Raw genomic sequence first — 119810 nt, 5'->3', positions numbered from 1 at the left:
TAATTCTACGTCAAAACATCCCTGTAAAAATATCTCACCCGTAATATCCTCGGTAGAATATCTCAAAATCAAATATTATCCCGGGAAAAATATTCCGTAACAGATTATAATCTGAGTAAGAATGCAAAACATATAATTTAACATATTTTTAAACTGAATAATATTTTTAATTATTTAAATAAGTTGCTGATAAACAACATTTTATATGAAGAATTACTATTTATATAATATTATATCATAATTATGATTAACTATTTTAAAAAATTCATAAAAAACTGTGGAAGAAAAAAATGTGAAAGAAAAAAATTGCAAGAAAATGGTAGCTGCAATACACGATGCTATTTTTAAAATAATGATTTTCACACATCACTTTGAATAAAATGGCGAACATTTTAATTATAACCACAGCTTTTATATTAGACTTAGAGGTTAAAGTTTTTAATTAATATTCATGCAGAATATTTTGTCATAGAATATTTTTTCGGGGATATTTTATCAGAGATATAATGACTGGGATATTTTTACCGTGATATTTTGACGTGTAACCCAACGTTTTATACTTTTATCGTCTAGAGTGAAAATAGGGTGTGGTCAAAGGATGCTAGAGCTCTTTAACGTAGATTTAGGTCAGAAGGATATATTTATAATTTAATTTTCATTGCATATTTTAACACTCTAAAAATGATTAATCATTTCTTATATATGTTAAGAACTAGTGATTCTGAATAGCATAACGATTCTAAATTCATATATAAATTATTTTTTTAATCATTCAATGTGCCTTTATAGAGTTCTTATTTTCACGCGAGTATCTAAAAATATATTTTAATTAAACTATATTTTTTCGAAATAACCTTTCTTTTGTAATTTATTATAGGGTGCCTTGAATAAATGTACGTAGATTTGGTTAATTTTAATTTTATATTTATTTAATATTTATATTGTAAAAGTATAAATTATCATTACATAATATAAACATAATATATATGTATGAACTAAATTACCACAAAGATAAATAAAAAATAGGTAAATGGGTACCAAACTGCTGTACATAATATGTCTATTATAGATATGTTAAATTTGAATTCAATTATGTATTTTTGCATAGGAAAAACGATTTTGGTCGAAATCAGCCTCTATCACCAAGTGATATGGTTTTTTTTTACTTAAAATAGTTCTATTAAATAGTATTTAACCTTATTAAAATAAAAATTATTTATTTTACTTTTGGTATAATAGTAGGTTGGTATATACTCGTAATTTTTCCGAAAATATTGCATTTATTATTATATTATTAGTATTAAATTATTAAATGAATATATATTTATACCTTGTTATATCAACTTATATAATTCAGTATCTTCTTCTTGTTAATACCGTACAAGGTACAACAGTAAAATAGATTCGTATAGTACCTATAAATAAATAATATTTTAAAATAAATCAAAAATGTAATTGTGTATAGTAAAATGTATAATATAAAATACATAACAGTTTAAATTCTCGAGAAAAATGTTAATAAATCATAACAAAATAATTAACATATCGTTATTTATCATTCAAATAAGTAATTTCGTCCAAATTTGAACTTAAAATGTATATAAAAAATATTTACCTTTATAAATTTTTGAGATTATAATATGTTTCAGTGTAAACTTTGTATTTTCAAAACTAAGATACAAAAATAAAGTTTTTATACATTTGTAACTACAAAATAGTTTGCAATTTTTTGCGATTTTGATGAATTTCGTAAACATTTTTACTTCAAATGCACATAAAAAAAATAATAATAATATAAATAATATTTTTATATAGATGTATATAAAAATAACTTTTGTAGGCTCTTGTATTAAATTTTAAAGAAAAAAAAATTAAAGCAAATAAGTCTACATCGATATTTAAAAAAAAAAATCTAAAATATATTAAAAAATTCCATGCCTATAAATAACACCAAGAGTTAAAAAAATTTGATCATATAATGATAATAATAATAAGCATTTTGTATAATTTCAAATATCTGATTGTTTTTTTTTTTAATACCTACAATATCAAAAACTGTTTACATATAAATTAAACAACAAAGAAACGTGTATTCAATGTTTAAATATTAGGTGCAAAATCCAAAATTTTTATGAATTTCTAACAACATAATAATTTACTAATTTTCGCAATTTTTATGAATTTTGTCAAAAGTTTAACTTTAAATGCTTAAAAAAAATATCATAGTTATAGATTTTCGACTAACTAAGAAATTAACAGCTTATCTCCATAAGTTTTCTCTCATTAAGCTTTGTATTCAATTTTCAAATATTTCTACCCTAAATAACTTAAAAAGAGTTTAAAAAACATTGAAAAATGTATCATAAATAAAAACAATAATTTAAATATTTAGTGAAAATTTCAAGTATCTACGGTTATTTTTTTCGAGTTACGAATACATAAAAAAAAAAAAAATCAATTTTGCTGAAAATTGGATTTGCCTAAAAATTCCCGTTTTTCCTTACTTTTTTGTTTGTTTTAACTTTTCCTAATTATAAAAATAAAAATAATGAGAATTTTAATATTTTGACCTCTTTAAAGTACAAACTAAATCCAATTTTATATCCAAAACCACCCCTATTTTTGAAAATTAATGCATTTTATTTACAACTTATCATGTATACATTCTCAGAAAAAACCACATCGTTGTAAGAATAATAAATTTAACACTTCGCTCAGAATTTAAAATAAAAATATTAAATATCACCGTTATTTTATATGTTAAATTTTGTATAAGATTACGAACAAAGCGATTATTGTATTGGTTTTATAAAATCATTATGTGTGTTTTTTTGTATCTGCATTAACGTTTTGACATAAAGTGACTTTTGATAACAAAACAGATCTAGTATTTACTTCAAAAATTAATCGAAAATAAATTCTTATTTCCTCACTGCTAGAAATATATTTATAGTTTTCGCTACCACCAGTACTTAAACTTCGTTTAAAAATATTTTAAATGTTTTACCTATTTGTTTTGAACATAATATAAATTATAATTACAGTAAAATTCCGTTACAACGAACTCCAGGGGACCACATTTTTTTTTTCGTTATAACGGAAATTTCGTTGTAACGAAAATTCGAATAAGTACTTTATAAGCCCAGCTTTTCGGCAAGGGACTTACGTTATAACGGGATTTTTCGTTGCCTTGATATTCGTTATAACGAGAATTTATTGTATTAGATCTTGGATGTCTATTACTGCATATTTTTTTTTTTTTTATGATGAATTGAATTTTTTCAAAGTATTTCATAAAATACATCTTTTTCAACCTAGAGAATTACTTTAGAAACCTCATAATATTAAAAAAAAGTTATTGCTGAGAGGTAATCAAAAAAATCAATCTTTTAAACCAATTTTTTTACCCAAAATTTAAATTTATTTAATTTTTTTTTTTTGCTTTTTACAGCATTTAGCTATAATACACGAAATATCTTAAATGCAGGGCCGACATGTGCCGATGGTGCGTAACTTTCAGACTGAAGTAATCCAGTCCCTTGGAGAAATTTCAAGCAATATAGTGTACATGCTATCAGGTCAAATCTACAGGATAAACAATTTCAAAGGTGGAAAGTCATGTCCTAGAGAGGGGTGTTATGGTAGAATAAGTGTACGTTAACCAATTCATATGGATCTCAAACAAAGGGTTCTTCTCGAGTAATGAATAGTCCGATGTCCTAAAAGCATCGATGAATTAAATGATTAATCGTGTAACGGATGGGCGCAGCGTGGGTGCATATTTAAAACTTGTATAGTAAGAATAAAATTATAAAAACTACCAGATATGCCAAGACACTTGTCCACAAACAGAGCTATTGCGCAATTTGTTTAATTCGTCTTATCGCCAGATCCGTACGATGATAACTAATCTTTTTCTCCAAAATAAATTATTTGAAGTATTTAAGGAAGTTATTGCCTAACGGTTGAAGACAATAATTATAATACACAAAATTGCTGTGTGGACATTGACATTGTCGTAATAGAAAAGAATAAAGACTGTGGTCTCATTCTAGACACAACAATTTGTTGGAAAACAAATGACCCAAAATAACGCACGGAAAGATAGTGCAGTGAATGAATAAAAGAAAAGTATCTATGAACCGTGCATTTCATGGCTTCAGCAGTAATACCGTATCACAAGTTGGGAAGTATTTGGACTTTAATTTGGAGCTCAGGATTCTTAAAATCATTCTTCCGATCATATAACCTCGCTACTGATGACCTTGTCAAAATATGCCTATCTATTATAAAGGACTCAATATACAAGATAAATTAACATTTATGTTCATAATACTAAGTTTGTTTTTCTGTTGTTTTCTTTTCCGCTTTGCTATGTCCAAGTTTTATTTAAATATTTTATTATTTGTTGAATTTTAAGATCATCATAATGTGATTTAATAAATTATTGAATTTTAAGCCACATATTTTAGGAATAAATTACTAACGCTTGTTCACTCATATTGTAAATTAAGAAATATTTATTTTTGTTGTAAATTTAAAACTATTTTATGTATTTGAATATTGATTAGTAATAAATGACTAATAATTAGTATGCTGTGTCTTTTGGAAAACCCACTTTAAATAAAAGTAGTTTCTCTCTCTCTCTCTCTCTCTATGAAGTCTAGATTTCAAATCTGTAAACTTATTTCGCATATATTTGCAAATAATAATTATTTTTAGATTTTGCAGCGAATTTAAAGATATTTATAAGATTAGTATTATATTATTAATTTTAAATACCTACGTACTTTATTAACTCAATTTCCGTGGAACGGCGCTTTTCGATTAATTCAACTTTTTAATTAATTTAGATCGTCAAAGGAAATATAAATCTATAAATATCAACAAAATCATAATAATTTAATAAAATCCTTATATTTAATATACTTATTTATTTTAATAAATAAAAAAAATTAATTTTTAAACTTTTGTATTTTTATAGTGAAAGAATTTTAAATACATAAAATATAGATATTTTATTAACTATTATCATTTATATTTTTTTTTTTTTTACATATAATTATTGAATAATCTATAATACATTTTAACTTTTAAAAAACATAACAACTTACAAAATTACCTACTCATATTATAAACATAATACCTAACACGCCAATATAATATGATCTATTTAATTGAATTTTGCTGATATTTTTTGTTAGCTATTGATATAAAAATATATGGAATGAACTGAAAAAATATTTAAATTAAGCTACTTTTTTAATACTTAAGTAACTTTATAAAAAAAAAAAAATTATTATTTTATTTTACGATTCCAAAAATTGAAAAATTAGTAATGCTAATACAATAAAATAAATAATAACGTACACTATTTCTGTGAATTGAATATTTAACAGCTAATTTAGTTTCAAATAAATAAATTACATTTTGTAAGCTTACAATATTATACCAAACTTATGATGTAATTCATTCACTGCGTCTTTGGTTTAATAAACACTGAATTATTATGACGTCTTATATATGCAAAACACTTTTATTCGAAACTGTGCTGCATATACACATGAAAACATGTAAATGTGAGATTCCGTTACATTAATGCCAACGCATTTTGTACACTATTTGGGCGGCAGATGAAGCATCGACTAATCGGTAAACACATTTAAAAACACATTTCCTTTTATCCGAACATTTGCTTTCATTATAAATAAACAACTACAAATATTATTATTTCCATACGATGGTTTTGTTTTTTTCTTATATCAGACAAGTCGCATTTGTTCTAAACGTGTGTCAAACGGGTGTCAGTAGCCGTCAATCAGACCCGCGGCGCAACGGTGGCCCGGCAACAGCTAATGGACCACCCGGTCTGTGTGATTTTTCGGCGATTCCTCCGGGGGGATGAAATAATAAGTGCGGTTTTCTCTCGACGTCGCCTCCGCAGTTTTGACAAGGATAGAGCGATAAAAAAAAAAAATAATAATAATAATAGTAAAAGAAAAAGGAAAAAAGTAAACGTAGAAGAATCGCGATCCCCATAGGTATATCAATTACACGCGCGGTGTCGCTGAATTAAAAATCATTTGTCCCTGGCCGGACGAGGAAATCCGTTTTTGTCTGAGAGTCGGCGAGGAGATGGTGGAATAGGAGGCCGGTTATTCGATCAAACGTCCCGTGAAATTGAATGTAAACACACGCGACTATTAAGTTACCCGCGACGTTAACGCGATATCCAAACACACACACATATATTATATTATATTTTATTAAATACACACATGAAATCTTATACGTTCGTACAAACACACGAGTGAATGTATATAATATATATATAAATTCAACGTCGCCGCCGGTGGATCTGATTGATAGTACTACCACGGCGGCGGTGTTTGTTTTTGAATTTGCAGTCGACCCCCGAGGGTCCGCCGAAGACTATACTACTAATATATAATATATATTTACTTACACGGTGGCGGTGGCAATAATATATAGACGTGATAGTACTTGTTGAGATTTTTGTGCTCGACGTCTTAGTTTTTGTTAGGTCTGCTCCCCCCTTCCTGTCCTGCCTGCCTGCCCCCCCCTCAAATCCAATCGCCTCTCTCGCGCCCACCACGGTGTACGCGATGACGACTGTGCCAGATGGTTTATACATCGACACCGGGCAATTATATATGTTACTCTGACGAGTGTCATATTATTATTATACATATTTTGACAGTCCCTGCGCATGTACCAAGCCGACATAAATTGTCTAATACGATAGCAATAAGACGTCGTTGTCGTGCAGAAAACTATTATGCGGGACGCCATCACACCAAAATACGCGTTCTAGAACGTCACCACACGCGTCTTTTACCCGATTTAAGACATTTTTTTGGTCTAAGTTCTCGTGTAATATCACGATATCATAATGATGTGCGACGCAACAGTGTGATAGATAGGCATTAGTATATGACGGTTATTTTTATGTATTTTCATTATCGTACGCGTTTAAAATTTTCATTGCGCCGTACCGCGTAGTTGTGTACACAAACCACAGATGTTAAATGTTAACCATTTTGATTGATATTTGGTAATGGTACCCGTGATTTGTATACAATAATTTACTGATATATTCATAATCCAAGTTTTTTTTATGTTAAATAATAAACAGAGAACAATTATTGCCAAAGCGTTAGTATCGTTCGTTTTATTCAGCTGATGTCATTATAATATCATAATTATAAGAAATAATATGATCCCGGTAAAATTATCTATTGCATGAAGCATAAATAATATATTTGGATACCAATTCGCGAACTATTCGGGTTACGGTACATGTTTTACTGACATGATCTGACCTACAATAATGATTTCGATTTGGTAGTAATTTAGGACACGAATAGAACTGTTGATTTTATGTCTAAAATATCTTATTCCGTTTCAAAAAAACTACGATCGATGCGTGTTTACGAAATCTTTTTGTTGTCGCATAAATAAATTACGTATTCAAATCATTCACAATAATGTTCGAAAACTCGTCAAAGTGGACAGGCGTGAACACACAAACACAAATATAACTTCTCGAAAAACGTTTCAAACCATTTTGAAGATAGTCCAACAATTCTTTTGTTTCCTGCCAAAAGCACTATTGTTAGCTAACCCATACTTTTATCGAGGTGTCACCATTTATCTGTGTTTTATTAATTTGACTGCCATTACACAGTGCAGGAAGGAACATTATAATCTGTGTTCAAAGTTCAATGCACTTAAATAATAATATTAATTTAATTATCAGCCAATCATAAATATATTATAATGTATTAATATACAAGTATTGCAAGTATATATTGTATAATATACTGTGTTTATTTATTATATTAATATTTAATACAACTTAAAATTAATATACAAGTTTCGAACTTATACAAATATCTATATATTTATACATTTGAATTGAATATGTTAACGGTAATGACGATTCCAAATATTTCATATCTGTTGAGCTGCAGCTGATGCACATTCGGCGCAATTGGCTACATGACATGACTCAGCTGATTCTAGCAAAAACGGCGGCAAATAAAAAGGCGGCCCACACGAAACTCCAGTAGATTGTGTCCTAAAAATAAAAAAATCTTTATGTAAAATCTTTTATTAAATATATCTATTTAATATATATATTATATAGTTAAAAATATCTCTCCATATTAAAAAAAAATGTAATAAATGATACAGTTAGACTTTATAACGATATTGAAGTATAAAAACATTTTGAATTGTTCTCTAGGGAGTTTGGTAAAATCTAGAAGATAAGTGAGTGAAATGAGCAAGAGAAATGAAAATCCAATACAAAATAAAATAAAAACAATATCATTGATCTATAATTATACTTGAACTCATTATATCATCTATGTAATCATGTATAATAATATTTAGTATATTCTTATTTTTTGTAATGTATTTGTTAAAAACATATTTTATTAATTCCAAATAAATTATAATGTTTAATTAATTAGATAGGTATATAATATTAATAATTCCTTAAACTATATAATGAATTTCTTTATTTACAATATTGTATACTATATCTATAATTTCTATATGTATCTAAAGGATAAAATCAGGAAATATTGGTTTAATTTTATAGATATTATATAAAAATTTCAAAATATTCAATAATTGAAATATTGTTTTAGAAATAAATCGACTGACTGACTAAAACAAATTTTAATATTATAAGAAACAATTTTAAAAACTAAATATAATTTATTAAATTACCTCTGTTATATTTTGTTTATGTACAGCTTATACTACCCGCAACTAAAGAGTGAAATGTACACTCCCAATATTAGATACATACAGTTTTTTTTTATTATTTTACCAGTAATTTTACATAATAGAAATAAATTACAGAAAGTATTTGAATAATTAAGAAATCAATAGTTAAAAAATTACACAAAATAGTAAAATTAAATTTAAAAAAATTATATGATGTGAATATTTACCGAAAGTGATGAAATAACGTAGTTGTCGGTTCTGGTACATGATAAGTCAATCTAGTAGCCAGCTGCCTCCGAGCATTTTGATGGGCCACTGGTGGTTCACGATGTAAACCCCAAGGCATAAATGCAGAACCAATTGTAGTAGTCTGAGGTGTATCAATCTTGTCTAGAAAAAAAGTGTTCATAAAAGAAAATCTGAGTAATACGCTCTGCTGTATAGTAGGTACTGATTACTGAATGCATCTTGTTATTGAGTGCCTATGTCACTACAATGAATATGCAAATTTGCATTCAATGATAAATCATTGTACAGTATACACGTATACAAAAAAGATTCAAAGAGGTCAAGAAACAGTTGTAACTGCTATTTATAAAAACAATGTATCTTATATTATACTTATATATTATTATAATTTATTATTATTTTCATAATTTAGTAAATTGTTCACATTTTTATCAAAAATATTGTATACCTATTTTAATTTATTAGTCAAGACGAACCGTTGAATGATGGAAATAGGTTCACGGTATAAATAGTTTAATGTTAGTTAAATTATTTTGAAGATTGAACTATGTAATAAAATAATATTACCTATATGTAATTGAAAAACTTTTCGAGTCTCTACAATTAGTATTTTTTTTTTTAATTACAACAAGTCAACAATACATCTATATTTGTTGTTGTTTGTCTACATATCAAATTTAGTTTCAAACGCTGCTATGAAAAAAATAAAGCATACCTATATGTATTTTATATATTTTTAAATTACTGTAACTTTTTATTTGAAGCCTTTAGAAGTTATGAGAAAAACTTATACTATTGCTTATATGAAATCTTATAGAATCATGAATTTTAAATATTTACATTTTCAAAACTTAGGTATTAAAATTAAATATTTTATCAATTTTTAATAACAAAATAATTTGCAAATGTTCGTGATTTTAATCTTGTAGGTATTACATTTCCAAGCTGTCAGTTGTTTAGCCGGAACAAAAGTCAATTGAAAAAAAAACAAAAATAACCCAACGTTTAAAATATGTATAAAAAGATCCAAAATACTTCAAAAATGACATCATGTCTAGAAACTACATTTATAAATATTTGGTGGAAATTTTAAGTTTCTATACAATTATTCATTTTGAATTCCACTAAAAAAAAAAATTCTAAAACTAGCATAACGACTGTTACGTGGTTTTTTGTTAATTTTTAGTAAGTAATTCTCGAAAAAAATATTTAAATGTTCTTACTTTCGACTAACTAAAATAATAACTACATAAAATTTAACTTCAGTAAAGTATAGTTTCGACGTCATAGATTGAAGTAAATGTTTTACTAATTTCTATTTTTTTACCAAACGTGATGTAAGAAAAAAAATAAAAACCACACACCATTTTAATATCAAAATATTACTCATCACTAAAGCCAGATAAAATTAAATACCCTTATCATAATTTTAAAAATATCTGAAGTATTTACCTGTACTAGTTTTCCGAGATTTTGAAGTGGCTGCCAAAGACTTGCATAAAGGTACACAATGCTCTATAGCTTTCAATAAATCATGTTCACACCGACGAAGTACCAGCTCTAAGACCGATCGTTTTTTCTCTGGAAATAATCGACAAAGCAAATCGAGAGATCCCGGTGGTACAACTCCCTTGTTTCCATCTGATACCTGTATAGTCGCTGTAGAGTTTTCTTCAGGTCGAGCAGTTTCTTCTTTTGCTAAAATATACTTGACAATTATATATATATCGTCCTAACTATTGAAAATATCAATTTACGTACCAACAGGAGACTTGGATGTGGGAACAGTCATACCAAATATAGGACCTTGTGGTAGACATCCGTATTTAGTTCCAGAAGTAACCGAAGCCAATCCCAATGCTATAGCATCCTCTGCCGCTTGTTGCCTTTTTAATGCCACCTTTAAATTATTAATTTACATTCAATTTATTTTAATAACAAATTTACTGCTATCATAAAATAAAATAAATCAATAAAATAATTTACAAAATCGAAATAATTATACGTCATATTATTAAAAATTATTAAATTTAATACATCATTCATAATCCATTAAATTAATATTTTCTGACTAATTTTACAATTGATAAAATTCAAAAACAGAAATTGGAATTAAATTGATTTTCTAAACATACTTTAGTTTTTTAAACTTGCTAATATGCTATTGTATGAAAATTTGTCTGTGATATTATTTTATTTTATTGAAAACTATATTTACGTTAATTTTAAATTTAATAGTCAATGGTATTTAAGATAAATAAACATCACCTATATCCTTTAAAAAATAATAGGATACAAAAATATTTTTTTTTCAATTATTAATAATTCAAAAAGTTATTTTAAAAAATATGATTTAAAAAATTAAAAATAGAAAAAACAATTGTTTATATTACAAAAAATATACTATGTAGATTAATAACTTTAGTATAATAAGGAATTTTTTAGTTAAATCTATGCAAATATATAATCATTTTATTGAATAAAAAATATATTTTTTTTAATAAAAATTATATTGGTAATAAGTATTTGCTATACTGGACAGACTCGACAATGTTCAAAATACTTTTCTAAAATTAAATTCATACTCGAAGACTGAACATAAAAAATTAATTTTGAAATAACACATTAAGTATACAAATATAAATCTTACAGAAACCAATAATGATTGAAAAAAGTAATAAGAAGATATTTTGGTGACTTACTTGAGCAGCCATGACCCGTTGTCTTTCAGCTATAAGATTGCACTTCGGGCACACACACTCTTTGTATGAGCACCGTTTTTTGTGACCCTTCAACCATGATATAACGCCGTGGTTCCTACATCGCGCGCACTTTGGTCGTCTTCCTTCGGAGCTGTCCATATTGCTGTCAGCAGAATGATGATCGTCGATGACCTCGGTACGGTAGCAAAGTGATGCGAGATTTTACGGGGCGGAGCAAGTTTGTCATTGGTCAGTCTCAAGCCTAAGATCGTCAATGTCATTGCACAGCCTCGCCTATATATGTATAATGTATATACATATGTATCTGTGTACTATGTGCAGTGAGCATACGCTATATATTACCTATATACAATATATACAGCTAATACTTTAATAGTAAAAATAAGCAAAGCCATTTTAATAAAACACAACGTACACGCCTTCGTGTACAAATTAACTCGTATCATTAGAAACATAACAACATACAAATTATAGAGTCAATCATATTTTGTGACATAAGTAATTTTTTTAAACACAAATATAAATAATTTATTATCATAAAAGATAAATAAAATTCAACGGAAAAGTAAACATATACATAGTTTTGTAACACAATATAATATTAAGATTATAACTTCAAATCGTTCAAATTAATTCATATGTTGCAATCACATGAATCAAAAATCGAATCCATACATGCATAGTGAAGAGATAAAAATTTTCGATTTTATCTGCATCTATCTATACCTTAATTTTCCTATCTTCTGAAGAATAAAAAAAACTAATAACAAGCGTAAAAATATGTTGATTTATTCTTTCTGTAGAAATAAGTATACTCAAAAATCGTTAATTTACAGTCATGGTTCAACGTTTTTATACTTGAATATGTATTTGTTTTAAACAATAACAAATCTTTATATATACATATATAATTAGACAGATAACATATTTTTATTAAAACAAGTACGTTTACAGTATACATAGTACATAGACTACCTCCTATTATTTCTTCAACTTTACCTGTAATTATATACTTATATATCTATTAAGATTTAAGTATTCTAATTACTCCTTTTCTTAAAAAGTATTTAGAGAAAAAAATAATATAAACAAATCTTCATTGTATATAACATTAGGTATATCGAACAGAGTAAGGCATTATTTAAATAAGATTTTATTCGTATAAATTATTATTGGGATGAGTTTTTTTAAATTTATTCGAATAATTTTCGTCAATTTTATTTGATTAAACATTGGTTGGTAATTTACTAATTTGAAACACGAATTTTATTTTAAGTCTCGCGATTGGACATTTTATTTTATTACATATAAATTCAAAATAATATTAATTAATATTAAGTACATTTAATATAAGTACAATTATACTTTATAGCGATGTACGGCAATAAATTATACACCTCTACTCTATAGTATATAATTATACATAAAATAAAGATAATAGAACTAATCGCCTATTTTAATATTACAAATTCACAACTATTGGATTTACAATGATAAACTTGAATAATGATATACAAGTAGTAAAACGCGATTGTTGCAATTGTTTACACCTAACTACAGCATCGTCGTAATCATGAGTTTAAAGAAACTTACTATGAGGACAATAATATAATATGATGATTGCTGTCATAATGATTTATGATAAAGCTTTCACACTGTCAAATATGCATGGTAGTTAATGTGGATTTGGGGAGGACTAAAATTATTTTTTCATTCGCCCGTTTCTTAAGCAAATATAAATACCTTACAACACAGGTTTGTTTCTACTGATTCCCTCCCATAAAAAACATAAGTATATGCTACTATTCCCAAATAATAGTAATATTCATTAAATAGAATATAAAAACACTTTGTATATTACCAATACTTTATAACCGTTAATTTTTTTTTTTTTTTTGAAAACCAGAAATATTGCTTTGCTGTATATAAGATTTATTGTGTACCTCGTCATTGAGTATACCATAGTTGGATGGACATATTAAATTTAAATTTAATATGATAGTTGATAAATCGTTACATACTTTTATATAGACGACCATTAATATTATATATTATATAAATATAGTACACGAGCTGTATACCGCGACTTCAACGAGAAAAAACTTAACAAATTCGACCAAAATGGGAAATGATTGTATGTATTGTCATACACTTGATTATAGATTTTCAAACATAATTCAAACTACTCTAAACTTTTCTGATATCTATAAGAACAATCTCTGAAAATTTTGTTAAAATTTGTTGAGTATAGTTCAATAGGTACATTGACTTCTGTTATGAATTTGAATAACAAAAAATAAACTAAATATCTATTATTTCATTTTATTTTTTTAAAAAATCCCATATCAATACGCATCGCGATTTGGCTAATCTAATCCATCTTTTTATTATTACTGTAACTAGAACCGTGCCGTGGGTGGGAGCCTAGGGGGCATGCACCCCGGGCGCATGGTTTAAAGGGGCGCCAAAAAAATTGAAATGCATAATGATAAATAAAATAGGGGGCGAATATTTTTAATTTTGCCCTGGGCGCCAAATCTTAACGGCACGGCTCTGACTGTAACTAATAGAAACCTCATATATAAACAAACAATTATTCGATTTTCGTGAGTCAAAACAAAATCCATGTGTAACCCACTAACCCATCCTATAACAACCTATAGGGATTGAAAAAAAGAAACTAGAAACACCCTCATAGTCTCAATGAATCATTAATATAATAATTTTATTTAAATCGGTCGAGTAGTTTCTGAGATTATCTTGTTCAAATATACACTTTTCAGATTTATAGTATTATAGCATAGAAGTATAAGTAGATAAGTAGCACAGTCCACAGGGACGCAATATTATGATGATATAATCACATCCTAGGTGTAATATATTATGTTGTACCCAAGCGTGCTACGAATTTATTATAGCAGTAATGATCCACTTCACTGTTTAATGCGCCTAGCCACAATGAATCTACAAACCAGCTCCATGCTTAATTCACAATCACTGTTACTTAATAAGTCTTATTGCGTATCTGCTTGTCTTCAATCTGTAAACATTATGTACTATTAGCCTGCATTGGACTCTGCTGTTATTGATAAATAAATAATAATAATATGTAGTAAGATCATTGGCATAACTAGGAATTAAAAAATGAATTTAAAATACCACCTAAAACGGATACCTACAATATGAATTGAAATATTCAAAACCCTCGTTAAATTGTTATAATACTAATAGGTAATATTTATCAATAAATAATACGAATAATAAGTGTTTGGAAAATTAAACGGACTCACGAAATCCTAATGTCGGTCGATTAGATGCAATCGTCGTCGAAAGATTTTTGAATTTTCGGCCACGGTGTCCGACGATATTTTAAATAAGTTAATTTGCAATTACAGAGTTCAAAACGTGTGCCTTGTACACACATTTTCAAACAATAAGATGATCTCCACAATCGAAGAAAATTATACGACTAGAACATTTTTAGAGTCTTGGACAATGCCTTCCGTTAACTAAAAACAATCGTAAATCAGATTATAGCCATTGAAAACGGCATGGACGAAGGAGGTGTGACTGTTGAATACGTGGCCCATGATGTCGTGGAAGATCCGTTGTCTTCGGTATGCGAATCGTCGTCTAGCGGAAACGTACCGTACGAATCGCTGCAGAACGTCGTTATGTTCCATACAGGAACGCCGTGAGTCGACGACGAACTTACGGTGGACAGCGTCTTGCCGGCTAAGGGTGTACAATATCGCGGTGCACTAGCTCCGTCCCCGTAAACCGTTGCTCCTGCGGCTGAGGCAGTCGAGCCTCGCCTCGCGTAATGGGGTCGACACATCAAGTACCCGAGCAAACGCGCCCGCGACACTCATTTGCCCGCAAGACTGATGGCGAGAATATTACAAAGGTAGTGGTCTTGCAACTCGCGAAATCTTACACCAACTACATCATTTCGTATCCCTTCCTCCTCGTTTTTGGGTCGTCCTATCCAATGTTTTTTTATTTATCTTGCTATCACACGGACCTCAATGAGATATTATATTGTGTATAGGTACTGTGTGTCTATGTGTCTATGTTTAATATGTTTAAATGTAACAGTAATATTTTTGACTATCAATATATATAGGTACTATATATAATTCTAACTCTATAGGACTATAGTACTATACTAACTATTTTAGTAATTTTTTTTTTTATATTATTAATGCATTAATGCTTTTTAACTTTACAATTAATAGTAAAAACAGTACCATAACATGATGTGAATATTGTGAATAGCACAATGGTATAAATTGACTTATAATTTGTTTAAATATTTTAAAAATTTAACTGTTAAAAAAATAATAACAATAATATACAACATAATATTAAAATGGTTAAACAATAAACCTTATAAGTTTAAAGTGTAGGTAAAAACTATTTTTTAATTAGTTATTACTCTAATTAGGTACATATTTTTTTAATTACAACATGCTCCTATTAACTAAAATAAATAATATACCAACAATTATTCCTGATTTCAACTAAATTAAAACTCTAATAAAAAAAAAAATGAAACTACTTATATTTCTGATATTTTTAATTGTTATTTAAAAATCTTAATTTGAGGTATATTTAATAAAGAAAAAAGTGTTGTTATTATTACTATAATAACGATCCTAAAATTACAAATAACCATAAATATCTATAGCACAATGCACAAAAAGAATCAGAATTGTCTCATGTTTAGAATTTTCATATTTGGTTAATCATGTTTGAATAAGAACAAAATAACAAATTCGATTTTGTCAAAAACTGGTATTGTGTAATATTCCCGTTTTTTCATAGTTATTTTTGTTTTTCCTATTATTTTGATAAGTAGGTACACTAAGTCCCCAACATACTAACTAAATCCAATTTACTTCCAGAACTCCCATCAAAATAATTGAAGTATACTTTTACTGAATTAAAACCGGATAATAAACATTACACAAACAAAATCACATTACTGCGATAATAAATAGCATTTATAACACATCGATATATTACTATACCTAATACCTGCTATTACGGTTATTTACTCAGCCTTATACATTATTATAAAGTATGAGTTATAATCCCAGTTTGTACTTAAATAAATCTTAGGCAGTGCTTATAATAAGTACTACTGCTACTACTTATCTACTATTTACAATAAATGGTAATGTCGACATGTGAAATGGGTGGAAGTTCTCTTCGGTTTAAATTATATTCAGTTGACGCGTTTATACGATAATGATGACAGCGGTATCTACGTCCTACTTCACAAACTTTGATCGTAGTACGAAGAACCGCATCAGCGGCACGTTTGCTAGATGGTAGCACCGCATGCCATATAAGAATTATGTGTTATACCAATAGGCGGAACTAGACATTTTCATTAGACCGGGAGTCATTTTGCACCTATCATATCCAAAGGAAAGGGAGAAGGGCGATAGGGAACACCAATGTTTTTATTACAATACAAATGTATTGTAAGTAATTGATTTTATTACATTTAAAATAATATGTACTTACCAAATGTATACATAAATACGGACCCAATTAGCCTGGGCCATGGCCCAGTTAGCCCAGGCCGTAGTTTCGCCCATGGTTATACCTGTAATTGATTATTAGATTTCTTATAATTTACTATTTAGTCTTCTTGATCAACTGCCAAGTTTTACTCTTTGCGATTATGCAGATATATCAAGCAATATTACTGAAACTGATGTAGTAACAATCATAAAATTTCGAACCGTTTTAAAAACTAAAAATACTATACTATAGATAATACTATAAATACTATAAATTTAAAACTATTTAAAGAATATATTTTAAAAATGGTACAATTGTTTGTAGAAAAATATCCCTGGTATAATATGTCACACCACTTTGTAACAAAGTTACAACAGTTACACCTATAGGTACTAACGGTACTAATAACTATACACAAGGTATTAATTTATAGACCCACTATTATATAGAAAGCAATACTACCTTTATTGGAGAGTTAATAGTGAGAAAGCACAGGAGGCAAGCCTGGCAAACTACAAAATGTTTAAAAGATACAAAGAATGATTCGCGCGTTAATTTTTCTCGTCAACAAACAAATGAAGATATATTATAGTCAACAAATTTCTAATTTCATCTGATCCGTTCAGTACTAGCAGTGGCGTATATAGGAGGAGGGAGTTAGGGGTTCAAAAATTTATGATTGATACGGGAATTTATTTTGATTGTATAATTAATTGGAATTTAAAAATGGACATTTTTTTTAACCCCCCCTGAAATTAATTTCTATATACGCCACTGATTATCATAGTATGCACCAACCAATGAAACAGAAATCCACCTTAGATACAAATATTATCCAGTTGTTAGAAACACCAGGTTTCAATGATTTAGATGTACCGTCTTCATCAAGCATTGAAAACTTATTTTAATTTTTGGTAATTAATTACTATGGTAAATATGTACGAACACAATTTTGAACTATATTTATGGTGTCATGTAAATGCAGTATAAACTCAAAAATAATTTTTCTCAGCTATCGATATAATTGGCCACTCTGTGCAGGCGTTACTTTTTTCATATTATGTGACCCCGATGACCATCAACTATTCAGAAAAAGATTAAGCTAATTGACAAATTTATTTTACTTTCAAATACCATTTTAATACCTCGTATCTTTGTTATTGAGTAGATCACGACGTAATGTCACTGTAATTTACGTGTTAAATACAGAGACTGATGGACCTTATAGTTGATACCTATACTAAATTAATAATCTAGAATATTTTAATTCAGCAAATGCGAATCGTTGTATAATAAAATACGATTCTTAGCTTGAGGCGGGTGGTTCAATATTTATTGCTAAATTTATCATTTCAGTGATGAGTGATTAATATGAATTTTGACTTCCATCAAACTATTTCAGTATAAGACATCAGTTAACGATAAATATTTTTAAGATGCATTGTAACTTGTAATAGTCGTGATTTTAGCTTAGTTTTAAATATTTTTTTGCCGTTTTCGTGATGGAGAGCCATTTCAGTTTCATTTCGGTTATTTTTGTAGTTCATTGGTTAATTATCCACGTTGACGAATGATGGGTGGGTAAAGTATATTAAACAAAATGTGTGTACGATTGTTATATTTAAACGATGGCGCGAATTACTATCTATTTTCAAGGAGTTAAACATAGGCAACTTAATAACGATCTTTGGGGGAATTGATAAGACCGCTCACCAATCGGCAATCACTAATGATTGTTATATTCTGTGCTCGTCGTCAGATTTCTGCGATTTCATACTTTTATAGTATTGAAGTATTCCACTGTATAGTTGATAGTTGGTGCTTTGAACGTTAGTATTGTACTTCTGAGTTGTTACTATCTTGTTTTGATATATTATTATTCTGTAATTCAGTAGAATAATATTATAACACCAATAATACCACATTACCATGTACCTAATATGTTAATAATTAATTTATAATATCGTTTCGTCTCAACAGTCCACCTCCTCATCATCCTCCTCCGACTACAACTCTTGACCACGGCGTCTCTACTCAGCTACTCCGTTAAAAATCGTTAATACTACACAACACACCCGTCTGTCGTGTGACAACACTGACAACAAATTGTATTAAATTATTTATTATTATTATTATTACAGCCGTGACACTATCATGGAATACTGTTCGGCGATACCGCGGATTTGGCATTCGGATCGCGACTATGACTCATGATTACAACAGCGGTCGGCGATTACCGTGCGCGATTCAGATCGGATTAGTTGGCAAAAATGGATTACGGACGGAAAACACGTCAACGAAAATCTGTCGTATGACGTCGTACGTGCGAGCCGCGGCCACAGCGTGCGATTAACCGGCGCCCGCGACATCACCGGTAGTATAGTATGGCCCGTGTCGCTGATCGCCCAGCATCCGCCTGACCAACCGACACCGCCGTGAGCTGCGTATCGTTGCATCGTATGTTGGCCGGCGGCTACGACATGGCTTGGCCGCTGCTCGTCCTGCTCCTGTGCGCCAACGCGCTGCTGTGCCGGTGCCTGGACAAGGAGGACGTGATTTTCGCCGTCAACGCCGGTGGGGACGCACACGTCGACAGCTACGGCATTCTATACCAAAGGGACTTCAACCGGGTAGGCACGGAATCGGACTATGGCAAGAAGCTGTCCATACAGCGGGTCAAACCGCACGATCAGATCTTGTACCAGACCGAGAGGTATTCACAAACCACATTCGGTTATGACATACCCGTCATGCAAGACGGCGACTATGTGATGGTGCTCAAGTTCAGCGAGGTGTACTTCACCAACAGTGGCTTAAAGGTATCACCGTGAATGCCCCACTAAAAATACAATATGTGTTATCGACGGCATTTTTCTTTTCAGGTGTTTGATGTCGTGTTGAACGGACAACACGTAGTTGTACCGCTGTTGGATATCTACGACAAAGTCGGATTTGGTTCTGCTCACGACGAGTATATTGAATTCACGGTTGATGGCACAACATTATATTGGAGAGGAGAGATATCTGAAATCAAAGGAAATCTCGTTCGAGTGGATTTTATAAAAGTATGATTTATTTTTAATTTAATTTAACTTTTGTCTACAGTACCCCACATCTGACCAATTGAGTTGCCCACCTATTTCAATTTTTTAATTTGGATTAGGTGACTTCATGATAAACTAAGTAGGTATAATGACAATCTACATGATATGCAATTGTTACATAGACACTGTTCAATAACCATATCCAATCCAATACATGTTCTATGGAGTATCGATGCTATACTTTGTATTTTTTGACCATCTTGTATGGAGTTTTATCCATAAAAAATATACCATGTTACTTTATTTAAGATAACTTGATAGTTAATGGATTACACCAAATTCTAAAAAGTGTACAGATTAATTGTATGCTGCTACGTTGTAAAATAGGTTAAAGTAATAAGTAAATAGTATATACTCTATTATATCAGAATATTCAGTAAATATGTTATAAAAGTATGTATGTTATATTGTATAAGTTTATCTGTCTAAATAACGTATCATACATTTTAATTGATGTTTAAATTGTTTGATTTTGCCACCATTAAAAACAAAATTTATGACAATTTCAACTTTTATAATATTTTGGTAATTTATCATCAGGAAATAAATGTTTTAAATATGCAGATAAAATATTAAATACAAAAAATAAAATCCCACCCTTCCCTCATTACATAATGATCATCTATTAAATATTAAGTAAATAATTATAAAAAATAACTGATGGTGTAAACATCGTAAATAACTATATATTTGTACAACTTGTGCATAGGCATACACGATCAATAAAACTGTATTATATTTGAAATATGTGAATATTGTAGTATTAAGTAATGATATAATTTTTTTATATTATTATATTTCATTATTATTAATTGCTATGTTTTAATTTGTGTATTAGGGTGAAAGAGATAACCCTAAAGTAAATGCAGTTCTTGTAGCCAAAGGCAGGATTTCAGGTTGGTATTTATAAATTAATTTTCAATAAAAGGTTTACTATTAGCATAATATATACATTTTAAGATGTTCGTTATTTAATATAATATATAATATATTATTTTTTAGATATACCTAGACTACCAGATTTATACTCTGATATTGAACCACAACCACAAGATGAGATAGATGTGGAAGAAGATCCATCTGTTACTGACAAAGATCCTGTAAAAATGGTACAACACACTAGAAATCCAAGTGGACCTAGAGCACCTGATCCGCAAGATGTAAATTCCATGAAGTTAATGCCAATATTTGGAGCTCTGATTGCTTTTTTTGGAGCACTTCTTCTACTTTGCAGACTATGAAGAGATAATAAATATATATTTTTACTATTCTCTTTTTTTCTTTTTTTTACATTACAAGACTACATTTTGTTCAGTATTTTTTTTTATAAATATATATTTTAATATTATTAAGGAAAAACAAATATAAATTGCACACATCAAAAAAATTGTTATGGTTATGTATAATACTGTTACCAATTTTTATTACAGTTGTACATAAACATTTTTCATAGATCTGCTTATTAGGTATTTATGTTAATTGAATAAAAATTTTTGAAAGCATTTTTATATTTCAAAGGACTGAGCAATTAGATTCATTATTATTATGCTTAAATTGTAAATTGGGGAGGGATTTATTGTAGTTTTAAAAGACTGTTTTTATTGTACACATATTCAAATGAATGACAACAATAAAACCAATAAGATATTTTACAAATATTGAGAAAATGAATTGTATAACTGTCTAAAATTGAATTTGTTAAATGGTAACTTGTAATAAAGCAATAGTTAGGTGGTTGTTATTAATTTGCTTTTTTGTTATTGCACACGTTATAAATACAAACAGATATTTTATTTCTATCAAATTCATTAAATAATATAATAATATTATAACATATTATGTTAAAACTTAAAAATGATAAGACATAGAACACTATGTAATTGCATGTTGATATTTTGCATTAAATTTAAAAAATTAAATGCTGTCGGTACTTTTGGTCCATCTTTGAAAATTACCAGAACAATATTATTTTAAACATACAAATGTTGTGTATATATATAAATGAAAAAAAAATATATATAGTAAATTAATAAATAATAACATAGAATAACATATTATTGGTAACATGAAAAATATTGTATTATTCCCGTCAAAAATAATATATCACAAAGATTTTAAAACATTTACAAGGCGTAAAGGAATGACTTAGACTTTTGACTAGATTTCGTAAGTTTTAATCTCTACGTGGAATGTTAGTAATAAAATCACATGTTTACTAGGAAGGTTGAAATAATAAAATTATGAAATGTGATTATTTCACACTCCACAAATATTTGACTAGAGTTAGATAGCTTAACCATTTAACGTTGGCCTAATAGTTATTGCACTATAACAAATTGTGTTAGTTTACAAAGAAAAAATTCCGAGTTAGTGGCTCTCAGCAATTGGTGAGTCGTGCACGCTGATGACACTATCCGTATCAGAATTGGTGGAAAACGGCGTTAGTCTTGTGTATGGGATGGGTCTTTTTCTCGCACTACAAAATAATTTTTAACTGTTATTGAAGATTTTATCGCAGAATTCAAAATATTTGGTGAAAATGGAATTTCAATATTTACCAGCTTGTAAACAAAAAAAACTGCCAAAAATCAAAACTTAACAAATCTAAATAAAAAAAAAAAAATAATAATAAAAATAAAATCACACAAATTATAATATAGCCATGATGCATATAACTTATCTGAAAGCAAAAACATAAGTATGATGTCTCTTGGTATTACAATTGAAAGTGCACAAATGATTTTCACATGTTCGCTTTTCTTACAAGCGATATTTTAAATAAAGTGTCCGTGACGATCTACTACACTGTTCCAAGTGATACGTGAGGATGTACAATAAAATGTGTTGAATAACAAAAACGTACAGGAGATAGTTTATTTGTTTGTTTTGTACGATTTTGCATTCAAGTGATTGTTTTATTTTAAACATTCAATCAAAAAAAAAAAAAAAAAAAATGGTTGAAAAGAAATAAAAACACAGTAAAAATTGTTTGGAGAAATTCAAATCGCACAATTTTTTTTTTTTATTGCATAGATAATAGTAATTTATATCTACATGAACATGCATAAACATAATCTACTAGGAAAAAATAATGATTATTGTTATAATTAAAAGACAATTAAAGCACATAAGGGTGGCAAAATAAAAATAATCAATAGTCAAAATAAAATTTGTTTTGCTAATATAATATTGAATTAGCAAAAATAACTTTTTCATAAATTAACGGCTCATCATTTATTATAGGATCATATGTAATTTATATATACACACAAAATTAAGTTTATTATGGATATATTCAACTGTAATAATTAAATTGGAATAATTTTTGATTTGATTTTTTTATAAAATAATAATTAAGACTTGCCATAAATTTACAAAAAGGTTGTATTTTACACACACTGGACAATATTTATACAAAATACATAAACTGATAGCCTGATACCTGTGTTCCAGTCTCATCATCCAAATCGTGATTCGAGCATAATTTAAAATGAGATAGGAACATAATTTTACTATTTTGTTTGAGAATTTGAGTAAATAAAAAATTTAAACATATTATGTTTTATATAGTTAAAACAAACATTTTATGGAATTGTTTAACTCAAGATATATTTAATTTAAAAATGAAATAGGAGGTATAGAACACACACAACATTAAAATTTACCTTGTAATTCGTCTTCGATCCAAAAAACTAGGCGACCCCCGTCGCCTAGGTATAGATGCAGATCGAGACTTTGAACTACGACTAGACCCAGAACTGCTTGAGTCCTGGCTTGAACTAGAACTGCGAGAGTAATGACTGCTTGATGAAATACTAGTCGAACGTGAACGGCTTGTACTATAACGTCTTTTATTTTTGTAACATGGTGATGATCTACTGCTGCAACTACTATCACTGCTTCTTTGTCTCCGAGATGAACGTTTGCGTTTGGATGATTTGTGCTTACGCCTAGGACTTGATTCTTCACTTGAAGAAACTCGTTTCTTACGTAACCGTTCATTTGAGCTAATTGAAACCGATCGAGATCGAGATCGAGATGTACTATCTTCTTTAGCACGACGGCGTGATGACTTTTTCTTTGAATATTTATCTTTAGATCGTTTTAATGATTTATGATGATCAGCACTTGTATCACTTGCACTGCTACTGCTGCTACTAGAGCGTGAACGCTTGGACTTTTTTCTAGTATTAACTTCACTATAAACAAATAAATTTACTAAAATTAGTCATTTTGAAGAAGAAAATACATTTTATAAAATTGTTTACTTCTTAGTTAAATATTTAAATAAATTTATAATAGATATTTATGACAAAGAAATTTTTTACAAACCTGTTACTAGATGACGATCGTTTAACACGTTTCCGTTTAACACTTTTCTTTTTGACAGGTTCTTCATCTGAGCTCTCACTTGAACTAGAAGAAGTCCTAACTTTACGTTTTTTCTCCATTAGTTTTTTTTTTAGAAGAAGAAGTGCTTGCTCTTGTTTTTCGTGTAACTCAAATACTTTTTTTATTTTCTCAGTAGTTATTTCTTTAATAATATTTAAATCAATATCTTCTTCTAACCCACCATCTTCGCTTGAACTAGAATCTAAAAATACTTGATCTGTGCGATCATTTGTTTTTCGAGTTTCAAGTTTCTTATGTTGATTTTCACTATTTGGTAATCCAGATTTTAAGTCATTATTACTTCCATTCGGCTTGGTTACAACTAAACGATCTTCACTATCCTCACGCAATGAAAATGTATATTTAGTACTCTTTAAATTTTTTTCTTCGTTATTTTTAGATTGACTCAATTTAGCATTCAAACCTTTGGGAGGAGGTGTATAACACGACTTGTCACTATCACTATCAGCTGAAATGCAAGTTAATTTCTCAGGTTGAATTGATTTTTTCTTCAATTCTTTAATAGGAGTTCTTGAATTCCTTTTCTTAGAACTGTATTTTGAGTCTGCTCTATCAGATTTTTTATCAGATTTTTCTTTATTTGATTTAATGTCATCACGATTTCGCTGTTGCCTATATGAATATCTATCATAATCTCTCTCTCTATCCCGATCACGTTCTTTTATTGGTGTTTTATGTCTAGGAGAATTTTCTTGTTTTTTAGAATCATTAATAGTGTCTTTAGACTTTGGTTTGCTGAGTTCTTCAGTAATTTTATCTTTTTTCAAGTTTTTAGTATCTTCTAGTTTAGAATCTTTTTTACGGAAATCCTCCCAATCACTTTTATACTTGAATTCTATTACCTTATCATTGTCTCTTGTATATTTTTTATGGCTATTTTCAAACTCAAATTTTTTTTTAGTTTCGGTTATCTTATTAGATTTATCATCATCATCATACTTAGATTTAACTTGAGACAAATTCTTGTTACCTTTTACTTCATCGATTCTAAAAAAGAAAAAAGAATATAATATAATCATTAAATATAACTGATCAATCATAAGATTCAGATAAAAAAAATAATCTTATATTATAAAGTAATTGTTAAATCTTACTTTACATTTTTTAAATTGGTACTTAAAAGATTTCTATGATGCCAAAGGCTATAATTATAATTTATAGTGCTATACTAGTATTGACTAACTCTATATTCATAATAATCTAAAAAAACTTTTGTAATAAAACATTTTCAGTACTTTTTAATTTTTAAGAAAAATAAAAACAAATAACATTTTTGATGCTTGGATTTCAGGATATTTTTAACTGAAAATGTAATCTTAAAAAATATTACCTTTAAGAATTTAAATTCCTTAACAATTAATATAACAATCGATTATCAAGAATATCATTTTAATTATGTTTAAAACGGGTATAATGTCATTAGCTATACTTTGATAATAAATACTAATTTAGCGTCATATCAAATAATTGCATGCAAAATTACAACTTTAACTATTTATAAATTATTAATTTGTATTACTTATGAAAAAAGTACTACCTTGGACTATCTTCGGATGAAGAGTTATGTTTCTTTTTATGTTTTTTTGATTTTTTCTTTTCACTTCCCTTTTCTCTGTAACAACAATGCATATATAAATTATATAATATTGACAAATGAATTAAATGTGTGAATTTATTCAATTACAAAAAAAAAAAAGTAAAATATTCATAAAAAATATTATCCTGCCATTTTTCTGAAAGATTAAGATAGTTAAGAATGTTAATATTATTTATTTAATTTAATTCATTCAGTGTACTGAAAATTAATTAAAATATTTTAAAATTTGCCTATGACCAGAAAATTATTAATTAAATCTCAATTATGTTATAAAAGTATTACTAATGAATATTTAATATCTAAAATTAATATGTGAAATAAAATGTGTAAAAAATATAATAGTTTTCTACATTTGTCTCAATAGTTTAAAATTAATTGAGGGATAAAAAATACGATTGTAAAATATTGATTATTTCAAAATGATAAATAAAACTCTTGAAATTTATTCATATTTTAACTACATATTAATAAAATATAGTGAATATAACAAAATAAAAAAATAATAATTAGTTAGAAAATATTTTTAAAAATATAATAATAAATTGTCAAATAACCTAAGTACGTGTTGTGTAGATTTTGAGCAGAACAAAAAAACTATTCATCTCATTTTTTTTTTTTTATTACTTATTAAAAAATGAATAATTTTGTTAAAATAATAATTATTTTAGTATTTATGTGAGTATAGCAGAATACAATACTGTATGGAAAATCACACCAAAACAAAAATTATTGTATGGAAAACATAGTAACTTACCACTATTTAGTTTAATATCCTTTAATCAGTTTAACTAAACAGTAATCAACAAATTGCCTAATTAAACAAATAGTTTTCACTTCATACATCTAAGTGTATCATAAAATGCATAAAGCTACTTTCTATAAAATGATGATCAAAGGTATACTTAGACAATTGTAGTTCTTCTAAACTAAAATTAGATAAAAATACTATTACATAAACATGATCAAATTTAATCTTTGATCATCAGCTTAGTGGCAAATATATTTTATACTTTTCCATAAATCTAACAAAATGTTCTGATTAATAATTAAAAAATTAAAGTCTTAAACATACTTTTCACTTTTATGAGATTTTGACTTCTTCTTCTTTCGTTTTTTATGCTTAGGACTTTTAAACCTTAAATGAAAAATATGAATAAATTATTGCACACTTCTATTATAAACTTATAAATGTTCTAAATTTTATAAAATATTAGTTTAGGTAAGAAAAGTATAACTCTTACTGTAGTTCGTTTGCAATACTGCTGTCTTTATTTGTTGAGGTGTCTTCATTCATTTGTGTTTGTTCAAGTGCTTGATCCACCTGCAACGCCTTTAACTGGGCCAGAGCCGCTTCTTTTATTTTTCGTTCTGGATCTAAGCTAGAGCCTTCAATAAAAAATTCTGATATACCAAAAGCATCTCTTAGTCTTGCGTTCTTTTTTAACTGTTCATCAGCAAATTGATGAGAATCCCTAACACTAAAAAAATAAAAATAACAATAAATTATTTTATAATATAAGACTATATAAACCTAACAGAAAAGATTATGATATACCTTTATTCAAATAGACACCCATTATATAAAATATGTTACCTACATAATTACTTGTATTTAGCAATCAAAAGTATCTACTATAGCCCATATATAATTTAAAATGCTGGGAAAGTACAAGTCTCGATAAGCAATAAAAAACATTTTATATTTATCAACTTAATAATACCTTAAAAACGATTTTAAGCTATTAATATTAGCAAATTGCATTCCATTAATGCAAACCGTGTTCAGACAGCCCCAAGGCACATGATGAAGATACAATAAATCATTTGCATTCAAAGTTGATACTGGGCCATTTATATTATGTGTTCTATCCATACAACAATCACAAATTTTCTGTTTATTTTTTTTTTTCCTCCGTCGTCTAGACTTTTTTTTCTTGAGATTAACATTTACTTGTTGAATAGATTTTGTTTCAGCCATTATCATAGCATTTGTAGGATTTTTAAATACGGATCTAAGAGTTTTTTTCCATACTCGTTTAAAACATTGTTGTTCAACATTATTTGGGTTGGACATTTTATTGTTATTAATTTAGTATAAATAAATGTAATTAAAATATATTAAATCTTAAGTTAAATCTTATCATAATTTTAATATTTGGAAGACTTGATTAATATTAATTAAATTAATAAATGGAAGACAAACGTATTAAAATAATTACTAATATCACATGTAAATTTTGGAAGACATAGTTATGTATTTAATTTTGATCAGATCATGGTGGCTTATAATGTGGCTCCTTCATTATTTACATAGTTACTTTATAAAATGTTTTATTATTTAATGCTATTTTCACTCATTATAAAATTCAAAGCAAAATAAACACATACAACTTATGAAAAAAAAAACACTTATGCATGTATAAATATATATAGTGACTCATACACTGTTTACCAATGGGTGGTGCCTTTGATGATGAAGAGGGGTGGGATTGTAGTATTGATCCAAACAGGGATGCAATGTTAGTGAAATAACTTCCCTTTATATACAGTGATTACATAATACATTATTTATTTACAAATAAATTTCATTTGTTTAACAATAATTTAACCACTAGACACAAATTTTAAATTTAAAAAATCATATTAAGCAAATAAGTAAAAAGAAAAGAAAAATAGTACCTGTACTTGTAGTTATTTCTTTCGTAGAATAATCTAGATAAAATGTATCAAATTTATAAAACACAAATTTTAATTCAAAGAAACACTTATAAAAATAGAAATTTACCAATGATCAATAAATTAATTTTTTTTTTATAAAATTGCATCCATACAAAATAAAATAAAATTTGTACGATTAATACTAACTACTAACACTTTTTATCATGTAATTAGTAGTGTTTAATCAGTATAACCAGTGACGGATTTACACAATTTCCGCCCCTAGGCAAATTTTATTTTGCCAACCCATTAAACTTATCAACGAGAAAACATATATTTTAAAGTACTTATTTAACATAACTACTAAAAAATAAATCATAAAGACTGATACTAGGCAATAAGTATTGGTTATGTTCATACACTGTTCTAATCAAGAAAATATTAAACCAATACAATATTTATTAAAATATAATCTATCACCATTTTTTTAAATAAATTTGCCTACTTTGCCTGACGCTATATCCATTACTGAGTATAACATAAAAGCTCTAATATTAAAAAGTAATATATATTTAAGTCATTAATATAAACAAATTAAGTTTTAAATATAGGTATCATATCCAATTTAAAAAACAGGTATACATGATTGACTGTAATATACATTTGGAATATTTTATAATTTATACTTACATAGGTCTACCACATTCATCATATTCAGTCGTATTCTTTTGTTTGCCCAATAATGTAACTCTAAAAGTATTAATTTTTTTGATAATTTCATCTTGGGAAAAACTGTAAAAAAAACACATTCAAAAATAACAAATAATACTTAGAATTTAGATGTTAGATTAATATCAACACAATATTTGTCGAATAATATTTACCCTTGGTCTTCCAAAGACTGTTCGAGTTCAATGCATTTTAGCTCGACCTTTCGCTTACGGTCGTGATCCAACAGCTCCTGGTTGGGTTGGCGGTTGGCGGCAGAATCTATTTTGGCTAACTCCTCTTCGGTCTTGAATGACGTCTGATCTTTGACTTTCTTAATGGCCGCCCAATTCCGCTGTACATAACCATTGGTTCCCGATCCGCGGGCTGTTGCCAAACCGATTCCGTTGTACATCGTCTGCGAAAAACCAACAGATCGCTAATGATTTAGGAAATTAAGTTGAAGAAACGTACGTATCGGCGCGTACTGGCGCGACACAACATGTACACAACAGTACTTAACAGTACTCACTATCACAGACGCTTAATGGGTAATAACACTTTTATCGAGCAATAATAATAATAACGAGAGTAAACACAATTGACAATAATAGTAGTGCCGTACAGCACGCGCATCGTCATACGATCACAATACCGTACAAGCTTCACTAGCGCTGATGTTTAAAAGTTTTCCAAGACGGTGTCGTAAAACATATTAATAATAATATTGCCGACTGATTTTTGATAACAGAGTACCGACTAACGAATTACCGAGTAATTACGTTGGTAAGGGTGCTTACCGCTGCCGAAGTGCCGATTGAACCAGCTGCAACAAACAAACTTACCGCTGTCCTACTACCACGGATGTAGATACTATGGTATACTCGTATCAGAATTCTTCTAGGACCATTGTACAATGAACGCGGTAGACAATGTAGTAGGTTTAGACATTTTTGGGTTAGGCTCCCATGGTCTTGCGTCTTATCACAATACTATCACAGGAACTGATAATGTGCTGAATATTTGATAGTGGTTATTTTTCAGAACGGTCAAGTTCCCGATACCGGATAAAACTTTTATATTATTCTTACACTGCGTGATTGTTGAAAAATATTTTGAAACTTTTTTATTTTATATCGATTGGCCTACAAATCACTGTAAAATGAGCACATGAATTGTTTTGAAAAATATTTGGTTCAATATGTTGCTAAGAAATTTAAACTTTCACAGATTTCAGTGTGGTTTCACACAAGGTAATATTCATAACATTCGTAGTTTTTAAACACTCGGTCAAGATTAATAAATATTTTTTCAGCAGTGTTTCAGGTATCCAGATCATCCAGCCATGTCCCACTGCCTGACGTCCAACAATCCTCTGATGAATCTGTATCTGAAAAACAAGTTAAACCTGAAAGGAAATCAGTTGTCCCATCCAACTCTAGATTTATATATCCAGAGTTTTTACCTGATCCTAAAATTGAATGGAGAAACTCTTTACGAGAAAAACTAGAACGTATGGACATGATACAGAGAAGGAAACATATAGATATACCTGAATTTTATGTTGGTTGGTATAAGATGATTATTTGATCGGGAGAATGTTGTTTATTTTTGTCTTAAAATAATCATATAAGTTTACTTATTATTACATAGGCATGCGTATAGGGAGTCTGGATGTGCCTAGGCAACCCCTGATCTATTATAATTAGGGTCCTTAAATGTCCCACAAGATAGAGAACTGGTATAAAATGTAAAATATTTTAAATTTACAAGGAATAACTTATTATGATTATAACAGTTTTAGACGATATTGACTACTAAGTACAAATATAAAATAAATTATCTTAGAAATAGACATAAAATCTAAGGGAATATAATATAACTTGTAAGCATGATTGCACGAATAAAGAATAACTTGAACATCTTCATTAAAAGACTAATAATTTGTTTTCACTTCAAATCATATTTGATGTATTATATTATGTTTTATATTTATATCAATGATTAGATTATGGTTTGAAAAATTTTCTTCTACCTTATTATTAATATGTCCCATCTATGGGTATGTTGTATACATTAATATTTATAATATTTGAATTATTTTTATGTTATATCATTGTTATAGGGTCTATCATGGCTGTTTCATCATCTAATCCACATGCTCCTAATAAAGCTACTCGTTTTGTTGGTATATGTATACAACGTTTAGGATGTGGCCTTAGAGCTAATTTTACCCTTAGGAATGTTATAAAGCATATTGGTAAGTGAATACAACAAACATAATTTTCGGATTATACTAAGGTCAGTTTAAATTATCCAAAATATAGGTACAGAAATGAAATATCAACTGTACGATCCAACAATACAAAAGATTGAAGTTTTACGTTTAGAGAAACGTCTTGATGACGAGTTATTATACTTGAGAGATGCACCTAATGAATACAGTACATTTGATGAAAATATGGAAGTTGAATATTTACCCGAAGGAGCACCTGTACCTGTGAACCCTCTAATGGTAAAATTAATTATTATTTATTAACACAACTAACTTTAGAAATTAAATATTAAATTTTTTTAGGTTAAGTTAAAACCCAGACCTTGGCGTGCTAGGTGGGAAAGAAAAGATATGAAAGGATTAGCTGATTTAGGGCTAGAAGAGAGGTTTTATGAAAGAGCTAAAGAATTAGCAACACCTTGGGAGAAATATGACTTAATGAAACAATACAGGTAAATACTAAATTTAATTTTCTGCTTGTATTATTGTCTATATATTTTCAATATAACCTTGTGTTAAAGGAAAACAATACCAGAGGAAGAGCAAAAAGAAATATTTGCTGAAGTATATTCAGAATTACATGAAGTTGAAGTAATGCGCAAGAAACTGAAACGTAAAAAAGTTTTTATCAAGCCCACCAAAAATGTATAGAATAATAATTTTAATAATGTATAATACAATAATATCTAAATAAAGGATTTTTGCTAAGTACATATACATACATTTATACATGGTCTAGTAATCATGTAATAAAATATAATTTCACTTGATAATTGAACCTCTACTATGCTTTTAGTGTTTGTATTTAAATTAATAAAATGTTAGTGATTTAGATGACTTAACTTAAGATCGGTACACTCATTATAAGTCTATAGTAGGGGTGACCAGATGTCCCGTTGTCCGACAAACTTTGAACGGTACACTTTTTATCCCGTTATTACATTATATTTTTAAAATAAATTGATCTATGAAACAAATCTAAAAGTTGTATAACCAAATTTGTTTTTAGATAACAGTTTTTGTAATACAAAAATTAAGGACCGATGCTAATGAAGTAATGAACAATTAAATAAGTGATAGTGTTTAATAATAAAAAGAAAATTTTCTTAATTGTTTAAAAAAATTGTATTAGTTTTGAAATGCAACATTGTGTTTACTAAAAAAATTAATATTTCTAAACATTTGAACACTTATTATTTAGGTTAGGTTAATTAACTCAAAAGAGTAAAATAACAATAATAATTTTAGAGGTGTAACGACTGTCCAGTTTTTTTACTTTTTAAAAATGGTCACCCTAGTCTATAGTCACATAATATTGACAATTAACAAGCAGAATATATTATTCATAAAGAAAATAAATTCCTCGCAATCTTGTCAAATTTCAGAAATTAATAGTTTTTACTAAGTTATACATTTGTATAAATTATAAAAACAATTTCTAAGCATTTATTACACGTGTATTACCAAATCTTAAATTAGATATTACTAATTTAATTGTTTTAACCTTATATATTTACAAAATTAAAATTACATAGTACCAAAAATACTATATTTTTGCATGATTCACTTACACAAATAATAAAATAATGATATCAATTATAAGTTTTTTTATAGAAGTAAATGTATTTGTTCATTTGATTAAATACGCATTATTTGTTCAAATGTGATATAAATGACAAGTTCCTTCATTTACGAAAATAATATTTTATTAAGTAAGCATTTTAATCAGTAAATATTCATTATAAAAATTTTAACTTTCTTAGGTAGTCATTTAATTCTTTATAACCAGAAAATTAAAATTTTTCAATATATCTTGAGCTTTTAAAATCTTATTCTAAATAACATTATCACCATATTAGTCTATTAGTCATAACTTATTATACACTAATAAAAAATATGAACAATATTTGATAAGACAAAAACAAAATGTTGTATTATGCTATTTAATTACAGAAGATGAAATCCATGAATAAATTTCTTAAATATTTTTCAAATTAATTATAAATAACATACAATAATATGCAATATATATTCATAAATCTCGATTAAATTTGACAATTGTGTATAAATGATTATACCAAATTCAATTATAAATTTCAAGTTAAACAATTATAGCTTTCTCGTGTATATAAACATTTTAGAATAATCTTAATTCAGTAAATTTATTATTGAAGAATTATAAGTACAACAATATTAGTAATTGAAAATATTTAGTATATATTCTTTACAAAATATACTTGTTAAGACACTACAATATTTTGTCTGTAAAAATATATGTTTAAATTTTACTTTATTTTAGATCAATGACTAATATTTTTTTTAATTTAAATTGTATCTGTAAAGTATTTATTGTTTTTAATAAGGCAAAATTAAAAAACAAAAACAAAAAATCACATTTCTTCTATTTTTAATAATATAAATATTTATTTCTATAGTTAGACAGAACACCCGAGTTAGAAAAAAGTATATATATATTTTGTTTTAATTATTGAAGATAAATATATAAACTTATCTTATATTTTTAATATAATAATTAATATAAAAAACACACATTGAATTTTAAATTATAAAAAGTAATATGAATTATTAGGTACCAAAAATGTACTGGGGATTGGCTGGTGATTACCAATTTTTTCTTCAAAATATTTTTTTTTCATTGACACATAATCTGAAATAAAAATATAAATAATATAAAACTAGACTAACAAATTTACAATTCTTCAAAATGACATTATTAATTAAAAATGGAATTAGAGTTGCTTTTTTTAAATATTAAACATACCTTTTAATATTGGAAGTCTGATGGCAAATTGTACTTAACATAAGGTACTTCCACATCATCACCATCAGTGTTGTTGCAACATATTTCGAAAACTAATGATTTTACATGTGGTTCAATCCTTTTCTTTGATACATTGCGTACAATTTCAGACATTTTAGTATTGATACGCTCTTCCCTTTTTGCTTTAGGCATAAAAAATGAATATAGCATACAAACTCCTTGAGAAAGCATAGTGATTTCTAGAGCATGTTTATCTTTGAAATAATTTAAAAATTCATTTAACGTAAGTTCACCTTCCACTTCAAAACGATCCCACAAAGTCCATTCAACGTCATAATATTTGGATTTTGGTGCTAATAAAGGTTCTGAAAAACCAAAGAATGGTAAGGCTAAGTTTACAAAACCATTTTTGTACTTTTCCAAATCTTTTAATCCCCGAGCTAATTTAATGAATTCCTGACAAACAAGACCAGCAACAACAGATGTTGTTGTAGCGATTGCTGGAATAATTTTACCAGCGATGAGTTTACTTCGATGTCTATCAGCAGGTTGAATATCATAATTTGTAGCTCTTAAATTCGATGCTGCTACAATAAAATCAATATGTAAGTTATTGTCATCATCTTTTTCAAATTCTAAAGGAACAATTTTTATGTTTTTTAGAGAGTCTGTTGGTGGTAAATCTTTTTGAATTTTATTCAGTTTACTTTGGTCATAATTTGATGACCCATTAGTTATCTGTGAATCATTTTCAGCAATCCTTACACCAGACTTAGGGACAAACTCAGGAACTTTAACCGAAGATACAACATTGGCAACATAAACACGATCCCTTATCTGATTAATATTATATGTTTCTGCTCTTAAATTGGCTGCTGTCAAAATGTAATCCAAATGTAATGTATTATTTACATCAAATATTATTGGTTTTGGACAACGTTTGGGTCCTGACCAAAACGGTTGACCACTAGAAGTTGTTTGATCTGGTGGAAAATTGAATAACAATTGTTTGATTTGATTTGTAAATTGATCTTCAAAATGCTTTCTAGCCCATTCAATACAATCATCAACATTTTTAGGGCGTTCTGCAACTGATGATCTTACAGAATCCATAATTTCAACTGGTTGAAGTCCAGGTAAACGATTTGTACGCTCAATGAAAGTAGGGTCTTCTAAAAATTGTTTTACATTTTCAGGAGTTTGTTTGAAAAGTCCTTCAAATAGATCTCTAGCCCACTGTAATGTATGTTCAATAGCATTGGGAAAATTTTTAAGGGTACAAATCGGTATGCTTTTTTCTGGAGGATCTTGAGATGTGCTATAAGATTCCGTCAAGTTTGGTATTACAACTTGAGTATTACCCTTTGTACCTAAAGTACCAGACTCTAAAAGTGGTTTTTTATAGAAAACACAACGTCTGTCCATATATATACGAGCATCAACATTATCCAAAGCATTAGCAACACCATCCAAATTTTCAAAAAAGGTATCATTATAAGTCTGCTCTGTTTCTGGACAGACCCTATTTGTCTGTGGTTCAACATTCACATATGGATTCATACGTTTAATTGCTTTAGCAGCCGTTTCAGATTTCGATGTTTGTACATCTTGAGCTCTAAACAAAAACTGTCTGTTCAAATTAGATTTTTCAATTAAATCCATATCAGTGACATAGATTTTACCATTACCACATCCAACACCCATAATTGCAAAGTTTTTTAACAATTCACATCCAATAGCACCAGCTCCTACAACGAAATATTTCAAATTTCCCAAAATCGACTGGAACTTTCGCCCATAAATGGAGACTTGGCCATCATAACGATTACCAATAGGCTTGGCATCTTCTTCAGTAACTTCTTCTGGTAAAGATTCAGTAGCATCAAAGTAAAGCCATTGAAATATTGGATTGAATTTACCAGAACACGATTTCATGACTTCTTGAGCAACAATACCACCAATAAAAGATGTCATTGGATTAATATTACCAGCACAGACTTTTGAAAATACTTTTATTAGATCAACATCAAGTTCGATGGAATCAGAATTTACATTTTTAGTTAATTTTAAAAATTCATCTGCGTCATCAGAACTCCAAGGAATAGGTAAACGACCATTGACTGAGACAAACTTGTGAAAAGTTATAAATGCTATATGTAATTGAGAAGGCTTATCAAATTTACTAAAATCAGAAATGAGATATTCTGGTTCAGCTAAGGAATCTTTCAATGATTTGAAATTTAATTTTTTTGGCATTTTCACTTGAGTGGCAATACCACCTTTAATATAGTCTGAGTAAGATGTAGTATCACCAATACTAAATGTATAAGGACCTAAAACAGTAATTTTTTTTGGTTTACAGCCATTTATTTCAGTCATACCTTGTACTTCCTGAAAAGTTACATAATCTCCATCTTCAAAACCATGTCGAGACTCATCCATACAAGTAACTACTCCTTGTTCTTCTTTGGTGATACCAGCAACCATAACTGAAATTGGATTTTCACCCGTTGTGTCGATTACAGTGAAATCTTCACCAAAGTCACAGAACACTTGAGCAAATACACCCCTCGTATCACCAACTATTAAGGCAATATTGTTCTGATGCGTAATTTCTGAAATGCGCAACTGTTCATCTAATGTTGTCTCAGTCAAAACGACAACTTTAAACTGTTTGAGATACGATTCGGACAAAATTCCAGTGTACGCCTTGACGGGCACATAAGAATTTAGTTCACCCAACTTGGGGCAACTGATCTCTGCCCTATTCTTGCCGATATCGCTTTCGGACAGATAGAACTGCGATGATAGGTCACTGTAAGTGCATACAACGGAATCATGCAACGTAACCGATTTAACTCCACCGAGTATGACATTCTTGGCGACTTCCACGCCTAAACCACCGAGCCCACTAATCAGCACATCAGAAGTGGCCATCTTGCGCATAGCTTCGTGGCCCAATACGTAGAGCTGCCGCGAGTATAGGCCCTCATCGATCTCCTCTACGCCGTTATTCGACATTGTTACCTGATTTCTCGGTGCTGAGTCGATGGTCACTGTAGACGATTCACCGGAAGCCAGTTTACGCTTCTTGGCCGGCAATTCACAGGTGGTGTCTAGTACTTCAGCACCAGACATCGGACAATACAGAAACTAATCGTGGAGTGCACGGCCTTTGATGTTGTTATTAATACGGTCACGACGATAACGGTATACGCGCACTGTTGTCGCAATGTGTTACGGGAAAGCGGAAATCCAATGAAGTTTTCACTAGCAACGATTGTGTGCAATGTCGGGGGGAAAAAACAAAAAAATATTCGACGCGATGATAACGACGATTGTGCGGTGGCGGCGATTGGCAATAGATATTACGTTATAATATTATTTAATTATTATTTAACTGTAATGCCGCGGAATTTCCGACGACAAATAACAATAATAAGTTAATTAATATTAAAATATATAATAATATATGTTAAATTACTGTTATAAATATATAATCACTGTAATGTCGTAACCGGCGATAGCGAATTATGTGGCTGTGATGGTTGCGGCGGTGGTGGTGCTGCTGCTACATCAATGATGGAATGGATAGACGATCGGAAAGAACGGGACAGATAGCACTGTAAGAGTTATTGGTGAGCGACGAGTAGTTGAGTGGAGTGAAAAGTATGCAGTATGAAGTGACGGAATCATTGAGTGATGGGTGCGGAGGGGTCGGAGAAAATATTTGACCAATGGCAGGCGTCCACTGTCGAAGCGCTCAGGTTATCGGTCGACACCGGCGTCTGTAGTTGTTTACCTACCAGCACAAAGGAAAGGAGTTGAGCTAGTTTCCGTCGTCTATTCCACGTCTCACGACCAATCGCACGACCTGTTACAGCCGTAGAATATAGTTTACACTCCTACCGACAGTCGACAGTGGCCCTCAACGATGCGACCTTAAAGCAGGAAGCACGGACCGCAGTTGTTACCGGATCAGCTGTAATTGATGACCGCGATTGTGGTTACTTAGTACCGATGTGTGGCGACACTGTGACGACGCGTGCGCTTTTCGAATATCAATTCAAAACTATTTTTGCACTGATATTATATTTATTTAATAAATTAATTATATTAATATATTATTACTTTATTAAAAGTTAAAAAAAAATGTATGATATAAACATAAAGTACAGTGTTACTGCAGTGATGTAAATTCTAAATATGGGAGGGGACTTAAGAAGAAGGCATAGCTTTTTTTGAAATAGACCAATCTTAGTTCTTGAAACTTTTTGGGCTTTTTGTTACATTGTATTAAATAGATTATTTATACGTAAAATCAATGAATCAATGGTAAAATGTATAATATAAGGAGTGTAGAAAAAATGTCTAGTATAATATTTTAGACACCATACAGATTTAGATTTTGAGTGATCATGAATGTATATTGATTTTACTATGTTTTTTTGTACTAAGTATTTATATAGTATAGAAAAACATCTTTAATTTTTAAATCTGTATGAGTTGGTATGTGGTAGACAATCGGATTTAATTAGTATTTTTAAGAGATCATAGTTAAAAAATTTTAAAATAGTTATAAATAATCGAAAAAAAGAAATTAGAGAAACTTCTATACTTGACAGTTGAAAATACGAAAAAAATAACAATCTCTAGTGTACACCAACAGTAATTGTATTGACAGCAGTAACAAAAGGTGGCTCAGCCAGTCAGCCAGAACATTTAAAAAAACTATAAACATGTTTCAAAAGTTAAAGTCACTCTAACAGAAAATGTTAGTTTCCGAATTTAAGTAGAAAAAAATAAATTACTATTTATTAGTATTTAAAGTGACTAAGTAGTAAGTGTCAATTAAAAAATTCAGCGTTCAGACTAAAGGTCAGTAAGTCCGAAGTTAGAACCTCTTACGGGGATCAACTCGTTGGTTGACTTGATCTGGGAGTAACACGCCAAATTCAGAACAACTTCGCGTTTGACGCCGCGGAAAGTCAAACGATCGTCTGCGTGAAGCGCATTTTCGAATGTTGCTCTATACTTCTATAGTCTATAATATTTCCATATCAAGCCTGCCCCAATGAACTCCCCGAATACTATAGTTTTATATTTTATAGTCAATATTCAATGCTATTACTAACTTGGTAACTTACTAAATTACGATAAGGTACACTCGACACTCGATCTAATCTGCATATTGATACACGGCAGACGGCAGTTGCTTTCCTATTTATTGATTAATCGATACATTAAAAAAAAAAAATTATTTGAAATTATTTTACCTTAAGGCTATAATGATTTTTAAAACTCAACTGTATATTTCTATTAGATATTAGTAATTTATTTTTTCATTAGTTTTACGGTTACTGGTTAGCTTAAATACATTTTTCTATACACAAATCGCATATTAAAACATAAAAAATATATACAATAATATTATCACTAGCTGCAATTACAAAGTCATATAAGTATAATAAAGTAATTAATATCGTCGTACAGTAGCCAGTAGGTAGATTGGTGTGAATAGATTTGTGGTAGTTTAAAAGTAATCTATATATATTTCGGAAATTAGTATAGTAAATAATAATAAAAGAAATAATGTCTTCGAATGTGTCTTGTGCCTATATTTGATTTACCTACAATAAAATGTATTTACCATGGTAACTCTAATCGTCAATTTTGTGAAAATTTGAATTTGATGTGACATGCAGATATAAATAAGTTATGTAAATGCCAAATTTATTTAGATAGTTGTAAGAACAGCTTATGAGAAACCTTGTATACAATTGTTTAAATTGTTCTTAGAAATAAATATTTAATCAGACACTCACACTAATGGTTAATCCATTTCTAAGTCAAGTACTTACTACTTAGACCACTATATGTCTATATTATACACATAACACATATCACGAATCACGATATCGGGTAGATACAATATTTATCTATATGGTCATGAATCATGATATAATCAATATTATATCATGTATATGGTCTTATTTATTATTATATCTACAATATTTATGATTAATGCTATTAAAATATCCAATGTTTAAATTAGTTTGTTAATATTTTAATAATAACCTTTATTCATATACATGATTAAAGATAATTTTATCTTTAATCGTGATCATATACAAGTAGAGTATTTATAATATATTTATGATTATGAAATATTGTTTTTATTGAAATATATTAAACATTTGTAATGAAAACAGTAAAATAAATATTTTTTTATTCTGTCGTGTAAAGACCCAGCTGGTTCTACAATTAATCTCCAATATTCAATAGACAATAATAGTTGAATTTTCAATCACAGAATTGTTGTGTTTTGTGGTTCAGTGCTCATATTAGTCATATTATAATATTATATTATTACAGTATTATACATGACAAAATACAATGTAAGTTATTATATATGATTTAAAGTTCAGTGTTACCCGGTCAAATTTTCAGAAGTTTCGATTCATTTAACTTTACTGATAAATAAAATGAAGCTATACCATAAACCTTATACCTTAGTATGAGGTCTATGAGCTATACAATTAATGATAATTCAGTGATAACATTTTAACCAAAAGACAAAATGCATACAGTATTTTGGCGGTTTTCTTCAACGTTATTAAATAACCTGTATTGTCATCACAGTCTGTTATTAAAAAACAGAAAAATGACTCAAAGGACATTAATGTAAGTGTTTTTTTATGTTAGTCCTTTTTTCGTTGCTATTTTAAAATTGTAAGTTTTTTATTTATGTTTTATATAGGTCGTATTTTGGCCCTAAAAATGGAGCTAAAAAGGAAAAAGATCCGCCTGTTTTATCATTTAATACGACGTTGACATCTCCAGAGTAAGTTGATACGTATATATTCAACAACATAATTATACCTACTTATATATTTATTTCAGTTTTTTACATCATCAAGTTAATTTTATAGCACTTTATTACTCTAAAAATGTATCTGCTGCTAGGTAGCTAGGTAAGAGTTAGTGCAATGGTTTCCCACTTCTAAACTTAGGAATGGCTGGTAGAGAATTTGAACTGGGAATGATGATTGAAAAATGCTACTTTATCCTTCTTGGTCATAACATTTCCTGATGATAGTTATGAAATAGATATTTCATAAATAATTTATATGACTTAATCTAAAGTTGTAATTTAAATATTTCCTATAATATGTTGTGGCAATTATAATATTATAAATTATTTTTCTAAAATAAGAGTCATAATACTTCTTAAATTACAATTGTAATTGTAATCATAAAATGTTCTTAATTATTAATGTATAATTAATTTTTATAGAGATCTAGAAGTTGTGCACACCAGTCCAATAAAGACTTACGGAAAAAGAAAAAAACATACTGTATTATTTAGTGATAGCGATGAAGAAACATCTGATAGGTAAATTATATCTTTTCTAATAAATTTGTTTATTATTAATGTCTTCTAAACATTTTGTTTAGTAAAAAAAAATGTGTACAAGATACTCTTTCAAATAAACCAAATGCTGAAAAATTAGAAGAATCTATTGAAGAACAGTCTCCTTTAAAAGATACCAATAAATCACTAATACATAATAATAAAATATCTGAAAGTGAACCAACAAAAACAAATGACCATTCTATAAAAGATACTGTACAAGATGAAACCCAAATGTAAATATTAATTAATATCTTGAGTTAAATTATTTTAAATATTATTCATCTCTTCAACATTTAAATTTAGTAAAACAAAATGTGAAGAAGATTTGTTGCCAAGTACTCAATTTGATCTAACCAATACTGAGACTGATAATTCTCATACTGAAAAGAACATCACTAATAAATCAAGTACTGACAAGAAAACTAAAAATCATAAAAAGTCAAGTAAAAAAGTATCTCCTGAAAAATCAAATGAAGAACAATCTCCTACAAAAGATGATGATGAATCTTCAAAACCTAAAATTACTGAAAGTGAATATGATCCAACAAAAAAAAATTACCATCCTGTAAGAGATGCCTTTTGGGATCATAACCAACCGTAAGTAAAAAAATAATATTTGAAGTTAAAATTATTGTTATCTTTTTAGTAGAAGAATATAATATTTAATTTTAGATCTAACCTTGATTATAATATTGTTTTTAGGTATTTTTAGAATTTTATAATTTATTTTATTATATCTAATTATTAAACTCTGAAATAAAATAATTATACTCTATCCAGCGAGAGAATGCATCACAGACCAACCAAAATGAGTTTTTCTGCGCATTCCCCAATGATACCCAGCAATAAGAGAACCAGTTCTAATAACATGGTAACGCGGGGTGTTGCGCAGAACCGGCGCGTTCTCTTGCTGGACAGACTATAGTTGTATATTTACTAAAATTAAAAATTGAATTTTAATAGGACTCCATATAGTGCACTAACAAAAACTTTATTGTGCATTGAAGAGGTTAGTGCTAGATTAAAAATTATTGAAATACTTTCAAATTATTTCCGTTCAGTAATAGTGGTTAGTCCAAAAGATTTATTACCAAGTGTGTATTTGTGTTTAAATAAAGTTTGTCCTGATTATATTGGTTTGGAATTGGGTATTGCTGAGACTACACTTTTAAAGGTAATATACTATTTGTATAGCGTACAATTAATACTTAATACTACATGAAATATTTTTTGTGTTACTTTTTAGGCTATAGTTCAAACGACAGGAAGGAGCATGGCACAGGTAAAATCTGATGTTAAAAAAACTGGTGACTTAGGAATTGTTGCAGAAAAAAGTAAAAGTAATCAAAAAACAATGTTTAAACCTGCTCGACTAACTGTGAAAAGTGTATTTGATAAATTAAAGGATATCTCAGAAATGACTGGTCAAGCGGTATGTATATTAAATTATCAATAATATGTTCTCTTATTAATTATTAATTAACATTAAGAGGCCATTCTAGTAAAAGTGAAACGTATACAACGCTCAAGAGATTTGTATTTATATCACTTGCGTAATTTGAAATTTGAATATGATTAGTGTGCACTCGCTTGTGCGTTCACAAACTAATTATTAATTGAAGCTTCTGTTCCCTAAATATGTATGGAAATACTTGAACTATTAAAGCTCTTTTACAACATAGTTCTTATTTAAAAAAACCATCATTAACAGTTTAATAATAATAATGGTTTATACTTTATTGCCGTTGATTAATACAGGGTGATTCTTTTATCATAAAACACTCCTTATTTCAAAAAGTATTCATGTTTTTGAAAACATTTTTTTACATAGTTTCAAGTTATTAAAAAAACTACGTTTTTATTAAAAAATTACATTTTTAAATATATTTTATCCTTATATTTTTTTAAGTTTTTTACTTTTTTGAATGACTACATTCTTAAAATAAATAATTTATACATAACATAATTATCAAGATATATGAAATCTATTTAGTTTATTATAAATATATTTATGATATAGCCATATATCTAACCATATTAGGTGATTCTTTTATCATAAAACATTCATTATTTCAAAAAGTATTTAAGTTTTTTGAAAATATTTTTTTACATAGTTTCAAGTTGTTAAAAAAATTATATTTTTAAATATTTTTTATCCTTACCCTATTTTTTTTAAGTTTTTTACTTTTTTGAATGACAAAATAGTTTTAATTTCATATCCCTAAGCAGAATAATTATCTGAGTATTTTGATACATAAAAGTCGAATTTAGGGCTAGTAGTTTATGAGTTAAACGTATTTAAAGTTTATACAAGTGGTGTGGAGTGGTAAGGGGTTACCCGCAAAATGTTTGTCCACTACTCCGCTTGTCTAAACTTTAAATACGTATAACTCATAAACTACTCACCCTAAATTCGATTTTTATGTATCAAAATACTCAGACAATTATTCTGCTTTGGAATATGAAATTAAAACTCTATGTTGTCATTCAAAAAAGTAAAAAACTTAAAAAAAATATTTAAAAATATAATTGTTAAATAATAACGTTAATTTTTTAACAACTTGAAACTATGTAAAAAAATATTTTCAAAAACATGAATACTTTTTGAAATAATGAGTGGTTCATGATAAAAAAAATCACCCCATATAACATTATAAATATAATATAATTACAATATAATTTATAGTCATAAATATAATAAATTAAACAAATTAATATATTAATCAATACATTTGATATAAATATATATATATTTTGATGACTTTAAACTATTTCATGCTACAAATTTGTATAAATATTGTGTTTTTACTTTTATACTGGAAAAAAATCTAAGTAATTAATGTCTAATATTTTCTAAACATTATTGTTTTTATAATACATTTTAAATATTATAGGTCACTGTTAAAAAACTTGATAAAATTCAATCAATGTTTATTGCATGCCAAGATTCTGAAGCTAGATTCTTAATGCGATCATTAGCTGGTAAATTAAGAATAGGACTTGCTGAACAATCAGTTCTACAGGTAAATATAATTATATTATTTTAAAATATTGATGAGAAATTTTTTCAACATGAACCAAACGCCATTATGGTAATTTGATATACTAAAGGGTGTTTTAGAAATTGGTACGGATTTAAAAATGTCATAAAAGTTACAAATTTTATTTAAAATAAAAATTTTTTTCACAAACAGCTCAGAAGACATTTATGTGTGAAAAATAACCCCTGATACATGTCCACCTATAGAGTCATGGCATAGATTTTTGTGATCATTACAATTTTAAATTTATACCGATTTCTGAAACACTATATATATATACAGTCTTGGCAGCTGATTTGTAATTATTTATGATATTTTTATAGAAATTAAAAGGTACTTATTAAATATATTTTTAAGTTAATAATGTATCATACAATTTTTCTAGGCTCTTGGTTTAGCTTGCACAATGACACCACCGCCTCAAGAATTTCCACCTGAAACACTTAATACTGCCAAAAATATGTCTGAAGAAAAATTTAAGAAAATGTACGACGCAAATACTTTAATCATAAAAACAACTTATTGGTAATAAAACAAATAATAACTTTGTAGATATTTATTTTCAATTTAAAAATGTTTAACATGTATTTGCAGTGAAAGTCCAAATCTAGATTTAATAATACCTATTATCTTAAAAGTGGGTGTTAGTGCTTTGCCTGAAAATTGTAAGTTAACTCCTGGTATACCTTTAAAACCAATGTTAGCACATCCAACTAAAGGTGTACATGAAGTGCTTAGTAGATTTGATGGATTGAAGTTCACATGCGAATGGAAATATGACGGAGAAAGAGCTCAGGTATAATATTTTACTTTTTTTTTATCTTTTCAAAATCAAATGATTTTTTTTATTATTTATAGATCCATTTGACTGAAGATGGAAATATTTGTATTTACAGTCGTAATCAAGAAAATAATACTAGTAAATATCCAGATATTATTAATCGTTTAGATTCCGTTAAAGGTCCTAATGTTAAGTCTTTTGTGATGGATTCTGAAGCTGTTGCATGGGATAGAGAAAATAAAAAAATTATGCCATTCCAAATATTAAGTACTCGTAAACGAAAGGTAAACTATTTTTAAATAGTTTTATTATAAATTTATTAAAATATTTGGTATTGTGAATAATTTAGAATGCCAATGAAGCAGATATTAAAGTACAAGTATGCGTCTATATGTTTGATTTACTCTACCTTAATGGAGAATCTTTAGTTAAAAGACCTTTCTGCGAACGTCGTCAATTATTGAGAGAAAACTTTATTGAAGTTGAAGAACAATTTTTGTTAGCTACATCTTTAGATACAACCAAAATGGAGGAAGTTCAAGATTTTCTTGAAGAATCTATAAAAGGTACAAATTTAATAATTTGTATAAAATATAATTATTAAAAAGCTAAAATTATTTATTAAATAAATGTGCAATTAATTATTTAAAATGCAATTCTATTACAAGTTTATAATAAAAATAATAATATTAACTTAGGTTAAATATATACACAAGGTGGTTCATTTACTCATTATTTCATGGTGTTGACTTTTTTCCAATTTTTTTTTTTAAAAAAATTTTTAGTTTCAAGCTTTTTCTAAAACTGTATAACATTTTTATTTTTTTCACCATTATTTAAAATGTCATAAAATAATAGGGCTATTTCTTCATAAATTTTAACGTTGAAATTATTATTTTTCATTTAACCGTTAGTGAATTATAGCTGTTCAAAGTTGGGTGGTTTGTGATTTTTAGGTGTTTGTTCTACAACATATTATTGCTGTGAGGTGTTGGTAACTACAGTTACAAAGTTCATCACTGCGTCGATAATCGATGACGAGTTTATTGCATATGAAAATATGTACCTCTTATTATTATCTATTACCCATGTGACTAGTCTTCAGAAACAGGATGTATTTTAATAACCGCCAAACTTTGAAAAACTATGTTTTGCTGAAAAAATAAATGAATAATAATAATTTGAACGTTAAAATTCATAAAAAAAAAATACTTGTCTTTGTCCTTAAAATAAAAATAATAATAAAAAATTTCTGCTTTTATATAAACATATTTAATTCAAACAAAATGTATTTATTTTTTGTAAATTTGTAGGAAATTGTGAAGGCTTAATGGTTAAAACATTGGAAGAAGAAGCTACTTATGAAATAGCCAAACGCTCACGCAATTGGTTAAAATTAAAAAAAGATTATTTAGATGGTGTTGGTGATACAATAGATGTAGTAGTTTTAGGAGGCTATTTAGGTCGTGGAAAACGTACAGGTACATATGGTGGTTTCCTATTAGCTTGTTATGATCCAGATAGTGAAGAGTATCAGAGTATATGTAAAGTAATTAAATGTTTACATATATAATATATTTTTAAACCATAAAGATTCTTATTTAAATGATACATTTGTTTTTCTAGATTGGAACAGGATTTAGTGATGAGGATTTACAAACACATACAGAATTTTTTCAACAACATATTATTGAGGGACCTAAAAGTTATTACCGCTTTGATCAAAGCCATGAGCCAGATCATTGGTTTGAGACAGTCCAGGTATGGGAAATAAAATGTGCAGATTTGTCATTATCTCCAGTACACAGAGCAGCATTAGGTATTGTGGATCCTGAAAAAGGAATTTCGTTACGATTTCCAAGGTTTCTACGAATACGAGAAGATAAGTCAATTGAACAATCTACTTCCGCTCAACAGGTAACTAAAACTTAAATATTTTATTAAACCTTAGGGCTTAGATCATATACATAGGAAAGAGTTGATTTATTTTGTTGAAACATGACAACTGAGCTCCAATGTCACTACTGCCTTGTCTAAAAACTGATTTATGATTAGTATAATGTAAACGCCATAAACTCATTACAGTATTGACTGTTGTTAATATTTTTCAATTATATTTTTGTAAAATAATAATACAAATTGGAACATATAACGTGGATGATCTAGTAGTCCCATAAATACTTAAATTAACCTTTAAATGACTTCCAAGACTGTGGTATATAGTACAAATGTTTGTTTAATTGATTAATTCAGACCATATTGCTTAAATTAATAAATGGGCAACTGTATGAATTGTGAGTTGGTGATGCAATGTTATTTAGTGTGTAAGCTATTTATATAGACCAGTGGTTTTCAACCGGTGTGCCATGAGCACTCTTGATGTGTGTCCCAAAAAATTTATTAATAGTTTAATTAATATGTATTTATATGTAAATATTGGTATATATGTAAAAATATATGCTTCACATATAATATGGATTGGTGTGTCGCAAAAATTTTGTAGAAGATGAAGTGTGCCACATGGTTAAATGATTGAAAACTACTGATATAGATTATAATAAAATCACAACTTGATTTGTTCTTTGAATGCTCTCAAGAATATTCAGCACAACCACCAACCACAGTTAACTACAGGAACTTATACTTAACTTGATTTATTAGTAAAATGTCTATGATATAATTAATTAAGTAATCATATATCAAATTAACTATTTCAATTAATAATAAACTAAGCACATATATAATAACCTATGTTTTTAGAATATTAGATTATGTAATTTTGTTGAAAAAAATTGAAAAATCTGGTTTTGATTATTTTTTTCTTAAAAAGTATGAAACATTAAAAAAAATTATAACTAAATTCTCACAACAAATTGAATTAAATTATTAAAATATAACAGCAATACATAATTGTAAGTTACATCTTTCATCATGTTTATATAGTTTGACCTACTTCACCCTAGTATTTAAAATATAAATTAGCTTACTAACTCAGATAAATGTTTTGAAATATAAAACAATAACATTTTATGTAACTAGTTTCTCATTAGACATAACTTTTTTCATAGATAATAATTTGCATTATAATATACTCGTGAGAACTTTATTACATTAATTTTAATATTATTACATAATTAATTTTCAGATTGCTGAATTGTATTTTAGTCAGGTGCAAATTATAAATCAAGGAAGTACAAATACAAATAGAGAAGACTTTTATTAGTTTAGATACTACTTCATGTATGTTTATTTTACATCCAGTTTTTATTAATATGTATATATATTTTTTTTAACAGGTTTATATGACTTCTAAATATGTATAATAAAAATAATAAATATGCATTATTTTTTTAAATGAATAAGTTTTTATTGTATTTTATTGTAACTACCAATCCATATACTGACATGCAATATACATCTTTCAATAATCTCAATTCTCTTTTAAATTAACAAATCACAATAATAAATAATATTATCTGGCTTTTATGTTATAATAAGTCTAAATTATATTCTATAATAAATACTATAATGTATACTCAAAATAAATTGTTCTTAAACGTTATTTCATAACACTAATAAGATTTAAACCACGAAATTGACCCATATATTTTAATATAGAGAAGAAACCTAATTATTTTTTCATATAATTATAACAATATCTTTTAAAGTGAACAGTATGTATAAGAAATTATAATAAATTATTTTATTTTATTTTGTATTTCCCAAATATGAAATTAAATTATTAAATTATAGATAATAAAAAACTTGTTATCTAATTATAATAATTTACATACTTGATTTAGTAACATGTAAGAATATAATATATGTGGTCAAATGTTATATGAAAAAGAAAAAATTCTTGAACACACTTTGAGTCAGATTAAGGTCCAGGCTTTCAAGATAATTTACATAAGTAAAACAATTGAGTGATTTTTTTATTTTTAGTAATTATATTTTTATAGTTTTTACCATAGTTACAAACGTTTTATGGTTTTAACTACTAAAAGTCATCCTATTCTGATAAATATTTAATAGCTATGTGTTTAATCAATCAAATTTCCTCATGACTTAATCTACATCATATACCAATATAAAACTTACTAAAACATAAAACTACATTTTATTTAAATGTTTGTAGATTCAATTGTTTTGTTTAACAAAAATGTTTGTATTTGTTCTTATTATTGGATAATATTAAAAATAAAATATACTGAAAGTATGAATGCAGAGTATCATACTTGAAAAACTAAAGAAATTAATATTATAATTATAAATATACAATTTACTAATAAATATATGGGAATAAATAATAATTAGCATCAACTTTAAAAAAATAAAAATTTTTTTTCATGTAGAACTAGTATCTATTATAATTATATGAATTTTTTTACTTGTTATGCATGCTAATTTATGATCTTAATTTTACTCGAACACAATATAACAAATTATAAAACAGGTACATGTTTTTTTCAACAACCAACCTAAGTCTTAATGCAATAGCTGCTAATACATAATATTATATTAGTCAATTAGTGGCCATTTGCGAATAAACATATAATACTACATTGTATTATGTACCTATACCTAATCTAGCATAGGTACAAATTATTCAAGTTTAGCTTACTGTATTGACTAGTACTTTTATTTAAATTTAAAATGTCTGTTTCATTTTAAATTTAAATTAGAAAAATTCTTCACATTTCTCGTGTTTAGATAATATTAGTCGATCGGGATTAATGTTCAGTTCATACAATAAGTTGTAAAGTTCAGCCCGGGATGTCGCTGTGAGATCTCGTTCTCTTCCCAAAACCCAAATAATATCTGCAAACAATTATATTTTAACATTGGTTTTTAGTTTTTTCAAATATCTCGAGCGTTTATGTACAGGGTCAGTGTGTGTTCTTACGTTCAACTAAGCACTATTATTAAAATATACGTATATATAGGTAGGTAGGCAATATACGGTTTAGAATTTTAGAGAATATGGCCGATACCACAAGTATTGTCGTATCGCTATTCGCTACTCTTTATGTTTGATGTAAAAGAGTAATATGTAGGTACATTAAATTTACTTTACCTGTGTGGAAAAGACCAAAACTCGTACACGACCACAGGACAGTATAGTTGCGGTAATCCGAGTACATGATGTGATACAGACCGGTGGTGGGTATCATACGCGAAAACAACCCAGGAAGTCGACTATCGGCTTGGTAGTTGAGTACGGATTTGCTTTTCGATACAAGTGTCGCCATTCCGGAAAATATATTCGGGTTGCCCGTTCTGAAAATAAAATAATTATTATTTTGGTGTATGGTGTATCGAGATTAATTTCGAAAATTAATTAAATCGTGGCACTCGGTAACCGTCACATTTTTAATGGAACGGTGGTCCGAATTCGAAAACTATATTGTTTTCAATATTTATAATATACCTACCATAGTTTTAGGACCACTGTTTTTTTTCAAATCGTAACGTTTGCTTAGTTTAAAGATTAATTAGACGGGTTATACCTATCAAAGTGTATATTATTTCCGGATGTTTTCCCGTTTTACACGCTATACAGGTAAACTAAGGTAGTATTGGGTAAGTATTACTATTTTAAAAAGCAACCTAGTTAAATATTATAAATATATAACTGCTCATCGTTAGAAAATAAAAAAAAGGGGAAAAGTAGGTTATCGCTCTGCTATATATATTAAGTATCTAGTGTACCTCATCATTGAGTAAGTCACTCAAATAATGTATGTGTTTTTATTTAAACAGAGTATATTTACATTTTACAACCTGTAATATTATATAGGTATACAATAAGTAAATTTGGTAGTTTCACTGGATAAAAAAACATGAAATAACTTGGGGAAGAAGGCCTACCGGTGTGGAAACCCTCAGACTTGAAGGGGAGACGTTTTTTTAAAATTAAAATAGGTCAGGATTCAAGAGATCCTGACAACAGTGCCTTTTTAATCGACGTGGATAGTTATCTGAGATGAATTTTATTTATTGGCTAAAGATAGATTGTTAGATACTAATAATGATACTATAGTGGATTTGTGTCGTTGATTGATTTTGTGTAGAATTGTTTGTAATAGTTTTTAGTTGTGATAAAAACTGCTTCGATTTTTATTAAGTCTTTATACAATAATATGTTTGAGACGTACCATGGCGCAGATGTTATTTTATAAAGAGAGATTGACTGGAAGACCTGGATGGTACGTATTTGGGAAGGCTTGGCACATCCCCATATTTGGATGCCAATGCCTAGAATCTAGATAGGTTTTATATATAGGATATATAGGATTTGCATATTAATAGTTTGTTGTTGATTGAAAGTTTGGACTTGAGAATAAGGCGTATAAATGGAGTCTATTGTTAAGAACCTTTCTTTTATTTTTTAGGCGTGGACCCCAAGTTAAACACTTGTTTAAGATTAAACCATTTAAACCTAAATATTTTGTTTAAGTTATAGTTGGGATTTTGTTGTTTTGATAATGAATTACATGTAAACACCTTTTCTTAGAGTGAAAGGACTTGACAACATTTATTTTAATTCTCCACTTGGAAGACCGTTTTGAAATATTATCAAGAATAATTTGGAGGTTTTGGTATGCTATCGTGGAATCAGAATGTGATGAGAGAATTGTCATGTCATCATTCTTCCTAATGGGTGTGTTAAACATAAAATCAATGATAAATCATTTTATACGAAAAACAATTCTGAGCGAAGACGAGCTGTTGGCAGTTAAGAGTCAACCTATAATATACGAAATATATTTCATAATAATATGCTTTTTAAAATTGCTATTAAAATAATTGATTTTATAATATTGGTGTTACGGTAAGTTATGGCTTAATTTTTGCGAAACTGAATTTATTATATTACCTATATAAATATTTAATTTTTTTTATTCATAATAGTATAATTTTATGTACCTACTATAGGTAAATTATTATTGTTATTCAATTTTGAGTCAAAACCGCCTTACCGTAAAAGAATGGTTTGAATAGCTTCATGGTATAAATAGACAATATCTAAAAAATAATCTAAAATTTTTTTAAATATCATCGTGTTTATAATAAAATGTAATAACATACGTACAAGTCCCCGATGATCCAATTAACTCATGAAACTCGTCTCAGAAAGTCAGAATACATTAAAGTTTTTGAAAATATTTCTTTTACATAAAATTAAGTCGTAGGAAAATAAAATTTTTAGAAAAAAATTTAAGAGTATTTTAGCCAAGTAGATTCCAAGTTATAAGTATTTAAAGTTTTTATGAACGGAGTATATAAATAGTATAATATACTAAAGAACGTAGTTTCCCAATATTTTACGGAGTACACCCTTATTTAACTATTCCGTTTCGCTAATTTAAACTTTGAATACTTATTTCATAATATAATTTAAACTCATCCAAAGTCAATTTATTTACATCGAAATAGTTCAAAAAATATTTTGCTTTAGAATAAAAATCATTTATGCATGTCACAATCAAAAAGGTTTAAACAAATAAAATAGCAATTAAAAAATACGGTATGTTTTTTAGAAAAAACTGTTTTTTAACGACCTAAAAGTTAACTACAATATTATGTAAAAAACGATAATAGTTTTTGTAATAATAAATGTTAAGTTAAATGTATCACCAATATGTCAGTATAAATAGCTCAAAAATATTTTAAATATTTTAAAAATTATACTATACCTACATAGAAAATGTTAATATAAAAATTTGGTAAAAATGTCAAGCATAATATATACAGTTTTCATTTTTAAATTACAACAAAATCGCGATTTTGTGGAAAATCGATTTAATGTGAAATTCAGTTTTTCTCAATATATTTTAATAATTTTAACTTAAATTTCATCTAGAATTTGAATATCAGAAATTATATTGAAGTAAAATATTAAAAGCATTTTTACTGCTTCAAAAGGCAATGAAATCGTTCTGCTCAGAATTTAAAATTTAAATGTATTACATTTTTAACATACCTACAGTTATTATAAGTTGTTACCTATACATAAAATTAATAATTCTTTAAAAAAGAATTAACTTTTTATGGAGATTTTATTTTTTACACGTTATTATTTAATTATTTATTTTTTAAATTTTTACTGAATTTTTATCTCTTTAGTATTTAAAATCTGAAATTATATATATATCATGTATTTGTTATTTTAAAACAGTGGTCAAGTCTTATAAATTCTTAAGACGCGGCTATCGGACCATATAGTCAAGACAGCCGTCAGCCTGGCGTCTCATTTTAGTAGTTGTATCCCGGCCCTAGTACCTACATACTATACTATTATAATCGCATACTGGTTTGATAATCTAAATATACAATACGGCTTTTTGGTTTCGAAAAACAGAATACATAAATTATTTTATTCGAAATGTTATATATCATAAAAATATAACTATACATTTTTTTTCAAGGACAAAAGAATGTATAGTAATTTTAATTTTAAACCATTTTTATGATACATCATATAATATAATATACCTATACATAGATATTAGATACCTATAGGCTATAGGTATGTATTATAACCAGCTACTTTCTGATTTTTATTATAAATAATATTTTATTTATTATGTGAATAGATAGTTTTTAATATAATAGTATAGCCATTATAGCTGTGTCTTTATAATATTTAGATAAAATATATAATTAATTAATAACTATTTGTTATAGTATAATACTATTATGTGTTACCTACTTAAAAGGTTAGAGTAAATTTGGAAATTTGGTAGGTATAAACTGTCGATGTTTGAATTTGCAAGCAAAGGTAAAATTATGGTTTGTCTAATGGTATTAGTATATTAGGACTAGTAGGTACCTATATTGTATTATTTTACTTATTCACTCACATTCTATTTTTTGTTCCAATATGTACTTTGTACGATGTTCCATCAGGGTTTAAAGTAAAATTGAAAGACGTGCAACTAGCAGTCATCTCCATCATATAGAACGTTTTCTCCACTTCGTACCATTGTCCTTCAAACTGTAAAACAATTCCAACAAAATTATTATTTCTCCGCGGAATTTTAAAAAATTGAGGTACAACTATCCCTCACTACTCACTAGTCACCAACCACTGGAAATCACATTATAAGGTAAACCTACGTCACGATTACTATTTATAGATAAATAGGTACTAAGTATTTAATTAAGGTATATGTTTATATATATAATATTACTATTTGTTATAATGGTGAGCAGTTTTAAGTGGTTACTTATATATTGCACCACCTACCTCTTTAGGGTCGAATGTCTTCATAGTCTCCTTTTTCGGACATTTTCCCAGACTTTGACCGCCGACGAAGACACCAAACGACAATAATAATATACAGATAACTGACATTTTATTTCGACACGTTCCGAACACCGTTACGCCGAGCATCGCGTTAGACCTACTATAAAACTCGATAAAACAGTAATACTTTTATATCGGTATAAATATTAGTAATACGCGTCTTGCGGGACACGAGTCGCAACAGCACAGTCTATGTAGCTGGTATAATAGTATTAATGTATTATAAACGGTCGGATGCCTACTCAATACAAAATGTATAAGGTCATCGGTCCATGAGTCCGCTGTCGATAGACAGTGGACCTACATTAGTCACGGCGTTTTCTCGTACGGGCTCGTAAAAAAATATATATAAATTTAGATAGGTATGTATAATAAGTGGTACCACGGTGGGCTCCCTCTCGTTTGAGAAATACCCAATCACTGAATGACTAACTATGACTGTATAGTGTATACTATATGGTAGTTCTTTCCGACGGCGCACACGCGGGTCGAGTGATGGTATATATAATATAGAGGTGGGTATTTGCTGGACAACCGGCCAGATATATTATAATATTACGTACATATAGGTAGGTTAGGTGGGTAATAAACTGTAATTTGTAATAATATTATATCTATATATACTAGGTGAACGGGTTCTGGCGGCAGACGTGTAGTACCTACGCCACGCAGGGAACCTACTATACACGCGTGTCACTTATGAACGATAATAATCGTAAGTACAGAATACGATATGATCTCTCCGACGCTAGCTGGCACACATAATATTGTGACGTGAACACGCACACATATATATATTTTACTCCTACCGTCCAACCGAAAACAATGGTATCTTTATTATATATATAATATGTATATATGAATCACTTTCGCCAGATCACCTGTACCTACTTATAGAGCCGTTTCCATCTTGTAGTCTTGTACCCGTGTGGTCCGTCGACAGTTTTTCGTGACGGCGCATATTATCTCAGATATTGTTGTTATACATAGACTTAGTTGAATTTTAGAAAGAGACTTACATATTTAAAAATCTAAAAAGCTAACATTTAAGTAGGTAGACATTTGCATAATGATTATCACACTTGCCTATTGATGTTCGGGATGTTCCATTCATCACATATTATATATTATTTACTGCAATAGTCTGCGATACAATAAAAAGTACCTAATAACAATAATGATTAATACATTAAACAAACAAAAAAAAAAAATATTTTTCTATAGGTACTTATACATATTAATGGAAGAATATAAACAATGTGTTTTCAGCTTTTCGCTGAATATATTCTATATTATAGTATAATATATACTTTTAAATAAAAATTAAAAATTAGTCTTTATTCTTGGGATAAAGCTTCAGATCAGATTGCTAAAGTCTCTAAAGATAAGACTAGATTCCAAACCTAGACCTAGTAATATTAAATTTAATAAATTTATAAATAACTACAAATTAACATAAAGCTAAAATCTACAAATTAATGATAAAATTCGTCAAACTAATTTTCGTTTTTAGAAATAAATATGAATAGGAATCTCATTATGGAATAATGTCTATATAATTAGTATCATTGATTATAAATCCTTAGTATTAATAATCAATGTTGGTTGTACATATGACACACAGTATGTATATACCTTTTATACCTCACTATATTATGTATTATTATGGCATTTTTAATTCCAAGTACCTACATTGCACAGGGCATAGCCGCATAGGTGATGCAATGCAATTTTGTATTTTAGTTTATTTTATTTAGTAACTTTTTTCCTTAGCTTTAGACAGTGTATAAACGTATAGATGTATATGGGTGAACCCTTAACACCTCCCTCCCAACAATGTATACGAGCTTGTAGTATACGGCAGTATACCATAGCTTTAATTATCGTAGAATCGATTTTATCTGCAGCATAATTTATCCGAGTTTTAAGGGAACTGAAAACTGCTGAATTTTACCTATTCAATAATTCTCTCTAATTCTAAGAACTAAAAAAATAAAATAACTGGAAATATTTCATTCAGATATAATTTTAAGACTTCTTGTTGGTACCTACTTCACAAATAATAATCTTCATAGACTTAAAAATTCTTACAGTCAATCAATTAGTATAATTATATCACTTTAAATTTCACACCAACAACTTGAATTCTCACAGTAAACCATTAATAAAACAACTATCCTCCACCTCACTTCCTGGTAATGTACGCAAAAGACTCAAAAGATAGTGGCCTACTAAAATAAAAATGATTATAATACTTAAAAAGTACCCGGCCAGGTGGTACTGCTAAGACTGCTAAGAATCTACCCATAAATGTTAATTTCTTGTCACTAACTATTATATTAACTATCAAATTTGCTTATTATACTAATTATTGTATAGATTGTAAATTATTTTAAATAAATAAATAAAAAAAAAAAATCTTAAAATATAGGTATTATATAATCACATAATACAGTAGGTAGGTACTAGGTATAATATAAATTATAATATAAAACCAATATGTGTGGAAACAAATTTATTCAATTTAGTTTTTCAATAAATATGCAAATGCATTTTATCCTGAGTCCTATTCATCATCAATATTCTGTTCTAATTTTAGAGATGTGCTGCAGTATCTTTGTAACATAAGATATTTTAAGGTATTCCTATATTCTGATAAAGTTTAAAAATGTAATCAGCAGCAACTAGTTTTTGTCAAGCGGTGGTCAGACAATACTCATTTGACTATCTCTACCTAGTCAACCATCTCAAAGCCTACTGTGTATTGTGTATAGCAGTCATGTCCCTGTACAATAGTCAGTCGCAGGCAACGTTTCTATTAACTTGAACAGAGTAATGTCTTTTTATTGAAATATTTGTCATTTGTGGTCATAAAGTTTCGAGTAAACACAGGTGGCCTGACAGCACAATACTATAAACCAATTCTAAGAATTCTATAGTTTGCTATTAACTGTTCAAATAATATTTTTATATCAATTTGCTTGTGCCTATTACATATTTATTATTTGTTATGGGATGAAAATATTATATACTTTATTCAATTTTCAAAGCAATTGTAAAAAATTGGACACTTCATAAATATAATTTTATATAGTTAAATAATTTTATTGTTGGTAGTAGCCTGTCATGGCTCCTCTCTTATGGAAGCCTCGGAGCTATGCCCCAGTTTCCTTCCCCTAAATCCACTCCTATGAAGTATACAATTTTGTTAAAAATACTAGTGAGACAATTGATGCAAATACTATCCAATAAATTATATAGCTACAACATTTATTTAATATTAAAATAACCGCAAACAAAAAATATATTGGCTTACAAAAAAAAATGTGGAGAAACATTCAAAATAATTATAAAAATACTTAAAAATTACTTTATAACTATTTTATAATTTATCTACCATTTAATATTTAAAGGCTGATCATTCTTTTTAATTTCTCGATATGTTGTAAATAAATAATCATTTTTGTTGTTTTCATTTAACCAATTTGAATATAAATATTTCACATCGTTATTTTCCATAGGATTGCTTTTAGGTAACCCATTATAAGTATTCTCTAAAGCATTTATAAATTCTCTATTTGGCTTGAATTCTACTTGTTTCACTTGAGCTCCTCCATTTAAACAACCTATTCAAATCAATCAAATAGTTAAATATTATAAAAATTAAAATAAAATATAAAATGTTTATTTTATGGTTTTAAATTCTAAAAACATCTTTATGTATAAATTTATATATTTCAATAAATAAATGATAAAAAAAATGAATTTAACCTGAAGGACAAGCCATCACTTCAACATAATCGTATGGACATCTTTTACTTTTTAATTTTTGTACAAGATTTTGTATGTTTCTAAAACCATTGGCTATAGCAAAACGTAGAACAACTACTCCATCAATTTCTAATGTAGCTTCTTTCATATCAATATTCCTGTAACAGTTTTATGCATTACTTAAATTCATTAATATCACTAATGTTTAGTACAAACCGTAGAGGTTTAAATTCTACTTTGTCAATGTTAATATTAAATAATTCCTTTGCTGCATTACAAAATATATGATGGGCATATCCTCCAGATCCAGAACCACTATTTGTAAACAAATTATAATTATCTTCTGTTAGGTTATTTATCACCGTATCAAAATTTACAGGAACTATGTCATCAAAAATAATGTCTTGTTTGACCAATAATGCATCCACTTCAACTAAAATTTACACAACAATTTATTCTATAATGTTCTATAATTATCTTTAAGATTCATACATACTAGAAGTAATCACACAATCAACATCTTTAGTTTGAGTGTCTACATCAAAAAATTGATCCCTTGAAGCTTCTAATTTTTTGTCAAAACAAGGCATAACTGTTAAATGATATATATCAGTTCTAGGTATATTTCTCAAACTTGAAATAAAATCTTTTATAAATGAACCCATTATTTGTTGTGGAGATTTCACACGACTAATGTATGGTAGTATAAAATTCCCATGAGTTTTTTCTGCATAACATACCCAACCTAAACACAAAATAATTAATATTGGAATATCAGATGCTATACTCTATCCAACAAGAGAATATGCCAGGTCTTTCCATATAAATCTCTATTAAATTTCTATAGTGATTGAAAGCTGCGATCTGGGATTTAATGGGAGCACAATACATGATGTTACAATGAATTGCACTTAGTTTTCGGTATCATCCAGTATTTTCTCTAGTGGGAGAGAGTATAACTATGGACTTATGGTATAAACTATAAGATTTAATTACTGTACCTGGACATGAGGATGCCAACATTGGTAATATTTTCTGAACTTTTGATGTTTTAGCTGATTTATATCTTTCTATAAATTCGTTCTGAGATTCTAATAATGCTAAATCTTCAGCAAGTTTTATATCCAATACCAAGTCAGCACCCAATTTCTTGAAATACCCTATTAAGTTTAAATATCATAAATAGAACAAATTAAAATAATACTAATACTATTCTATAAAGTATATCACAAAGATTTGATAACTTTTATCCTACATAAATTAGGCAAGAAATAACAATATATTTAATTAGAATTTCAAGTATTTCACATTTATAGTACAAAAAAATAATACTATATTTTTAAAACCTTATAAAATAAACATATTAATTGATTTATATATATCACATATATATTAAAATAATTTACATTATAATAAGATCACTAAAAAACAACTAAAACTTACCACACAATTTTGATGTAGCACATTCGACTGTAATATTTTTACTTGTTGCAATTGATATACATGATTGTATAGAAATAGAAACAACTATAAATTTTTTATTATCAAGAACCTATAATATGATGAAAATTATGAATTACATATTATAAAAATAATAATGAATATTATTATTAATGAGTATAACAAAGCATACATTTTGTGCATCAAAAACACGCATCATTTCATCAGTACTTTGTTGTTGAACGAGAACAGTTTCCGCTGAAGTTATACAACCGCTGCATGCAAGACAATCAGTCAATGAAATTTCAACCTGTTTTAATTTTTCGCTTTTGCCATTCTGTGAAAATAAAATCATTTTAGTGTTAAAATTTTAAGAAATCATGTAGTAAATTAATTCAAAATCAGTAGTTTTATTAAGATACTTTTTTATTAATTGTTATCAAAAGATAATGCAATAAATTTATAAAACATTTGACCATGGATAGTTTTCTTAAAATTGAGTTTAATAGGAAGTGCTAAGATTTAAGATGAGACTCTGATAGATGATAGAACACATTTTCCCTATTCTACGTAGGTCAACTACTGGTACTGAGCGTGGAGTCACTGAATGGTGCTGCATGTCACAATGCTGTTTCAATATTTATATGCAACAGAGAAAACATACTTTTACCATTTTCTAATTTTGATAATATTTAAAATCACAATAGAGATAATTTGGACTACAGCTAAGACTTAGAACTAACTAGATTACATAATATATCTAGTAAGAGAAAACACTGGTTCAGAACATGATGGCAAAGCAATTACCGAGGTCTAATTTTTGCTCCGAATAACCTAATCTCTGTGAGCCTTTGTCGACAAGATGATTTTTATATAAACACTATTGCAAGGTGATGTGTGGGAATACACAAAATGAACCAATTCTTATTAGCAGAATGTCCTTTCGCTGGACAGACTATAGGAATATCCAGATTTTTCTATGGAATTTAAATTAGTCATACTTATATTGCTGATCAATATTCAATAAAATGGTATTAATTTATAATAAAATATTATGAGATAATTTTAATTCCAAGGTGCTTTTACTAAAAGTAAGTTACATGCCATATGCAAATTATGAAATAGTTTCATCAGGACTATTAGTTGTATGCTTTCCGCTATTTGATAGTAAATTAAATATATATGGGTATTATTAAAACAGTTACTTTGGATTCTTGAACATAAGAACCATCATCTCCAATTTTGATTTTTGCTCCTGTTCCGAGTGATGATTTTTCAAATTTTACAGGTTTTATACATTCCTACAAAACATTAGTAATTAGTATAAAATATGCTATAACAATAATTCAAAATAAAGTCACCTGTGATGGTGTGATAAAGTCATCTAAATCGGTTAATTTTAAAGCGCCACTAAACCCTGAAGAAATCATTGTGAAATGTGAATTTTTAAAATCCTGATCTGAATTTCAGAATCAGAATAATAAATATTGCAGTAATAAGAAATACAAACTTCACTGATAATATCAGAATATGTGATAACAATTTGATTTTGGCTATCGGCGGAAAATAATAATTGATAACATATATTTATGTACTAAATCTAATATATATATCATACTTATGTTGTTATGGCTCTATGCCTAAAAAATAAAAATCATATTTAAAAATTTAGATAAATCTTTTTTTAAATTTTAAATGTAATTACTACTAATTAGTATAATAATCAAAATAAACAATAATTAAAACAAGGAACAGACAATGTCATGCTCAATGTTCATTAAATTACATTTTACTTATATAAAACAGTAATACGATCTAAACATACACATATTTGTATATTTTCATAATTTGCGCCCACATAGTCTGCAATTCGACGCAGTAAATAGGACGTAGATAGGACGTTATAACACTTCGTTTGACTTAAACTTTTTCCTCTACTATACCACATCAGACTTTCGACGTCAGGAGGTATAACAATCCGCCGTAGGCGGTAGGCGGATTGCCCAGCACAGGTATCGATTTGCATCGAATGAGGACTGATAGCTAGACGCTTCATTACCATTTTCGTACTTATTTATTTTTTATACATTCAAAAAAGAACCGGCAAGCCTCGAGACAAACTATATATGTGACCGATTTTTAGACACCCGACTACCATTTCCAACCGAATTTCCCTTGAAACGATTTTCACTCGACCCCCTCGAAGGCGGCTTCCACAAGCCGAGAATCGAGGCATTATAATAATAATTTAAAAATAATATTATTATCGACGCCACGAACATCTTATCAATATCCGACAACAACCGCCTTATTCATCATTCATCCCGATAAAAGACTCGCAATACTACCAATCAGTGGTAGGTATTCCTTTTTTGAAAACTTTCCACTTTCAAGCTCTTTCATCCGTCCTAGGGTATTCACTTACAGCGAGTTTCGCTCAAAGCGAGTTTCACTCAGAGCGAGGCACACCCGAAGCTAGTAAAAATATAAATAAATATAATAACATTATCATTATGATATTGTAAAAACAACCAAAACACAATAAATTTTCTGTAGTCGAATCATTTTCTATTATTAGTATTATTATACTATTTTAATATGAAATAGTTATTTCATAATAACTAATGGTAAATTGGTGCTCAAAAACACTGAAAAAATAATAAAACATAGTACATGAGGTTGATACGCTACAAATAAAAAATTTCCGCGGCAAATAATTTCGAATCAGTGGTGGATAAATAGTTATTTAGGTAAACACTAAATGCGTATAGGCAGAAATCTATTAAAATTTCAATGGAGGGGAGCTAATAATTTTTTGTATTTATATGAACCAATAAACCATTAACTAAGCTTGAAGGTAATAATATAACTAGGGTTCGGATTTATAAGTAAATACATATTTTTACTGTGATTTGATAAATTAATTTAGGTGAGTGATAAGTTCGTTTCGAGGGATTTTCAATGAAATTAACTATATTTTATTTTACATGTTTTTACATATCTTGCCATAAGTACATGTTTGTACATATTATGTATTTCTCAAAATAATAATTTATATAAGTTTTCCTACATATTTCGACAATTTGTTCATTAAATGATCTATTTAACGTATTTAGCACGCGTATTTCACCGAATAGCAGAAACCACTCGATCAAAATTTACAAAAATAGACGAATTAATATCAACAGTTAAAAAGCTATTTTTAAAAGCTACTAGCCATATCGAAATATTTAAAATTATGTACCCAGATTTACGCCTCCTCCACAACCAATTGTAAACTTGATTAAATGTCGTTAGTTATTATGTTCTTTTGAATTTGAAAATTTAAAAATGCATGTTATCATAATTTGTAATCGAGATAATTAATATTTTTAATACGTTTTTTTAAATAATTTTACTAATCATATTAGTAAAATACATATTTTGGTTTCATAAATACATATAAATCCGAGCCCTAAATATAACGTCAATTTTAATTTAACTCAAATTTTAATAATTTTGTTTGTGGAGGGGAGAAGGCTAATGATAATTTAATAACATTTATTATTTATAGGTATAATAAATATTTATAAAATTATTAGAGATCTGTTTTTTTTTAAATTAAAAAGTTATATTATATTATAAAATAATTAACATTAATATTCCATATACTATTCATAATTCAGACTCTCCAGTCTTCATAGTCCATAGGACACCATAACGAGAGGGCAATTTAAATTATCTTCTAAAAAATATAGTTAAAAGTTGTAAATATGTAATGATAGGTTAACAAATTCTCCCTAGTGGTGTCCATAGGCAATATCCCCTATACCATCTTGAATTACCTACAGTATATCCCATTTACTTATTGAATTACTTATGTATTTATAATTTTATGTAAAGATGGTAAGTTTCTTATGTAAAAATTAAAAAAAAAACTTCCTATGTTCATGATACTTATTATGTATGTATTGTATGAACAGAAATCCAAAGATACATATAACATATTTAATAAAATTATCTGTTTGTATGATGCAGTAGGTATATATTAAGATAAATAATATTATGTTATAAATAAGGTATTTATTTTTAAATCATCATTTCGCGAATTTAATTTTAACTAATAGTTTATTAATCATAATAATTATAGATAGAATGTGCTTGCTTGGTTACTATAGCTTCAAATGTGATTATAATAACAGTTGGTACTATTTAACAACACTTTTTTTTTCTAGTCTCAACCCTAAATTAAAATTAAATTTGTAATTTACACTACTTTGCATACTTTTTATCGCCTTGTAAATTTAAGATAAATATAACTAAATAAATACAATGGACTATGATGTAAACAAATTTACAAAATTAGTTATTTACCAAATAATTAATGTTGATTTATATAATAGCTAGATGACATGGAATTGGCTAAGTATAATCTTAAACAAAAACGAATTAAAAACTGGATAAATATCAGAAATCAGTCAAAAGACCCCAATACCAACTCCGAATCCAACTCGTCTGAACTATATGAAAAAGAAAAGAAATTAATGTTTATAGGTATCAATAATCTTATGACTCAGCTCATAATCGATAGAGATCGTTTGATTAATTCCAGTGAGTACCTATAGTAACAAGCATTTTTATTTAATTATTATTAAATTGTGTCATTACTATTAATAAACTAATATTTACTATGATATGATTATATTAAGGAATTTACAGAACCAATTCTGAGAACAAAAAAATCTTCGATGATTTTAATAACCGCATGCAATCAGCTCATAACATTATTAATCAGCTAAAAAGTTTGATACGATTAGAAAAATATTTTTGGATTGGAATAAAATATAATAAGAATACAACAAAAACCAGACAAAGTAATTATTTTGGTATCTAATTTCCAATGGTATTAGCATCTCAAATTACTATAATATGAATAATGGAAAATATTTTCAACATATTTATACGAATCAATTTTTTACATATTATATGCCAGTCTATATAGAAAAACATCAAAAGAAAATAGTGGCATTAATAACAGGGGAGTAAAGTTTTCATAGTTGTAATTTTAGGGGCAAATATGAAATCAAAAAATTTGCTTGCTGCTTTAAATCAAATCTAAAATGTAATAGGCGTTGCCATAATATTACCTAGCAACAAAATAATAAATTGTATATTTTGTGTTATTTATTTATTTAATTTTATTATTAATAATTCACAATACAAATTTATCTAGTTTTCTAGAATGCATTATTATTACAATTGATTACAAGTGTCACAAGTTATTACCATTAATAATTATACACGTATTATTTGTTACGTCGCGTGTAAGTACAGATTACATAATAAGCTATGTGCTACCTACTAAATATCCGTTTCGTGAAAAGTTATCCACATTGTGTAATTACTTAAATTAAATTCCGTTTCGTGAACTGGATAAAAGTTTTATCCATTTCATAAAACGGGACAGAACGCGAAATGGATGCCATGTTACCAATTTAACAGAAACTAAAAAACAAATAAATTAAATAAATTCATATTATATTACCTATATTGTTTTTAATTTGTTAACCCATTAGGTACCTATTAATAACAAACAATTTTGAAATCCACGATATGAATACATAATATTATTATTAACGTCATTAGCATTAATACGATAACTTTATTATAGAATTAAGGGAATTTAGAAAGAAAATAAATTGGATGCAGAATTCAATATCTTCAGTTGTTAATAGATATAACGAAATAAGAATGTTTTTAAATCTTCCAAAGGACAATTTGTATACAGAAATAAAAAATCAAATGAAACCGTTTGAAATAAATTATGTGTCTAAAAAAAGAAGAGAAGAAATAGTATGAATCAAATACGCCATACGGTGTTACATACCCACTTTAAATATAATTATTATTTTTATTGTTAAGGAACGTCGAGCTAAATTTAAAGAAACAGAACTAATTTTATATGATTTGAGATCACCAACGGAATTGTTAAACAATAGAATTGTAGATCATGGAATAACTCCAACTTATCGGTTCCTTACAAGAAACACATCGGGTCAACAATTTATTTACAACTACTCGTGTTCATTGTTTGGGATGTATGGTGAGTGAATAATGTAATTAATTGTATTTTTATGAAGAGTATCTAAAATGTTGTTTAGTTGAAGGAAGTGGTACTAGCAAGAATGAAGCAAAGCTAAATACAGCTTCTGAAATGATACGTTCAATCATAAAAAAACAACTAAATCGAACTCTTTCACCGCATATAAGAGCTTTTAACGATTATGAGTAAAAAAATTATATTAAATATATTTTTTGTGCCCCTGTAAGTACATATTAATTGCATTTCTGTATAGATTAAAAACCCTCAGTCCGTTAATTAAGTTTAAAGCAAATTATGTGGATGAATTGAATGATGAATGCGTTAAAAATATGCACCAACCACCAATATATACACTTTTATCAGAGCCCAAAAAAGATTACAAACTGTCAAACCATTATTCAATTCAATGTAATGCGATGGACTTAGTTGCAATAGGTATTTAGTTAAAAATAATTTCCTAAATGATTATTATTTGATAAATTTATTAAAAGTAATACACATTCCATAGGACACAGTAACAAACGATCAGCGGCCAAGCAAATGGCAGCACAAAATATTATCAACTTATGGAAAAAATTGTATCCAAAAATGCATATGACATAGATATGCTATCTATGTAGAACAAATATGATTAACTTTAAAAAATACGAGATTATACAATTGCATCTACAAGGTGTCCCGTGAGGATTTACCCATTGCGATATCTCCTAAAATAATGGAGGTATCATAATTATGATTTTTTAATAAAATTCACAGGGACAAGAACTACAAATATTTCATGTTTTAAGTTATTTTAATGTTTTGGTAAAAAAGTTAAAAAATATATATTTTTATTTAATTATTTAAAAAAAAATTGAAGATAGCCATTTTGCAGAGTTTATTTTTATGAAAATATTGACGTTTTAACGTTTTAATTTCATTTATCTCCTGATTTTGAATATTTTTTTTAGTTTCGAGAAAAACTGTGAATTACACTGAAAGCGTTCGCCGGCCGTAGAGTACTATTCGCAGTTTTTTTCAAAATTAGAAAAAATATTAAAAATCAGGAAATTAAAGAAATTAAAATGTTGAAACATCAGTATTTTTAAAAATTGAACTCTACAAAATGGCTATCTTCAATTTTTTAAAAATAATTAAATAAAAAAATATATTTTTTAACTTTTTTACCAAAACATTAAAATAAATTAAAATATGAAATATTTGTAGTTCTTGTCCCTGTGAATTTTATTAAAAAATCATTATTATGATACCTCCATTATTTTAGGAGATATCGCAATGGGTAAATCCTCACGGGACACCCGGTATAGGCAATTATAAATCTATTTTCATGAGATTTTCATATTAACTTTACAAGAATTAATGTTTCTTTTATCTATATGTTGATCAAATACAAAATTATAATTTTAAAATACAATTAATATGTTGTTAGTTAATTTTCTAATTAATTCATAATAACTTATTATCAAATTATTGAATAAAAGCAAAGCATAGTTAGACGACTTAGACGTCTTATAATAGACTGTACACATAAATTGGGTGTTAAAAATAAGAATTCGGGTCCGTTCAAGAGGTCGTATTTGTGAACTATATATTTAATGTACCTGCCTTATTCACGAAATAACCTACATTAATAAAGTGATTTATCGTCACGGTTTTAAATAATATTACACTACAGGCAACAATAATTAAGCTGCAGGGATATATATATTATATTATATATTTGGTAAGTATAGATAGGTACCAATATATTTAATAAAACAGTCTTTATACTGATATGTACATAAATACATGGTATGATACTATGAAATCACATTTTATATATGTCAGCTACAGTTACTAAACAGTCGAAAACAATCATCTCCCGCTCTGTTGATGTATTCCACCGGGATCCATAAATCATTAAGTTTGGCTTTGGTAAATGGGTCGTTCGTCTGGACGTTTATGCCGTCGACACCCAGTTCCAGTCTGAAACAAATAACCACGCACTATATCATATTACAAATCTACAAATATTATTATAATTTCTCATTATAGCCCATAGGCAAAACTCTATAGCTAGAATAAAAATTGCCTAGAATATACCTACCATTATTTACTAATTGACTGACCCCCTCATGGGCCATATTTTCGGTGTATGTCTTAGTAGTTTATATATTATATATTGTTATAATATTATTATTGTGATAATAATATATTGTAAGGGAAAAAATACTAAGTGACAAGTGTAATACCTTTATAGTATATATTAACTAATCGTTTATAAACGATACACAAGTATAAACTACTAAGTGGATGTGTTTGAGATAGTATCATTAGTATCTAGAGGATAACCCCTTTAGGTTCAACCCCCATAATCATAAGACCACGGACATGGATCCAAAAATATTTTAATTTGGGTGTATTCAAAAACCAATAATATATTAATGTAGAGTCGTAGATTATGATACAAAAATTCTCGATCATTGTTGAACATTTTAATTAGTCCCAGGCCCATGCTAGTTGTATTTTGACAACACGTCATCCGACGGTCTTCGGAGCTTCCGATCTGGTTGGTGTTCACTGTACACCCACGAGGCCACGACCAACTCACCTGTAGGAGTGAAGAAACGTCCGGCACGGACTCGTGTCTTTGCGATCGCTGTACGTGTAATCACCGATGATCGTGTGGCCAATCGTTGAACAGTGCACCCGAATCTGATGACGTCTACCAGTGACGAGCTGTAACAGAACTTTAGTCGCGGGATACGACATATACACGCCACGCTCCAACACTATTAGCCGAGTGTGTGCGTCTCGAGGTTCGGTGCAACACTCTTCGTCAATAGTGCACATTTTTCGATTTCCGTCCACTTCTCTCGCACAGTATCCTGTAAAACAAATTATTGGATATGTATTAATATTATTATTATGATATGCTATAGGTATTACACGATACAGAGATTTAAATTGAATCTTGTTGCCGCGTCTTAATTTGCGTCATCCCTTTATAGACCGTGAATAGTGATGTACTGATGTGCCTTTATTTTGGCCAAATACTTATCTACTTATTTACTTATTGAATGACAGCAAAGAGTTTTAATGTCATATTCCAAAGCAAAATCAAACTTAGGACGAGTAGTTTATGAGTTAATAGTTATATGTATTTAAAGTTTAGACGAGCGGAGTAGTGGACAAACATTTTGCGGGGCAACCCCATACCACTCCATTCCGAGCATCAAAACTTTCATACTTATAACACATAAACTACTAGCACTAAATTTGACTTTTATGTATCAAAATACTCAGAAAATTATTCTGCTTTGGAATATGAAATTAAAACTATTTTGTCATTCAAAAAAGTAAAAAACTTAAAAAAAATAGGATAAGGATAAAAAATATAACTTTTTTAACAACTTGAAACTATGTAAAAAAATATTTTCAAAAACATAAATACTTTTTGAAATAATAAGTGTTGTGTGATAAAAGAATCACCTCGTATGGTTAGATATATGGCTATATCATAAATATATTTATAATAAACTAAATACATTTCATATATCTTAATAGTTATGTTATATATAAAAAATTTATTTTACTTTTAGTACTGCGATAGGTTTATTTAGTTATTTATAAAAATATTGCATTTATTGGTGTTTAATTATTATAATATATATCATATATATCATATTATGTTATTATTATTAATTTATATGTTAAAAATACTTTACTGTAAATAGCGCAAAACAGAGTAAATATGTTTATAATATAAATAAATAATATTTTAAATATATTCTTTATAAATTATAATATCTAGAAATTGCTTTACGTTTAAAATAGTTCATAAATTAAAAAAAAAATTGAACCTATGTATTTGTATAATTTTTATAAATATAAATATTTAATATTTTAAAAATTATAATTTAAGCAACTGGTAAAAATAATTTGTAATTTTTCGAATTTGAAGAATTTTGTTAAAACTGTAATTTTAAATGCTTAAAAAAAATCATGAATATAAATTTTTGAATGTGTGAGGAAAATTATTGTCAGATTTGTCTCTTCTTACAGATTAATATTTCTAATTAACTGCCCAACCCATAGTAATAAAACAATTTGTTTGTCCTTAAATATCTACTTTATAGTCTGCATAACCTTTTTGATATGTTCAATCAATCTTCAAATTATTATCCTTAGTAACTAGTAAGTAGGTATAATAGTATTATCATCTAACATTCTAACTGAACTGATTTGTATTCATAAAGATTTACCATGAATTCATTTACTAGTTACCAATTTATTTTTAAGCTTTAAAATGTTTATAATATTAATTTTAAATTAATCATTTATTAAAATCACTTAAATGATAATTATTTTTAATAAATGTATTAATTTATTTTATCTCATACACTTTTTTTTGTACTGTTAGTTAAATAGTTTCAAATAGTAGGTAAAAAAATTTGAGATTTATTAGTCATTAAAAATTATCAAGTCTATTACCAATAGAGTTGGTCAATTCCAAATGGTCTTTAGACACGTGTCCTCTGACCAATGCTATGTAATATTTTCGGGATATTCTTTTTTGCATTGCACCCGAAGCTTTGGCGCACGCTTGTTTGTTTAGAGCAATACATAATATACCACTGGTCACAAAGTCTAACCTGTGGACAAAATAGAAACTGTGTTCTAATTTGCTGTTCACCAAATGTGGATATTTCTTTCCAAGTAATACATCCAAGGACGGCCTCTGTAGAAATATAATAGTATATATAATTATAGTGGCTTACACTTAAAAATAACTACTCAATAAATCGATTTAGTGGCACAGCTAAACATTTTTAGGTATAAGAGATTAAAACAGTGATTTAATTTTATTTTTGATTTATCATTTATTGTCTTAAAATAGTATGTATTCTGTATACAGCAAAAGGTACCAAGGTAAAATCTATTCTTTGGGATTATGGTAAACAAAATACCACAAAATTAATTGTTTAAACAAATTTCTAAATATTTTATAAGAATTAAAAATAATAGTAGTAATCAATAATATTGAAAATAAGTCTCAATTATGGGGTTTAACGTATTTAAAAAATGGATAGGCTTAGTGGAAAATTTAACCCTTCTATATTATTTAATAATAATATATTTCCTAGGTATTAGTCAATAATGTTCTTCTAAATTATAAAAATAACAATCAAAAACATGCTATATCACTGTTATATATTTTTCCAACACACTACAAACACTAACAAATTTTATTACAAAAAGCCTATATTTTTTTAAGGCACTTACCACTGTATCGATTACGTGTTTTTTTTTTTTTATATAATTACAATATACTGGAGGTAATATTATACTAACTGCTTTGTTATGATTATTTGTAAATATGTCTTCAGGTTTGTTGACAATAATAAAATCTTTTGACTTGTACACGATTTCTACGTCGATGTTGTCGGAATCACGTAAACCAAGCTTGGTGACGACTAAGTTAATTAATGTCATGAAATAATTAATTAAAATTTCGAATATCATTTTAACATAGGAGTAAAATTTAAAACTTTTACGTTATAAATCAAAATTACAATACCCATCATTATCAAACGATAGACTATTAAGTACAAACTTTGTTATCACGTCAATATTTACCTCCATAGAACAGATTAAATAATAATTATAATTATTTTTAATCCTGCTTCATAGATCCTGTTTCAAAATTTCAATTAAACATTACACAAACGAGTACTGTACTTAATACTTTTATGTTATATATTATAGAAAACATCATGACAAAATGGAATCATGGAAAACATATAATAGTATAATATATTAATATAATTACAAAATCAATCAATTTTTTTTTTTAAATAACGAACTTGGGTACATACTCATCACAGGGTTTTATCTTAACATCTCTATTTGTAACATAACAAATTAAATTTTATATAAAATTCTTATAGTGTATGACTGTTGTTCTTTCTTTTAGCCGTCCTCGCGGACCACAATTAACTCGTCATGTAAATTGCCGAAGTAATAATAAATTGATTATTAAACATTCATTTCGTTACTATACTTCTTTATTATTGATTTAACGATATTTTTATACAAAGTTTTTTTTTTCACATGTAATTCAACAATATTCATAAATAACCACTATGAGTATACCGTATACATTAATAGTGATCTTCTACAAATTTGAAAAAGTCACGTAAAAATTAAAATCAGCTTATCGACTATCGTATTGATAAATAAAGTGGAATTAATATTTCAATCATTATTATTATACTTACATAATATTTTGTATTTTTACTCTCGGACATGATATTCATAGGTATAAACTATAAAGTAAATAGCGATTGCAAACGTCAAAAATACCCTCTTGTTCATGTTTTATTATATTAGATAAGCGTAAATATACCTATATAGTATTTTTCCTTATTATACTTTTGATTCTCTTTGGTGTAGAATTGTATGTTTTTTATTAGTTCTTCTACAACTATATTATGTATACAATTAATAAAACAATAATATGTATAATATATAAATCCTTCTCAAAATTATTTAAATATCCCAGGTAAATTTATTAATTAAATATAAATTAAGAGCAATAATTAATAAATTATTAATAATACCCAAGTTATAAATTTTTTTTTAAATACTTATCTCTTATAGTTACCTATATTAAATGTTGGTATTAAAGTATTATATAAATATTAAATAAGGTAAATCGCGAAACCTTCTATACAGTGGCCTCTTGTAAGTGACGCTGAGCTACAGTATAAAATCCTGGGTTCGCCATTGCCCATTGCATGTAGTATTTAGAAACAATTTACAATGGTTTAAACAAAGGTTTTATCTATGAACTATGTATGTATTATGTATATGCCACATATTATACAGGTACAGGAGCCCCATAACATTTTTTGCACCAGGGCTCTACAAAACCTAGTTGCGGCATTGCTTACACCATTTATTTAAAATATTTTCTCCCAACTTCCTGGGTCACACTACTTACATCCCAAACGAAATACGCCCAATGCCACCATACATAATCAACGGATTATTTGTAATTTATTGTGGACAATTTTAAATCAAGCACTCTAGTCTTTTGTCTTCACAGATCGACGGTCACACAATCAAATCAAGTGCGGATTACGCTTATATTTTCACCAAATTTCATATTATATAGTCTGCCGCAGACTATATAAGTCTGCCTCCAATTTATCTTCATTCGTCTCTACTTACACGGCCGAATGCTGAGTTATTTTAGAAGCTTTCATCTGCATTAGTTCTCTTCTCGCCGGCAATTTTCTGATTGTCACTGATTCTCAAGCCAGTCCCTAAGCAATTTCCAGTAACCCCTTCTTTGTTATATTATAAGTCCAGTAAGTTCACGCTTTTTTGTTGTTCCTCTAAATCAAGTCTTTCGCAGCAGTCTTTTAGAAGCAACTATTAAATATGTTGTAGCTGTATAATGATTTATTACAATTTATATCATATACAAGAATAAATTGCTAATAATATAATTGGTTCTGATTTAAAATAATTCATAATAATTATTCATGAGAAAACTGAAGAACTTTAAAAATAAGTTTATAATAATATGAGAATAAATATAAAGTGAATTTCAAGTAATAAATAATAATATCAATTGTTTATAACAAGTCAACACTTTTTTGTTGATTGTATTGAGTATATGTATTTTGAAAAACATACATAATACTATAATAGATTTCTACTTTTTTAAATAGAAAATATTATGATATACGAGTATAATATTATAGGTTGATACACAAATAAGAATAAAATATATATGTAAAACACAAATTCACATTAATTAACTCACAAGTATAGCAGTAAGTACGAATATTAAGGATTGTATTTAGATACGACACTACACGTAGCTACGGCCGCCTGCGAGTCTCCTACGGATGACGTCATGGTCAATAAGACGCTGCAGCGGGATTGCTTTGTTTACATGGTTTTGAGGCAACCTGTATAATCTATAGCCGTGGTAGTGATAACACACCGAATCACACTCGGCTTTATACTCTTATCTACATTCTATGAGTTGATATAGGATAGCGCACGTCGTACAATACGTCTAAATACTATATGCTTATCTATGAATACGTCTTTAAATTAAAATTTAGTATTGCTCGATAAACACTCATTTATCTAAGGCTTGTCTTAGGATAGTGGACACTGATTGAGAACCTAGTTGTAATTTTTTGCTTTTATCGTGATATCTCCATTACTGTAGAGGACTTAGGACTGATCGCGGTAGCTATAAAATGAAAAAATTAACTCAGTGGGTTGTTGGTGTTAATATACTATCTATATTGTGGTTAAGTCTACTTTTTAACCAGTATGATAGTAAAATTTCTAAGGAATACTTCCTTGTTATACAATTTCTTCCAATTATTTTACTGATTTGTTTTGGCGTAAGTACTCACTACTCGTGATAATTTGAAAAATACCTATAATTCTCATTGTAACATATAAACGTGCTTAGGTGTTCTCGTTGGCAGTTATATTGTATCGAGTGGCTACTTTCAATGATTGTAAATTGGCTGCAGAGGATTTACAAGCGGTAACTTACAACATTCAATAATTGTATTATAAAAGTTCAATTCTATGTTTTGATTCCACAGGAAATAAAAGAAGCAAGAATAGCCCTTCGACAAAAAGGATTCAAATTTGATTGATATTTTTATACATATATATTTACTTGCAACAACGGAGATAACATTCCACATACACAATGTTTATAGCTAAATGTAATTTTACATACATTATTTTAGTCTCTGAAATAAAAATTTATATTTTGTAAATACATGAAAATACATTAAATATTAAATAATAATAAAAAATATAAATATTTTATATAAACTATTAATACATATTAAATTAGTTATGCTAATTTATTTAGGTAAGATGCACAATAAACTACCTACATACAAAAAAATATAAATTAACAAAATTATTTAAAAACTCCTTCGATAAATTATTATTGGGTATCACTTATCACAAATATAATAATACCATCTTATTAATCACCTATTAGTAATTTAATATTTTGTAACATCAGTTGTCTCATAGGGTATAATTGTACCTTAATACTATTTAATGTTCTAAATCATTCAAGTAATTTATAATTAGTTTTTTAGTTTTATTAATGTATATTTTGAAACATTATATAGTTAATTTAAATTAACTGTTAAAAAATTATTCTATAATGAGTATAATGTATATAAATTAAACCCAAAAATCATAAATCTTAGAAAACTGTATAGCTGTTATTCAACAAAGTAAAATGTTTAAAAAATATAATAATATAACTTAAGATATAATTATTTAAGATAAAAAAGATAAAAATTTTTTTTTATAATTTTTCTATAAGTTACAAATATACGTAGGTAACTTTGACACAACTACACAAGTGTATAAGAGTAAAAAACTAATCCAAAAATGATAGTGAATAATCTTGAGCATACTTGTCCATGGTAGGTACATAAAAGTTGGTCTACCAATCTACCATTAGTGAATATTTGTACTCAAATCATAGGGATTATAATATGTACCCTGTGTGACTAAACAAGAATTACATAGTATATTCAAGTTAAAATAAAAATGTAAAAAAATGGTTTCAACAACATAATGGCCAATGCTAATAAAATCTTTTTACTTACAAGAAATATAAAGAATTAAAAATTATTTAAAATTTACCATAAATAGGTATTCAATGTTGTTGTAAACAATTCCTATTGTATATTATATATATATTATAATATTGTCAATTTTAGTACTGCATTATTTTCTAAGTGATTTTAAGTATTTAAATTATAAAATAAAATAAATCTAAACCATAAATACATTAATTTTTTCTCGGAAAAAATTCTAAACATTCTTTCTCTCTTAATATACCTATAGAAACTTAGTTAATAAAAAAAGGTTTTTTTCTAAAATAATATTTTTTTAAATGCATGTTTTAATTATACCTAGCATCATTAACTGTAGCTGGAACATTGACTTTTAAGCCATCTAATTTTTCTTCTAAAATTATTTGACATCCTAATCGAGATCTGAAACAAAATTATTATTTACAAGTTATGATTAATATAATTATACATTTAGGTTTGGTTAGGAATTAGTATACTAATTTGATAAGTTACTGTAATACTGAAAATAAAGATTGACCTAAAAACTTAATAAGTGGCATTTTAAATAAAAATTAGATAATATAATTTCATTAATAATAATGATTTAGTTAATTTTATGTTTTAGAGCAAAATTATACAAATTAAACAAGAAAAGTAACAAATTAGGTTTTATTTAGGTCAGTACTCAAATAGTAAATTATAATAAATTAAATTAATTTAGCACTTACAGAAATGGTTTTGTATATTTTACTACAGAAAATTAATTTTATATATATAATCCGTATATAGTTTTATCTTAATTTAAAATTTAAAAAATATAGTGTTTCATTTATATACTCTAAGATTGTAATCAACCAATGAAACATAGAATCTTACATTTATTATTTAAAAATATGTTTTTGAACCAGAATTAAATTGTAAATTAAACTCTAAAATAGTAAAATCCGTTAAACTATTTGAGGGACTGGTTAAAAAAATAAACATAGCAAGCACTAAATATTAATTAATTAAACACAATTCTTAATAAAAAAAATAATAATTATTATTAAATTTGTTTGGTAAATTTAAGTAATTTAAAATGACTTGAAAAATTACAAATATAAGATAGAAATAGTTAAATAATAATTATTAAAAGTCAAAATCATTACTATTATGAAAATTCAATAAACATTTTCTTACGTATCAGTTAAGTTATATGCTAAATCTAACATATCTAATTCTTCATCTGATGGTTTATCAGGTAATGCATCATAATCCTTTGAATCTAAAATCACATGGCATGTTGAACATGTTAGTGTACCTTCACATGCTCCTGAAAAATAAAGTATAATAGAACGTATAAAAAGCATAAAATAATGAATACTAATTTTAATAATTTAAAAACATACCATATCCGTCGAAATCTAAGTTGTTATTGATAATGACATCCAACAAAGAATCTCCTTTTTTGCCTTCAGCAGTAATTTTATCGCCATTAGCTTTGTTAAAAGTTACTTTAATGCTAAAAAAAAAAAATACACTTATAATAAGTTATATTATTAATATACTTTATTTCATATTTTGGTACATAAGTATATGACTGATACAGTTGCATTATATTATAGTATGTTATCAACAATGAAGAAAAAAGTGAACCTTCCATAAAAATCTTAATTTAGTATATATGAAAATATATTACAAATAACTATTTGATAAAAAAATTCTATTAAGTATAAATTAAAAACTAAGTATCAGATTGTTATAAATATGACGTAAATTGAAGAACAAAATTACAAAATGTACTAAACTAAAGGTACCTTAGACAAAAAATTGTCTTAGTTATGAACATTTTTTTAAAAATTAATATTGATAAATAAAATTTCAATAATTTTGAATTTTTATACATGTCCTATCTAAATAAGTAAAACAAGTATTACTTGTTTAAAATTCATAAAAATAATGGATTAGAACATTTTTTAATTAAATTAACATAAAAAGTTCATTAAGGCCAGTACTTACAGCTTTTCATTATTTACTGTACTCATATATTTCATATTATATACTCTGCTGCTAATACAACTTTTTGTAATAATATATTTTAATAGGTTTATCGACATGCTTGACGGTTATTTATATGTTTAAAAAAAATGTATTATAAATTATAATTTATCATTTAGTTTAAAGAAATTGGTTCCTCTTAAAAATATACAAAATGATAAATATAAGTGTAAAATATACAACTAAACTATGCAAGTTTACAACTTAGCCATAGACAAATTATGTCCATAAATTTAGCTTACCGACTTACAGTATATCTACATTCTAAATTTCTACTATCTAGCTCATGAGATATATTATTATTATCAAATGTAAAGATAAACACGCACCTATCAGCGGATTTTTTAACTTTCACCAGGTGAACGGTCACATAGATCCCTCGACAGCTAGATCCCAGTGACTAACTGACGCAAGAGGATCTAATTGACGGGGGATTAAAATAATCATAAGGATTTTACAAATTAATTAATTTTGTAATTAGTATTATTAATTTTTAATTATCAATGTATTTAAATGCTTTTACGTTATTATATCGTAGTAACACTCAGGGCCTGATTTAATAAAATTATGGCCAAGTGCACAATTTTTTTTGGAGCCCTCAAGTCAAAAAAATGTTCTAGAAAAGTTCTACATAGAGAGGGGGGGAATTGGAATTGTTAATAAAAAAAAATATATATATTTATGTGTTAAAAGTGTTAAATACCAAAATACCTATCTCAAAATTCATAAAATATTTGTACATTATTTCATGTACTATAAATACATTTTAGTTACTTGGTCTAGTAAATTAAAGACAATAAAAAGACAATACTAATTAAATAACATACAAAAATTATTACTATATTAAAATATTAAAAATACTTAAGGATTTTATTACATAAATTTAAATTAAAATAAATTAATTTTTGTCTTCCATAAAATTATAAAAATGGAAAATAACTTATTAATTTAACAATTTATTCTATATAATTAAAATTAAATAAAAAAAAGACCAATTTCTATTTACATTTTATCATAAAAGAGTTTAAATTAGTTATAGGTATCAAATATTTCTGATGTTCAAACAATTTTCTATTATTATTATTTTAATATTTTGTGATGGTAACTTATTAGCACTGTGGTATGGAATGACAAAAACTTAGATCATATACTATAAATACTATATACTGTATATGATCTAAGGACAAAAATAACCAAAATTAAACTGACAAATGATAATTTAATGATAAGAATATACTAAAATTTGAACATTGACAGTTGGTATTACATTTTAGAAAATACATTTTTGTGGAATTAATTTAAAAAAAATAATTTTCTACAACTTACAGAACCCGGGGGCCCCCAAAAATTGGGGGCCAAGTGCAAGTGCTCTATCTGCACTTGCATAAATCAGAACCAGGTAACACTAGTATAACAGTTGTTATCTAACATAATCCATATAATTTTTGTTTAATAGATAATTAAAAAATATTTTCTATTGTAATCTAATGTTTTAATAATATACGCATAAATTATTTCATAAATAAAGCTTTCATAATGTTAGGTTTTGTTTATACATCTAATAAAAAATTTAAATGTAGTAACTGAAGTTACTAAACATTTTACTTCTCAGTTAAAATAGCCATAACTCATGTCTGGTCACCGTCTTATGTTTTTTTATATTAATCAGAATAGTATATAACAGGGGTCGGCAAGTAATTTCTATTGGAGTTCTAAAAATTAAAATAATAAATCAATGAGGTCCAGTGAAAAAATATTTTTCAAATCTTTATACATAATGAAATAAGTACAATCATTGATTATAATCAATGGTACAATGTGTTGACAGGGTCCAGAGTTTTGCCTTCCGCCAGATGCCGACCCCGGGCATATAACTTAGTATAACTATATATAGTATATATCTATAGCTACTATTAAATTATTATTATTGCTTAAAAGTTTAAGTTTTAACTTTATTCATATTCTCGCTATTTATTTCTAACTATATACATACAAGATACTGCATAACAAACTATTTTTGATTATCGCCCAGTCACACCCACCCATAAATATTTCTGGGGAATTGTCCCCAGTTCATACCCGTGTTCGGCGCTACTGTTAGTACATACCAAATTTGAATATTGACAAAACTGGATATTTTAACGAAAAATAATGATTATAGCCTATAGGTATAGTTATCTATTTTGTTCTAAATTATTACAAAAATATTATTTAAAGACACCAATTTGTGTACCTATTATTATTTAACACTAACAGAGAAGTATTCAAAATATTATGTAGATTAGTTTTAAGCTGTTTGTGTCATAAACTTATTAACATCTGCAATGGCGACTCGTCAGGGGTCTTTGAGACGGCGACTCACCATAAAAAAAGTAGTGAAGCAAATTGTAGTATAATTTAATATCTTTATCTATTTTGAAATTAATTATGATGGTTTTCGATATTAATATTGATGGTTGATAATATTATAACATTTTGTATTTTTACATTAATAATGAGAAGACGGGTGTCATTCAATAACAATACAGGCGAAAAATATCGATAACAACAACTAATTACTAATTTATGCGATGCCAATGTCAGAAACTTTGAATACCTATAAGTCTAGTCTCAATGTACTGAACAACATCTATACAATCTACCCCGCCCTCCACCTTGTCATGCATAGAAAATTTGTATAAGTACACAATTGAGTCTCTCGAACCTCCCGAATAAATTTAAAGCCTGTCTAATAATAATATTACAATATAATAATACAGTATATAATCTATGGATATGGATCTATCATATTAATCTATCATCTATGGCAATCATCAATCTTTGCTATTCGTCGGAGACGATTGACGGTTGTATAATAATTTTAACGGAGAAAAAATATAGACAGTACTTTAATATATATAATATTTTACACGCATATGCCGTTCTGTTCAGCTTATTTTTATGAAATATCTCAATATCTTCAATTCGAAACGCGGTAAAGACGGACGAGGAAAGGTGTTCCTGGGTCGGCGATGTGGTTACTGAACGTGTGGACATTAAATATGACACAACTAAGTTTCACAAAAAAAAAACCGATGTTTACGTGAGTTTGATTTTCTATATACTTTTGGAGCTTTAATTTACATTTTTAGACATAAAATAAATACATACTTATTGCACCGGACAATCTTCTACCCGCCGGGGACGTATGCATATTTTATTCCCGAACGCGTGATGCATAAAATACATGAGACCGAAAATACATAATCGTCATATTAGTATATTACTAGACCCATTTTATATAATAATTTATATTTATATTAATTTTATAAATAGCATTTTTAATTTTTAACTGGCCGAATACCTGACTAATATAAGTTTTATCCCTAACAAAAATAAAAAGTTTTCCGAAAAGACGCATTAATATTTTTTTATAATTGTCTGAATTTTGAATTTTTAAGATATTGGATATTCATTTCATATTTCTGTGATAACTATTTCTGCTCAACTAATTTTTATTTTTTGTAGTAATTTAAAAACGAATAACTGTAGTTATTTGAAAATTTTACCAAATGTTAATGATTGCATTTCTTGTACATATTATAATTTTTTTAAATATTTTGATTATATACTTATAGGATAAAATATCAATAGCATAATACCATTAATAGATGCATTTATTATATATATTAATATCGCAAATTATCTGAGCATATTAACATTAGAACCTATTGATTATTTTAAAATCAGTAATATAGAGTATGTATGTATTATTCATAAACAGGACGGTACCGAAACGGGAATGATATAGTCACATGTGTAAATAAGGAGTCGAATATGAATAACTGCTTGTATTTAGAAATTAATTTTATTGATTTTGTAAGTCCTTCATTATTATACGTAGATCATAATCTATTAACTATTTAGTATGTAATATCAGTTTAATGATTAAACTTTTAAATATTTTTAAAATTATTAATCATTTAGTTCAGCCAAACCGTATAAAACCGTTAATAACCGTTATAAAATTATAATTTAAAAAAAAATTCAGGATACAATTGTTATGATTTTACTTATGAAATTAATTAAATACCAAAAGTTTCGTATGCAAGATATCTGAAATATAATAATAAATCCTATAAAATCACAAAGAGTTCTATAAAAAAAACATTATTATAATATTTATTATCCATGGCAAACGACAATCGTCGTCATTTGTAGGAGACGATTAACCATTCTAATAATTTTATTGAACAGTCGTCAAACAACAACCTTCAGTACATGACAAGTACTCTCATTTTCATAAAATATTTCAATAATTCCATTCCGAAGCGTAAAGAAGACAAATGAAGAAATAAACTAGCTGTTTCTTCGGTGGCTGTGCACATTTGAACTTTAATATGGCAGTTTGATTTCGCCGAAAAGCGTCGAAGGATTTTTGCGTAGGTTATAATTTTCCTATAATTTTAGGGTAGTAATAAATTTCATTTTTATACTTTAAATAAATTTTATTGACTTGTACAAGCTGCCACCCCGATTACTTAGACCTATATTTTATTTCCGATCGTTCAATGCAGTTGGTCGGTAACCGGCGGGTTATTGTATACGACCCGTTTTAAATTCTTAAAAGATGAAATCTCTTTTTTAATATTTTATTATTTTAAAGTTCTAGATAATATTTTTTTCCATAGTAAATAATTTAAGAATATAAAATTTTTATTTTTATCTGGTCCGCAAACTGTTTTTAATTTGTGAATGTGGCCTGAGAGTTTAAAAAGGTTACCGATCATGCATTAATGATGAAATTGCCAAGAATAAAATAAAGTCGTTATAAATACACCTTAGAATTTAGATCCTGATTCCTAGATATGTAGCGAAAAATGTATAATGATAATGATTTACAATTATGTAGTTTATTTTCTGTCTGCTATGAATTCTTGTAGCAAATATGGTACTTTGGTTGGTAAATAGTAAAATAACATTAAAAAAATTCAGATCTCGTCATAATATCGGAAAAACAAAAAAGCTGGAAATATTACCATATTTATATGGTTTTATTTTTTGGTGAAAAATTTTACCAAAAAACTATTGAAATAATAAAATTATAATTAAAAAAAAAATTCAGGATATACAATTTTTATGGTTTTACGTATGAAATTAATTAAATACCAAAAGTTTCGTATGCAAGACAGCTGAGATATAAAAATAAATCCTATAATATCACAAAGAGTTCTATAAAAAAAAAACATATAATCTATCACATTATTACAATATTTATCATCCGTGGCAATCGGCAATCGTTGTCATTCGTTGAAGACTGTTAATAATTCTAATAGTTTTATTGAACAGTCTTTAAACAACAGCCTTTAGTGTATGACAAGTGCTATAATTTTTATAAAATATTTTAATAATTTCATTCTGAAGCGCTAAGAAGACGAATGAAGAAATAAGAGCTAGCTGTTTCTTCGGCGGTGATGGTGCACGTTTGAACTGTAAATGTGGTGCATCTCGATTTCGCCGAACAGCGTCGAAGAATACTTACGTAAGTTAATTTTCCCATAATTATGGAATATTAAATTTATCTTTTATACTTAAAATAAATATTCATTGACGTGTACAAGCTGCTATACTTGGATGACAGACTTATATTTTATTTCCAATCGTCCAATGCAATGGCCGGCAACCAGTGAGCTATTTTCTACGGCCCGCTTTAAATTCTAAAACGTCGAATTTTTTTTTTAATTTTAAACAATATTTTTTTGCATAGTAAATAATTTAAGTATATTAAATTTTTATTATTTTTTTGCCCGCAAACAGTTTTTAGTTTGTGAATGTGGCCCGAGAGTCCAAAAAGGTTGACCACTGGTCCAATGTATAAAATAGCCAAGAATAAAATTAAGTCGTCAAGTATACCTTGGATCCTGGACATAGCATTGAATGTATATTTATTTTACAATTGTGTAGTTTATTTTCTGTCATAAATTATTGTAGCAAATATGATCTATTTAGTACTTTGGGTGGTTAATAGTAAAATAAAATAAAAAATTTCGAATCCTGTCATAATATCGAAAACACAAAAAAATAAATGTATCATTACGCTATATACTTGTATAATATCGACAAAATTAATTTTAATTAAAAAATGCTAATTATAGAATTTTGAAAAATTTACCAATTATCTACATTACGATTTCTCTAAAGGTAAATTGTATAATTTTAAAAGCATTTTCATTATTTAAAACAATTCAATTTTTTTTTTTTTTTTATTAAGCCGAAAAAAATTATATGATTTAAAATTTAATACAGGCTTCTTCATCAATCGTTCACTAATTTACTGTAATAAAAAATGTATAGTTACGGTATATTTTATAAACATTTAAAATTAAAATTTTGATTGTATTCGGCTAAATCTATAAAATGTTCAAATTAATTTTTTCGTTAGATATTCATATAAATATTTTCTTTTTATATCTACAATTTAAAAATATTCTATTGGAATTCTCATTAGTTTTTTTTTAACCTAAAAAAAAAATAATATGTTTACTGAAAAGTCACATTATTTTTTATGACTATTTGAAATTCAATATTATACTTATAACTTATGAATTATACTTATAAATGTTTATTATACACCCACTCTAAAAATAAATATTTTTTCTCAAATAATTTTTATATTTTGTTATAGTTCAAAAACGAATAATCTTAGATACTTAAAACTTTAATTAAATTCTTATGAGAGTATTTCTTACAAATAGTATTTTTTCAAAATATTTTGAAATTATGTATATTTACGATATTATATATTTTGTTATTATTTAAAACATTATTTGTAGGGGCATACAAGTTTTTTGTACATGTTATACTATGCGTACACAATAACATTTTTGACATACGTAGATTAATCTTAATATATTATTTATTAAAATTATTTTACGAAAGGGTTGTACCTATTGACTCAAAACTATATAACAAGAATATAATACGGTGTAAATTATATTTATTATTTATACAATATTATAATAATAATTATGTTAAATGCAATGTTTTCGGAAAAAATGTAGCTTGTCAAACTTTACACAAAAAAATAAAATAAAATACTTAGCAATATCAATCAACATATAATATTATAAGTCATAATACATCAAAATTATACTTATTAATGAAGGTTGACTGACTGTCTCTTTCAAATTTAAATTTCACACACTAATTACAGTAATAAACTTAATCACTAATGTATAAAGCAACACTGTAATAATTACTTCTTTATCTTTAATTTAATTTAATTTTTAATTATTTTGTAAAATGGTACTGAAAATTGAATTCCTCAAAGCATTGACTAGGTACTATTTGTTACATGAAACCATAATAAAGAAAATGTATGAATTTGTTTCTATTATGATAGGTGTCTTCAGATATATATATGTAAGTTTACATGTAAAAATATGTAAGATTAAGTTAAAACACTGCGCGTGGTTAGAATCAAAATAATGCAGAAATAATAACTTAGAAACATAACGATATTAATCATAATTCTTTTTTTTTTTAATGTATATAATAATATAATTATTTTTGTTTAGTTCACTATGTTTATAGATTAAATAAAATAATTTGTAATCATCTTCATTAGAATAAAATATTAATACTTTGCAATATCTATAAAGATTTGGTCTATAGTTTATATGTTTCAATTTTACGTTAATATGTCAAACAGCTAAAATAGAAAAATAGATCGTATAATATCACAAAGAGTTCTATAAAAAAAACCCATAGATTTATCATATTATAATATTCGTCATCTGTGGCATACGACAATCGACGACATTCGTCGAAGACGATTAACAATTTTATAATACTCTTAATGAACAGTCGTTAAACAACAGTCTTCAGTACATGACAAGTACTCTTCTTTTCATTTCGTGTTGTTTATTTTCATTAAATATCTTTATACTCCCATTTAGAATCATGATGAAGAGCGTATGAAAAAAATTTGGAGTTTCTTCGGCGGCAGTGCATCACTCCATATACACTGTAGATTGGTACAACTCAGTTTCCCGGGAAGAATCGACGCTTAAGTAAGTTTTTTTTTATTATTATTTTTTGGGATTAAAATTATTTTTTAAACTTAAAATAAATTATATTAATTTATATGAACAATCCGCGCTAGTCGGACGATGTAGTTGATGTAGACGCATATTTTATTCTCCAGGGTCCGATGAAAAAATAATACACAATGCCTACTTATTTTACTCATTAGTTATAGTAGACAAAAATTGTGAGAAATAACAACCATATATTATTCGTATTATTCGCGATTATATTATATTAGAATAGTGGTAGAATAGTACACCTTAGATCCTGGATGTGGACGTAGCGAAAAATGTATAATGATTTTACAATTATGTAGTTTATTTTTTGTTTGTCATGAATTCATGTAGCAAAAATGGATCAATTTGGTACTTTGGGTGGTAAATATTAAAATAAAACACAAAATTTCAGATCTTGCCATAATATCGGAAAAACAAAAAAACTGAAATAATTACGCTATATCCTTCTATAATGTCAACCCGCGGAGGACGATTGGCAGTATCATTAAGAAGCTCATCTGAATAACAAAAATAATAGTGTCGCAAGGCTGTGTTTGTTTATTAATATAATTTTTTGAACAGTAGTACAGTATATTATGAATATTTACTTAAATTATATTTAATTTTTATGGTTTTTTTTTCAGATAATATACTGTACTACGGTTGTAGGTGTTCTTTATATTTTAATAATACGTTGATAAATTACCAATTTTTTCAATTTTTTTTTCTTATCACAAAGCTAGTTTGTCTTTGTGTATGTTTAAATTTATATTTTTATAGTTATTGTGCTGTTTAACTTTCTTATAAAAGAGAGTGAGGAATTAAAAAGGTGGCCACCGAACAGAAAGTTAAACTGCAATATACTATAATCTTTTTAGTTCTTGTTTACATTTTTAACTAATAAATAATGAATATAAAATTTCAAATTAATTTAAATTCAAAAATAAAAGAACACCAACATAGATTTTTTAAACATTAAAATTTTACTATAAATTTAAATTACATTTAATTAGCACATTATTTGAAGTTTTATAGGAACCGAACATTTGGCTGGATCATGGACTACCCACCGACGGAGAATTTGTCATTGAGCTGATGGGAAATGTGTCGGCACTCGGCTTCGTTTCAACCCGGAGGAAGATTGGCAGCAGCATAAAGAAATTCAACTGATAATCAACTGTCCAAAGTATTTGTTTGTATTATATTATAACTTTTAGAATCGTAGTAGGTACAGACGGTACAGTATACTATATATAATTATTTAATATTTATTAGTGAAGAAGAATTTGTCACAAAGCTGATGGGAAATGTGTCGGCACTCGGCTTCGTTTCAACCCGGAGGAAGATTGGCAGCAGCAAAAAGAAATTCAACTGATAATCAACTGTCCAAAGTATTTGTTTGTATTATATTATAACTTTTAGAATCGTAGTAGGTACAGACGGTACAGTATACTATATATAATTATTTAATATTTATTAGTGAAGAAGAATTTGTCACAAAGCTGATGGGAAATGTGTCGGCACTCGGCTTCGTTTCAACCCGGAGGAAGATTGGCAGCAGCAAAAAGAAGCTCATCTTAATTTAGTTGTCCCCCCTTTACGCATTAGCGCTCATCTCTCATCCACTCATCCAACACATTCACTATCGCCGGCCGGCAACACACATATATTATACACATTACCCGTTTTATATTATATAATATTATTAACACCTACATAGTTTAAGTTATTGTATATTTTTTTTTTATTATTTGAATGCATTCATATGATCAGTTGTGTATTTAGGAATTTTAGGATAAGAGCAACACATATTTTGCCGCCTCCCCCCATTAAAAAAAAAATTAAAAAACTTCTACGCCGCGCAATAGTGGTCAAACTGTTAATACCATAGAATACCATGTTATATAAATACTATAGTATTTTATATCTCTATGGCACACATATGTTGTGAAAAATATTAATGATTGACGTCACTGCGCCAGTACTCATAAAGTACGAAATAAAAATTTGCCATTCTGGACAACTGAACCCAAAGCCCCTACCTAAATACGCCCCTGCATATGATGCGTTCTCGCTTACGATGTGGATTAGGCCTACTGGGGACACCACAATAAAAAAAACGCGCCTCGTGTAATACCTCATAAAGTTATTAAACAATACGGACAATGTTATTGTACGACGTTTAATAATAAAGGTGGTGTGGAAAATTACCTAACACTGTTATTCTTATCTTATATTTTTTTTTTATTAAATAATTATTTATTATAAGTATTTCAATAAAATAATATTTAATATTTAAAAAATATTCTTTGACTTGTTATAAAAAGACTCCAAGTATAGTTATTATATTAGTTCTTATTTTACAAATACACTAACAAAAGCGGGTCAAGTTTAATATTGCCAGAAATATTGTGTGTATCTATTACTTTACTTAAAACATTGAATTTACACATATTTTTATTTATTAATTATTGTGTATTTTACTAGGTAGCTGAATTACCCGGCGTTGCCCGGAAAAACTCCTTTTAAGTGTAAAACGCTGTGGAAGCGTTGTCGAATGAAGAATGTTTTTTTAAGTGTAAATTATATAATATTTAAATTTGTAGTCACATGTGTAAAAAAAAAGCTTAAATATTTTAGATGTTACGCGTGTCCGAACTGCTGGTAGTACGGAGTGCAAATGAATTGAACGTGTTTAGTGTATAGGCACCGTGGCAAGGCAATGGGGAGATAACTAATAATTAGAATTTGTATGTGTACTGATTTATGTTATCGATTGCTATTGTTATTATTATATGAATATAGATATACAATTTACACGTAAAAATGTATTTTCACCGATTTCAACCCTTTAAAATCAAAATTGTTAAATAGTCAAATAGATGATTTTTTTGAAAATTCAAAGTTGTATCCAAACTAACATTTGAACGAATAGTTTTTAAGTTATTTAACATTATGTAGTATTGTAGTGTATTAAAAATAAGACCACCGTCCATCCATGATAATACAGTAGAACGTCGGTTATCCGCACCACAAAATTGTTGTACAAATTTATTTTTAGTTTAATTTAATTTAGTTCTATCGATAGCTATGTTCGTTTTGTCGTGTTTATATTATATGAAATGCGAGATTATATTATTATCTACTATGGGCCTATGGTTCACTCTAATGTATCATATTGTAGGTACGTTTTACACAAAGTAAATTAGTTTTTAACTTTATTTTTAATGCTTATTTGATTATCCGCACCCACTCGATCCCAATTAATGCGAATACGGAATAATCGATGTTCTACTGTATATAGTTTTGGAAAATATGGGGGCTATGCTAATTTAAAAAGTATGTTGATTAGGTAGTCTAAATTCATCAATATTTTATATTTTGCAAAAACTGTTTTATTGTAATTACTAGATTAAATATTACTTACATAGTTACCTCTATTTTTAAGTTTTTTAAAAACTTTTTTTAGGATTATTATGTGGATGTAGTTTGATAAATATTTTCAAAAAAATTATTTGCTTAATTATTCTCAATAAAAGGTTATTTCTCACTTGAAAAATTAAGTCTATACCGTTACATGACATAGCTTAAACAATGTACAACTTCTGTGTATTTGAATTTAAAAATATGGCCTTTAGGCAAAGTTAACTCTAAAATTTGAAAGTCCAACATAAATTTAACATTATAAAGGAATAGGTGGCCATACAATGCTTGTAAATAAGTATAGGTCACAATAAGTATAGTAAAGGTCACCCTATATAATATAGGTTTTAATTTACTTACACTGAAAAAAAAACCCCTGGTAACATTGACAATATCGTCTTATTAAACTTGAACAATGCTTACATTTGTCATATAGACAATAATTTGTTATAATGACAATAAGTTTGGTGAATTTATAATTATTTAATCAATTTGAATATGCATATTGTCAATAATATGAACAATAAAATAATAAAATAAATAATATATTATCAAAACAATAATATGTCTATTATGGATATTATCATGTACGTTGTGTTCTTCGAACATTTAATATTTATATTTATAAGTCGGGATTCCCCAGAATTGACGATACATTGTCTTCGTAACAACACTATTATCATATTTTTATTATAATATTATCAAAAATTAAACTTAATCCGTCATTCGTACATTCGATATTGACAATTAACATTTCACGCCAAATATCCGTTGAGAGAACTCAGTGCATACTGAATAGGTATTTATTTAACAGTTATCTAGTTGTTACCAGTGTCTTAAAAAGGTTATTGATTTAAATACATCAGTACATCACTTACCTGATGGTGTATTGTAGCTATACCTTTTACCAGTTGTACCTATATTGGTCGTTTTGTGTTTTTAAATTTTTTTAAATGAGCCATGCTTTTCGTTTAAAAAGCTTGAATATTTTGATGATCACAGTACGTTTCAAGTAAGTCACATAATTTATTTATTTCTAATTTTTATCAATACCTACCTATACATATTTTTATTTTTATTTAGGCAGTGTTATTCATTTAACAATTAATATTTAGTGGGTAGAAGTGTTTTCAAAAGGTTTATGATTGAACAATATCACTTTGCTGTATCTACCTGATGGTGTATTGTAGCTATACTCTATACTTATATTGGTTGTTTTGTGTTTTCAAATCGTTTTAAATGAGCCATGCTTTTTGTTTAAAAAGCTTGAATATTTTGATGATCACAGTATGTTTCAAGTAAGTCACATATATAGTTAATTTATTTCTAATTTTTATCAATACCTACCTATACATATTTTTATTTTTATTTAGGCAGTGTTATTCATTTAACAATTAATATTTAGTGGGTAGAAGTGTTTTCAAAAGGTTTATGATTGAACAATATCACTTTGCTGTATCTACCTGATGGTGTATTGTAGCTATACTCTATACTTATATTGGTTGTTTTGTGTTTTCAAATCGTTTTAAATGAGCCATGCTTTTTGTTTAAAAAGCTTGAATATTTTGATGATCACAGTATGTTTCAAGTAAGTCACATATATAGTTAATTTATTTCTAATTTTTATCAATACCTACTTAATAGTACCTATATATATTTTTATTTTTATTTAGGCAGTGTTATTCATTTAACAAATATTTAGTGGGTAGAAGTGTTTTCAAAAGGTTTATGATTAAACTACACCACTTTGCTGTATCTACCTGATGGTGTATTGTAACTAGATATTTTTGTAAGTTAATTTTTAAAAATGCTTTGTTGTTTATGTAAATTTAATGCTGATAATTGGAAATCTTTAGTTTATCATTTTAAAATTTTTCATTTACTTAAAACTGATAGTAATTATACATGTTGTGAAGGGACTTGTACACAATCTTTTCTATGCTTAGCTTCATTTAAACGACATATTCAACATAAACATTTCCCTGAAAACATCCCATCAAATAATCAACCACAAGACCAATCATATGTCAATTCTTCATTACTACCACACAATATTGAAAACTTAATTGATGATAATGTTTTAACTGATAATTTAACTAATAATTAGTGTTGGCCAACGATATAATTTTCAATATCGATATCGTATTTTTTCCCCCGATATCGTATTGCGATATCAGAAAAATACCGATATCGATATTGAAGCATATTAAAAATTTAAAACATTAAAAGTGTAGAATGCATATTATATTACGAGTGTATTGAAAGTATATTAAAAGTATAGAATACATATTGTTTTAATATTATATTATGAGTGTAAATTAATTATTAATTAACAATTATATATTATTTTTTAAATTTCTTCTTCGAGCAGTTTTTCCATCAATGTTTCAGAACTTGGGTTCGATTTGAAATATGAATTCAAAAATAACAGTTGATTGAGTCGTTCAGGAGATAATCTATTTCTTTTCTTGGAAATGATTGTTCCAGCTTCGCTAAATAACCGTTCACAGGGAACACTAGTGGCCACTATACTTAAGTACTTTTTGGCTAGTAATGATACAGCTGAGTATTTAGATTCGTTTTCTTTCCATCAATTTAAAGGATCTTGATCGTAGGGAACTTTGATTTTCAAATTTTTATACTCTTCAAGTTGTTTCATCTTAGGACTTTGAGTTACCGAATAGTCGTCTTCGTCATCATCATCGCTATCTATCATTAATAGTGTTGGCCAACGATATAATTTTCAATATCGATTGATTAATATCGCCTCGTATCATAATCTACGTTTTTATCTTTATTATATCTGTCAGATCTGTCCATTCATTAATCAAAATTATTGAAAAAATACCCACGATATCGTTATCGTATCGAATTATCGATATCGTTGGCCAACACTACTAATAATACATTTGATTTTGATCTAGTTAGTAAATCTCTATATAAATCTGCAATAGAATTTGTTGTAAACTTGCATAATAATAATAATTTTACTAGAGCAGACATTACCAATATTCAAACTGGTATATTAAATAAAATAATTAAACCAATTGTATCCATGCTGAAGAATGTAGTAGATGATGAAATTAAAGAACCAATTAAGGTTGCTAAATTTCATAGACTTGCTTCTGTTATAGAAAATCCTTTTTTATATTGTAACACTGAGTATCGCTTAGTAAATTGGCTTATAAAGAATGAACTGTTATTTAAAATAAATTAATTTACCATTAATAATGAAATTTTCCCTGTACACTACAATGGTGAATCTGTCTATAATGAAAAAATCACTAAAGGTGTTCTCTTACCTTTACAATTTCAGTTTAAAAAATTCTTTGAAAATGGAGATAATTTTAAAGAACAGTATACTCGGTTAAATTACTATAAAAACAATCAAAGTACTTCTATTGAACATTTTGTTCAAGGAAGTCTTTGGCAACAAAAAGTTTCTCTATTTTCTAATGAAAAGATAATATTTCCATTTTTTTTATACATGGATGAATTTGAAATAAATAATCCCTTAGGCTCACATGCTACATTTCAGTCAATTTCAGCTCTATATTATAGTTTTCCATTATCAGAAAACAATTCAAAATTATCAACTATATTTTTAGCTGCACTAGTAAAACACATTGATATTAAATCATTTGGTAATGATAAATGTTTACAAAGTCTAGTAAACGAAATAAATATACTTGAAAATGAAGGGATAGATATTAAAACTCAAGATGGTGATTTTCATGTTAATTTTGTCCTAGGCATAGTTCTTGGAGATAATTTGGGTCTAAATAGCTTATTAGAATTTAGTAAATCTTTCTCTGCAAACTTTTTTGTCGTTTTTGTAAAGCTTCTAAAGCTTCAACTATAACAATGCTTGAAGAAGATTTGAGTTTTTTGCGCAATGCACACAATTATTCTGATGATGTTACTAGTATGAATTTTGCAGAGACAGGGGTTTATCAAGAATCATTATTAAATCAAGTAACTGGGTTCCACGTCACACAAAATTTTTCTATAGATATAATGCATGATTTGTTTGAGGGTGTTTGTCACTATGATTTGTGTAACATAATCAAGTATTATATTACTGCTAAATTGTTTTCACTTGAAACTTTAAACAATCGTAAAATGAATTTTAATTATGGACCCATTGAAATAGGTAACATTTCACCTCCCATAAAAATGATTCATTTAGAAAAAAAAACATTTAAAAATGTCAGCTAGGGAAGTTATGACCTTTGTTCATTTTTTTCCCCTTATGGTAGGAGATCTTATCCCTGAAAATGATGAAGTTTGGAACCTTTTTCTTTTATTAATTCAAATTATAGACATTCTTCTATCATATACCTTTACTGATAGTGCGATTTCCCATCTTAAAAAATTAATTTCTTATCATAATTCTATGTATATAACACTTTTCAATGACACCTTAAAACCGAAACATCACTTTTTGATCCACTATCCAACAATAATAACGAATTCAGGCCCGGCCCTCCTAGACATTATTGGTGTTTTCGTTACGAAGGTAAACATAAAGAATTAAAGATGTATGCTAGGTCAACAACTTCCAGGAAAAATATTACGCTAACTTTAGCAAAAAAAATGCAATTAAAATTTGCCCATAGTCTTATGATATTATCTGATAAAAAAATTATTGTGAATGATAAACACAAAATTCAAAGTAATTATACAGAAAATATAAATAATGAACTCAATGTAATTGCGTTAGACTATGTCTGTTATACTGAGCTAAAATTAAACGGAATTGTGTACAAAGCCGGTTATTTTTTAACAAAAAATTGTAATAAAATATGTTTATTTAAAATATGTGAAATGTTGTTAGTTAATAGACAAGATGGTAAAGTTTATGTTTTGGCTAATGAAATAAAGTTAAACGATTTTAACTCTCATTATGAATCTTTTAGTGTAGATTATAGCGAAGAAGTGGTTAATCATGGTTTTATTTGTAATGTAGATGAATTTAGTGGACCTCCAATAAATATTACTAAAATATCATCAGGTCAAAAAATGATCCGTCTAAAAGAGTTTTATTAATTAATTACATTTATTGAATATAATTATTTGGGTATATTATTTATTTTTATTAAATAACTATGCTTTAAACAAATTATAAATGTATTATATTTAAAATTGAAATGTTGTATTTAGAGCTGTACATTATTTTTATTTTTTTTAAATTATAGATTCTGTGTTTTTAAAATTTGGCAATATAATTATTAGTGTGTATTTTAACCATTAACCGAGATGGAAAATATTAATAATTCTATCACAGGTTATGGAAATTTGTATGACAATTCTTCTTGTAATGTATGTGCTATTTAATTTTTGTAATAAAAAATATAGTTGGTATATAGAATATAAAATTATTATTTCATTTCTTGTTTAGTTAACCGAAATTAGTCAGATATCTGATTTCCCAAATAATGTTCATGTTGAGAGTGATATTATGATGGATTATAATTATCCATATGAAGATTTACCAAAACTTAAAGAATTACTTGAAAAATAGGGTTTACAATGTGTATATCAAACTTGTGTTGGTAAGAAATTCAGATGTAGCTAATAACTTTTATGATCATTTTTAACTTTTTAAGTTGTTATTTTTGTTAAATTGAAAGTTAAAATTTAAAATATTCAATGAATTAAGATAACACTTTACTTTAAGTTAGTTGATTTACTTTTAAATTTAGTATACTTCTTACAATAAAACATTCTTAATATAAATAAACACAAGCACACCTGCAGGATAAAATTTCACCCTGGGCAAGATAAAAATTTCTTAAAATCAATTATTAGTTATAGCGATATTATTATTAAACTATAATAGTACATGCAGTTACCAATTTCCTGGGGGGATGCCCCCCTGAGCTAGTGCCTTTGAATAAACATTATGACCATTAGTTAATATATTGTCAATGAATTTATTTCAATAAATAGGTATTTGAGCAAGTTCTTTTAAAAATGATGTATAAGTTCTACATTAACATAATCGATATTTCATATATCGTATTATCGTGTATATTAGAATATAATGAAACGTTACTACTTATTTAAAACATCGAATCTAATATCATAATTAATGGAATTAGAGATTTTACTAACGCCATGTAACTTACTTATACTTCATAATATTTTTAAAATTTAAATTGTTATTTAGGTATTTTTTTAGACAAGTTTTAAATTACTGCTGATATCTGGGTATCTAAATGACGTGGGAGATTATAGTTAATATGGAATCTAAAACATTTTTTGGCACCACGGATTACTGTTTAAACAAAAAAAAAATATTTTCAACTCCTTACTATCTACTCTTAAAGTCATACCAAGGTGGATATATCCACCTTGAGTCATACCTTGAAAACAGAATGCTCTGAGTCAGAATCAACACCAAACTATCAACCCACCGACCACCACGAAGTTCTAGCTGGCGTTCCGTAAGGTAGCGACATTGCCCTATTTACGAATGTAGCCTATTAGCGTAAAATATAACCTAAACACAATCAAAAAGCGTAAAAACAATACCTTTTAAATATTATACAATTTAAAGGTAAGATTATTATCCAGGGCCCTACGTAGCCTTTTATTGATATTATTATTAAAGAATATCAAAACTAACAGCACAATATTGAAAATGGTGAACAAAAATTTGTTGTCACATGTGTGTAAAACGGAGACAACACATGCAGGTTCTACGTCCTCTTAAATAAAAGATAATAAATGTTTGTATTTTTTTTTTTGTGTGAATAATTTTAAAGAAAAACGAGTTATTATATTTTAATTTTATATTATTGAAATACATAAAATACATGCATATAAACAAAAAATGTAATTTTTTTATTCTAAAATACTTAGTTTCCAACTTTTGTCAGGTTTTATTTTTAAAGGGCTCAAAAGAATTGCATCTGAAAACAAATTTTAAGCACATCATATTTATTAATTTATTATTCATTATTTTTGTATTTATGATATTATTATTAGTTACCTTCTATAATTTGTTCAGTTTCATTCTAAAAATAAAACAATAATACACATTTTTAACTGATCATAATTGTATTAATAGTTAATAATATAAAATACTTACAAAAATCGGCCAAACAGTTGATTTGTGATCAAAAATAGAAGTCTGAAAGGATTCCAATGTTGTTTGTAACGTATGACCTATATCGAATTCTTCAAATCTCACGAGTAATAAACTTATAGTTTTTACATTATCTATTAAAAAAATAAAAAATAAATATATATACACATATTATTCTATTTAATTCAAGAAGGCCTTATAATTTCTTTATTGAGATGAAGGTATTATAATGTATTGAAAAAATAAGAAGACTCAGGGACAACAAAACTATGAGTGGCTGTAGAAATAAATGTAGAAAGAAAAATAAAGAAACTGTTTGTTAGAAACTTTTTTTAATACTTTTAAGAATGTTATTAATAATAAAATATATGATTAAAAGTGAAAAAAAATAAACATAGCAATTTCTTAAAAACCAAAATAAAAAATAACTGATAAGTACAGAATATTATTCTTAATAATTTATGTGAGATACCTAAAATCCTATAATGTGTAATCCCCATGAATGAAATAGAAAATTTTTTCTACATTGTATTGTATTATGTATTTAAGACAATGTTTTATTTTATTGTTACTAATAGGTCTTCTCAAGAGGATATTAGCACAATATTTGTTTTTTTTTTTTTCATAGACAAGACACATTCATAATTTAGAGGAAATATTTAACAAATTGCCAGACACTCAAAAATATTATTCTTTATAATTTTTGTTATGGGTGGTTTACTTTAAGATTAATCAAAAATATATATATAAAAAAAAAACAATGCATAAATGCATTTTGTCCATGTTGAGTATTAAGTCAAAGAGAGAAAATAAAATGTAATGTATTGCCATCCTTTTGAGGTAAAATATTTAAACTGAATAAATAACCTTTAAAATTTTCAAGCTTTTCAATAATTTGTTTCAAGGTCAAAACTATAGTGGGTTCTTCTCGAAAATTCCCTTTTTTCAAATTCCACATTTTACGTTGTTGTTTACGGGCACTTCTACAACTAGTTCGAGTGCTATAAATAAAAGTACAATATGAATAATAAAAAATTGGTTATTATATAAGTAATTTAGTAAATATACTATACCTAGATGTACGATAAGATGATACACTACTAATTTCTGAACTTGTATCATTTAAGTTATCTAAAACCACAACATGTTACATACTTATTTAAAATTTAAATATTTAATTGTACAAAAAATTACCATAAGGAGTTGTTTCACTGGAATTTTCTTTTCTAACTTCAACTAAACGTTTTGCTAGAGTAACAAAATTTTCATTTTGTGAATTAATATCAGAGATGAGATTTTGAGCAGTATTTAAACAAGACAATTTAATACATTTTTCTGAAAAATATAATAATTATAAATTAAATAATAATTGTAAATATATAACAATCTTAATACATACCTAAATCACTATCAAGTAATGATCTAGATCGAGCTAAATATAACGCGTGAATATAATCTTGAGCTTTGATGCAATAATCCACAGCTAATTTAGAATCCTTCAACTCAAATTCAGCAAAATCAGCAGCTTCTCTGAACTTTAGAGTAGATGATAAAGTAGATAAAATATTTGCTTTAATTTTTTTAATTTCTGAGTCACTAAACAATAATCATTTTTATATATTTTATTATATAAAAAATAAGAACTATTACAATAATTATAATAGTATTATTTACTCAAAATTTAGTTCATAAGACAACTCTAAAGATTCTTTCCAAAATCCAGCTTTTAAATAAGAGCCAATAGCCTTATTCCGTTCAATACTTTGGTTGTATATTAAGGCTGCATGTTTATAATCCATTTTAGAATATAATAAATCCGCAAAATGTTTTGCAATTGTTTTGTATCTTTAAAAAAAATATATATGCATAATAAATTTAAAAAAAATAGTCCTATATAATTTTCAAGTAACCAACTTATTTTTATTCTCATAAAAATTACATTTTACACATCTAAAGTGAATTAAAATATGGTAATAGATCATTCTTTAATTTTAAGATGTTTGGATTAATAAAAGTTATTTTCACTTACTCATTTAGATCTCTATTAAATAATGTTAATGCATAAGAATAGAGATTGTTATCTATAATATATTTCAAACATTTTTCAAACTGCCCTCCACAATTAACTAAATTCTTTAAGGCCAATTCTTTATTTCCTAATTTATCATCAATCGTAAAACGCATTAAATTACATTCCATTTTTTCTAATTCTTTTAAAAATGGTACATACTCTTTTGGATCGAGTTGAGAATTATCTAATAATACAATGTGAAAATAAATTAGTAAAAATTATGCAAAAGTATTGAAACACATAAACTAATTTAATATAATATATACTTACTTATAATTTTCATAGCCATTTCTAAATTATATTCAGCAAGTGATGCTTTATACAATTGATCTACATCGACTAAGAATAATAAGTGTTTTAAATAGTCATTATTCATTGATGCTAAATTTAATGCTAAATCGAAACGTTTTAATTTTACATAGCACCCAAGTAATGGAAAAGCATATTTATCTTTGTCGAGTTTTTCCATAGTGTTCATTAAATGTGAACATATTGTGAACACTTTACTATCCAATTCTTTAACATTGTTTTCTTGAAATTGAGAAGCATAAACAGTATTCAAGTAATTTTTATCTTCTAATTCGGTAACAAATAAACTTATCCAAGATGGGTCTTTTATTTGGATGATAAATTCGTTTAGATCATCAATAAACTTTAAAGGATCTAAATCGCATAATACATTAAGATTTATACGTTCCTTGCGCAAAAGATCAAATGCTATTAAATATTTTTGATCTTGAATAAGTTCAACAGCAGATAAAATTGTTAAAGGTCTTGGCTTAATTGTTTCTAAATTACCTCTTGGTAATTGTAATATAACCGAATTACCAGTTACTGTTATAATTTTTGAACCAGATTCAACTCGTCTATGATATTGATCATCATTATCCTGAAACATACAATCAATTTAATTTATAAGTTATAAACTAAGAATTATATAATAACCAATATTTTTTTTATTACTTTAGTAGGATGTATATTAAGTACAATCAGCCTTTGATTCAATGTAGCAGCTAATACAAAAGGATATCGAATACAGAATGATCCTATATTATTAAGAATCACTTTATCATTTTCAAAAAGTCTTTTGGATATACCAAGAGCATAGATTTTATTGTCCATTACACTTAAATGTGTACATTCTTCGGGTAAATAAAGATAAGGATCAATCATATTTATTTGTTCGTTCCACAACAATAATTGTCCATTTGATAGCTGAATCAGGGCTCCTTTAGCGTGGTTTAGAATTGATACAATTGGTAGTTCAATATTATGTTTAGTTCTATAAATAAATAAATAAATATCATAACTTTTATCTGTACCAATAAAATACAAATTGATCATAAAATGTACATGTGTTTGAAACCATCATCAATTTTAGCAACACATATGTGATGAATACTTCCAACTTCTGATAAACTAAATATAATAGTATTTTCATTTAACCAAAACCAGTGGTTAAATATTCCAGACATATTTGATACTCTATAAATGGTATCTAAAAATATTAAATAAAACAATATTTACTTATTAGTAATTTCAGAATAAAAAAAAAAAATAAAATTTTTGAAGAGCGTTATTATTTTTATCCAAACTACTTTTAAAATATTTAAATTTTTATAAAAATATATTACTTTCATATAGTATTACTTACTGCTTTTTACATAACATTCTTCTTTATAATGATAAAAGTGAACAGTCTGATCAGAAGTAATGATACAAATATCATTTCCATTTTTACTGTAAGAATACAAATTGAAAATAAATGGTATATATTATATATTATATTATATTATATTATATATTATTGGTATATCACACAATTTAATTGTTTGAATAACATTATAATATGTAATAATATGAGTATTCCATGCAATATCAAATTTGGATTTATTTAGAAAACTAGATTTTACTCATTAATCATTGTTTGTATATTAATAAAGGACATGTACCTATTTCAATAAAAAAATTACACGACTAAATTATTTTTTCATATATATTATGAGACAAAATATTTAAGGATAAGCTAATGATCCAAATATTATTTACAATTTATCTAGTTAACATCAGATATTTTGGTATTTTCAATACTATTATTTTGGTATGTATTTGGAATTAAAGTAATATAGTTATTTTAAATTATAGTATAATACATGTACAATATATTTTAAACACTAACACAATATATACAGTCAGTGGTGTCAAACTCTGACTTTTTTTGTTTAAGCGAAATCTAAAATTATTGTCTATTTGACTTTTAACTTGTATGTCTCACACTATCAGGTAACAATTATAATATATATAACAGCTTAACTTTATTAACCCACCCATAGGCGGAAATCATTTAAGAAGTGAAACGATCATTTCACATGTTATGTGAGTTTGGCGCTACTGTATACAGTGTTTCTTCTATAGTCAAACACTCATTAATTCAAAATCTATTGATGTTTTTGAAAATATTCTTCTTACATAATTTCTAGTTGAAATAAAACAATATACATTTTTAATTTCATATATCGATACACAAAAATCAAAATTCGGACGAGTAGTTCATGAGTTATAACTACTAGATACTAAGTATTTAAATTTTTAGCGAGCAGAGAAGTAGACAAACATTTTGTGAATTATCCACAATCCACATACTACACCATTTTAATAATTGAAATTATAAATACTTGTAACAGTTATAACTCATAAACTATTTTGAATTTCGATTTTTATGTATCAAAATACTATGAAAAATGTAAGTTGTCATTTAAAAAATTAAAAAGCATAAGGATTTATAGAAATAAAAAGTATTAAAAATATAATTTTATTTAAACTGTAAATTATTCAAAAAATTATTAATAAATTTTGAAACGTAATGTTGTTTGATTAAAGAATGACCTTGTATATTTCATTATTTATTTTTAAGTACCTATATCCATGGATTAGTTTTCTTAAAAAATTACAACCTATGTAACACAATATTTGAAATATTTCTTTAACAGCTAATAAACCAAAAAAAATAACTTAGGATTGATCTAATTTTAAAACAATGGTGAATTAAAAATATAACAGGAATAAAATAATATAATTATTTTAAAATAAACTAAGAATAATATTTATCAAAATAAGAATACACTTTATTATAAAATATTTTTATTTAACACATTAAATTACAACTTTAATATTGATTTTTTTATTTTTTTTTATACAGTTTATTACGTTTATTATGATAATAATATAATACAATTCAAGTATAATTAAAGTTAAATGTATCAGTCACATCTGAGCTGTCATATAAATTTAGTTAGTAACCATCAACCTTGGAGCGATGTTCATTGACATTAATTCTTGGAATAACAACTTTGCTGCATATGGTAATTTTACTTGTGAAATCTGAGTTTTATTTTTACATCCCTTACATTCAAAAGTATTATTTCTTAGATTTGCAATTGCAATTAAGCCACAGAAATTACATATATGAATACGGTAAGGGTCAGATACTTCAAATAAACGTTCACGTAAAAATTGAGCAGCACCATGTGCTATTTGACAATCTCGTTCCATCTCCCCAAATCGTAATCCACCATCCCTAAAAAATAAAAATGTATTTAATATTTAATTAATATAGCATTTAAATTATAAAATCTTACCTTGCTCTTCCTTCCATAGGTTGCCGTACTAAAATTTGAACTGGTCCTCTTGCTCTTGAATGTATCTTATCATCTACCATGTGTTTAAGACGTTGATAATAAGTCGGCCCTAAGAATATTTGAGCGTTAATTTTTCTTCCAGAAAAGCCATTATACATAACTTCATTTCCTCGTAGATGATAACCATATTCTTGTAATAAAGTTGAAATTTTTTGTACATTTACAGCATCATTAAATGGTGTAGCATCGCCAATTTCTCCTTTATTTGCAGATACTTTTCCTTGTAAGCACTCAATTAAATGTCCAATTGTCATACGGGAAGGGATAGCATGAGGATTAATAATAATATCAGGTGTGATGCCTTCACAAGTGAAAGGCATATCTTCTTGTCTGTATTGTATTCCACATGTTCCTTTTTGACCGTGCCTTGAAGCAAATTTATCACCAATTTGAGGTATTCTTTCAGAGCGAACTCGAATCTTACAAAATTTGTAACCTTCCGAATTTAATGTTAATAAAACTTGATCAATGAGACCAGTTTCACTGTTTCTTAAAAATGTACTACAATCTCGTTTGGAATATTTTTTTGTAGTTCCTTCAAGTTCATCTTCATTATCTGGAAGAGTCATTGTTTTGCCAATAATAACATCATCGCCAGAAACTCTGAGACCAGGAGATATTATACCATCATCATCTAACTTATCATAAATGGCATTTCTCATACCTTGACATGATTGGCGATTTGGTTTTTCAAAGACCTCTTCCTGATCTCCAATTCGTTTTGATTCAGAATCTTTATAAGAACGGAAAAATACAGATCGGAAGAATCCTCTTTCTACTGCAGAAGCATTTAATATTACACTATCTTCTTGATTATAACCAGTATAACATAAAATTGCTACAATAGAATTAATACCAGCTGGCAGTTCTCTGAAACGTAAATACTCCATAGATCTTGTCGTTACAAGAGGTTTATGTGGATAATAAAGAACATGAGCTAAAGTATCCATTCGGACATGATAATTGGTTATGTAGACACCCATGGCTTGTTTACCCATAGCACTTTGATATGTATTCCTAGGGCTTTGATTGTGATCAGGGAATGGGATAATGGATGCACATACTCCTAATATCATAGCTGGATGAATTTCACAATGTGTGTAAGTTGTACAGTATGCATATTCTTTTTCTTGTCTTAAATCATCAGGTGACATAGCAATCATTGTAGTTTCTTCTTCCAAAGTATCGATATATTCAACTACACCATTGGATACTAGCACTTGCCATCCATAATTGTTATAATCACGCTCTTTTAAGCTGTCAATATGACGTTTTTTTAGCAATAATTTTCCATTTTCAACAATAAGCAATGGTCGACAAATACGACCAGCATCTGTATAAATTCTTATTTCACGATCACGTATATCACGAATAATACTAACTTCACTTACAATGATGTCCATTTGTCGTCGAAGTTTTCTCAAAGTACCCATAAGTTGTTCAGGATCACGATGAATACCAACCCAACATCCATTTACAAATATTTTAGTGGCATCTACAATTGCCGAAGGAGCAATTTCTTCCAAGTTTTCCATACTCCATTCTTCTAAAAATTCCAAAATTGGTGATGGCTGAGAGCCAACAGATATATAAGCCATCAAAGCAAGATTTTTTACCAAACCAACAGCAGCTCCTTCTGGGGTTTCTGCTGGGCATAACATACCCCATAGAGTATTGTGCAACTGCCTAGGTTTTGCTAATTTCCCATCTCGCCCAATAGGAGAATTTACACGTCTTAAATGTGATAATGTTGAGGCAAACGTAAGTCTGTTTAATACCTGTGATACACCAGCCCTTGCTTGATGAGCTTTCTTTTGATCGCCCCAATTTCCAGTAGCTAATGAATACCTCAGACCATCAGTAATAAGTTTTGTTTTAATTGCTAGATCTAAATTAAAATCTTTTCCACGATCAATGAATTTTTGAGCATACATACGCACTTCTTTCATTAAATTTTTGAACAATCCTCTAAATAAAAATGCCAATAAAGGTCCAGCCAAATCCAAACGTTTGTTACCATAATGATCTCTGTCATCCAATTCACGTCTACCAAGTGAAGCTAAGAGAAGACGATGAACCATATATCCCAAGAAATATGCCTTTTTAGTTTCACAAAAATCTGACACACCCACGTGGGGTAACATTTCTTTTTGAAGGATTTCTCTAGCATACTTAATACGTTTATCTTTAGTTACTCCAGGTCTTGCTCCACGTGAACCAATAAAATTTAATGCAACATTTTGTTCTTGTATAACAAAAGCTTCATCTAAAGATGGTTTCACCATTTCCATCATTTCTGGGTCATCAAAATCATAAATTATGTGTTCTAATATATCACGATCGGCTACAAACCCTAAAGCTCTAAACACAATCATAATAGGTATTTCTTGTTTAATATATGGCAATATTGCAATTATTCTTTGGCCAATAGCAGATTTCTTTATACTTTGACCACCACGAGCCATCATATTAACCCAAAGAGTAGAAGTCGGACGAGATGAATGTTCTAAACATGATCTTATTTCAGCCTTAAATGCATATTTTCCATCTTTCATACTAAAAACATATACAGTATTTGTGGCCATTTTTTCCTGAGCAATTAATACTTTTTCGGATCCGTTAATAATGAAATAACCTCCAGGATCTAATGGACATTCATTTAACTCAGTCAAATCACGATCGTTTAATCCAAATAGTAGACAATATGTTGACCTTAACATTATAGGTATTTTACCTATGAATGATTTAGAATGTTGAGTGACAACTGGTTCTTCACCATCTTTAATCACAGTTTTGGTAATATCTACATAAAGTGGAGCAGAATATGTTAAATTACGTAATCTAGCTTCATTGGGCATCATAGGAGATGGCGAACCATCTTTTTCCCAATGAGTAGGTTTAGATAAGTAAATCTGTTCAAACTTAATTTGATACTTAGTAGGAGTATCAATTTCACCATGTGTATGTTGCGATTCAGCTTGTAACTCAATTTGAGGAGAATCTTCTACAATACGCTGCACGGACATTTGAATAAATTCATCAAACGAGTCCAATTGTTGTCTTACAAGACCCTTTTCATCGAAATAAGAATTGATTACTATCCAGCAAGCTTCTTGCCAAAGTTCACTTGAAATTTCTTCGGTCTCCTCTTCTTCTTCATATTCATCGTCGCCCAAGTCGTACATGTTGTTCAATAGGATTCCCTACTTTTTTTAAAATAATTTATAACTATTTAATATTTAGTATGTTACTGAAATAATTAATTACAAGTTAGAACGCGTTTACCGTTTGAAAATATTCAACAATAATCATTATTCATTTACACACAACATTCAAGCTACCATATTATCAAGAGAAAATGTAATAAATTCCAAAGAGTATATATAACTTTTATAGGTTATATTAATATGGCTGATAAAATACGCGGCAAGATTTGAAAAATGAAAAAAAAAAAAAAGAATCTCGGAACATTAATTACATATTCATTGAACAGATTCAATAAATGAACAAAGATTAATACTAAATATTGTTTTATGACCGCTATTTATAAAAAATTGTAGAGGTTGCAATTGTTAAAATGAACTTGGACAAGTACAAATACTTTAATAAGCCAAACTATTTTTTTAATTTAATGATTTATCCTGAATAGTTTTTTTTTTATTCAATATCTCAATATAACATTATTATAGCAAATTAATAAAAATTAAAATATTTTGTTTTAAATTATGTATAAATTAAACAATTAAAACCAATATATACAATATATAACACAATATACAGTGACAATTAAACAATTTTATACTTTACTAAAGACACAACCTTGCATATTTTTATATTTAAACTTTATTTTGCAATTAGATTAAACAATTAAAAATGAAAAAATAGTAGATGAGATGGTAAAATGTTAATGCAGAGTTTGCAAACTTAAGAGGGTGAACATCATATCAATTACATCAGTCATTTAATGAGGGTGAAGTAGGATGAAGGACCTTGGAAGTTATAATACTAAAATGTGTATTGGTAATTAAAAACTATTAATGTTTTAATTATATTATCTAAATTATAGATATAAAATGAGGATTAAATAGGTAAAATAAAGTGTTTAAGTATTTTTTAAATATAAGTACCATTTTAACCCATATTTATTTTAATATTTTACTGAACAGGTTTTTAGCGAATAATCTTATATATTATACAGTAATGTAATAATTATAATAATACTATATGATTGTATTTACTATTATAGTAATAGTATAATTTGCCAAATTGTTTTGGCCACATTTTGTAAGAAACTAACAGATAAAAGTTAAATTATATCACTATGTTAAATATACATAATTCTTGACTAGTTACACATAATTATTATCATTGATATTGATATAGATATAAGATAGCATGTTAATAAAAATATATTAGAGAACTTTTATTATCAAAATATCTTACCTTTGATTGTGAGGCATGTACAGTACACTGTCCACAGGAGATTCTAGAGTTAACTTAACATCAAACATTGGAGGTGGTATTATAACTTGTTTAAATGGTGTTAGTAAAACTGAACCTAATAAACAAATAGAAAATTGAAAGATTTCAACAATTAAATTAAAAAATAATATACTTACAGTAATCTATGACAGCAACCCAGTCTTCGGTTCCAGGACTTGAAGTACACAAAGTTTCAGACCAATATAGTATGTAGTAATTACCATTGTTAGTAATTAGTTGTAAACTATTGTCTGGTAACCATTTTGCAGTAATAATTTTGTTTTCAATTGTCATCCATTTTTTAATCTGCCATGCATAATTAGTGCACGATAAAAATAATAAATAGTTACTATCTGAATCAGCACACTGAATACACAATATTGAAGAATCATGGTTCCACAACAACTGTTTTACCTGTTATTTGTAAAGAAATAAAACTACTAATTAGTATAGTTAAGAATAACTTAAAATTGTGTAAATATTCACTAACATTGACTGTAGATGGAATTTCAAAGTCCCCATGTTTAAGTCCATTTTTTTCCATAAAACTAATAAAATATTTCTCATTCATGTGTTGAGAAAATGATATAAGTTCTTTTGTAGTTTTCCAACTTAATACAGCTTCCACTCCTAAATCACAATAGCAATAAATATGAAAATTTGCATTAGGCCTGAAGTATAACTGTAGGGTGTTCTACCTGAAAGAGGTTCACTTATGTATTGTAGAATTCCATCTCTGTTAAAGATTTTAATAGATCTCAAATTCACAACTTTATCAAGAAATCCGATTGCAAATAATAAACTGTCAGGTCTCCAGCAGATATTTATTGAATCATCACAATGATCTCCATCTCCAATGATTTCCTTTACTACTCTTTTGTCTTTTCCTTCTGATCCATGAAACTGTGTTTCTTTTTTTCCCCAGCCAACATTTACCAATAACTTTTCTGAAAGTTCAACTTTAATAATGTTGAAACTGTTTAACATTTCAAAACAATCCGTTACTAGTGTAATATGTTCTTGGCCTGTCAGTAGAATTATGCGTTCAAAGTCAGGACTGCACAGTATGTTAGAGACTACGTTTTCACACTTGTACGCAATTTCTACAATATTTTCTTGTATCAATAGTACATCGCCATTTGAACAACCAACTACAAAGGAATCCCACGGTTCGTAGTACGCATATGACGTAATCTTAATGTTGTCGCAGTCCGCGTTGATGTACACATCTGTTGTAGATAAATCCACCACAAGACGATGTTGATCCTTTAAGTTTAAACGCCAAATGGCGCTATTAGTCGAATAACATAATTCACCGTTGGAAATTATCTGAACCGATGCAGCGTCTTTTAACTGTTCGACGTGCATCACTCTAGACTTGTGCAGCTTAAGGTTTTTCATATTGAACGCGTTTTTAAAATTAAAAATACAAAATTAGTAAATTACAAAATATATGAATCTGAAATCAGTGAAATCACCAATATCTTATCACACACGTGAATAATATTTAATGAACTAGATACTAGATAGCGAATTCCCACTATCAGTTGAAGCCTGGTTTTTTGGTTGGCATTATAATATGGTAAATATTAATTATGTTGTATTATATTTTATTATTCTGAACCTGTTTGACAGAACAATAGAAAAGAGATTAAAACGCTATAATGTGTCGAAAAGATGTAATTTGTTTTTCCTGTCTGCATATCAAATAAAACCCATATAAAAATACGGCTTTCTCATTGGTTCAACATTTGGCGCGATAAAATATTTTAATTATTTATTATAAACATTTTATTTTTATTATTATCATAATATAGCGTCATATTAATATTTTATGCATATAAGTATATTTTTATATATAAATATAATATATTATTAGAGAACTGTTGGCCATAGGCGTGATTTGAGGGGGCTTGGGTGTGCTTAGCACCCCCAATTTTGAAATTAGCACCAGCAAATTGTTTCATGTTAATTTAGATTTTAATAGTAACAGCTAACAGTAAACAGGTATCCATAACCTCAAGATAACATTATAAAAAAAGATAGAGGAGCTTCAGCACCCTCAGTTTTTTCATTGAGATTGCGCCCCTGCAGTTCTGGCATTTGCATAATCAGTTATTCATAACTTATTATTTATATTAAAGAAATATATGATATCTTATCATAGGTCTTACAATTAACTATAAGTTTAAATTTATTTATTTAAATTGAATCAATAACTAATAAGCATTCATGATAATGCAATGTGATTTTTCATTATACACACAAACGTCACAAACTGTTAATCTTTAAGCAAATTTCTATAGTAGTATATTATTAGTAGTTTTTTTCTGTTATTTGATTAGTTGTAAATTTTAGTTACCACACTCAAATAAAATAATAACAATTATAATTTTTTCTATTATAGGTTCATGCTAAAAAAAAAAAACAAATATGTGTACCTACTTAAGTCTGTAGACAAACATATTGAAATCTTTTTAGAAACTACTTATAAAAACCATGTAATATAATAAGCTAGGGCAGAGGATTTCTACTAGCATTTAATTATCCGACTCTAAAGTCCAAATATTATGTTATTGGTTTTTTAAAAATGTCACATGATCGTGATTCGTGTTTTTAACAAGATACTACCTTTAACACGAAGTTGTACTTAGTCGTATTATACTCGTATCTATACTTATACGACTTTTTTCGTTGGATATTCATATGAATAATTTATGATACGTCATAACTTTTACTATTTCCTACAATGTTTTGTTATGTTTTTTATATTAAATGCAGGGACGGATTCGGGGCGGCTATAATATAGATTATAAGGGACCATTTGTCGGTATATCAGGGGCCCAGCACCTCTTTATCTATCTTTTATCTATGCAGTATGCTTAGCACCAGCTCCTCCCCGCCAATAACATATACGACATATTACTAGTAAATAATCAGTGGTAATATACAGTACTACCAGGGTCGGAGGGCCGGAATTCCTGCCTGGGCCCTTGCCGTATTATAGTTCCTGGGCCCCTGTACTGGCTGTACTGTGTTACCCCAAAATACAGTATAAAATTATTATTGGGCTCCAGAAAATAATTCCTGCCTGGGCTCTCAGGTACCCAGGCCGACCCTGTCTGAGATATATAAAGGCGGAAAGGAATATACAAACCATTTTTGGGAGGGGGGCTATGATCGATTTTGAGGGGGCTTATGAATTTGAGCGCCCCTCAAATTGCGCTTATGGTTATATCCTTGACCGCCAAGATTTGAAAATTTTCTAGCTGTTTTTCTTAATGATATCGCAGATGTTATTGGTATAGGTACACTATACATGCAGACGCGGAATCGCGATAAACTTACATTGCCCACAAACAATTAAGCACTGTACACAATGTCCGGCTATAATTGTATAACAATGACTAGGCAACGTCCCCAAATTAAAAGCAGATTCAGCTTTGCCCAAACATGACGAGCATTGTGCACAATGCCCGAATTATACATTTTGACCGTAACATATATATATATATTAATATATTATTATTAGAAGTACCTAAGGTTTCAACATCACAGATTCACAGGTCATTAGCCTAAAGTTATATTTGTATATCTACACAGTGATACACATAGGTTGCGATAAACCAAATTTTTTCGTTAAAAATGTAATCGTATTTTATACCTATAGGTACCTACGAACTGTAGTTTTGATGAGCGAAGTCGCAACGATAATAATAATAATATAGAGAACAAGAGAACAGACATCTATTGGCTATTACTTATTGAGTATAATAAAAGTTTAAATTACGACTTTGGATGTTATGATATAACTGATATAAGATTATGGATATAAACTATAGGTTCTACTATATTTTGTAAAATATTAGACGCATAGACATATTAATATGTCTATGATTAGACGTCAGTTACGTCTTGATCGTTCGGCGTGAATATGCGATACTTTACGGAAATTTAATAATTAACTAAAAATAATTAAATTTTTATAATATACTAGCTGTCTCCGTGCAATTCGTCGCCCGTACAAAATGTACCCGCGTTAAGTTTGGTTGCCTATAATGCTAACATTTAGCGAAAGAATAAAACTATTTTTGGTTTTCTGATTTAGTGTACCGATGATATCGCTGACATATCAATTTTACATAACTATCTAAACTATCCCGCCTAGAGTTGCACTTTTTTTATCGATTAACCGATTATGTATCATTTGTAAAAAATAATATATATTATTCGAATAATCGATAATCGATAAAATAATCGCAAAGCCCTTAACATAATAAAGAGGTAATATATTGAGGTCATTAACCGGGATAAAACTACCTATCCTATCTTATGACGGAGACAAAAAAAATTACACACATTGATCACAATTTCATCAAAATCGGTTGAGTAGTTTCGGAATGCATCGAGAACATTATATGATAATGCATACTGCATAGGCGTAAATTTGCCTTTTTAGAAGGGGCCAGGGGGGCTTAAATTATAAACATAGAACTGGCCCGCGGAGGGTTTCGCCCCCCGCATCACTACATATAGCGAGATTTACTCCATGGGCGTAACTATGACATTCTGAGCTGCGGACTAAAGACCATGGAAGCGATAGTAGCGTGTATACCATTGATAAGAAGAATGTCAATTCACTTCTTCCATCGATTGTGATGTGTTCTGCGCTGTTGTGTTGAACGGTGGTTTTTTTCGATTCATCTCTAAGAAGTTATTTTTGTTTTCAAATTTTTAAAACCGCAATATATTATAGCTATTTTTTTCGTTTGTGTCAGTACCGTAAAACTAGACCAATAGACCATAGGCTCACTGTCTAAAATATGGACAAGGACAACTATACAAACGAAAATAATATTGTTGATTCTGAACAACTGTTCTTTAAGATTAACAACAAACAAGTTGTGTTTAAAACGGACAAGCGAACTGTTGAGAAACTGAATGATGGTAGGTTCAGAAATATATAAAGAATAATTTTGATTGATTTTTATTTTTATTTTTTGAATTTTGTTACAATGTTGATATTTGATATATTACCAAGTGTTTCCCCTATACCACTGTGTATGTGAAGTTTTAACTTTAATTTTTATTTTAAACTTTACTGACAAATCTTGATATAAACGTTTGGTTAGAATATTATTTATTAAAAAAAAAAAAATTAATTAACTATCAACATGGAATATGGATGTATAATACATGACGTACATGGATCAAATATTGTTATTTATTAATATATTAATATTAATATTATTATTTTAAGTCTTTAACTGAATATTATTGTATTTGTATGTATACAAAACTTTGTCTTGCCTAGTATTAAAAGATATTAATCTAAGTTTGTAAGGAATATTGAAATAGATATAACTTTTATGATATATTACAACGATAGACTACATTTAGTGTTACAACTTAGAATTTATTAAAATAGTAATTATAGACAAAGAAGATATTCCATTTTATAAAAAAAAATAATTAGTAATCTTATTAAAATTGTACTTGCATTTACAGTAAAGTTTGTATCTTATTATTATATAAGATTAGAATAATATTTTTATAACAATATTTATTAAATAATTAAATAAATGGATATCTGTTATGACTTTTATTTAAAAGTTCTATGTTTTATTAAGTGACTTTATTATATTGAATTTTTAGAAGAAGTGTTGATGAACTATGTCAAAGCTATAATTAATTCAAGAATGTTAGTGTCAAATGGCCGAAATTTAATCAATTATCCAGTGAATATTACAAGAACGGATGATTTGGATACATCTAGTTCATTTATTGAATTAGAAGTTTCTACTATTATACAAGATGACGGTGTTGAAGAACTTCATTGTGCTCTTTTAAATGAGTATGTATTAGTTTATTAGGTACCTATATTTAATATATGCATATACTAACTGTTGTGTAATAAGACATTATTTTTTATTTATTCCACATTATTAAAGTAGTAAAAATGTGAAAAAAATATGTAATGTGTTGAATAAAATAATTTATACTTATTTTTAGTGGTACCTTAAATGAAATTAAACCTTCTATTGAACTTAAATCTGTCATTGTAAATCAAAATGATGCAGAAATTAGTTCATGGAATGACTCATTGATAAATGAAGCTTACATTCCTGATAGTAGTAGTAAGTAAATGTTGTTCTCTACCCTACCCAATTTGTTATTTAATTTATTTTACATAGCAATATAATTTACTTAAATTATTATTTATTTATACTTGATACATTTGTAATTAAAATTAATCATTCAATATTTAGTGCCAGCTTTAAAATGGTCTACAGAAATGACTTCTTTATTGATTGCTTTGCGTGGAAGTCTTAATGAAGAATTTAACTCATCAAAATATAAATTTAAATTATGGGAATTGATTGCACGACGGATGAGTAGTAGCATGCCCTCAGTAAAAGTGACAGCTAAAGATTGTGATGACAAGTGGAGAAATATAGCTGCTACATACCGTAAAAATATTGAAAGAATTAAATACATGGGAGATTTTAGTGTACGATGGGAACATTTTTCTGCTATGGATGAAATTCTTAGAGGTACTGATGAATTAAAAATACCACCATCTTATATTGAAGTAGACAAGATGATTGATCCTTTAAATAAGACTTCTGAAGTTGACATTGATGTTGATGCAGAAAAGTATATACATTATTTTTTAATAACTACTAACAGTGTTGTACAGTATTTGAATAGATTTTTATTTTAATATTCCATAAACTATTTGATTAAAATTAATATTCTCTAAATATTTGGCTATATATTTAAATAATTTTAAACATATTGTTACAACACTGATTATTAGGTTTGAGGATTTGATTCAGGAATGAGTTATATAGTATATGTTTATTTTCAGTTCCAAAGAAGCCATAAATACAGAGTCAAATGATGATATGGATTATTTCTTTTTGACTTCAACAACAAATGCAAACAATGGTATGTTTGATTAAATTATTATTTATTATATTAATTTAATTATAATTTGATTACTAATGAAAATTTTAGTATAAAATTAAATAATATATGTAGAGATTTAGAGTAGTGTTATTAATTTTTTTTATAGAAATACGATTATGGACTCAAGAAATGATACTTCTTTTGTTTATATTACGACGTTCCATGGCTGATCGTTTCGATCATGCAACCAAAGAAACAGAAAAAGATCTATTATGGTATGAATTAGTTACAAAAATGAATAAAAGTCTTGGTGGAAATGCTGACATTGAATCATATGAAGCAGAATCATTATGGAACCAATGTGTAGAACAATATGAAGAAAATTTGGAAAAATTAAAGGCTGAAGGACCTCAAAATGTAAAATGGCCCTATTTTGCCATTATGGATCAAATGTTAGGCGGTACAATAGAAATACCAGATGCCTGTCATCCACGTCCAGGTGAAGATTTGGTGCCTGTTTTTATGCAGGGTATTTGGAAACAGTCTGAAGTACGAGAAATATTAAACAATTATAAAGTTGATGTTGAGTAAGTTGAAATATTGAAATAATTTAATATATAAAATAAAATAAATATTTAAAATTATGTTTATTGATTAGTGTGAATATTGATGAAGACTCTGATGCCAGTGATGAAAGTGTTGTAGAAACTAAAGCTGGGGTAAAATGGCATCCAGAATTAACCAGGAAGTTAATACATTTACGCTCTGATGCAGAAAATGAAGTAAAAAAATGGATCCGTAAACCAAATTCTATATGGACTGTAGTTTTAAAGAAATTTCGTCGTATTGGCATGGTTTTGCTGACTGAACAAGATTTAGAGAATAAATGGAATAGTTTAGTAAGAGCATATAATCGAAGAGTGGCTGGTATCAGCAAAAGGTCCAAAACCCATTGGCCGTATTTCTATGGAATACAAAGTGTGATGAGTAGCATTGTTGAAAATGAAAGTGCTCGTTCTTCAACACTTACTCATGATGGCAGTAAGTCAGATCAACCACCTGAATGGTTCATTAGTTACATGAAAAGAAAAGAAGCTAGTGATTCATACAAACATGAACAGTTGAGAAACATGCTAGTTGACTTACAACACAGTCAAATGGAAAATAGAAGATTGATACTTTCTATTTTTAAGAAGTTATAATAAATATGCTAGTCAGGTATGGTTATTCTACATAAATGTGATTATAGAAACATAGTTTTGTAAATATATTATATTTATTGTTATATAAGGCTGAAAGCTAAACTTAGAAGAAATATTGATTATTTTTTTACAAATATATTGACAATTATTATATTAAATTATTTAAAATTATTACATGACTTAAAGTGAAAAATATTTATAATTTTGTATCTCATATTTTATCAAAGGATGATTTTATATTATTCTAGTTAAATTTAGCTTATAATGTAACTATCATAGTTTGTAATATACTATTAATTTTGTTAAAATTTGAAATTTGTATTAAAAAAAAAGTTATTCACATTTTTTTTGTTTTTTATTTTAAACTATCTTCGTTTTTTTTTTAACAGAATTATTGAAATATTTTTGATGTTTATAAAAACTATATTTGACATCATGTTTTTTTAATGTTTAAATTTCAATTGTTAAATTTTTTGTTATTCATATTATTCTGAAACCTATGCCTGTTGTAAAAATTAGTACAAAGACGATTTTTTTGAAAATTTTCACTGTACATGATACACTTTGTGAGTATTTTAGACTTAAATTAAAATATTAAAAATAATTTTATGAATCCACATTTTAACACTATGTAGTGTTTTTATTTTTTTATTATATAATTCTAGTGTACTCTTGTTTGCTTTGCTAATCAACTACATAGGTAGGGGTAACCTAGGTTTATTTTTTAATAAATTGATGAAATCAATAACTTTTTTAAGTTAATAAAAGTTACTAAAAGTTATTATTTTTAATGTTCCTATTTTCTTAACAATTGCCTTAATAACAAAAATCATAAAATTGTGTACTGTTTATTTATTACAATTTTTGGTAGCACTGATATACCGGGGGAAATAGAAAATGATTTCCCTTCCACTTCTATTCATCGTGGGAAATATCATAGTTAGTGATAACAAACCAATTCATAATATGAATTTTTATTATCTATAAATCAGATTCTGTCTGGACTTGAATTTAATAATTTATATTGTCAATTAACTATTAAGTTGTATTTGTATATTATAGTATATGATAATACTATAATACATTTGAGACTTGAGTAGTGCTTTGTGCTACATTAGTGAGTACCTTTATGCATTATTGAAATTATTTAAAATAAATCAAAATTATCAATAATACATCACATCAAACTTGAAAAGTGAGAAAAAACTATTCACATATATTAGTCAGTTTTTCTGCAGCTGTTTTAACGTACCTATAGCAACAATAAAATGGTGACTTCTATTACTTCAGATACAGAATTTGACGCCTTAAAGTATGTATACAATATAATATATAATTAATTTTTTTAGTATAAATCTACTTGAAAACACCCTTATTCATGATTAAAATAAAAAATATGAATTGTTAAATAAAAATTAGACATTTGGTATAGCTAAACGAGTGATAAAATAATAATAATAATGTAATGTAATTAATATACCTATAATATTATTTTTTATTAATAAAATAATAATATTATGGACATTTGGTTTCTATTTAAGAGTAGAGAAAAAATAGTAATGCTGCTACAGGATCGTGGTATTGTATATTTATATACCCCATTAATATGTAAGAGTGATCATGATATATTACTAAATTTTGGAAATGTAATATTAAAAAATTGCTAAAAGAAAAGGTTAGTGTCCGAATTAACACTTGATTTGAACTCAGTCATCATCCATTTGTTACTGTTACACAATTTATTTTTGTTTGGATTGAAGAGGTAACTTTTTAGTAATATGGTGCAAAAAAAATTCGAAAATAAACTAAAATATTTCCTTTGACTAGATTAACAGTTTACAGGAAGTTTGTGCTCTTGATTCTCATTATTGAAGAAAAAACTAAGAAAAAACTGTTGAGATAAACAAAAGCTTAGTTTTTAAGTGCAAAAATAATGCAAGCAGAATTTTTTTTGAGGGACTATATTGTGAGATTAAAGAATGTTTTTTTGGTGCAGATTCCTGATTGAACCATGTCAACTCTTTTCAATGCAATATTGTTAAATATAAAAAAGAGTACAACAATTATTTAGATTGTTGGCATGCATACAATTAGCAAACTTGTAAAAAAGTTGGTTTTAAACATGTAACTGTAAACCACAGCATAAACTGTAGATTCTTTAAGAGGAGCACATACTCAAAAAATAGAACGTCTTTGGGGATTAACAATGTGGAGGAGAGGAACAAAAAACATTGGGTTTCAGCACATCATTATTAAAATTATATTTACTTGACTTCAAGTGACAACTAAATGTAAAAGAATTTAAATTCACTGAAATTTTTAAAACAATCAAAGTACAATGTCCCCCAATAAATAATTACTACTAAATTATTTATACAAAAATTTTTTTTACATTGAATATCTTACACACACATATTACAAAAATTCACAAAAAAATAATTATGATTTGTAAATAAAAATAATATAGACTGTGATAATAGAAAGTACGTAAATTTTGGTAGTTTTAGATTACTGGATTTTGATGTTTTACAAAACAAGGTAGTGTTAAGGAAAATAGTAAGAAAAGTGTAGTGTAGTGTAGGAAAATACCATGAAATTTATATAGTATTTTATGATTTTTAGATCAAATGGGTTGTCTGTTATACATTTTTATGCCGATTGGTCAGAACCATGCCAGCACATGAACAGCATTCTAGCGGATTTAGCTTTAGAAGATGAATTCCGGGTAATATTTATAATAATATTTGTGCAAATAAAATCAGTAAAATATTATCTGAATATTTCAGAACATTAAAATTGCTAAGTGTTTAGCTGAAGATTTTGCTGAAATATCATTAAAATATAATGTATCTGCTGTACCAAAGTTTATAATGTTTCGTAATGGTGTTCAAGTTGATGTATTAGATGGTGCTGATCCAATACAGCTAAATAAAAAAATCCAAGCACTGGTACTTTAAAATTTAAATAAAGTTAAGATATTAAGATGTTCTATGTATTGTTTATTTACATGTTTAGCTGACTAAAGGTGAAAAAACAGATCAAAAGGTGGAAGACATAAATTTGAGACTGAAATCATTGGTAAATTCTGCTCCCGTCTTGCTTTTTATGAAAGGATCAAAATCTGAGCCAAAATGTAAGTTCAGTACTGCAATTGTAAATTTACTTAACGATATTGGTGCCGAATTTAGTACATTTGATATACTACAAGATCAAGTTGTTCGAGAAAAATTGAAAATATTTTCCAATTGGCCAACTTATCCACAGGTAAAATTGATTTAAGTGTTTTTAGATGAATATTGTAATATTATTTTACAAAATATTATGTTGTTTTGTAGCTTTATATCAACGGTGAATTGATTGGAGGATTAGACATTGTGAAAGAATTGAAAGAGAATGGTGAGCTGAACGATCTATTAAAACTAGAGAACAATAAAGCTAACCTCAACGACAGGTGAATTATATTTCATTTTTAGTAAAAATATATATTTTTAAGATTATTTGATTTTTTTATTATAACATTTTTTATATTTTAATATTATAAAAAGTTAATTTTACTCACTTCAATTATCACTTTTAAAATATAATTATATTTAAAAGAAATAATTCTTTATTATCAGCATACATTACTTTTATTCAAAAATTATTAACTTATCTTTAATGGATTATATTATTACATTTCAATTATATATTTTTAAAGTTTGTTCTAATATATTTTTCTTATTTTAGGCTTAAATTACTTACGCATAAAGCTGATGTTATGGCATTTATTAAAGGCAACAAACAAGTGGCTCGGTGTGGATTTAGTAATCAGTTGATTCAAATATTAAACCAAACAGGGTAAGTATTAAAATGTTTATCAAGTATAAGTATAATACTTTGTTAAAATATTATTAAGTTATTACTTATTATTAATATACAATTATATCCATCAGTATTGATTATGAAACATTTGACATTTTGTCTGATGAAGAAGTTCGACAAGGATTAAAAGTTTATTCTGATTGGCCAACATATCCACAAGTTTACGTAAAAGGATCATTGATTGGAGGTTTGGATATAATTAAAGAATTGAAAGAAGGCGGAGAGTTAATAGCTACTCTTAAAGGAGAAATATAAAAAAACAAAAAATAGTTGTAACTATTTTTTTTCAATTAATTAATGTATTAATTGGTGTAGTTTAAAATAATTTGGCATAGAAGTATCAAAATAAACAGACTACTGCAGTTGCAAGGAAAATATTGTAATGGTATTTAAAATATTTATAAAATGATATGATATGTATTTACTATTAATAAATGTATTTAATGCCAAATCTGATCTAGTTATTTATTAGTTATTACTAAACATTATTAAGTAAATAATATATTTTTTATTGAACCCAATTTTGATAAATTTGTTACTTGTTAATTGATGAAGTGGTTTTTCACATGCACTTCTACCTGAAATACAAAAAAATATAATAATTCAAATATTATTGTAAAACCAATATATTCCTTTATTTGTTTACAAATCACAAAGATCTAAAAGAAAATAATTTTTACACTTATC

At 27.3% G+C, this 119810-nt stretch overlaps 16 protein-coding genes and 2 long non-coding RNA genes across 27 annotated transcripts; 9 read left to right on the top strand and 9 right to left on the bottom strand.

Annotated features, from left to right (window-relative positions):
* Positions 1 to 7830: 7830 nt before the first annotated feature.
* LOC132920841 (doublesex- and mab-3-related transcription factor dmd-4-like) lies at positions 7831 to 12052 on the bottom strand. Its single transcript, XM_060983550.1, has 5 exons — positions 11712 to 12052; positions 10771 to 10909; positions 10462 to 10707; positions 8988 to 9150; positions 7831 to 8101 (listed from the first exon to the last, which is right to left on the bottom strand). Exons 1-5 carry the CDS (start codon positions 11868 to 11870, stop codon positions 7975 to 7977), a joined length of 834 nt encoding a protein of 277 aa, XP_060839533.1. The 5' UTR covers positions 11871 to 12052; the 3' UTR covers positions 7831 to 7974.
* Positions 12053 to 18984: 6932 nt separating this feature from the next.
* On the top strand, positions 18985 to 21639 carry LOC132923295 (malectin-A). The gene is made up of 5 exons (XM_060987189.1): positions 18985 to 19096; positions 19409 to 20086; positions 20150 to 20332; positions 21210 to 21267; positions 21374 to 21639. Exons 2-5 carry the CDS (start codon positions 19727 to 19729, stop codon positions 21610 to 21612), a joined length of 840 nt encoding a protein of 279 aa, XP_060843172.1. The 5' UTR covers positions 18985 to 19096; positions 19409 to 19726; the 3' UTR covers positions 21613 to 21639.
* A 501-nt stretch (positions 21640 to 22140) lies between these two features.
* On the bottom strand, positions 22141 to 30565 carry LOC132923292 (serine/arginine repetitive matrix protein 2-like). 5 transcript variants are annotated; one of them, XM_060987184.1, is made up of 9 exons: positions 30548 to 30565; positions 29924 to 30165; positions 29730 to 29831; positions 27623 to 27859; positions 27454 to 27516; positions 26322 to 26396; positions 24704 to 25771; positions 24037 to 24570; positions 22141 to 22847 (listed from the first exon to the last, which is right to left on the bottom strand). In XM_060987184.1, the coding sequence occupies exons 2-9, from the start codon at positions 30160 to 30162 to the stop codon at positions 22739 to 22741; spliced, it is 2427 nt and encodes an 808-aa protein (XP_060843167.1). In that variant the 5' UTR covers positions 30163 to 30165; positions 30548 to 30565; the 3' UTR covers positions 22141 to 22738. The 5 variants fall into 5 exon arrangements, with proteins under 5 accessions (XP_060843167.1, XP_060843166.1, XP_060843169.1 ...); XM_060987183.1 differs by lacking the exon at positions 30548 to 30565 and adding an exon at positions 30280 to 30471; XM_060987186.1 differs by lacking the exons at positions 29730 to 29831; positions 29924 to 30165; positions 30548 to 30565 and adding exons at positions 22930 to 22975; positions 28103 to 28989.
* Positions 30566 to 30774: 209 nt separating this feature from the next.
* Positions 30775 to 32733, top strand: LOC132923293 (large ribosomal subunit protein bL19m). 2 transcript variants are annotated; one of them, XM_060987187.1, is made up of 6 exons: positions 30775 to 31000; positions 31063 to 31314; positions 31873 to 32007; positions 32075 to 32262; positions 32326 to 32474; positions 32544 to 32733. In XM_060987187.1, the coding sequence occupies exons 1-6, from the start codon at positions 30949 to 30951 to the stop codon at positions 32671 to 32673; spliced, it is 906 nt and encodes a 301-aa protein (XP_060843170.1). In that variant the 5' UTR covers positions 30775 to 30948; the 3' UTR covers positions 32674 to 32733. The 2 variants fall into 2 exon arrangements, with proteins under 2 accessions (XP_060843170.1, XP_060843171.1); XM_060987188.1 differs by having other exon boundaries at positions 30776 to 31000; positions 31066 to 31314.
* Positions 32734 to 34412: 1679 nt separating this feature from the next.
* On the bottom strand, positions 34413 to 38690 carry LOC132923290 (ubiquitin-like modifier-activating enzyme 1). The gene is made up of 2 exons (XM_060987180.1): positions 34805 to 38690; positions 34413 to 34690 (listed from the first exon to the last, which is right to left on the bottom strand). The coding sequence occupies exon 1, from the start codon at positions 37940 to 37942 to the stop codon at positions 34808 to 34810; it is 3135 nt and encodes a 1044-aa protein (XP_060843163.1). The 5' UTR covers positions 37943 to 38690; the 3' UTR covers positions 34413 to 34690; positions 34805 to 34807.
* Positions 38691 to 41298: 2608 nt separating this feature from the next.
* LOC132923291 (DNA ligase 1) lies at positions 41299 to 49398 on the top strand. The gene is made up of 15 exons (XM_060987181.1): positions 41299 to 41488; positions 41565 to 41648; positions 42102 to 42200; positions 42263 to 42454; positions 42525 to 42818; positions 43185 to 43395; positions 43468 to 43653; positions 45116 to 45244; positions 45648 to 45787; positions 45857 to 46058; positions 46121 to 46327; positions 46393 to 46609; positions 47357 to 47592; positions 47670 to 47960; positions 49189 to 49398. Exons 1-15 carry the CDS (start codon positions 41385 to 41387, stop codon positions 49264 to 49266), a joined length of 2670 nt encoding a protein of 889 aa, XP_060843164.1. The 5' UTR covers positions 41299 to 41384; the 3' UTR covers positions 49267 to 49398.
* Positions 49399 to 50663: 1265 nt separating this feature from the next.
* Positions 50664 to 56025, bottom strand: LOC132923296 (apolipoprotein D-like). Its single transcript, XM_060987190.1, has 4 exons — positions 55297 to 56025; positions 54911 to 55044; positions 51121 to 51323; positions 50664 to 50864 (listed from the first exon to the last, which is right to left on the bottom strand). The coding sequence occupies exons 1-4, from the start codon at positions 55441 to 55443 to the stop codon at positions 50725 to 50727; spliced, it is 624 nt and encodes a 207-aa protein (XP_060843173.1). The 5' UTR covers positions 55444 to 56025; the 3' UTR covers positions 50664 to 50724.
* Positions 56026 to 58605: 2580 nt separating this feature from the next.
* On the bottom strand, positions 58606 to 62084 carry LOC132922595 (probable cytosolic Fe-S cluster assembly factor AGAP009023). Its single transcript, XM_060986177.1, has 9 exons — positions 61929 to 62084; positions 61773 to 61868; positions 60761 to 60904; positions 60571 to 60679; positions 60129 to 60287; positions 59624 to 59872; positions 59344 to 59560; positions 59128 to 59285; positions 58606 to 58982 (listed from the first exon to the last, which is right to left on the bottom strand). Exons 1-9 carry the CDS (start codon positions 61995 to 61997, stop codon positions 58750 to 58752), a joined length of 1434 nt encoding a protein of 477 aa, XP_060842160.1. The 5' UTR covers positions 61998 to 62084; the 3' UTR covers positions 58606 to 58749.
* Positions 62085 to 64878: 2794 nt separating this feature from the next.
* On the top strand, positions 64879 to 67252 carry LOC132918938 (uncharacterized). Its single transcript, XM_060980295.1, has 8 exons — positions 64879 to 64890; positions 64950 to 65157; positions 65256 to 65420; positions 66218 to 66399; positions 66469 to 66649; positions 66708 to 66834; positions 66903 to 67084; positions 67158 to 67252. The coding sequence occupies exons 1-8, from the start codon at positions 64879 to 64881 to the stop codon at positions 67250 to 67252; spliced, it is 1152 nt and encodes a 383-aa protein (XP_060836278.1).
* Positions 67253 to 68348: 1096 nt separating this feature from the next.
* On the bottom strand, positions 68349 to 73008 carry LOC132922272 (RNA pseudouridylate synthase domain-containing protein 1-like). Of its 4 annotated transcripts, none has more exons than XM_060985703.1 (4): positions 72910 to 73008; positions 71123 to 71369; positions 69240 to 69516; positions 68349 to 68614 (listed from the first exon to the last, which is right to left on the bottom strand). In XM_060985703.1, the coding sequence occupies exons 1-4, from the start codon at positions 72946 to 72948 to the stop codon at positions 68473 to 68475; spliced, it is 705 nt and encodes a 234-aa protein (XP_060841686.1). In that variant the 5' UTR covers positions 72949 to 73008; the 3' UTR covers positions 68349 to 68472. The 4 variants fall into 4 exon arrangements, with proteins under 4 accessions (XP_060841686.1, XP_060841687.1, XP_060841684.1 ...); XM_060985704.1 differs by having other exon boundaries at positions 71123 to 71283; positions 72910 to 72926; XM_060985701.1 differs by lacking the exon at positions 72910 to 73008 and adding an exon at positions 71915 to 72237.
* Positions 73009 to 74702: 1694 nt separating this feature from the next.
* LOC132922357 (dolichol-phosphate mannosyltransferase subunit 3) lies at positions 74703 to 75453 on the top strand. The gene is made up of 3 exons (XM_060985832.1): positions 74703 to 75063; positions 75135 to 75212; positions 75274 to 75453. Exons 1-3 carry the CDS (start codon positions 74914 to 74916, stop codon positions 75325 to 75327), a joined length of 282 nt encoding a protein of 93 aa, XP_060841815.1. The 5' UTR covers positions 74703 to 74913; the 3' UTR covers positions 75328 to 75453.
* Positions 75330 to 78597, bottom strand: LOC132922355 (adrenodoxin-like protein 2, mitochondrial). 2 transcript variants are annotated; one of them, XM_060985831.1, is made up of 5 exons: positions 78280 to 78597; positions 77670 to 77782; positions 77461 to 77593; positions 76621 to 76704; positions 75330 to 75426 (listed from the first exon to the last, which is right to left on the bottom strand). In XM_060985831.1, the coding sequence occupies exons 1-5, from the start codon at positions 78375 to 78377 to the stop codon at positions 75420 to 75422; spliced, it is 435 nt and encodes a 144-aa protein (XP_060841814.1). In that variant the 5' UTR covers positions 78378 to 78597; the 3' UTR covers positions 75330 to 75419. The 2 variants fall into 2 exon arrangements, with proteins under 2 accessions (XP_060841814.1, XP_060841813.1); XM_060985830.1 differs by having other exon boundaries at positions 75330 to 76704.
* An 8597-nt stretch (positions 78598 to 87194) lies between these two features.
* LOC132922118 (uncharacterized) lies at positions 87195 to 88450 on the top strand. The gene is made up of 3 exons (XR_009660986.1): positions 87195 to 87567; positions 87657 to 87772; positions 87862 to 88450. It is a non-coding gene; the product is annotated as an uncharacterized LOC132922118 (long non-coding RNA).
* Positions 88451 to 90522: 2072 nt separating this feature from the next.
* On the top strand, positions 90523 to 95012 carry LOC132923087 (uncharacterized). Its single transcript, XR_009661098.1, has 4 exons — positions 90523 to 90816; positions 90888 to 91102; positions 91178 to 91392; positions 91478 to 95012. It is a non-coding gene; the product is annotated as an uncharacterized LOC132923087 (long non-coding RNA).
* Positions 95013 to 96583: 1571 nt separating this feature from the next.
* LOC132918861 (elongator complex protein 1) lies at positions 96584 to 108759 on the bottom strand. The gene is made up of 17 exons (XM_060980190.1): positions 107847 to 108759; positions 107639 to 107778; positions 107286 to 107562; positions 107110 to 107224; positions 100623 to 100708; positions 100322 to 100466; positions 99932 to 100250; positions 99239 to 99857; positions 98927 to 99152; positions 98572 to 98742; positions 98297 to 98493; positions 98092 to 98232; positions 97971 to 98028; positions 97765 to 97898; positions 96901 to 97031; positions 96802 to 96826; positions 96584 to 96721 (listed from the first exon to the last, which is right to left on the bottom strand). The coding sequence occupies exons 1-17, from the start codon at positions 108547 to 108549 to the stop codon at positions 96654 to 96656; spliced, it is 3555 nt and encodes a 1184-aa protein (XP_060836173.1). The 5' UTR covers positions 108550 to 108759; the 3' UTR covers positions 96584 to 96653.
* Positions 102072 to 105985, bottom strand: LOC132918862 (DNA-directed RNA polymerase II subunit RPB2). Its single transcript, XM_060980191.1, has 2 exons — positions 102607 to 105985; positions 102072 to 102545 (listed from the first exon to the last, which is right to left on the bottom strand). The coding sequence occupies exons 1-2, from the start codon at positions 105849 to 105851 to the stop codon at positions 102257 to 102259; spliced, it is 3534 nt and encodes a 1177-aa protein (XP_060836174.1). The 5' UTR covers positions 105852 to 105985; the 3' UTR covers positions 102072 to 102256.
* Positions 108760 to 111771: 3012 nt separating the features above from the next.
* LOC132920958 (uncharacterized) lies at positions 111772 to 115604 on the top strand. The gene is made up of 7 exons (XM_060983714.1): positions 111772 to 112095; positions 112804 to 113002; positions 113161 to 113285; positions 113418 to 113805; positions 114020 to 114099; positions 114227 to 114647; positions 114719 to 115604. The coding sequence occupies exons 1-7, from the start codon at positions 111972 to 111974 to the stop codon at positions 115260 to 115262; spliced, it is 1881 nt and encodes a 626-aa protein (XP_060839697.1). The 5' UTR covers positions 111772 to 111971; the 3' UTR covers positions 115263 to 115604.
* A 637-nt stretch (positions 115605 to 116241) lies between these two features.
* On the top strand, positions 116242 to 119574 carry LOC132920959 (glutaredoxin 3). Its single transcript, XM_060983716.1, has 7 exons — positions 116242 to 116574; positions 117885 to 117987; positions 118049 to 118210; positions 118278 to 118526; positions 118598 to 118713; positions 118989 to 119099; positions 119195 to 119574. Exons 1-7 carry the CDS (start codon positions 116531 to 116533, stop codon positions 119376 to 119378), a joined length of 969 nt encoding a protein of 322 aa, XP_060839699.1. The 5' UTR covers positions 116242 to 116530; the 3' UTR covers positions 119379 to 119574.
* Positions 119575 to 119810: the final 236 nt, after the last annotated feature.

Source organism: Rhopalosiphum padi, chromosome 2 (assembly GCF_020882245.1).
Source record: "Rhopalosiphum padi isolate XX-2018 chromosome 2, ASM2088224v1, whole genome shotgun sequence".
NCBI classification, from domain to species: Eukaryota; Metazoa; Arthropoda; class Insecta; order Hemiptera; family Aphididae; genus Rhopalosiphum; species Rhopalosiphum padi.
Note: the sequence above shows the minus strand (reverse complement) of the source record. Positions and strands in the feature narration are given on the sequence as shown.

Coding starts and splice junctions, on each gene's coding strand:
- LOC132920958 (XM_060983714.1), top strand. CDS start 111,972: ATGGACAAGGACAACTATACAAACGAAAATAATATTGTTGATTCTGAA. Junction 113,286..113,417: donor TTACATTCCTGATAGTAGTA/GTAAGTAAATGT, acceptor TTCAATATTTAG/TGCCAGCTTTAAAATGGTCT. Junction 113,806..114,019: donor ATTGATGTTGATGCAGAAAA/GTATATACATTA, acceptor GTTTATTTTCAG/TTCCAAAGAAGCCATAAATA.
- LOC132923293 (XM_060987187.1), top strand. CDS start 30,949: ATGTTGCTAAGAAATTTAAACTTTCACAGATTTCAGTGTGGTTTCACA. Junction 32,008..32,074: donor GAATGTTATAAAGCATATTG/GTAAGTGAATAC, acceptor TCCAAAATATAG/GTACAGAAATGAAATATCAA. Junction 32,475..32,543: donor GACTTAATGAAACAATACAG/GTAAATACTAAA, acceptor CTTGTGTTAAAG/GAAAACAATACCAGAGGAAG.
- LOC132923296 (XM_060987190.1), bottom strand. CDS start 55,443: ATGCTCGGCGTAACGGTGTTCGGAACGTGTCGAAATAAAATGTCAGTT. Junction 55,045..55,296: donor AGACATTCGACCCTAAAGAG/GTAGGTGGTGCA, acceptor ATTGTTTTACAG/TTTGAAGGACAATGGTACGA. Junction 51,324..54,910: donor ATTGGAACAAAAAATAGAAT/GTGAGTGAATAA, acceptor TTTTATTTTCAG/AACGGGCAACCCGAATATAT.
- LOC132918938 (XM_060980295.1), top strand. Junction 66,400..66,468: donor AAAAAAGAAGAGAAGAAATA/GTATGAATCAAA, acceptor TTTATTGTTAAG/GAACGTCGAGCTAAATTTAA. Junction 66,835..66,902: donor AGAGCTTTTAACGATTATGA/GTAAAAAAATTA, acceptor ATTTCTGTATAG/ATTAAAAACCCTCAGTCCGT.
- LOC132920841 (XM_060983550.1), bottom strand. CDS start 11,870: ATGGACAGCTCCGAAGGAAGACGACCAAAGTGCGCGCGATGTAGGAAC. Junction 10,708..10,770: donor CACATCCAAGTCTCCTGTTG/GTACGTAAATTG, acceptor AGTATATTTTAG/CAAAAGAAGAAACTGCTCGA. Junction 8,102..8,987: donor ACGTTATTTCATCACTTTCG/GTAAATATTCAC, acceptor TTTTATTTTTAG/GACACAATCTACTGGAGTTT.
- LOC132923292 (XM_060987182.1), bottom strand. CDS start 28,455: ATGTCCAACCCAAATAATGTTGAACAACAATGTTTTAAACGAGTATGG. Junction 27,517..27,622: donor AGTATTGCAAACGAACTACA/GTAAGAGTTATA, acceptor TTTTCATTTAAG/GTTTAAAAGTCCTAAGCATA. Junction 22,848..24,036: donor GATCGAAGACGAATTACAAG/GTAAATTTTAAT, acceptor ATTATTTTGTAG/TGCGAGAAAAAGACCCATCC.
- LOC132923295 (XM_060987189.1), top strand. CDS start 19,727: ATGTTGGCCGGCGGCTACGACATGGCTTGGCCGCTGCTCGTCCTGCTC. Junction 20,333..21,209: donor TTCGAGTGGATTTTATAAAA/GTATGATTTATT, acceptor TTTGTGTATTAG/GGTGAAAGAGATAACCCTAA. Junction 21,268..21,373: donor AGCCAAAGGCAGGATTTCAG/GTTGGTATTTAT, acceptor ATTATTTTTTAG/ATATACCTAGACTACCAGAT.
- LOC132922595 (XM_060986177.1), bottom strand. CDS start 61,997: ATGATTTCTTCAGGGTTTAGTGGCGCTTTAAAATTAACCGATTTAGAT. Junction 60,288..60,570: donor TGCTACATCAAAATTGTGTG/GTAAGTTTTAGT, acceptor TAAACTTAATAG/GGTATTTCAAGAAATTGGGT. Junction 58,983..59,127: donor AGTGATGGCTTGTCCTTCAG/GTTAAATTCATT, acceptor TGATTTGAATAG/GTTGTTTAAATGGAGGAGCT.
- LOC132920959 (XM_060983716.1), top strand. CDS start 116,531: ATGGTGACTTCTATTACTTCAGATACAGAATTTGACGCCTTAAA. Junction 116,575..117,884: donor ACAGAATTTGACGCCTTAAA/GTATGTATACAA, acceptor TATGATTTTTAG/ATCAAATGGGTTGTCTGTTA. Junction 119,100..119,194: donor CAAATATTAAACCAAACAGG/GTAAGTATTAAA, acceptor TATATCCATCAG/TATTGATTATGAAACATTTG.
- LOC132918861 (XM_060980190.1), bottom strand. CDS start 108,549: ATGAAAAACCTTAAGCTGCACAAGTCTAGAGTGATGCACGTCGAACAG. Junction 97,032..97,764: donor AAAGCTTGAAAATTTTAAAG/GTTATTTATTCA, acceptor TTTTTTTAATAG/ATAATGTAAAAACTATAAGT. Junction 96,722..96,801: donor AACTGAACAAATTATAGAAG/GTAACTAATAAT, acceptor ATTTGTTTTCAG/ATGCAATTCTTTTGAGCCCT.
- LOC132923290 (XM_060987180.1), bottom strand. CDS start 37,942: ATGTCTGGTGCTGAAGTACTAGACACCACCTGTGAATTGCCGGCCAAG.
- LOC132922272 (XM_060985701.1), bottom strand. CDS start 72,154: ATGATATTCGAAATTTTAATTAATTATTTCATGACATTAATTAACTTA. Junction 69,517..71,122: donor GGAATTGACCAACTCTATTG/GTAATAGACTTG, acceptor TTTGTTTTACAG/GATACTGTGCGAGAGAAGTG. Junction 68,615..69,239: donor ACGTTTCTTCACTCCTACAG/GTGAGTTGGTCG, acceptor TATTTGTTTCAG/ACTGGAACTGGGTGTCGACG.
- LOC132922357 (XM_060985832.1), top strand. CDS start 74,914: ATGAAAAAATTAACTCAGTGGGTTGTTGGTGTTAATATACTATCTATA. Junction 75,064..75,134: donor TTTTACTGATTTGTTTTGGC/GTAAGTACTCAC, acceptor AAACGTGCTTAG/GTGTTCTCGTTGGCAGTTAT. Junction 75,213..75,273: donor CTGCAGAGGATTTACAAGCG/GTAACTTACAAC, acceptor TTGATTCCACAG/GAAATAAAAGAAGCAAGAAT.
- LOC132922355 (XM_060985830.1), bottom strand. CDS start 78,377: ATGTCGATAAACCTATTAAAATATATTATTACAAAAAGTTGTATTAGC. Junction 77,594..77,669: donor CTTAGATTTCGACGGATATG/GTATGTTTTTAA, acceptor TTTATTTTTCAG/GAGCATGTGAAGGTACACTA. Junction 76,705..77,460: donor GCATATAACTTAACTGATAC/GTAAGAAAATGT, acceptor ATTTTGTTTCAG/ATCTCGATTAGGATGTCAAA.
- LOC132923291 (XM_060987181.1), top strand. CDS start 41,385: ATGCATACAGTATTTTGGCGGTTTTCTTCAACGTTATTAAATAACCTG. Junction 43,396..43,467: donor CTGAGACTACACTTTTAAAG/GTAATATACTAT, acceptor GTTACTTTTTAG/GCTATAGTTCAAACGACAGG. Junction 46,059..46,120: donor ATGACGGAGAAAGAGCTCAG/GTATAATATTTT, acceptor TATTATTTATAG/ATCCATTTGACTGAAGATGG.
- LOC132918862 (XM_060980191.1), bottom strand. CDS start 105,851: ATGTACGACTTGGGCGACGATGAATATGAAGAAGAAGAGGAGACCGAA. Junction 102,546..102,606: donor CCTATGGAAGGAAGAGCAAG/GTAAGATTTTAT, acceptor TTTATTTTTTAG/GGATGGTGGATTACGATTTG.